Source organism: Fringilla coelebs (genome assembly GCF_963513975.1).
Source record: "Fringilla coelebs genome assembly, chromosome: 8".
In the NCBI taxonomy this organism is placed as follows: Eukaryota; Metazoa; Chordata; class Aves; order Passeriformes; family Fringillidae; genus Fringilla; species Fringilla coelebs.
Window position 1 is genome coordinate 16,707,756 of NC_140066.1, and position 144,179 is coordinate 16,851,934.

The following is a 144,179-nucleotide window of genomic DNA, read 5'->3' on the forward strand; positions in this document are numbered from 1 at the left end:
TTGTTTATCCACGTAGCATTGAGGTACCGACTGGTCATGGAAATGGTGGTTGCCACAGTTATCCTCAGGTTCTCTCTATATGCATGGTCCTGAATTCATAGGGAAACACCTATTTATTTCAGTGGGCTTGAAAAGCGTTCCTTGGGTGTCACCAAAATTACACCAATACTATCACACCAGAGTTAATATTACCATCAGTCTGCAATGGTGACAGAGATTGCAAGGTAGAGTTGACACAGTTGAGGGAATACGAGATTTATAGTAATTTTACATATTGTCTAGTATTCAGAAAATCACATTACAAATTTCTAAAATATCTTAGTCAATTTTCCCTCATCCTGAGATAGTCTAATTCACACCTGAAGTACGCATGGTGTTGAACACCCCATGTCTCGGCTCTAGCCTGTCAGCTAACTCAGCTCACACGAACTACAAGCAAACTTTTGTAGGACATGAACGTGTCTGCTTCTTCCAGCCGTGTCTCGCAGCTAGCACTGCCCACGTTTGGCAGCTCCGGGCAATCCCGCAGCGTTTCCCGGCAGGCAGCGCCGTGCCCATGCGGCAGCGCCGCCGCCCCGCCCCGCGCTCCCTCAGCCCTCTCGCCAGAGGAGGCGCCCGCCGCCGGCGCAGCCCGCGGCTCTCGCGGGAAGATGGCGGCTCTCGCGAGAGGCGGGCGGCGCGGCTGCCCGTAGCTATGGCAGCGGGGGATGAGCGCGCCCGGCGGGACCCGCGCGCGCGGACAGGTGGGGACTGAAACCGCTCCCGGAGTGCGGGGCTTTGCTCTCCTCCCGTCCTGTCCCCTCAGGAGAAGCCGCGGCCGGACCCAGCTGTTCACTGGCTGCTTGACCGTGTGCCCGGAGCCCCGCCGGTGGCGACCCCCGCTCTGCGCTGTGGCGCAGCCCCCGCCCGCCTCGGCCGGGCCGCAGCGGGGTCCGTGCGGGACTCGGCCGGGCCCGAATCCCGCCCCGACCTCCGGCGGGACTGGGCGTGAAAGGCCCCTCTGCCCTGCACACCCGCAGAAGAGAGAAGGAGTAGCAGGTACGAGAAAAAGAGAATGCTAGAGGCTAAAAAGGTATTAGCGGGGGTCTTTGAAATAATAAGGGATGTTGTATTATCTTGGCTAATAACCCAGGCGTGGTCCGTTGCCGTCAAAAGTTAGACTTGCGTGGGAGCTGCTGTTGGTTAGAAGAACCTCCTCAGGATTTAATCGACTATGTTGGTCTAAGGTAGTTAAAACCATGTGCTTTTTCCCCCACTCTTTTTAAAAGAAAGCAGAAGCTCTTTGCATTGCCAGAGTCGGATTTCCCTTAAAATCTGTCTTTGAGTAGAAGGATTATGAGTGGACATTCATGAGGACTACAGCCATAAATAGAAACCATAACAATATGCACCCTCTGCTTTCAAAAAGTTGCAGGCACAATGGCTTTCTGGTCTTTCAGCTATGTGAACTTCTCGTGGGTATTGTAATGGCCGATCGTGTGTTAAAAAAATTCAAAAAGCTTTTCAGATTTCAGAACAAATTCTGAGGGTTTTAATCACGGGAAAAAGATGCGTATGAAAAGGGAGGGAAAATAGCTGTGTATTTCTCATGCAGCTTGAATGAAAGACGCGTGTACTGAAAAAAATTTCTCTAAGCTTGTGCTACTTTTCAGACTTAAAAAAAATCTCCAACGGAAAGATTTTGTGTTGCAATGTACTTGACGCTGAGTAGCAGTTTTGGAAAACAGCAGCAGCACCGATAGTCTTGTTTTTGCTTCAAGAGTGAGGGGAAGTACTGCTGTGCTGTGAACTCAACTGGTGAGGTAGCACATGACTTGAATATGACAGCTTTTAAAAATAATTAGAAAAATGTCTTATGGGCTGAAAAATATTTGTCAGCCTGTTGAAATCTGTTCTCATTTAGGAAGTGATAGAGATAATAACAGTTTAATCAGATAGGATAGTCTGTAAGTTCTATTCCATCACCTAATCAAAATTATATCTAATCAAGCATGTTGCATATCATTCAGACTGGATTAAATAGGAGCTTTATTTTTCTGCTCATTTGTTTCCTTCTCACCTGGTAATGTCTTCTATGAAGTCTTTTGCCCCAATGTTCTTGGGGTGCAGTGAGGGAGTAAGAGTGTGCCTGATTTGTCCAGTGCATTTACAAATTTACAAATTTGCATTTATAAATTTACAGTTACCCCAGAGAATTTAGATGTTTTGGAAGCAACTGTAAAACATTTCAGTTCATTTCTTTCAGGCATTGCAGGTAAGAAATATACCAGTTCTTCTCTCAATTCTGGGTTAAGTGTCTATTTTGAGACCGTAGTCACAAGTTTGTTAGAAAGGATAATGGGAATTTAAATCCTTCTCTGTCTAGTCTTGGAGATGTTATTAGGGACTAAGCCTTCTTAGGCGAGTTTTCATGGACAGTACATAGAAGAGAAAGTGTGTTTATTTCCCAGTTTGTGGAGCTTCAAAAAGTTTGTTACCTTGAGAGGCTCATTGACTTTGAGGACTCTATAACCATACCAATGTAAAGGACAGTTGTGCCTGTCCAGAATCACTTTTGGTCCAGCTGTACAAATTGCAACAGATGCTATTAAAAAAAACTGAGGTAAGAGGATGAACGAATAATAAAAACTCACAGCTATTGTTTGTTTTGTTTTTTTTTAAAATCTGCTTACCTAACTTCAGAACCAACAAAACTGTCTTATAATTAACATACCTGTCGATACCTGTAGAGCTTATTAGTATTTTCATTTTTTCTCGTGCAGCCTTCTGAATACCTTACACATCCTTCAGTTTCCTGACATATGTTCCGCACACATTTATTCAAACAGTTTATTTTAATTTGTTCTCTGAAATACTTCTTGTTTACTTTTAAATTTCTTTATTTTCTGTCAATAGTGGCTACAGGCACAATTCCAAAGCCATCTTATATTCTGTCACTGAAGGTCATTCCCTAAAAAAGACATGCAGTTCTTGATGGCAGAGAGGAGCACCATGAAATTTTATTACTGACTGTCAAAGAATTTGGATTGGCTTGCTTGGGTCCCTCAATTGGTCCTGTTAATTGCAAGTCAAGTAATAGGCAATCCCCAATCCTTAGGATTTTGCCTTCTTCCCTTCATCTGTAGGCAGCCCCATTGCCTAGGCTTATGCTCTGTGTGTGAGACTGCTGGGAGGAGACATCTCCTGGTGTACTCTGGACACTTTCTAAGACAAATGAGACAATGTAGGCGATCTCTTATTGTGTCTCTTGACATACAAGTTTAGTGTGCAGTTCATTTCTTCTTTATTTTTTTGTTATGTCACTTGATGCGTGGGGTTTCTTGTTCTGGAGCCAGGGAAGGTTGGGTTTAGGGGCATCTCACCAGCCACTGTCTATGGGACACTGTGGGTGTAATGTTTGGCCAGACTAGGATATGGCTGGGCTGTGCTACTCTGCTTTTATAGCAATAGACTGTGTACAGCTTGGTTACTCAGCTTGCAGAACGTATGTACAGTCATTCAGCTGGGAAGTTAACCTGTTGGGCCTTTCCTAAAGTTACAGTAAGTGTTTTATATTTGGAGTTATTGGAAAAGGAAGGAAAAACTTCAGTTTGTCAGCACCTTAGTAAAAACCAAGGAACCTGCAAGAGGCTCTTACTTTTTTGACACTTTCCAAGATTTGTGAGTTGTATGAGTTCTGTTTCAGTCTCAAATATTAGGAGTAATATTTTGTGTTCATGGAGTGTAAAACTTTCAGTAGATTTTGTTGTGCAGTGCCTTAAGTTTGTGATGTAAAGGTGATCTTAAAGGCACTGCATTAAAAGTTGCTGTGTCTATTCAGTCCTGTAGCAGTGATTGCGTAGTAAAATGGAGAACTGTGGTGCCTGCTGAGTGTTTCTTGTGATTGCTCCCAAACTAGTAAAAGGCAAAGGAAAGGGCTGGATGTGGTTTTGAGGCTGAAGACCATTTTTGTTCAAATTATGAAAGCATGTGGAAAATTATGTACTGTATGACATAATCCGTAATTTTTTTGTCTAACGTGATTTTGAAGAAATACTGTAAAAATATGGCTTCTCTACTATTATTCATGATAGCTTGTAAATAAATCCATTTCTGAATTAAAGCTGTCTTCAAGTAATAGAATACAATGTTGCTGCTACAAGTTTTGTTTAAACATTTTGACTATAAATACATCATAACAACGTGGAAAGTAAATTTGATATTCTTTTTATAGAGTACTGTGACCATTTTCTTAAAATCTTTAAACCTTTGAACACACCTTTGAACAAGGCATCTGAAGAGAGCTTTAAGCAAGACTGAAATTTTAGCTTTAAGACCTGCATATTGGTCTCTTCTTTCTTGTCTTTTCTTTATTAATGAAACCTCTGAAAGCTTTGTACTTGTACAGAGGAAATGATAATTGGGTATCTGAGAGTCAGAAGTAACCTTTATCCACAGAATGATGTGTTGTGCTAGTGCTATACTAGTGCTATAATTTGCACTGTTCCTCTGGCACTCTCCAGAGACTCTGGTCTGGAGGTGGTATCTGAGGAGGAAGAGATTACTTCTGTTTGTTCATTTTTTTCTTAAGTTGCTTGGGTTTTTTTCAGAAATGCAAATTGACATTTTGAATTTTGAGTTTGATGAGAGCAGGACTGAGCCTGACAAATCAATTTGCAAAGGCCAGGGCTGTCAGATGATAATAGCTTGCCTTCATTACTGGCCAGTTTAGATTTGAGCCAATGACCTAGAGGTGAAAAGCTCAGTATTGTATTACGAATCCTCTGATCTATCCATATGTTCTCTTGTTTAAGGTCCCTGTAGTCCTCTTAAACAGAACATGCAGTAAATATTGAGCGTTGTTTGCACTTGTAAATATTAGAACAGTGTCCATTCCAGTTGTCTGCTGTGCGTGTGAGGACACTGCAGTTAAATATAGTAACAATTTCTTACACTCTCTGGCTTTTCATGAGAAACCCTCATACAAATCCAACCATATGGCAAAACCCAGCATTATCCTAAAACCATTAACAAAGAACCTTTTGCTGCCATTAATGGGAAAATGAATCTACAGCTCTAAGTAGCCTACTGGGAGTTATTAACAACATCAGGCTACTGCTAAGAAAATGAACTTAAATAAAATATCATTAGGAGCTGAGTCATCCCACCAACACTTCTGCATGTTGTATCCAAGTTGGTATTTATCTATGAAAGCCTTTTCAGAGTATATTGTCTTTATTACTCCTCTACTTTTTTCTTCATTGAGTATCTTTAATGCTGTAAAAAAGCGTAATGGAAGACCATTTGCATGGATTTCATAAAATAGATTCAAAAAAGTATTTGAAATGTCCAGACGGCTCATGAACTATTTTCCCATTCATTCGGAGGTAAAATGTTCCTAGGCAACCTAGTGAGGGGGTCAACAAATGTAAATACTTGGGCAAGTGATTCTTAGTTTCTAAGGCTATTAAATTACTGTCTACAAGTCACAGTTTCTGTGAGCTACAGAAATAATAAAATTAACATTTGTATGTGTTTGGATTGTCTTTTTATCTCCTTATACCTTCTCCTCCAATCCTTAATCTCATTTGACTTCATATCAACAGAGACTGCTGTTTCTGTATGGATTGATCTGCTGCCAAATCAAATATAAAGAGGTGAATTTCCTGCTTTCCCCTCACAATGAGAGCAAATTAGGTCTTTTTCCACTCCATGACCATTAATTTTCATGTAGTGTAGAGGAACATAAGTTATTTTTGAGATCTCTGGGGGTTTTATTTCAAAATGTTGAAAATTGGCCGACTGATTCAAAAGGTATTGGTAGGAAACCTGTTTTGGTCATATGCTTCTGTGGGCAACAACAAAAAAAAATTACTGCCAAGTTACTAGTGAAACAAGGTATATAATTATGGTGTGTGATGTATCCTTGGTGCAATTTGTTTTCTCCCTCTAGAGAGTATCAGCTAGAGTAACCCTCTTGGGGCACTATTTTCCTTTTTGCATAGCAATTTCTAGTAGACGGGACATGAGCTATATCTCTTTTGTAATTTTCCCCCCACTCCTTTTGATGGCACTGCACTCATTTTCCAAGGGTTCTGTTGTTGAAAGCAAAATATCTGAATCCTTGGAGGTTTTTGAGAATTGTAGAAATTAGGGTTTTAAAACTCATAGATACAATTTATGAATGTTTCCCTCTTTCAAATATCTCTCCAAACCTGAAACTATGCCTTTTTTGGTTTTATTTTTCTTTGTTTTATTTGGTGGGGTTTTTTTTTGTTTTGTTTTGGTTTGGTTTTGTTTTGTGGTTTTGTTTTTTTTTTTAATGCAGGTATTTTTTTTTAATGCAGTTCATTGAGTTGTGGTTGTCTGTAAAAGTGTGGCAGAACATGAACCCTGGTGATCTTTTAATTATTTTGCAATAAACTTTTTACATTCTGCCATAATTGATGTGATGTGTGCATTTGATCAAGCACGCAGTCCTTGAATTTGAAGGGTAGAAGTCTGGCTTTTCGAATTGTATTCCCTTTTGTCTTTTACAACTCTGAAAATTCAGGCAGTTAAACTTCAGCTGCTTTCCCATCCTATTTAAATTGAAGCCGTGAATGTGGGTTTATTGTGGATACCTGTTTTTAGAATGCAGTCAAGCTTGCTAGATGGTGTAAACAGTTTAGTGCCATAAACTGGCACAAAAGAGCAGGTTTGAAAATAAGCTTTACAAATAAGCAGCATGTAACTACTGGTTCAAAGGTAGAAGCAGGTAGGATGAGCTGTCATAACCAATGGTCACATGTTAGTGTCTTGACTAGAAGGCTTTTCTTATGGAACACTTTGGCTCACCAAAATTTATGCAGAAGTACATGCTGCTGGTCATGTGTATGGTGGGAACAGTTCACATATGAGAAGCCTGCAGGGAATCAAGGGGAAATTAGCTTTTTAAATTTTTTTTATCCTATCTGCTTGTTTATTTCTCATACTTGGTAAATGTAAATCAGTATTTGTAGTAGATATTGTTTGGTGGATGTAATTAATATGGTTTAATTTTTAAAAAATTATATGTGGTTTATTACATTTTGAATTTTGAAAATAATGAATGGACTAAAAATATGTAAGAGTGATTCAGATGTGGGAGACTGTTTGAAGAGGAGGAATCTTCTGTAAGTATTTCCACAAAACATGAAAATAAATGTGTTCTGGGAAATAGTTAATCAGTAAAGTGTGTCACAAAGCAGAGAATAGCAAAAGACTTTATAATCCTCCAGTTTGTATTCCCAGTACAGTGAGTTTATAAATGGATCAATAAACAACAGCTAATGCATCTCAGCATGTTGATACATGGGCTGTTACTGTGACATGGAAACAGGTTAATGTCCTCAGTAGATCTGCCTGTTATTCAAGAAAATAGGTCATGGTGTAGGGGAAGGGAAAGGAAAATAAAAGAGAAAAAAAAAAGGGTTGATTTTTTTTTTTTTTTTTTTTACTCTTCCTGTTCATTAAAACTTCTTCAATATGCTGCATCTGAAGGGTGCTAATGAAAAGACAGCAAAACTTCATAAACATTGGGATAGTAAACTGCAGCACTGTCTCTGATGTCTCTTATGGACACTTACCACAACAATCTATGCAGTACTTGTAGCAGATGATATCTGGGGAGCTTATGTAAATACTTTTGAAGTATGTTAAAAAAAGGTGTTGCCAGCAAAAACTTTTGAGTTCTTTGATTATGGATGCTTGATAGATTTTAAATAGAGATTTATTTATTTTTCTCAAAGCGAATCAGGAAAAAATGCCATGGTGTGAGTTTGGCAGTGTTGCAGTTTTCATTTAAGTGGTGTTTTTATGATATTCCTTATTTGTTTAAATTCTTGAAGACAGACAACTTCCACAGATTTTTCAGGGAAGGTTTTCAAAACTTCGCTTAGGTTACTTCTCTTAAAATGCATTGCTTCAGGAGACGATGGAGTAGGAGAGACTCTCCCTTTCCTGTTAGCAAAAACTAGCAGGGTTTAAGACTGTAGTTTTATTATGGAAATAGCCATCTTTTAAGATATATCTTCTGTTGTGCAAATGTGTTCTCTTTAAGGGCTCTTCATTTTTGGGAGAGATAGAAAGGTAGTTTAATTAATTTAGTAATGTATTTCTTCAGTCAGTCCATATACTGTTTTTAATAATTGTAGCAGTGATAGTCAGCTGTATTATTGTCACATAAATGAAGATATTTACCACTTACCCATTATGTTTTCGTCTGTTCACTTTCTGCATGTGATGGATTCTCCTCTGCCTGTTTGTCTGATATTGCAGCTGCAGCCTGGAAAGGTAACTGGGCAATTTCACTGTATTTGATTCTTGCCTGGTAGGAACCAGCAGCAACCACAGGAAGAAGATGTGGTAGAGTCTTGTTATTTCCACTAGAACAGAGGATTTTTCAGACTCAGGGATAAAGAGGGACGTTTTCAAATTGAAGTTGCTTTTTCTGATGGCATAGTTGCAGAAACATTTCTAGACAAAAGCAACAGTACTGGGAAAATCTCGTTTTTCAGGATTATTCTGCAAAGGAACACTTGAGATTATGGTAAGTTTTTGGAGAGAAAACATGGAAAATGTATGACTGTTGTAGTGTCATGGTCAACTGAATTGCTTAATTCTGCTCTTAAATATAGTACTTCGGGTATTGATTACAAATTTGTTTTGTTCTTTTCCTTCTGATAAGGAATGCATGTACTACTTGTACAGGAGTTAGAATTGATATGCCATTTGTCAATAAATTTTAACCTTTGATATATTTTATCTCATGTATGCATAATAAATAAAAAATATTTAAAGTTGTTTGGACAAGAATCTAAAGCCTAAAATTAGACTTCTAATTAATCCTAAACTGTTTAAAAATATTTGGATTTTTAAATTTGGATTTTATTAAAAGAAAACATAAAATACTAACTTGTTTTAGTATTGTTCTACTTCAAATGTAGCTATCTCTGTTAGGTCTGAAAATGGTTGTCTTAGGTGTAGCTCTTCCCTGATATCTCTGCTGTCCCACTAATGGTATCAGTAAAAAATGCACAACAATATTCCAGGTTGTTCCTTGGCTTTCTTCCTTCCTATCCCAGCTTGTCAGGAGTTAGTTTGAGTAATGACATATATACTAAATGCCATTCTTATCCAAAGTTGTGAATAAATTATGATATGCATCTTTGGCTGTACTTGGGAATGGTATTGAGTATTAATAGACTCAAATTTTGATTGTTACTTCAATAAAACAATTGAAATACTATTCTTGAGGTGAATTCTGAGAATTCTAGTGGCATTTTTTTGTTTCCTGCATACTAAATTTTCAGTCCTTCTGTGTAATGCCAGCCTATTGAGCTGATATGGGATTGCCAATATGTCTCTGCTTTAAATAGGACATAAAAATGTCTTCACCGGTCCAGTCAAACTAATGTTGTCATTTGGTTTGTTAAAATCACTCATAAATATGACATTGGAACTTTCCTCAGGAAGCATGTGAAGTACGTTATCAATTTATGGACATAAATTAAAACAGGAAAGGTTCTGACTGGTGATAAGGAAGATAGTTTTCCCCACTCCATTGACAGCTGTGCATTTGAAGGAGAGGCAATCCAGTCTACATCCCTAGAGGATTTTAAGTCCCAACTGGATAAAGCCCAGAGCAACCTGATCTGACCTTTCAGTCATGCTTTCAATGTGAGGTTAGGTGATAAACCTCCTCTGGGATCCTTTCTAGCCTCAGTTATCCTGTGGCTCTGATGTACTTGTTGATCACACTCATTTTCAGCATTCTTTCTTCCTAATTGGTGAGCTGTTCATTTGGAGCGTTCAGTAAATTCCTTTGGTAAGAATGGCATCACATGAGACTGGAGGCACCAGTGCATGGGGAAAGGGAGTGCAGCAAATTGCTGTCCCACTGTCTTGATAAGCAGCTGTGGCTGCGGACAGATTAACTCCTGCCTTAAAGAATATTCCTGTGAAGGTTTAGTCTAGATTAAGCCATTTTCCTAAGAGGACTTAACCAAACGATGAAATTCTTTGTTCTAAATTCTAATAAATTATGCAGGACCTTGACTAAACAAACATTAATTTTTGTACAAGAAACAGATGATTCTCACACATTATATAATATTCAGAACAAGTTCTAATTGTGAGTAGGACATAGCATAACTTGGGTATTATGCAGGCAAGAAGAATTAGAGCAAGGGAGCCTGCACATTTTTTTCTTATAAAACAGACAAAATTTCTGAAGAGTTTAGTAGGGTTCCTAAGCAGGAAGTCACTAAGGCATTGTATAATGTGCCTGTTGCTGAACTAGTTGCTGCAACTAAATGTGTTTGGTTTCCTTTTTTTTTTTTTTTCTTTTGTTACTGATATAAACAAAGAAGGAGGCCAAAAAGAAATTTTGTTAAATTGCTGTCAGCTGTTGAGCAGACTGAACTGCATAAATGTTTTTCAAGAATAGCATTGTCAGTTACTTTTGATTGTTTGATAAGACAGAAAAGATGCATTTAGATTTAAAAAATAATCTCTTTGGGAGTTTTTTTTTGAGACTATAAAAAATCCTTTTGTCTTCCAAGTTGGAGTTGTCATGAGATAGGAAAAAAATATAGAAACATTAATAATTTATGCCTATAAGTATAACTAACAGCATTTTATGAAGAGGTCAATACTTGATTTAGGTTACAACGGGGAGGAAGAAATCTTATTTCTCTATCTAATAGTAATATTTTTTTAATAAAACTGGTTCTAGACTTAAACCAGGTCACTTTTGTTTTAAATACACTCTTTTGATTCTAGTGTTATCTTTTGGTGTGGGATGAAGATCAAATGGTTGATTTTCATGTGCGTGTTTTTGAGGAGATCTCCAGGTTGAGGGCCTGCCTGCCCCAGCAGAGCTGCTGGTGCTGTGCAGGGATGTTCTGCATTGCTGGTCTGCTTTGCCAAGTCACTTCGATAGAAGGAGGTGATGGCAGCGCTTTCTGGTGTGAATGCCAAAGTGAGATCCAGCTGCAATTGGTTTGGACTGCACACAGGTGGTGCAAACTGAAAAACAGTTAAAAAATATCTTGCCCCTTACTTTCCCCAATAATGATCTGATATCTGTCCTCCCACATGATGACTTTAGGCAATAAATAGAATTTTAGCACATAAATTAGTGTTTGAATTTTTCTTCCTCTGCCCACTCCCATTATTTAGGTGTGTAGTCACGCAGTTTTAATTCTACCAACATTCTTTTTCCTTAAAAAAAAATAAAAATCCAACCAGCTACTGAATATAAAGGAAAACTGTGTCAAATGAAACAAAAGATCTTCAATTCTTCCCCTTTTTATTCATATCAACCTGTTTGGTTTGTGTGGGTTTTAAAATATGTTTATTTTTTCTTTGTCAGAGTGGGGAGAAGTTGCCTTGGCTGCTTACCAAAGGAATTTTCCATTGACTGATAATTCCCACATAAATGAGAAGCAGTGATCATGATCTTGAATCCGTTAAGAACTAGTGCAGGCCAGCTCTGGGCTGCTCTAAGAGGTTGTGGAAAAAGTCTTGATTTTGATAAACCCTCAGTCTCATTTAATGAAGGCCAGCATTTTTATGTTATCATCCCTGGGTGCCCTAACTCAGGACAGCATGAAGACTCTTAGTTACTAGTGCTGTCCTTAATAGTGCTGTCCTTAACTCTTCCTCTGATAAGCAGTTTACCTCCTCAGAAGAAATAGAAAAAGTAGCGCAACAAAAAGTGCGTTTGCAACAGTAGCTGGTATGTAGGTCTTTGTGGTTTTCCTATCTGCTTTCATAAACGATTTTATTATTGATCTGAGAAACATAATAATATTAATGTAACACTACATAGATAAGTCTAGACAAAGCCAATCACTGGAATTCTGGCTTTTGAAACATGGACACTTGTAACTTTTTATATTAGTCAGAACTTCCCAAAAAAGCTGATGGTCAAACAGGTGTTTCTGTCAACTTTTTTCTCCTGTTTGGGCTTTACAAAATAAATGGCACACCTGCAAAGTCTAATTACTTAGTAGTTCCTTCAAGTGTTTAGCACTACTTGCAGGGTATAATTATCCAGCTGACTTTAGAGCAGGAAAATAATGTTCTTCTGCCTCAAAGGCATTCACTTAAATGTCTTGATTTCTGAATTTGAGGACAGAGGGTGAAGCATGTGTGTGTTTGCCTATCATCTCCACGTTCTTTGGGAAATGCAATGCCAAATCCAGTGCCTTCCTCTAAGCTTACCTGGACTTAATGTCACAGCTTATCCCATTTGCAGATTGAGATCTTTGAAATCATGGTTTTGAAAATTGAAAGTTGAAGTAGGAAAATTATCACTGCCAAAAATCCATTTAACATTTTTGTAAAGAAACCTGTGCTGGAGGAAATACTTCATGTATTTTCAGGGCGGAACTGCTTTGGAGATTCTTTAAAGGGTTGGTAGGGAAATTTTTCCTCTGTTGCACTAAGATTTTTTAAAATCCATACTGGTCCTGCCAAAATTATTTGGTATTTACACTAAGATAATGTGTAGCAGGATTTGTCTCCACTTGAATGATGTCAGTTCCGCTTCCACAACTAGAGTAGCCTGTTTCTTGCAGACAGAAGTTTCTACCAGGAGGGAATTTCTGTGATTTCAGTGGCTGTTGCTGCCTTAGGCAGCAACTCATGACTGGAATTGCAGACGTGTTTACAGCTGCAATCAGTCCTGCTTTCTTAGGTTGTTTAAATTTCAGCCTTGTGAGCTTTTTATTCCTATTGAAGGGCATAACAGGAAGATATGTTTACTGGTACCTTTGGATTTCAGGATACAGCCGGGATACCAACACTGAAAGCTTTGTGTTATGAATGACATAAATTTTATATGTCATTTCATTGCATGTTTAGTTATGTTTTAATTAGAAATATAACTCTGCCTAGTAGATAATCAAGTAGAATTGCTAGGCAAAGTATTAGAATGCATATTTAAAATGGTGTAAATTTGCAAGATGCTATAACAAAAAGCAACAATATCTATTATGTAAGTAATCGGGAAATAAATTGATGTGCATTGCATCTTTACACTTCATGCAATTTCTGCCTCTTTTGTAAACTCCAGTGACATCACTTGTTTACTCAGCTCTTCTGTATCCTTTGCAGTAAGGAGAATTAAAACATGAAGGAAAAGTCAGAAGAACTTGAGTCAGGTGTTTTGATTTCAGACATTTGTGAGCCTTAATACTGAGTTTGCTTATCACGTGTTTTGCAACCAGTTTTTAAGTTGCAAAGCTGTTCATCTGTCAAAGGGGAAACAAATACAAAGGAGAGGAGGTTGGTAAATACTTAAGAAAGGAGTATGCACCATTTATTTTGCTTCAATAATGTCTTTAGGTTTAGCTTATTCATTCAAATAGTAACTGTTTGTGGGCTGGTACTGTGGAAAAGATTATGAGAGTTCAAATTTCAGAAGAATGAGAACCAGGCCACTAACTACTGCATTAGTTTATACTCAGTACTTATTACATCAGTATTCATTCTATCCTTTCCTGTTAAATTGTATGTAGCTGTTACCCAGGCATAGTAATGCATGTGTTTTAGTCGGGGTCAGCTGCTTTATATGGCACCACTCCATTGCTGCTTGTGAGGGATGTCCACAAATGAGGCTTCCTCTGACAAACAAGGGGTTGAAGATTTATTTTATTGTCTTTGCTACATAAGCAAGCAGAATTCTTTTTACTGTTTGAAGATTCAAAGTAATCCTGGTGAACTCAGTTCTGGACATGTTTTTCAGCTTTTCTTTTTTACTGGAATTCTGTTTTGAGTTTTTCAATGCAGATATTTCAACAAAATTAACTTTGACATCATATCATAAGTAGCCAGAATTGATGGGCACAGAGGCTTGGCTTGTCAGAAGATGTTAGTGTAGAACTTGGTATAAAATTTGGGTGTTCTGGCTGTTCCGGTGCTGTCACATTCCCAGTTCAGTGAGAAGAGGAACCAGATCTTGAACTGTCTGTCTTCTTACAGAAATAGTTCTAAAATCTGTTACATTCTACTGGGGTGGAAATTCTTGGAGGATATGTGAAGTAGCATAATGAAACATTACAATGAATTCTTTTGAGTTAGCAAATGATTTTGCTAGTGTAACTTATGTACATATCTATACACAAGAGACAAAAATTAGATTTAATTACAAATATTACCTTCACAGAACAGGCTTTTTCTGGACAGTAATCAGCAGTAATTATTTCTTGTTATAGGTCCTGACCATGTAGACAGGATGCAACTGAGCTTACAGTTAAAACTAAGTATAAACAAGCATTGTAAATGCAGACTGTACTAACGGTTCAAATTATGTGATAAGAATTACTAAACTAAATATGTTTGTATTGAATTCCAGTGTGACTGTGAATGGAGCAGATGTATTATATTCACATGCTATCATGTTGCAGACAGTGAAATAAATAGGGGTGAGTTCTTACTTCTTTCCAAGTTTAAGGGTAATATTAGGAGACTGCATCAATGTGATTTTTTTCCTATCAATAGCTGTCACATATATGAGGTAGCAGTACAAAGTCTGCAAGGTGATGTGCCTCTTATTATGAAAATTTTCCTGAACATATTAAGTTCTTGAGCTTTGAGTTGAAATGATTGTTATGGGAACTAGTAATCAATCTACTTCATGTAAAAGAAAAATCAAGCAGTTAGTATTTAATATCTGTTCCAAAATATACTGAATGCCATCCCACTTCAAACTGGCCAGTAAAATGATATCTCATTAGTGATTTAGTTGTGATTAGTGATTAATATTAGTGTTCAAGATTAATATAATTTGTAATATTTTTACTACCTTCCAACCATTAATCCTTTAGTATCCCTATAGTAAAAAAGCAAGTAAATAAACAAAATCCTTCTCCAAAATCTGACCAATTGAAACCTGAATATTTATCCTTGTAAATTACTTTATCTCATCCACTATCTTACTTCTTTTGGTCGCTGATATTTTTGGGAAGATTAAATTTCAATGAAGGGAAGGGCCAGAAGACTATGAGTATGCTTACTGTACACGAAAGATAATGAGCAGTTTTTTAGTTTTATGTAATCATTGCATAATTCTTGTGAAAAGGAAATAAACAATTTGGGTGCCTGGTGAATAACCTACAATACGCTTAAGAAAACATAGGTATTAGTTATCTTTAACTCATGTATTTTAAACTTTTTTGTTCCTGTTCTTTGTTAGTATTTTAAAATAATGTAATCAAATATTTACATCTTCAACTGCCACATATACATGTACTATAATAAGGGTATTATTATGCAGTTTAATTTTGGGCAAGGACAGCAAGTTACTAAGGTTTTAAAAGTAATAGTACAACAATATAGGAATGTACAGAAGGGTTACTGGGTTTGTGTTCCGTGCTATCAACACTGTGAGAGCCATCGTATTTGTAGGATCATTTCTGTCAGGCTTAATCCTGTTTGTTTTTTTTTTTTAAATCTGCAATCCCTTCTTCAGTGTATATGCTTGAATTTTGTGAACAAAGTACTGCGTGTGTGCGTCCCATCCAACCCAGCTCCGTCTGCCCGGCTGGCTGTAGAGACAGATTTTATAATGGACACAGAAACGACGCTAATATGCTGCAAACGATCTGGTAATTGTTCTCCCTTGCTAGTGTGATTGTTAAGTGGATTGCAGAGCTCTGTTTTTGTTCCTGTCTCAGTGCGGCTCTCCTGCGTTGGCATTGCACTAGGAGTGGCCACCCCGGTGGGAAGTGTCCCTTCCTTCTGCAGGGCCGTGTCCTGACCTTTCCGGAGGGCTGCACAGCCTGGGGCCGCCCTGGAGCATCGCTGCCCACTGAGCTGCACTCACCGCAGTGCCCTCCTAGCAGCCACAGAACCATGGCTTTGCAACGGAGGGGTTTCATAGACAGCATGGTTTTGTAAGATGGACTAGAAGTAAGAACTATGGAAATACCTTTAAAGCATAAGCAGAAGAGGAGTATAAATGAGCATCAGCACAAGAAGGAAATAAAACACATACTTTTTCACTATGGAAAACCTACTGGGGTAGGTTATTTATTAGGTTGGATACTGATGGCATGCATCCTTTGACTGGTTAAGGAAAAAAAAGTGATGGAAGCTATGTCAGTACAGCTAGCTGCCCTCTGAGATGCTGGAACACTTGAAAATGTAAAGAGGGTGGGTAAAGAGAGGAAAGGTCTATAATTTCCTGTATCCTGTCTTCCACATTTTCAACAAGTTCTTGCAGAGAGTATAAGCCTCTGGGAGACAGCAGGAACATGAGGCACAAGCACGATGAATTTAGGAAGAGTAAGTAGTCATGCCAGTCTAATTTTCTTCTGTAACATGACAATAAGGCCAGTGAATTGACAAGAAAAGTGTGACTGTTAGTATTTTTCATGTTGGTGAGTTCTTTGGCAGTGTTTCTTGCTATAATACTGCAAACAAGGGAAGAAATGTGACCTCAAAGAAACTCTTGTAGAGTAGGAGCAAGACTTGGTGGATGACTGTGCCTAGTAGGTGGTTACTAATGATTGTCTGTCAGAATGAAATCGTTGTATTGAATGCAGATCTGCCACGGTCTGTTGGGTCTGTACTCATTCTGCTTCATTTCAATCTTCTTCTTAATGACCTTGATGATAGAATAGAGAGTGTGCTTACAAAATTGATTCACTAAAAATGCCCCTAGAACTTGGAGGGAATATATATACATAAGACACAATTTTATGAGCACAAAATTATTTTGAGAAATTTAAAAAGGTCTTAGGAGATAAATAGTGACAGATTGAAGTTCTACACTTAACAGAAATCATGAATACACAATTAGACTGTATGTAACAAGTAATTAGATGATAATTCTCCAGAATTCCTGATGTAAAAGGCCAAATGTTATACCAGGAGGGATAAAAAGAGACAGAACAATCTTTTTTTGTTTTTTTCTTTATCCATGTGTGAGTCCTCTGTTGAACTGTTGCATCTCACTAGGGCAGATGCCCTCAGGAAATAGAGTTCACCTGAGCAGAATTTGTGAGAAGAGTAAATAATTTGAGGTCTAGAAAATGAGGCCTAATTGGAAAGACTGAAATAATTTGAACTGGGGAGAGGAGTAAGCGTGCAAGTGCCAAAAAGAGAGCCAGAAGCTGTAATTTTATGTGTATGTGGTAGGCAATTTCAGGAAGGTAGGAAGTTGTTTGGTATAAAGCCCATCCATGAAAAAAAGGAAAGATGAGTGATCTTAAAATGTTGCAAAAACCGTAACTTAGGTCTCATCACGAACAAAGGACCGGTTGCTGAGATAGCTGACTGTTCTTTGTCCTCAGGTATTTTATTTAGCTGTTTTTTGAACAACAACATTATTTTTAAGATTGATGAACAGTACATATAGCCTTTTGGAATGTTACTGAGTAAAAAATGAACACTTTGTACGTGGAGACAATTTACCCTGTGTCAAGTATCCACATGACAAAATTGTGATGCAATCAGTCTTCATGTTGCCAGTCCTTTGAGTTCTAACAGCCTCTAACTCTAGCCTCATCTGTTTTTTTTGTTGGTATCTAACTAGGCAAGTAAGAGTTCTACCACACAAGCTTTGCAGCTCTTTTTTCCTTTTCATGGGCCCTAAACAAGCCTGTCAGTAGCTAACTTTTATTTCTTTCTCATTTTCATAATGACTTCAGTTGTTTCTCCAGCACTCTGGGTATTGGACGTATTATTAGCATATGAAAACAAGGAGTGTACTGTTGGTAATTGTCTTGTTTATAAAATCTTTCCCAGTTTCCATTGTCTGTTTCTCCACTAAGAAATTAATACAAGCTTTAGTTACCTAGGGGTGTAACATATGTTGTTAGTATACTTCGAGTCTTTATTTGCATTGTTATACCCTCGAATTTGTGTCTTTAATTATTGCAGTTGGAAATTACCTTACTTAGCATTCTTAGTTTCTGTTTGCTCAGAGAGATTTTGTGAGTCAAAGCCAACAGCCTGTGTACAGTGTAGCCAGCCAAACCTGAATTTTGCACCTGAGAATGGAATTTGTCACAGCTCCAAGCAGTTTTTAATGGAGTTTTTTGTTAAAGTAAATGTGAAGGAAATACCAGCATTTAGTATTCCTTTGCTCTAATAACTTATTAAGAGCTCTTTTCAATTTATGTTTTTGCCTAATATTTCCCTTCCTTTCTCCCATGGGCAGTCTTTACACACAGGGCAGATGTCTGTTATGGAAGCATTAGGAGTTCAGCATCCTGCAGGGAGACACTGGAGCTTTTAAGAGGTGGAGGTTTTTCCATATTACAGAAAGGATCAGGGTGACTGACTTAAAAATATTTGTTTTGGTTTTGAGGGGATCATTTGAACTTCTGTCTCTCTCTCTCTCCTCTGCTACTATTTTGCTTCTCCATCACATATAGAATTTGTGTTAAGTGCTGTGAATTCTATTATTTTTACTGCATCACATACCTTGCTTTCCTAGCTGGATGTTTGTGTTCATATTATCTGCAAGAAAAGTTACTGTTGACATTTATTATTTAAATGTTGATAATCAGCTTTTCCAGACAAATCTATGTGGAAAACTAACATTGGTGCTTTTTCAAGCTCTGGCCATATTTTAATGGTATTATTTTTAACCACTGGAGCCAGAAACTTTTGCTTTTAAGTAGAAAATGTAGAGTTAGCTGTATGAATCTAGTAGGTGATATCGATACTAGGAATAAATAGGAGGACCCTTACTGTAGTGGAATGCAAAGTAAGACAGTTATTGTCCAGGGAGACTCAATGATAAGATAATCTTTGAAAACTAAGCCTCAGAGAGAATGCCAGTAGCATCTGCCACTGGAACTGGAGGGTAAGACTGCTACGTAGGAGGAATGTGTAATAAAGAGATGCCGTAGTATGGAACTTGCAGGATGTTGCAGCCTCATCAACCAGCTCTAAGTACTGGGTGTAGGAGGCCAAGCCAGCATTTGGTGTGATTCAAATGATGTACTTAAGAAGGCCTGGGGTTTATGAGTGCTGTGATGCTGCTGAGCTGGGAGCTGAGCTGATGCCAGTGCCCGAGGTTAGGACACTAGAGCTGCTTTTCCCTTGCATGGTTGCAGTGAAATTTACGACAGCAAATGGCTGCTCATCAGTGGATAATTTCATGTTGTTTCTTATCTATTGTTTTTGAAAGCCATAGGTAGGTCAGAAAACTCATGGCTTTATTTTTTCTTAGACTTGGAATGTACATGCCTTAAATAATTTAGCTTTCTGGAACTGGAGTTCCTTGTTTAGCTGCATTTGCAAATCTACTGAGGAAGCACAGACCTGTCTTACCTACTGTTTATGTTGCATCATGTTGTACTTTCTGGGCTTGACTTAATGAAGATAATTAACTTTGGGCCAACAAAAATTACTTTTGCTTTGCTTTATTTGGTGGAGGAAAAATGCTGTTCATTGTGGAATGCTGGATTAGGCTATTAGATGTCATAATACCTAGTATTTGTCTGTCTCTTTGTAGGATAACATTAAAAAGCATAATAGAAGCTTTATTTATAAGCATAAAGTGTGGTATTATGAAGACTCTGTAGCAGAATTACAGTCCAAACTTGAAATTTAGTGAGACAGCTGCAGTCCCTTTCACTGTGGAGTTTGAATTATCTTATTGCAACAGAAGTAAATGAAGTTCATGTTATATTAGAAACTTAGTAGCTAAGTGCTCCTAAGTGACATCAATTTATTTAGAGAGCTAAAAGTACGCTGAATTTATTTAAGCTACTGAAATGTGGGTAAAAATCCAATGTTCCATACATAAAATAAAGTCCGGAAGTGATTTTGTCGTGATTTCACTGTGCAAGACAGAATTGGGCTGTAATTTTACTTATTCAACTAAGTCTTGCTTATTCAACAGTGTGAGTGGGATAGCTGTGTTGGATGGTATAATGTGTAAATATGTTGGTTTAATTTATTAGTTCTAGGGGAAGGCAACAGGAAGGGAACACAATAGCCTGGATAAGCAATAGCACGGCAAACATGTCACAGACAATAGTCGATCTGTCAGCTGTAAAGAGCTGACTTCCAGGCTCCAATTGAAGTTGCACAGACATCTTTCTGAGGGTGGGAGCTCAGTTATCAAAAAGACACCAAACAGGATGGATAACAATCAAGCAAGGGATTATTTTTTAATGTGACATTTAAAACTGATTAAAACTATGTTTATTTAGGGAAAAGTGTATTTGAGTGAATTTAAATTCCACATTTATTGTTATCAATAATTAAGTCTGTTCTAAATATACTTTAAAATAAAATCCCACTACATGTTTGCCACTAAAATTTTAGCAAATGAGGTGCTCAATTTTAGCAAATTAGGTGCTGAATTGAAACTAGCACTAATGAACTGGCGTCCTAGCTTTTGACAATAAGTAGAGTTTTTTAATTATAGTGTAGTATAACTGTTTCCATTCTTCCACATGTTTTCTCACCTTAGAATGAAATATAAAAAGCAAAAAAATGTCATGTTTAAATAATAGCCTAGGGAGCTGAGGGGATGAGGTGCCTTAGTTCTAGAAGCATTAGGCATTTACTTTTTTTTTTTTAAGTACCTAAATAAAATAAGATTGTATAACTTCTGTCCACATGCAATCTGAGATTAGTATGGAAGTGAAATTCTATTTTAGAAAACATGCCGTATCACATTCATCATTTTCTGGAAAATAGTCCGGATTATTTAGTATAGTAGTCTTAGGCAACTAAGCTCACTAAAGCAGAAACACAGATTTTATAAGTACTCAGGGAAATGGGGGCGGGGGAAAGAAAGGGGTCTAAACATAAAGAAAATGTTCTTGGACATCTGGGTGCCTGGAAATGTCGTGGGAGGGGGGAGCCATAATCTCTTGAAGGGAAAGCAAGAGTTGAATGGAATTGAAGTATCTGATTACATGTATATTTATGGTATCTCCTTACTAATAAAGCAAGAAGCAAAAGCTTATGTATGAGGTTATATTTCGTTGAAGTACAATTCAGCCTGTTCCCATATGCCCAGCAGAATTGTCTCTCCTCTTTTCTGAATGCTGCACTTCCAATGGCCAACGCCGTTTTTGATGAGTGCTGGTGTAATTGATAGTGGAACCCATACACAGAAACAAAGTAAAAGGGGAACTTTTGCAGAATCAAATAATTATTTAGAAACAGCTGTAGAAGGTTAAATAAAAGTTCTTTGATAGTAGTTGGAGGATGAGTGACATTGTACTCTATTATTACTTCATCTTTGATATCTACAAGGAGGAACTATCCCTGCGAGCATGCGTGAGAATTAGGATAGTGTCATTTGTCCATTTTACAGATAATGAATTGGAGCAGACAGAGATGAATTCATTTGCATGAACTTGCCCTGAAAGTTGGAAGACATGATGGTTAATCCTGGTAGTCTGTCTAGACTGGTGGCTGATAACAGTAGTGAGAGAATTCAAAAAGTGCCTGCACCTTGAAAGTCCCAGCAACCTCCTTGAGGTTTAGGTGAGAGTGAAATATTTTCATGTCTGGCTATGTAAGAATAGTATTTTTCTGTATGGATTAGATATAAATAGCATAAGTAGATGTGGGTAGATAGAAATGAGGTAGAAATGAGAAATGAGTATAGAAACTGCCATGTTTCTGTTCAAATTTGTGTTTTGAATAGGAACTTTCAGTATTTGTATCTTCCATTTCATTATCGTCTCTTCCCCATTTCATGGTTTTTGCCTGTCTTGAGTTGAAGTGATGCAGATACTGATTTAAAGGTCTCTTGTCCTCCAGCAAATTTCCTTAGTACAGAGGATCACTGAGCAGGGTAAGAGGACAATTGATTTTGATTAGGGAAGAGGATAGTGATAAGTTTTATTTGCCCCAATTGCATTTTGAGTGTCTTGTTTGTTGATGATACAAACTAAGTGGTTATCAGTTTTGTACCATGTTACATTGGCTGGTTTCTTCTGGCAGAAATACAGCAGTTCTTATTCTGTGTCTGGTTCTGAATATGATGCTGAGAATGGTCAAGCTGTACTTTACCGATGAGCAGACTGGTATTGTGGTTCTGGGGTAAAAGAGGAAAGCTGTGGCCTTCAAGTTCCTAGAAACTGTAGCTATTTGGATTCTTGGATGGGAAGAATCAGAGAGGCGCATCTTACTATGGCCACGGTCGCCTCTTAAAAAGAGCTGTGGAAAGAATGGAAAAGGATTTGATGTGTGTTGCTAAAATCCACCGGGCGAGTGGTTAGCTCTCCCAAATTATTTCCATAATCGGCACCCTGGGGTAGTTCTTTCCGGGGAGGAGGGCTGCAGGCGTCCGAGGGCAGGACGCGGCTGAAGGGTCTCTCGGCGATGCCGAGAGGTGGGGGAGAGGCGCTGGAAGCCGTGGGGGGCGGCACAGCGTGCCCTCCGGGGGAAGCTGGGTGTTAGCCGAGCGCGGCCGTCGCTGCTGCGGGCCCTCCCCTCGGGGCTGCGGCCGCGGCGGCCCCTTTAAGGCGCGACCTGCCGGGGATCAGGTGCGCGGCCGGAGCGATGACGTCATGGGGCGGGGCGCGGCTCCCGCTCGCGCTGCCCGCGCCGCGGGACGGGGCGGCGGCGGCTGCGCACGTGCGCGGGGCGGCGGAGAGCGCGCGGGGCCGCGCGGGCCGGGGGCGCCTGCAGCCGGGAGCGGCGGGAAGGCGGCTCAGTGCGGGGCCGCTGCAGCAGGTGTCGGCTTGGTTGGTGTGGGGCTGCCTGCCGTATGAGCACGTGAAAGGTTTTCTCCTTCAGCAGGCTAGGTGGGGAAAATGTGCTGTGTGCAGTGTGTTTAATTATTTGCAGTCTTAATTGTTTTTTGGGGGTTTTTCTTTGTAATACAGACGTCCATCATGTTGTATGTTTTATTTGTGTTTACTTGTTTAAACTGTTGCTTAGATAGTGAACGGCAGATACTGCCTTAGTTGATTGTGTTTTCCATGATGATGAATTGTGCTGTGTACCTACTGTCCTTGATAGAAAGTGCTGCGCGAAATTGGACTCTTTATACTTAGATAATTAAGGCAAATCCAAACGCTCAGGTTTGGTCTAGAGGAGGGATGTCAGATTTCACAGAGCTGCTCTTCCTCCCTTGCCAATGGAAGATTATATCCCCCCTGTATGGAAAAGAGACTAGACCTTTTGCCAGTTAGGTGGGAATGTGTAAGCCCATCTGGAATTTACACCGCCTAAATATTTGTATGCACAGGAATTGTGTTTGCTGGTTTTGGAGAAGAAAGGCAAAGGGATGCTTGTAGCTTTGTTTGGGGCTTTTGGTTTTGTATTTTTTATTGGTTGGTTGGGATTTTTTTATTTTGTAAGGGGAGGCATTGAAACCTTTCTTTGAACATTCATTTGATCTTCATGATAAATAGACTTCTATATTTGTACCTCTAATTTCTGGCTAATATGTTCACTTTTCACCAGATAAGTTAAAATTGGCAGAAATAAAGAAAAAAATTCCCTGCTCAGGGAATCATCATGTGAAGATAAAGTTGGCAGGAGGACCTCTGTAATTTTCTGGGTAACAGAAGGCTATGACCAAGTAAAACATGGCTTTAGCAGGCTTGGTTCTTAAGACTAGAGAAAAGTCTCTTGGGTATTCTTATGCTAAAAATGTAGGCTAAGACTTCCCTTTGAAGTCCTGATTTGGAAATGCCCATCTCTACCACATCTAATTTTTTGCATTAGATTCCAAAGTGGATTTAGTCTCTTCTAATCTTGTAGAGCAGGGTTCTGGAGTAAGTCTTTGTTTAAATAAACAAAAATACTTGTATGGATGTATGTATATGTTAAGAGATGTGTTTTTTTTTCTTTTGAATGCACACCTCTGAAGCCATCATTCTGCAGGTTTTTTTTCTATTGTCTTGATAGCATTTCAGTGTAATCAGTATTCAATGGGTGATGTTTTTGCTCTCTAAATTTAGCTGCTGATGTTTATATACTACTTGGTATTCTGTATTAGTCTTTGTAGAGGGCATACTGCATGGATAGATCAGCCCCAATGGCCTTTGTCCGGGAAAATGCATCATCCCAAATGACTTATTAACAGTAGGCTTTTTAAGGGGATGAATATGTTAATCTAGCATGCTTTAAGACCAGTGGAGTCCTTAGGTCTGTTAAGGTATACTTGCTCTTCTTGTGTGTCTTACACCTCAGGGAGAGGGAATGGAGTGAATGACACATTTTGCTAGTGTTTACTACTCTTTTTTCCTTTTTTTTCCCCTTCCATATTTATGCAGACAGTATGGGTGTTGTGTCAGAAGCAGGTTTGTAGTCCAGTGGGATGTTCCAGCCATGGGACACCAGGCTAAGGTGAACAAGTAGGTAATCCAGGGCATAGTAGGATTAGTCCACAGGGTGAAATCCAGTCAATTACTTTTCTACCTTAAAATCTCTTTAACTTTTAAGTATATTTTTTCATTACAGCACCTATTACTGTGACAGATGTGACTTTCCATAGATTTTTGGCAAGTGGCTTACTGTTTCCTCTGGATGTCATCACTTATTTCTTTCCCTTCTTGTTCTTATTTAGCATCTTAAGCCAGGTTAATTTCACTGACTGTGAAATAAACAATAGCCATCATAAGATGTGATTGTGTGTACTTTTGAAAACGTCACTGAAATGTAAGCATCTGCAACAGCTTTTGTAGGTGCATGAAATTTTAAGAAATAGTGGCTGTTCTAATGAAATTATTAGAAAATATTTCAAGGTAAAAAGAAAGCTGATTCAAGAATTGTTGTTACTTCCCCTCTTCTTTCTAATAGCACATTTTCATAGAGGACTTAGTATCTTAAACAAACTTTCATTTGCAATTCATAAAACTAATTCCCCCATGGTGATTGGGAGGATTCCTGGAATCATGTGTGGCATTGACTTTTGTTTTTAGCTTTTCAGTATTGTGGCATGGATTTAAATGCTCTTGGGAGTTCCATGCTATATATATATACATCATGACTGCATATCAGTCTGCCAAGGTTCGGTCATAGGACAAAAATAAAACAGAACAGAAAATAATTAATGCAGAATGTGGAATTGTGGAAGAGAATATTTTATGAGTCTCATTGCCTTCTCTATTACTGTGGCTTTGTGATCTTGTTTTTTCTGTTGAATTAAGTGATACAAAAATGAAGTCAAACAGCCAAGCTTACTTTCTCTTGGGCTTCACAATGATGCAACATATTTTCCAAAGTGAATCTTACACCTTCAACCTGTCATCTCCTTTTTATGTCAGATAAGAAGCTGAAAAGCACTGGTTTTATTTGATGCAGGCAGGTGAAACAAACTTGCACAATTTTCTTTCTCGAGACTTCTTGCAAGCCTTTTGTCAAGTACGACAGCATTGTAAGATTCAAGGTTTACAGGTTGTGTGCTGTAATTTAGGGTCGCAAAATTATGTAAGTCTTGACTAGTGTAGGAAAAATGGATACAGATTTATCACTCCAGTTATGCTGGTTCTATGCCATGTGTGTGCTTTATATAGGAAAAGTTGTTTCCTGATTCCTGACTTAGTCAAACTATAAATTAATTCCTCAATAACCTGTGATCATATTTAAACCACAGGAAATTACATTTTCTACAGGAAAATGATTTTGTACCATGCTTCTTAAGGCATAAAGCTGTGTGTGTATGTGTGTCTTTCCCAGCTGCAGAGGTGACAACTTGTCTTTGGCTTTGAACACAGCATGGCATCACAGTCACTCAAAGAATGTGCTCATGCTTTGACCAAGAAATTTAATTTAGTGCTTTGCTTGGTTAACAGGCATCTATAAGCTGGTGTCTTACTTGCAGTCAAGAAGACCTTTTGCCTTCTCTTTTGGATAGGGTATTTATAAAACATTCTTTTGGCTTGGGTCCACTTACTGAGGTGGAAGTTACAAAAAGCAGGATGGATTAAATGCAGTGCGCTGTGTTTGGCAGTGACTGGGAGTAAGTATGCAACAGAATTGCTTTTCTTATTTTTGTGGTGGTTTTGGGAGGGTAGTAGAAACAAGAAGTGCAGTTATTTGTGGTATTTGTGGTGTTACCTCTGTGGTAAAGAGTGGTATTTAGATTCTTGCTTGCCTTTGGTAACTTTTAAATCCTGGCTTTTGTAGTCTTTGAGTCTTCCCAGTGCTACAGGTAAAACTAGTTTGAGTCACTCTTAAGAGTTCGTAGATGTAGAAAGTCAAATTGCTACCAGGATATGGTCATAATAATGTGCTGAGGGTATTAGCAGTTTGTTTTTCTCCCAGTATTTATTTTTTGTTCGTTTGAGTCATCTGCCAAAAGAAAGACTAGTTTCAATGAGGAGCACTCTGCCTTGTAGCACATAAACATAAGAAATAAAATAGCTTTTATCAATTAAGGGGAAAATATTGAGTGTATATGCCAACTTTTTACTCTTAAGATTATAAATGAGCCGGATTTGTTTGTCAAGTATAAGGGTTGTAATGGAATTATGACAATTATTAGTACTCTTGATAGTGATGACTGGACATCACCTATGAAGGAATTGTTTCCACTTCATTGCTCCCAAGCTTGTTTTTAAAGCTAGTTTAAATTTTATTTCAACAGATATAGTCTAAACTAATTTAAGTGGTTCTAGCACCCCAAGTCCCTCCACACAGAAAATGCTTGTGGAGGCTATGTAGGGAACATTGAAGAGCAGATCTGACTTCAAACCACCCTGACCTGTCTTTCCACCTGGCTGCTGTTTACCCTGACCATGTTGTTGTGTTGCCGTGTTGAGGGGTTGCACAAGGATGAGAATGGGCAGTTGGGAGGCTGAAGGAAAGTGGGGGCATAAAAGCTCTGTCCTCACGTTAGTCAATGTCTGAGTAGTCTTGAAAAATATTTCTGATTCTCTTTTGGTAACTACCAAAGCAGCACTATGCTTGGTTTGGTTATTCTTTTATATGAGAAAAGGCAAAAAAAAGATTTTTGTTCATCTTGTAGTTTACAAGCTTTTTGAATATCTCTGGGTTACCTGACTTTAATTTAAAAACAGTAACTTGGGTGGTAAGAGAAAGCAGAATGGATTTTTTTTTTTTAATATGAGTCCATTTGATTCTAAGGCCATGTTGATGAAGTAAAAGCAAGATTTTGCTGTGCCTCCACACTCCCCAGACCTTATTTAAACAGTTGTCTTGCCATGTGGAAAAGGTCAGCTGAGTACAGCATATGTATTTGCCCAATATGTTTGAACACATTGCCCTAAAGTTTAAGACTGTTAGATTTTTTTTGGTCTTTTTTCCATCCTCTTGAAAATTGCACTGCTGATGTGGCAACATGAGCTTCTCTTTCTTAACCACCTTCTTCACCCTCCTCAGACCCCAAAAAAGAAATTGTTGGCGGTCACTGCTTTCTAGCCACAGAATTAACTTTTGACCTCAGAGATTTTCAGCGAACAGGGTAAACATCTGTTTTCAGACTTCTTAAAAGTCTAGGGGATGCATTCTCCAAGTTAAAAACTAGGTCCCAGAAGAATGTACTTACTTAAAAGAAAGAGGCTAGAAAAGGTTAATCAGGGGGATTAATTTGCCTCAGTTGTTTTGAACTGGTGTCTCCTGGAGTGCAGCTTTACTGTGGCTGCTTAAGGACAGGGTAGGGCAGGTGGCTGGGTCTGGACTGGGTGCTCCTGCTCTCTGTTCAGCTCTTGGTTGAAGTGGCTCACAGCTCAGTGCAGTTCTTGGAAGCAGTGGGAGCGTGAGGCTAGGGAAAGTACACAGACTGACACAGTCTGCTGTTTCCTTCAGTTAAATGAAACTGCGCCTTCCATCTGTGTTCCCAATTGCTGCACAGCCATCTCACTGCAGATGGAGGGGCAGCTTTGTTATCTGGGTAGGAGGATCTAACTACAGGCCACTGTCAAGAAGCATTGTTTGCTCGGCCTGCTTTCCTCCTTTTGAGTGAGAAAGCTAATGAAAAATAAAATTTCCATTGGTAGAGTTGGTTTTTGCCAGTGGGTTTTTGCTGTCCTGTTATACGTCATTTTGCAAACTTACCAGTGTTAGCATAAGGGGAGTGGAAGGGGCACATGATGGTGAACGGATCCACCCTGGTAGCAGCTGTCAGCTTGGCACAGCTCTATTATAAAACGTACTGTAAGTTACCTGTGCTAGAAATTAGTGACTAGTACAACTGCATGGTGTCTTGACTTTGGTGGCAAAGCTCATAAAGAAGCTGCTGTTACGACTGTTCCCCTGCCTCTGTACTGCTCTGTAGTTTGCTGGTCTGTGTTGTGTCAGTTACAAGTGCATACTACAGCACTACTCTGTATTCTGAGTAACTGAAATTATAAAAGTAGCCCACTTCATATTTTTATCTTCTGGTTATTTTTAACCCACATTATTTTCATGAGGCAATTTGTAATGTGGTCCTACACTGGTTGCCACCTGCAGAACAGAGCATCAGATGAGAATGGTAAGAACTGATCTGTGAAAGTTTGGCAGGATCTTCTGCAACCAGCTTCTTTGTTGGCAGTCAAGAAACTTCATCTTTACCACGTAGCATTTATTCCTGACAAAATTCTCCATGTAGACAAACTTAGGATATTTAAACTGTACTAAGTGTGCTGACATTTACAGCTCTATGAGTGGGAGTGCTGTGGTGGATAATTATATGAAGGTGAAGGGAAGGGCTAGCATAGCCTTTGCTAGGTAGGAAGCTAAAAGATCTGCAAAAGCAGAAGGACGCCAAAATCATATGACTCTGCAGACATTTGGAAAATAACTTTTTTCAGTCTTAAGGGAATGGTTGTTACAGCTCTGTCATCTATACTTTGTTTCTTCAGTTTTCTGTTTTAACGTATGCTTTTGTAATTTTTCTTGGCTATCTCTCTTTATCTTGCCAGCTGTGAAGGTATGCTGTTGGCATGCATGCTTCTAACAGATGGGGTTATTTGCACATACATTTGCTTCAGATTGCTAATGTCTGAACCAAAGGAAAAAGCAAGGAAGGCAGACATTTCGGGCTTGTCTCTGTTGGTTTAGTTTGCCTGGTTTTCTTGCCTCATTTCTGTTTGAGGTAGCTGTGTGGATGGCTGTATAATTGCTACCATTGCTCTCCCAGTTGCCCTGAGGGCTGCAGTACTTGACCAGAACAGTTCGAGGGTTGCTGTGCTGTACTAATTTAGATGAAATGTTAGAAAAGTTGAAATGATTCCCCCCCCACCCCCCCACCTTTCTTCCTGTTCTGTGCAGAAGTGTGGTAATTGCTCTGAATTCTGTCTTAGTTTGGTGGCAGTGAGTCAGATTCTTAGCTGGTATGTTTGGCAAAGTTTTCTTTTGTGAGTGCAGTAGCACTGTTGCTCTTCAGCTGGGGACCTGTCCCCCTGCTTCTTTTTGCTCAAGGCATAGAGCCCTGCTCGCTGTTTGAACTGTCAGACCCTCATTAGTACTGAGTGAACTCTTATTTTCTATCTGATGCAGAGGGATTTGTTTCAGTAGTAAAACACTGTCCCTTTGCTGCTATGTGATTCTAAAAAGTTTTAATTTTAGGTGTGATGGAAGAAAGCAGAACTGATCTTGCTTTCAAGAGAGCATTTAGACCAAATTTTCATGCTTTCTTCATGCACTGAGTACTCAAGTATGTGTGGACACCTGAAGCATTTTATCAAAAAGCTGAAAACGAGTTCTAAAATTATGGAAACTGAGGCAGAAGCAAATAGGAATTTGCAAACATCAGTACCACAAAACTCCATGTTACTGATTTAGATGCTTCTGCCCTTTTGTGAGCATTGGCCGGCATCACCTCATCAAAAAAGTCAGTGGAGTGATGGGGGATGTATGTGGTTGTGTCTGAGGAGGAAAGTAAAATGCTTTGTGCTTTGGAGGGAGGAGGACTAAAGGAGTGTAGACGCCAGTGTTTTCTCTGCAAGGGTGCTTACCAGCCTTAGCTCATTGCTTTGTGGAAATAATGCCACTGTACTCTTGGTAAAATTTTACAGATATTTGAGAGTAAACATGCAGATCCAAGAAATAGTGTGAGACACCTGGAAGACTTGGTCACTTTTTCTGTATGCTAAAAATGAGGTTTGGCATATTGCTTTTTGCCTGGCAAAAGTCTGTGTTGGTGTTGCAAACTGTGTTTTTAAGTGATTTGGCTTCCTTGAAACAAGCTGTTTGAGGGAAGAGTGCTACAGAGTTGACATGCTGATTTAACCACGCACAGCTGTGGAGGAGGTTTTGAGCCCAGCATGATTACTGAACATTGGACTGTTTTTTGTTCACAATTATGGCACTGTCAGTGCACTTTAGAAAATTATTTTAAAGTTGCTCACACTAAATCTTTAAAAAAAAAAGTTGTGTAGAGGCATCGTGAGGTAAAACTGCTTAGAGTATTGTGCCTTTGCTATATTTTTTCCTTTCTTGTTCTCCTATTTTTGTCCCTCCAAAAGTCTATCATTATGGAAAGACATAGTTAAAACTTGGCTCAGCCCCCTCTATCCTGCAAGACGAAATTGTTCTTAAGGCAAACCAATTTAATTGTATTCCAAATGCTTCCTTTTTGCATTGTTTGTTTCTATTAGGTAAATGATCCCAGTGGGGATAGTATCTTCAATTCCTTGTATGTCCAAATCATTATTATGTTTCAATCTGATTCTGTTAGCATATTGTGTTAGTATGTTGTGCTGGGGCAGCGAGACAATGGTATGCATTGCTTTGGGGTTTTTTTTGGTAACATAACCAAAGTTTTCTCTACAGCTATTTTGGTCTTGGATGTACAGTAAGTCTCCCCATCTGTGCTCTAAACATGACTGTTAGAAGAAAAATTGATGCTGAATGCAGAGGGCAGCCCTGTCCTGGAGCTGTACTGTAGGAGTGTCTGTTAATAATTGTGTAGTAATGCTAATGCTGCGCTTATGGGAGGTTTTGGGGATAGGAAGCCGTTTTTATGAGCAAACTTCTTTTTTCCGTGATCTGTATCACTGGCTTTGGGGATGGTTCCAGGAAGTGTCCTGCAGTAATTATTCTTTGAAAAACTGCTTTTAAGTTTGTATTACAACTGCAGGGCTGTAAACTGAGGGACCAAAACTGAATCTATCTTTTGAGTCCTTTTGATTTTTTTCTGTTAAACGGTGACGTGTTACTCCTGATTATCAATTTCTTCTACAAGAAAACAATCCTTGACATTTAACTGCAGAGTCTGCAGGAACCTCTCCAGTTCACTTGTCACACCGAGGGGAGCCCTGCCTTGCACAGGCAGGCTGCTGCTGTAAAATGAAGTCATTCCTTGCAGCCCTATCTCCCCCTCCTCTGCCCCTAGTCTGTTCTCTTTTGTAAAAGGGTATGGAAAACCTTCCTCCTCCTTGCCTGGCCCTGTGTCCGAGGGGAGTTGTGTCTGTGAGCAGGGCTGGGCCTCTGGCCTTATCTCTGTTGTCAGAGCTGCCTGCCTGGTAGGTGGCAGTGGGGGCAGTGCTTTTCAAATGAGACTTTCCTGTGCTTAGAGGCCCTTGTTTTTTTGTTTTAACAGCTTCCTATTGTTTGACACAGCAGGTTATCCCCTCCCATGCTATTCTGGCTCTTTCCTCCTCCCTTAAATAATTTTTCTGTTCTAGTATTAATTAGAGCAGTTACTCTCACAGTGAGTCCTCAGTTTTCCTAACTCAGTCTGATCTCCAGCTTCTGTTGTGATACCAGTGTGGAGTCCACACAATAAATAGAAAGCAGCTTCTGAAGGTAGGTCTTTCTGATTTTTAATTCAGCATCACCACCACTGTGACGTGACTGTTTTGATTGAATTCAGGTTGTCATAGGAATTCTCACCTACATATAGTACTGAAAGATAGAAAATTCTGCTTTTCAGTGTGGCTGGCTTTTCTTTCTAAGACATAAAGAAAGAGTATTGCATCAGTTAGTTAATAGTTCGCTTTTCAGTGTTCAGTCCTGCTAGCTAATGGTGTTTCATATATGTACACTTTGTTTATGATGATCTACCTCTGTGAAAGGTACTTTCTAAGACATAAGCTGCCTCTGGTCTACCATACCATAACTTTTTCTGTCTAATGGTATCCATGATAAATTTGAAGATAAAACCCGTCAGAATCTCTTCTCACCATATCAATTGTTACAGCTGGAAAGGATGTTGGCAGTTCATTTCCCATCCCACTTATTTTACAGTACAAGAATTACTTAGTCAGAAGCGCTCCAGACTGCTTTTTTGATAAGTTAGATGTGGTTTTCCTTCCCTCTACTTGTTGGATCCTGTGTAAGAAAGCTGATAATGAAATGAGGTACTAAACATATGCAGAGCTTTTCTATTTTAATGTGCTGATTTATAAAAGTCCACTTGCTTTATCTGTTTTCCTGATCCCCCGCCTTTTATCAGGTGTCTTGTTTCCAAAAATAGTAATAGTTTTGTGATTGTTTCAAGTTTGTCACTACTGTTTCATACTTTTTGCAGTTTAGCTTAGCAAAAAGTATGTATTTGTTTAAATTTCTAGACTTGAAAAAAAGAAACAAAAACCCTCACACTATTTTAATATATTTGGTGACACTAAGTGGAAGTTCTGATTCCACAAAATGATAAATCCAGTTCTAGATTTTGTCATCAGAGAGGGTGAAGGAGGGGGGAATAATCTATGTATCAGTTCCCATACTTTGACATTCAGTATAATAAACATGCCGCGTGTTCTAATGCATTCCTGATTTTTTGCAGGAATGACTTCTCAGGCACCTAAAACAGATGAGAATTACAAAGACATTGATTATAGTCTTCAGAGGCAGGATTAATCCGTACCTGGAAGATGAAGTCCCAATGTCCTTACCCTAACTATAACTTGCTGATAAGCTGATTCAGGTCACTAACCTAGTAGGAAATAAAGCAAACCCCCTCCTCCCTTCTTGCCATCTCTCCAAATGTGCTAAATTTGTGAGCTGAATTTGCTTCTGTGAGCCTAAGTGTGAATTGCCTGCCCCAGACCAGTCACATGGTGGAAGAAGTGCCCTCTTTACACAACTCTGGTGGCCCCAAGATTTTGGCTTCATTTGGTTATTTGATAAGGTTCCTCTCAGAGGCTGTCTGAAATTATACATCCTCTTTCTAGAACACTGTATTTCATGGGAGTTGGAGAAGCTGTAGGCTTTTTTATTACTGTTATTATAACTGACAGTTTGGAAACCTCTTGGGGTTTTTTGATGGAGAAGTATTGCAGTGGATATACAGAAGTTTGTGTTTTCTGAAGTTGTTAATTTATGATGTAGTTATTTCTATAGGTTATGACAGGGGTCTCAAGAGTTTTAGGTATCTTAAAATCCCAAACAGGATGATTCCAGGTTAAAGAGTTTTCTGTTTAAGGCCAGAGCAACATGACAAACAGCCTGAGGAGTGAAGGAAGCAGACTGTAGTGGCTGTCAGGTTGAACAATAGTTTTGGCACACCTGCTGCTTTGCTGCTGAGCTTGGCAGGAAAGGAGTGATTTGGAGGATAACCAGATAGTTTTGTAGATGTTTTTGGTATGTTTCCATCTTCTCTGAGGGAGAGAAAACAGAAGCGCTTGCTTTATAATGTAACTAATGGCTGGTTGAAGACTGAGACTATAAACTTTTGGGGCAGGATTTAATAATGCCCTTAGAAATGTGGAAGTCAATATTATGCTAGGGGCCCCTAGAAGGGAGTGTAGGGAGACTGATTTACCACGAGAAGGGGGGAATAGTTGGATATAGTCAAAGCAATGTGTTAGAGAAATTTATGCTCATACTGCCCTCTGAGTAGACATAAACATAATCAAGGAGAAAATTAAGAGAGATGAAACAAATGCATTTGGAAGATGTTTTTTTCAGTATGACAGTTTTTCAACTCTACCATGTTCCAACTGATATTATTCCCTTGATGCTTCTCCTAAAAGTTGACACAGATGTAAGATGTGAGACCAGATTACAATCATATTAATAGTCCTTTTAAGTGATGTGTAATGCCATACATATTTATACAAACTTTCTCTGAAATGTCTCGTGTACATGATTGTACAAGAGGATATTGCTGTCCTAAATTGTTGAGTACCTGGGTCACCAGAATCTGTTGGAATTGGAGAACTTTGGTGTACTGGGAAAAAAATGAGAATACTGAAAAGCTGGAGAAACTTCCTTTTAGTCTAGCAAAGAAAATGCCTCTAATACTCTACCTTTTTGCTCAAGCTCAGAACAGTTTAACTTCAAATGGAGTGAGCTCAGTTCTGATGGATGAGAAATGTAAGCTTTTTCCCAATCATCTACTTACTTGCACGTGTGCGCGCACACGTGTGCATGATTTATTTTATTTTCTTAATCACAGAGGAAGGATGCATAGACTCTTAATCTGGATAAAATATTCTTATTTTTTCCTGTTTCCCTTACAGGTGTGTGTATAAGGAAGTGTTGTATAAGACTTGTAATGCTGGTTAAGCAATGGATAATAATTATAGTAACAGTGTGTCTGAATGCTTTTGTCTAGTAGTGAAGGAAAATTTTGTAAATGATTTCTCAAAATGTATTTATCTTGTTGTAATAACATAACTGAAAACACCATTGTGGTGTGGTAACCCTTCTTGATAAGGATAGCTGTTACAGATGCTGCTTTCCCAGATGTCAGGTGATTGTTCCTTGAAGCCCAGTTATTCTGATGGGAGAGGACTTTTAAACAGAACAGTGTTTGGTTTTGGTTTTTTATCTCCTCGCTGGTGTTCTGGATCTGAATTTTTTTCTGTACCAAGTTGCTCATGCAACAGTTGCATCTCTTCAGCAGCTTCTTAGGTTGCCAGCATATTGTCTGGGGAATTCTGGGAAAACAAGTTCTATTGTACAGCATTACCATGCTTGTAGATGTGAGCCTGGAGCAATATCAGCTGGTCTTGCACTAACAGAATTTGGCAAGAGAAGGTGTGGGCAACATGTGACTGCTTTGCAACTTGAAGGTGAAGATTCTGTCCTGTGACCAGCTCTAGGGGATCCCAGTGTAGGGAGTGGTGGCTGTGTAACCTGTACGGGAGCCTGCAGGAAGAAGCAAGCCTTAGGGACCATTTTGGATTGCCGTGGCAGGATATGGAGTCCTTCACAGTTTTTGAGATGGATGTGTCTAACCCTTCTGCTGTGGTGAGTTCCCAAAGGACTGAAAATATTTTAACATCAGAAAAGCCATATTTTATTTAAATAGTAATAGAAATGTTACTTAAAAATAAAATCTAAGGAATACAAAATGGAAATAGGCTTGTTTCCTGTTACCAACTATGTCTTGCTTGCCCAGCTTGTCAATCACTGAGCGGTCCCAAATGCCTTACTAGAAATTTTGTGCTAAGACTAGCCATACCACACAATCCTTGGAGCTTTCATCTTTGAACACTTTGAACAGCCTTGGTATCTCCCTAGGAGGGCAGGATAGGACTCTGCCCCCAGGGGTGCTACATGGCGTAGCCACACTCTTAAAATATGGCACCCATAATTAGAAGCCAGAAACCAAATGCTTACGTAAACGTTATCATCCTGAGACCCAGTTACTTTCCTGTTTCCTGCTGTGTGTGATGGAGTGAAAGAACCCCCTAAAGCTGTTGTTGTCACTTGCCTGAGACCTTTCCCCAAAGAGTCTCTGTGCTCCAGTGCTGTTCCCCAAGGTACTTTGCTTAGGGAGTGGCACACATCATTGTAGGCTGGGCATTTTTTCTCTGTGGTGGAAGAAAAAAGATGAACCGAGTATACAGAATAGAAGACGCAAGTTTAGGAAGCTGTACTTTCTAAATTTCATGTGTTCTGTGCTGGACTGAGCCAGAAAATGCTTAATCCTTTGTGCTTAACATTGCAGAACTCCTTGGAGTCCCTATTTAAAGGGTATGTGGGTTGTGTTTAGTTTCACATGTGATTTCAGCCAGTGCATTTTTCAGTTGAATTACTGCAGAAAGGAATTAAATTGAATCTCTAAAGTAAAAGCATACTTTTTTTTTTAATGCAGATTGAAATCTTATTGTCTGATGTTGAGTTAGACTGCAGTTTTCTCTAGATACTCTTTCAATATTGAAATTAATGGCTTTAACATTTGTTGTTTGCTGTGTACTTTGCAATCCTGTCAGAACAGGCCTCCTTTTTGTGTATGAAAGCATGTATACATATCCTTAAATTTGCTCCTTGTCAGTCTGTTTTAAAATAACAACAGCATGAAGTTTCATTAGAGGTGTTTTCCTTTCCACATGTTCTAGTTGGTTAAATGTATTATAACTTTCCTGGACATCTTCAGAATAGTTTTAATCTTATCTTTAACAGGTTTTTTTCGATTGCTAAGAAAAGAACTCTTGTTACCTACCTCTTCATGATCTTTTTCTGCCCATGAGCAACCCAGAAATAATCTGGAAAGGCCCCTTTCAGGGTATATACTTCCTCTTGAGTGCTTCCTGGTGCTTGGATTTTTTTCCTGGCTGGGAAAAGTTTTGGTTTTTTTGAGGAGGTAAGGGGATTTGGGTTTTTTGTTTAGATGGGTTGGGGGTTTTTTGGTGGGTTTTTTGTAGAGAGCTTCTGGTGCCACTCAGTTGGGTCATTTTATTGTGAGGCAGAGAAAAAAAAATCAAAGCTGTTGACATCATTCTTCTTTTTCTTACCCCAACACCCAACTGATCTGTTCAGCTTGTATTATACTGCATTTGCACAGCTTCTGCTTCTGTGACCCACTAGGACAGAGCCTGCTTGTGCTTAACAAGAGTTTCTTTCATGCTTTGTGGATCTCTCCAGGCCACAGCAGGACACAAAATAATCCCTTTTGCATTTGGTAGTTTCACAGTACTTTTCTGGTGAAGATAAAATAACCTTTCTGAATGAAAACAATAGCATCATCTCCATAAGCCTGGTTTTGATAGAAGGAAATAGTGTCATTGTTTCTGCATCTTATAAAATGAACAGCAGTTTGTTTGGGTTTTTCTTCCCCAGCGCATTACTTACAGATTTTAATATTTTAAAATCTTGGAAACAGTGTTAAAAGTTTTTAAAGTCAGTATGTAATTTTTTTTTTTCGGTAATGTCTGTTAAGACTTAGAGAACCAGTTTTTTTTGAATCATAACTTTAAAATTTGTATTTGTATTTTGAATTCGGTGAGGCCAGATTTTTGTGAAAGTTCATATGCAATCTCATGGCTTCACCTTATTATTACTTCTAACATAAAAGAAAAGATACGTATTTCAGAAAACGTGTTTGTACAACAATCTGCACTCATGAAGCTTTCATTTTTGTATTCTAGGCATATTCTCTAATGTTTGAGTTTCTGAAATGTTTGACAAAGAAAGTATCCTTTGCCTGTTTTAGCCATCTACTCCAACTTTCACATTGTGAAATCTGTTAAACTTGACTTTAAGGCTTTTTTTTACTATCTTTCAGAAGATGTTTTATACCAGAAGAATTCAAGCAATTTATCTATTTGTAGGGGCTTCTCAATGAAAGTAAAATTTCAAGTAATGGAGGTAGCTGAACATCCTGTTATACAAGGGTTCCTTTCCTGTGTTTCTAGGAACCATTTCATTACTTTGCCTATGTTTGATGTTTAGCTGTGAGTTCAGGATTGTTGTGCATGAAATTGTTATTATCCTCTTGTTTCAAAACTCACAGAGACCTGCGAGATGGCTCTTTAGTTTTTAAGGTTTGTGATGAACTGAGTCTGCAGCTGGGGAGAAGCACAGTGTGTCCATGGCTGTTGGCTCAGCCAGCGATGGACCAGTTGGCCAGGTCTAGTCTTGGGCTGCAGGAGCCGCAGGGAGGCCATGGCAGCACATTATAAACACTTTATTTGCTAGTTTGGGTTGAAAAGTCTTGAGGTATGGTCATGTCTATTTGCTTCATATTCAGAAAAAGACAGGACCCAGCTCATCAGCTTGCAGAGACAGTGTTTTCCTCTGATTTCCCTAAATGCATTGGTCAGGTGTTTTCTGCTGCTGGCCTCCTGCCTGTATAGTTCCACTATCCCTGCTTTGTCTGTTCCAGGTTGTAGGTGTTTGGTGTCACAGCATGTTTCCCCCAACCTGTTTGTTTTACTCTTCCATATGCTCTTAAGTGCTGGTGGATATGGGATGTTCTGATTAGGTAAGCTTTTTCTTGTGGTGTGTGCAGTGTTTTTCCTACTCAAGTTCTGAAGTCTTCAGTGAGTTTCACAGCAAATGCTTCTCTATACAGAGCCAAATGAAGCAAAAATTACTTTCTCTGTTCTTACTAGTTATACTTATTCCTTTAAAACTACATAGTAAGGATCTTGAACTCAGCTTATGCATGTGTGTGCACACTCGTGATTCTGCTGAAATGTTATTTATAGCTATACAGCACAGATGATTGCTTAAAAAAGAGGAATAATCAGCATGTTGTGCATGCTGAGAGCATTTGCTTTATATTTTTATATGAAGTATGAATCTATATAATGTTCTGCAGTGCAGCAGTGCTCCTTCTGCCTGTCAGTTTTAGCAAAATAGGAAAAAAATGATGTAAGCATTTAGTACTGGGACCCAGCAAAGGCACCATAAACTGCTACTCACTCTGCCTTTACTGTGTTTTTGTGAGTTCTCCTATGCTGCTTTCATTTTGCACCTTGGTGTGTTATTAGTCTGTCAAGAACCTGAGAGTTACAGTCTGCCTTGGTACATGATAATGGTGGTATAGATAAAATACAAAATACAATTAACTAATATTTTCATCTAGAACTATTATTTTAATACCAAATACTGTCCTGAGCAAAGGAGGGAATAAATGCTTTTATGGTACTAACAAATGTATTATCTGCCCCCAGCTGTTGATCACAAGGGAGGTGGGAATTGTCTGCCCACCTCTGTGGAAGTTTTCACTAGCTAGTGTTATCAAAAGGTCCCTTATGTGCATGTGTTGAGGAAACTGATTTCTGCCCTGGAAGTCATCTTTCCCCTTGAGCACTACCAGAAGAGAACAGTGCATTGCAGTATTTGACTTTGAATTTCTTAGCACATCAGCAGAAAGACCTGTTTTTCTACCCAAACGCTGTCCATCTGTTTGATCAATTTGTTGCTACTTTCAATGTGTTGCTGCCTTTGCTTAATCTTTGTTGTGTTTCCTTTGAAATCAAAAGTACCAATGGAGCTGGACTTCTTCTGTTTGCTTTTCTTCCTACAAAATCTGTTTCTTGTGTGGTTGTTATTCTTTATGGATATGTGTGTATTTCCACATTCAAACATATCAGAAATCATTGGTTTATAATAGAGTTTAATAAAAGAGAGGGGTCTGTGGTGCTGTAATGTGAACAGTGTATGATTTGGGAGTTGATTGCTACTGACTTCTGCTTTAAGCAAAAAAAAGGGATGTGAAGATTGACAGGAGAACTCACAGTTACAACAAGGTAGCAGTTACAGATGAGGAAGAATTTTTCTATTCAGCAGTGAAAATCTGCAAGGTCAGGAAAAGAATGGCAGCAGATTTTAGGATTTAAAAAGTTACCAGTCATTAAGCCATATGTTTTTGAATATTGCTGACTACTTCTGAAATCTTTTAGGGTTCTTAAGTCATTGTTGGACTGGAATTCACAAGCCAGAGTACAAATCCCTTGTTTTTTTGGATCAGTGGTATTATCAGTGGAGGAGAGATGAGATTGTTTGTTAATAAGGTGCCATATGAAAATGGGCCTTGAAAGCTTTTGGCAATATTTGATGGCTGTAAAATACATAATTTTGCAATCAAAGTGTTTATACCTGGAGACTGAATCAAATACTAAATTAATCTTGAAGCTCTGCTTTGGAAAGTCAAGGTAACGATTTGGAAAGGGAATAACTGGTAACAAGAGGCTGGCTGAGCTCTTGCTTGAGTCAAATCAGAACCTCCCATTTCACTGGAGGGTTGACAGCTGCCTGTGTTACACAGGATTGATTAGTGATATTTAACTACTTTTGAGCAATTGCATAACATTTGAAGCTGCTGTGTTTTTCCATTAATCCAAATTCCACAAGTCCCATGCAGAGTGGGATGAAAAGCTGATTTCACTCTACCCTTGTTCCTTGAGAAATGTCTAGCACCAGCCTGGGCTAAGGTAGAGTGTTTTTTAAATATAGGCTTGGGAGAATACACTTATATTTCATATAGAAAGAAACAGAAAACTTGAGGATAAGCACTTTGGAAATCCAAGTGAGTTAAAATGTAAGCTTTTATTATCATGTACAGTGGTCTTAAGAGTTGAACAACTCTGAAGGGTAGATCTGAAGGGAATGCAGATGGTTTTGAAAGGGCTTGAGTTTACTTAGGACTGGGCAGACTTTCTTAATTTTATATATATTCCTTGCCTCTCCAACTATCAGAGAAAAGTTGCTGATACAAAAGGGTTGTGTAAAGGTGGCTGCTGCTTCCAAAGGATTTTGGAAGTAAAACCAGTGGCTTGTCTGCCTCCATTCCCTGTAACCTCCACAGCAAATTCATATGCTGAAAGTATCATGATGCATGAGATCAATGGTTATTAATATACTGCTTTTTCTGACAGTAGAACCATTATCTGGGGAGCAAAATGTGTTTTGGCAATAAGCCCCACAGAAAGTAAATAGTGTGGCATTTGTATCTTTAGGTCTGACCTCCAATCTCTCATTGTTTGCCTTTGAACAGAAGCCCTGTACTACTCAATTCTTTTATACTATGCTTTTATCAATTGCAGTCTTTAAGAAAATATGCTTTACTCTAGAAAATTCTAGATCTTCTTACAGGTTAAGTAATTGTTGATCCGAAAAGACTCTAATGCTGGCTTTAGATATTGAGAGTTGCATTTGGACTTTTAATTTATTTTTTAATTATAATTTGCCTTTGAGTAATTGTCATGTTGTACTGGAGCTCCTTACCAGATGGGTTTTAATAGCTCTTCTCATTAGTTGAGAGGCAGCTGGATATTTTGAGTCTTCTTAACTGTTTTATGAAAGTCTGGACACAGCTACCTTACTGTCTCAATAGCTGTATAGGAAAAGCAACATGCTTTTCCATTATTCTGAACAAAAGTCTATGTGGTTGTCAGCATAGAATACAGGTGTTTATCAGCTGATGTCCTTATTTCAGAAAGGGCTGCAGAAAAGGCTGCTAAGACTGTAACCCTGGAGGAGAATATTCTGCATTTCATAGCCAATGGCTTTCCTTCTGGGTTTTGGTGGTTGGATTTTTTTTTTTTTTTTTTTTTTTTTTTTTGGTGCTTTTTTTCCTTGACTGTGAAAGATGCTCTTTAAATAGATTTGGCTGACTGTCAGGCTTAAAATCAAATGATTCAGATTAGGTAAGTGTTTGCAAGATTTCATTACACTGCTTTAAGGGGCAGTCCACAAGAGTTTTATAAAACCTACAAGCATTTTGGATGAGGAAGTTGGAGAATGTTTTGCTGTAAAGAGTGTTTTCATGCAGTATAAAGCTGTACTTGACCCCAGCAGCTTACAGGGTCTCACTTTGGAGTGCTTCTGCAGAATGTGGTCTCTCCATGCTTCTTGTTGGTCTGAGCAGTTAACAGGAATGTTGAGTGAGTTGGTTTTCATGTTTCATGGTTTATTGGTTGTTGGTTTCAAAAGTTGGTATAAAACCGTAATTTTCCTTCATAAAATTGTTCCGTTTTTTTCCTTCCTATGACTGTAGAAGCATTAAGTTATTTATAGAAATGGCAACATTGCTGCGTTGGGGAAATGCATTCCTAAAAAGTGATTGACCCATCAGTATTTTGACTACAGTTTCTTCTGTTGGTTGATAGGCTGTATAAATCAAGTCGTAAATACCAAAAATAATGTTTGTTATGCTAGTTTTGCTTGCTGTTCTGTCTAGTCTTATCCATTTTTGTTTGCATTATCTTGAGGTGATCTCTCAGAAATGGCCTCACTGTGTCTTCTGGAGAAACCTGTGGTGTTTGATCAGGGTTGCTGTATCAGTACTCTCTGAAGAAATGCATCAGTGGATTTTTGGGAAGCGTGTTTTTAGTCTTCACTCCAAGATCATTTTGATTGTCTTTATCAGCCACTTTTAGCCAGACATTCAGAGAATTTGCTTCTGGTAGGTGGAAGGACTTCTTTGGTGTCTGAAAGAGTATTTATCATAACCTTAGCAAACTCTTATTTTCCAAAAAGGCTCTGGGAAGTTAGCCTAAGGTCTCTGGTACTCAAAGCTTTGTCTTTACAACACTTCAGGGACTGAGAATTGTGCAATAGCACATGGAAAACAAGGAAGACCTGTATGAGTCTGTTATGGGCACCAGTGGCACTGTGAGGTGCTGTCAGTTCCAGTTCCTGGTTCCTCCCAGTAGGCACATGTAGCACAGAGCCAGGTAATCAGCTTGTTCATTTAAAAGGATGACTGACAGATGGGTGCAAGCTTGATGGCAGAAGTATTACGGACTCTTCCCTGCCCCTTTCTCCCAGCAGAGCCATCAAGGCTGAGAAATGCATGCATAAAGCAGAAATTTTTTCCCCTCTGTTGTCCCATTTGTACTGTGAAAAAATTCTTGGCAACAGAGATGAATGTAAATCTACCTTTTTGTAGTTCCACTTTATTGTCTAGGGGAGCAAATAAATCTGTCTCGTATTTCTGGCTAGCTAAGAATCTCAAAAGAAAGAGATGTCCTCAAGACGAGGAAATCATCTTCTTTGCTTCTGTCAGGTCATTGCCCTCTTCACTCTTTTCTTCATCCAGCCTCATAGTTATTTGGTATTGGGAAGTTTTTCCACCCCTCTATTTTATTTAATTACCTTCAAGATTGAATTTAAACTGACTTGTAAAGCTCACTATCTTTTGGGATGTCTAAACTAAATGAAAACTTTAATATTAGATATCTGCAATTAAATATAATTTAATCCATGCAGAAATTCACAAACACTTTCATCATTGCAGGTGCATGGACAAAGTGTGTTCTCAAGCCTCTATTTCTACAAACTTTCCATCTAGCTGAGAACTGCCATGGGATTATTCTTGTGCCTCTTCACTGAAGGAGTCAAACTCAGGAGCCATCTGGGTGAAAACTTTCATCAAAATCCATTGTCTTGGACAAGTCTGTCTTTTTTTGTTATCAAAAGATCTTGATTTCAAAGCTGTTTCACCCTTCTTTAGGTTTCAGAGGTGTTGCAGCATGTGAAGGCATGATTTGCCCTCAACACCATTAATCTACTCCCCACCATCAGAATAGGTGGTAGGATACTGGGAGAAAGGAGTCTCCTCTCTAAAATCAGATACATTCACACATTGAAGCATTTACTTTGTTCTGTGTTTTGAAAGGTTTTTCTCAGAAATATAAGTAATAAGCACTAAATTCCAGACCTCTACTCCTATTTAATAGTATGATAAATAATTAATTGGTGGTTTCAGCCATGCCTAGTCCTTTATGGAATCATCTTTGTTCCTAAACAGGGTTGTTCTATTTCACCCACATGCTTGGATTGAGAGTTCAAGCAATGACCTAAAATGTTTGGCTACATGAGACTGCAGTAGGAGAGGGGTGTTACATTCCACACACCCCTCCTCCTCACCCCCAAAGATGAACAATGATAGTGGGACCTTGCCAGAGAATAAAGGATGCAACTTGAGATGTTACATTTCTGCATGATTGATTTAGCAAGGAAATATGGGGATAAACAGGGTCTTGAAATCTTCTGTGGTACATCTTGTTCAATGTTGTGCTCTGCTGTCAAAGGACAGACTCTGGTTTCTTCAGGCCAGAATTGTGTGCTGAACCATGGCCAGCTTTGCTCTGGGGCTGTGTTGCTGCAGTGATGCCCCGTGCCTCTCTCATCTGCTGAGCCTGTCTCTGGTGGCTGGGAGCCCTCCTGCCTTCCCGAAGGAAGCTGCTACAAAGCAGCAGGAAGATCTAGAACGTTGGGTTGGCTTTTTTTATTATACGTTCTTTATCTATTTTTAATATTTTATTTGCTCCTTATTAAAACATTTGTCTAATGTTTATTTGAGTTATTGTATGTCACTGGCAAGTCTTTTGGAGGTTGGCACAGTGCAAAGCTGTGATCTGGAGATCTGGTTTTGTCCTAACTGGGTGGTTACCAGCTTAAGTGTTTTTTGCTTGTTCTTAGCTTTGCAAAGGCCATGTAGCCAAATGAGCAAACTGAACATGCTCCTGTGAGCAGCCATGGTGGTTGGAAGTCAGTTCTGCTAAGCCTGAGCAGAAGCAGTGCAGGTACTAAGCTTACATGGCTACTGTAAATATTCAGGCCAGTTTGAAGTAGTCTTGCTGCAATGGCAGAACTGCAAAGCCTCTAGTCCTGAATTTTGTTCCCAAGACAATAAAAATAAACTAAAAAAAAATGTATTCACTTTGTCATAGCTGATGTAGCTTTGCTCAAAAATGGTTCAAAAGTTAGCTTTACAGCCCATTTTGAGAGCAGAGTCTTGTTTTGAACTTGAAGTCCACTGAATAGGTGCAGCTCTCAGCTGTGTGTCTTGGGCATGTTTTCAGTTGTATTTTTTTTTTTGTTGTTGTTGTTTTTGTTTGTTTGTAGGTGCTTTGGAAAGAGCACCAGGTGTTTGGCTCAGTGGTTTTTGTGAGGCAGCACAGAGCCTGTCTCTGTTACACTCAGCACTGCTCCGTCTGTGACGCACAGTCTTAGCCACTGCACCTATTGCAAGTGGTGTTGCTTTACGGAGATCCCTAAATTGATCCCTCAATAGCTCATACAGTGTGGTTGGCTCATGGTTCATGGTGAGGTTGAGCAAAGAAAGGGGGTTGAGGCTGAAATTGCTTTGAAATGACTCCTGTGTAAGTTCAGCACTCAGGAATGTTGTGTGACGGGCACGGCAATGGTCTGTGCCTGCAGGCTTGCAAGCATGTCTGAAATTTTGCATGGTACACTGGCAACCAGGAGGACTACTCATCTGTGAGAAGATATTTGCCTGCCTTACAGCAATGCTGAGACTTCATTAATATTTGTAGAATGACTTTAACAGAAGTACAAATGAAGTATTACTAGAAGGGAATGTGTTAGGCTGCTGTAACGCATTTGGTGGTATTCGGGAAGTTGTATTTTCACAGGAGATGAAGAATTTATAATTGTGTGGAAGATGAAGAACATTCCTTTGCAAATGCCCAGGGTATCTTTGTAGGGTATTATACTCTCAGTTAATTTTTGCTGATGTACAAACCCTACATATATCTATTTTGTAGTGACTTCATGCTGCAATTAATACTTAAATACATTTGGATGAGAGTTGTCTTGCTCATACTAGCCCTAATAGGTAATTTCAAGTGTTATGTGTATCAAAATTGGTAGAATTCTAGATGTCATTGGGAATGTCCCTGGAAAATACTATGCAAGTTTCTGTAAATATAGGTGGACTACACTTGAGAGAATTTTAAAAAAAATTGTTGTCATGAATCCTTGTCATTCCTGTTTCTAGAAATTTCTTAAATATTTTTTCCAGGTTCTTGTAGATGAGGGAAAAAGTGAACTTGTGGTGGGAAGAGCACTTTCTGTTGAATAATTGTTCTGGCTTCTTCAGAAGCTTCTATGCCTTTTATAAGACATCATATATCCCATGTACCTGGATTAAGTAGTATTTTAGAGGCACACATAGTTTCTGATGAAGGAAATTTGGAGACTTTTTTTTCTGGAGAATGTCGTGGGTTGCTGAGTCAGGGATGAGCCTTGTGCCTTCCATGTTCAGTGCAAAATCCCAGTTCTGGGGTGGAGAACGTGCTAGCATGTATTCATAGAACCACAAATCCTCGTGTAACTATTTGAATGAATAAGGTATTATTAAAAAAAAAAAAAAACACTACAAGATTGTACAGGATATGTTTGACTACTGCCATGGGGTTTACTTCAATGTTGTGTTTTTTTTTTTTTTAATCTAGTTTCCTTCTTAACCTTGCCAGCATACTCCAAACTTCCTTGCTGTTACATGCTTTTCTCAGAATCCTCTGTTCTTTTCCATATTATTTTATTTTTTGGGTGGAGGAACATTTATATTTTTTGCTTTGTCTCTGAAGATTCAGTGTATTGTGGGAGGTGAGGCAACACTGGTCTTGGCAGAACACCACAAAACCAAGAGAGTAATTAAATGACGCAAGCCTTTGATTATTTTTCTCTCTCAAGCTTTCTGGCACGGCTGGGCATTCCGATTGCAAAAGGAGGATCGGGAGAAGAAATTTCTAAAGATCGCATGCAGAATTAGAAGAACTGTGTCGGAGACGTCTTGCTTCTTTACAGCTCTTCGTTCTCAAGTGCTGGAGTTACTTCTTTTTCCCCTGTGAGGCTAATGTGTCTTTCATCACCCAAGATACATGTAACTGAAAGAGAGCTGCCGAGGTTGTGTTTTGGTTTCTTTGCACCCCTACTAATTGGATTTTTCTCGTGTTCTTCAGGAGGATTATAGAAGGATTACAGAAGCTGTGTTTTTGGGGGTGTGGGAGGAAGTTGTTGTTTTTCTCCTCTTGAGTCTGGGACCTCCTTGATTTACCATTTGTTCTCTGAAGTTGTTGCCTGTTTGGAAAAGGGAGAAGCAGCTTAACATGAACTTGCACAACCATGGATTCAATCCCTTTGCAAATGTTCTATGTGGCTGCTTTTAAAGGAGGTTTTTGCATGCATAAGCAGCAAATGAAGAATAGCATCCCAGGCTGGATTTAAAAGAAGCAAGCTCCTTGAGTCCTGGCAAAAGGATAAATACTGTTTAAACTATATTTTAAGGAAGGCTGGGTGTTGTTCCAGTTTCAAATTTTTTTGAAAGGAAGCATCTGATCAAGTCAAATATTCTGCCAGCCTAAACCTTCATTTTCTACAGCTGAAACTGGAAGATGTCTTGGAAAAGAAATTACTTTTCTGTGGGTCGTGGCAATGTACAGGGCATGTTTACTCCACGAAATACCACCTCAATAGCACCCAGTAAAGGTCTTAGCAATGAACCAGGACAGAACAGTTGCTTCCTGAATAGTGCGCTACAGGTAAGAGCAGAGAATAAAGAATATTTCTGGTTTTGCCCTCTGTCTGTTGCAGTATTTTTCTAGGTACTGTGCAACAAATGTAGCTGAACTCAAGTACATAACTGTTGGTGGGCCTAGATAGCATAAAGCTACATTTGGAAAAGCAGATTGAGTTATTAAACAGATTTTTAATTTTCAAGTTTTCCTAGTGAATTCAATAGCATTTGCATAGTCATCATATACTTGGATGTCTTGTTTGTTTAAGCTTGTAGAATGTCAACCAAAGCTGAAAATATGCATAGAAAATGTATTTTAAAATAATAGGATATTGCATAGCTTGCAGAATGCATACTCCTTAAAAGGAAACTTAACTTTTTTGTTGAACCAGTCAGGATTTCATAATAACTATACAAGATCCGTTTCGTGTAGTTCAGTTTTCTTTCTGTCTGCTGCTTTGCTGCTTAGTTTAAATGACTGTTTGCCTTTTGATTTAGAAGAAAAACCTTTTCTGGTGCCAAATTCAGTGGAGTGGTATGGCTGCAATAGAGATGTTGTCACCATTTAAATGCTTTGAATATCTGATGCTTGAGATTCAGTCATTTTGGCAGCAGGGCTTAAAACCCCTTCACATCAGTTTCCATCCCTTCATATGACCTGTCTGTGCAGAACAGACTGTATCACTGTGGGTTTGACTTCTGTTTAGCTTTTTTTTCCATGGGCACAATCAGGTTCTCAACTAACTTCAGGCTTCCATATAGCCCTAGTGCAAATAATGCCTATATGTACACCTATGACCCTCAATAGGCTTAAAATGTTAGGAATGACAGGGCAAAGAGAAGGTTCTAGTGTTTTGTGTCAATTACCTTTACTAAGCTGTAAGGTGTAATGACCAGCTGCTTCCTAATATTGAGTTAGTGAACCTAGGTCTGGCCTAAGTAGATCCTAATACCAACTGCATACCATATGTGAAGATGAAAGCATATGACCTGGTCTTTAATCAGCTACAGAAACCCTTTCTTTTGAAGCTGAAGAGAGATAGGATAATGAAAGTACTTAACAATCAGAGCTGAATTAAAAAAAAAGGCAAGATGGTAATCATTTCATAAAATACGTACTTCTGGGGTATGTCTTAATTTTTCAACACTTAGGTCTGAAATGCTCTTGAATGTTTGTTGCTCCTCACTCTTACGATTTTTTATAAACATTCAAGCTAAACTCCAAAGGCAATTACATTAAAAAATTGGACTCATTCCTAAACATGATTTTTTTGTCCTTTTGTAAAGTCTGCAGTAGTTCTTCAGGAATGTTTGTGTGTAATCAAATGTTTTCAAGGCTTATGTTTCCTCCCAGGCCCTTTAGCACAGGGATAGTTCGAGTTTAAACATGGCCATGGCAACTATGAATTTTTGGGAAACTTACAGATTGTATTTAAAAATGTGTTTACTGAATATTACATATTAGTATGGTTTAAATAACAAATCGTTCCACTTGAAAATACTTCTTGAAACCAGCACAAATTTTGCCAGGGTACTAAATTTTTTCTAGCTAGTTACTCGAGGCAAATTCATCAGAAATAAGAAGTTTGGTTCCTCTGTTTGTGCTAATGAAGCATTTAGCCAGTCACATGTCAGCCTGGACCTTGCTGCTCTGTCCGGAACCTGGTAGGACGTGATTTAGGTCAGGGCTTCTTTCAGTGCAGACTTCTGCCTTCAGGAAGGCTGGACTGATGTTTGCAGGAAAGTTAGTTTGAGCTGAAATAGCCAGTCCTTACCACATTTATACATAAAGAGCTCACTGTAGAATGCCTCAGAGGTGGATATTGTTGCTATTTTGCAGATACAAATTTGAATAATTTCCCAAGAGTGTACAGGTTTAGTGATAAAGCTGAAGAATAGAAAACTATGGTGCTCTTAGAGCAGATTTCACCTCTCACTGTTGCTAGCAGAGCATGTGAAAGCCTGCTTGCTTTTCTGTGCTATGACCCTACCTAGTCACACACCTGGTATTACCACCATAATTCTCCTGAGAAAGCTGTAACTGCCCTAACAGGCTAGGGTTAGTAATCGTGGCCTGTCAGGACACTTAGTAATGATAATATTGGGCATAACGGATTTTAGTATTCTGCTGTTTCCTCTTGCACCGACTTGTTTATGTATATGCTGTTGGTGCTCCATTTCTTCATAATCTGGGCTTTCTGCTCAGAACAAGAAAGCTGTGTAGGATTGGAAGAAAGGAAGAGCTTCATCCCCATCAGTCCAGGGGGTGTCCTCGGCAGCTCTCCTCAACTTCATGGTGTGGTTGCCCAGGAGCCAGCCTGGTGCCAGCACAGCAGAGCAATCAGAGCAGGTGCTGTGTAAGCCAGCACTGCCACATGGATGAAGAAGTAGGTTTTCTAATCTAAAAGCACATGGCAAGAAATTCAGAGGAAGGTCATACTGTAAATTAGCACGTGAAGGTTACAGGCTAAAGAAGAAAGTTGAAAATGTCAACTTGCAGTTAGATAAAAGGCATCCCCTTTGAAGGGATGATCACTGATGACATTGGTATACTTCTTGGATTATTCAGCACATGCAGTTTAATCAGAAGCTTATGCAATATTTTATTTTATATATTCATAAAATTGGCTGTGCCCCCTTTTCTGTTTCAGGTTCTCTGGCACCTGGACATTTTTCGCCGCAGTTTCCGTCAGATCACAACGCACAAATGTATGGGCGATTCTTGCATCTTCTGTGCTCTTAAGGTAAAAGTTAGAAATACATTGAAAACATTCTTTAAAAATTTGAGCAGAAATATTTGTGACATTTAATTAATACTTATAATCAATCTTGCACCTGAAAATGTGTGAGAACAAGGTAAATGTGATAGCTAGTGGTCCAAGATCCAGTTTCTAAAATGTGTTCACATGTGTTGGTAAAGTTTCAGGTACAAGGACTCTTCTTAATGGTATGCAGGTCATTGTGAGTCTCCATTAATTCAGCCAGTAAAATACAAGTTTGCTTTATTTCTTCCAATTTATCATTTGGTATACAAATATAATACTTATGCAGTCAGTGTGCTCATCAACATATACCTTTCCCTTTAGAGCTACTTTAAATGTCAGGATAGAAAGGCCATTTAGCTAAGCCTTTCTTCAAACAGTTCAAAACTGTTGATTATGTAAGACTAAAAGGTTGTTTTCTACTGTAAATATTGATGTCTGCATTAAATGGCTCAGCTCTTTGTAGTCTCTGTTTTAAAAACTATCAATTCTGTTTGTAGCTGCAGATTCAATAACTGATTGTCGTAGAGGCTGCCTTGACAGTAAGATCTACACGCTAGCTCTGATTTTGAGTACTGCTATGAACTTGAGTAAATTGTGCAATGTTGTGTCTCTGTCTCTATCAATTAGTTTGTTGCATTCTGGGGGTTTTTTGTGACCCCCTTTCTAAATTTTGCTAGCTCAACCCCCTCCCAGCTTTTTGTAGGAGAAATGTACATGATGCAAACATGATGAAAATATCTAGCTTTCATCTTCCTGAGCAGTGATTTTCCTTTCTGAAATTGAGACTTAAACATCTTATTTGATCACAAATGCGTTGTAAAATCCAATTAAATATATAAACTAATTGTGGGAGAATTTGTCATGAATTCTATGTACAGTAATGAAAATGACAGACACCATGTCTTATAAAAATGGTAAAATAGAGACTGCAGGTTTAAATTAAGATCATCTGATGTTCCCAATCAATATTTATAGTATAACAGCTGTATGGCTGCTCTTAAGTAACGTCACAGGTGCTCTGGTAAAGACAGGCTTGAAATGAGTTATCTAGGGAGCTTTTGGGCTGTTGTTGAGGAGTCTTCCCTGGTAAATGAACAATAAAGGGGAGACTATTAAGGCATGAAGTAAGAGAATTTATCTTTTTTTGAGGGGAAATTTGTCTCAAGATATATCTATTGAAATCATGAGACAGGATGATATTTACAGCAGTATCATCAAAATAGAATGTAACAGTGGGTTAGGAGCAAGGTAGTGCATCTTAAGTGAGATACCACTCTTCAGACACAGAAAAGATGGAGTATTAAATGTACCCCCTTCCTTAAAGGGGAATGATAAGACTTAGTTATGATCTGGTTTGAGTTCATTAAGTTAGTGGGATAATTTAAATGTATTTTTTGGATCATGCCCTCGAGTAATGTCAAGTGATTGTTGGTATTCTTTGTTAGCCAAGATGAGGTCAGAAAGAAAAGGATTTAGAAATTTACCATGAATGTAAGCTTCTGCTATTCTGGGATTTAACTGAAAAGCATAATCAAGGAAATACCAGGAGATCAAGGAAATACCAGGAGATCGTTCATTCTGTCATGAGTGAAAGTAGACTCTCAACTCTGCACTAAAGTCCAGGTTTCAATATTAAGATAATAGTTAAAAGCCTTTCTGTATAGAATACTGAAAAAGAAGGTGAGGGATGTGAAAGAATATTACAGGAAAAAGGAGAGGATGAACCTTTGTGGTACTGGTCTTGAAAGGTGACCTGCAGACAAAGATGCATATGGATTAGCAGTACTGGTATGAGAGAGAAAGCGCTACAGGAAAACTGGAAGATGACAGGATCTCTGGAATATATGTATTAAAAGCAGACATTGGGTCAAAGAATGTTTTGTTTTGTTGGTAAAATCCTTGTTTTTGATGTCTTGAAGTGTGTAGTGGAAATTACAGGTGGTGTGGCAGAATTCACAAATTCTATGCATGCAACTGTATGTTTATTTTTTAATAAGCAGCTTTTGAAAAATTTGCTGCCCTTTTCACTCTCAGATACCTGCAAAGATTTTTTGTGTGTGTGTGTGTTTTTGGTTTTGTTTGGTTTTTTTTTTTTTTTTACCTGAAGTTCTTAGCAATAATGTTCCTAGCTGGCAGTTGTTACAACCCTTAATTTCCCATAAAACAATTATATTGCACCACATCCTCTACTACTTTTGCACATTTCAGGAATCTTGTGTCTGGTTGTGTGCAGAATTCCTAGAGCTCACAAAAACTCTAAAGAACACATAAGGAATTGAAGAATTACCTAGACAATTATTTATGAATGTGGGCAGTAACCAAAACTTGAAAAAGTAAATAGATTCCAACTGGATCCAAATCAAAGAGTTAGCATCTACTCTATGTGCAGTCTGTTCTTCATGGGAGATTGCTGTGTGTTCTACCAAAGCCTGTTCCAGCAACTCTTTCTCTGGATAATATTGTGCCAAGCTTTCACTTTTATTATCTAGTGTAAAATGTTAATATGTGTACATAAGTATTTGAAAATTCCCACTCCCCCTTTTTGTGTTGCTGTCAAGTCAAATACTGTTATAAAGGTGAGTTATAAGGGCTGTCACTTGATTCTAAGTGAAATTGGGGGTGCAAACCTGCCCTCAATCCTCAAAAAAACCTCTGGGCACCAGAAATGTAAGCTGTCTTGCTTGAAAGCAGCTGAAAAGGTAGGGATATTCACGAGGGACAGCTCCAAACCATGGAGATGGTCACATTCATCTTCATGTTCTCCTTAAGCAGGCAGTAGAATAGGGAAAAAGGCTGTTCAAGGTGTTTACTCATTCTCTGCTGCCCTCTGGATCAGTGTTTTCAAATTGCTCTATTTTCTTTCTCCTGTAAAAGTCTGTCTGGTACATGTTATGTGTAAACTTCTATAAAACAAGTGGGATTATGTGCTTAATGTGCACCTAATACTGCAAGCATCACCAAGAGCATGTTCTGTGTTCCAGGGCAGCAGGGTCATCCCTTCTTTTCTGTGCCCATCTCTTCCCCTGCCCCAGCTCTCCTTCCTGCTCTGGAAGCCTTTAACTATTGTCCTGCCAGAGTAATGCTGGATTAGCCTCCAGGTCTTTGACATCCTCTTTTTCTTGAATCTTGCCTTAGGCTTTGCTAAGATGAGGGAGAAGAAGTGGCTGGATCCAGTGGGAACACCAGAATTTGGAGCTCTATACCATGCGAAAATCTCCTATTAGGGTCTGGGGAGAGGTAATTAGCCTTGCATGCTGTCAGGTGGATCTGCCCAAAACACTTGTCCAGACCAAGCAAGGTGGAGGCAGGACATGTTTACCCTTCTTCAGAGCATGCTGGCATGTTCAAATTCCAGCCGGGCCTGAGAAAGGGACAGTACTTGTGGGGAAGAGCCTGTGTCATGTTCCCCCACTTCAGGGTCCTTTCACAGCATACCTGACACCATCTGTGCTATACAGAGATGGTCCATGCTCCTGCTCTGAAATGTTATTCTGAAGGTTACATCCTCTTCCTTTTGACTCTAGAGGAAGATAGTCTTCTCTAGGCTAAATTTAGCCATGGAATAACACTGAAGAAGTTGTATTTTTTCCACACTTTCTTGGCTTGTTGCAACTGTTTCTAGGATTTGGATGTCATGCACTGTATTTACTGTAATTGCTCAGTTAGCTCTCTAAATATTACTTGTAATTTCAAATATGGGATCACAGGACCGTGATGTCATACCTGATCAAATAATATTTTATTTTTGTACCACGTTGAAGACTTCCATTTCACAAATTCTTGAAGTAATTTTAAAATTTGATGTGCTACCTGACTGTGTTTGTGTAGCTAAAAAATGAACCTTGAAATCAGATACGCATTCATTAGTTATTTGGAAGTTACCTTGCATCAACAGCTATAAAAAGGGAGAGTTGCAGAATCTGTGCTGGAACCCCAAACACCGCCCCTTAAAATGTGGCATTATTTAAGTATTTTTTTCAGTACGCAAGCTGTCCTTACCACTATATGGTTTGCCTGCTGTTAAACTGGAACAGCTTTTTGATTTATTATTTATGCTGAAGTCTACTATGATTTGGTTTATTTTCCTTTTTTTTCAGCATGGCTTTGCTTTGGTGTTTATCACAGCTGGAAGAGGGTAGGAAGGGGGAAATCCGTCCACTGTACTGAGAATGCCACAGAGAGTTTGTTCTCCTTCCAGGGATTGTACTGGGAGCTCCATAGTGCCAGGATACAGGACAGAGTGGTTTTTGTAGGTCACAAAGAAGATTGTGTTCTATTGATTGATACATTCTAGTAGGGCTGGTCTTTTCTGTTGTTTTGTCATGTGCAACAAAAGCAGGAAGAATGAGTTTTCTGCGTAGAGATGATGTTGTTGTTTAAGATGAAAATGGAGAACAGTAGGGTTTTACAATGCTTTGAAAAAATGGAATGACTATGGTTGGTTCTCATAAGCCACTTGCTTGAAATTGAGTGATTTATTATAAAATGTTTATCATGTGGTTGAGACCATAATAGGTTGGTTGCAAAGATGACATCCTCTTTTTTGTGCTCTTTTTCTAATGCCAGTAGTATTTCAGGTAAAACACTAGTCAAAATACATAAAATAATTACTTTTATTGTTTGAATGTTTTTCATCAGTTGGCACTTGCAGTTAACTGTCTGCCAAACAAACTAGCAGCGAGTACAGTTCCCTGAGTTAATAAACTGGTAATTGAAGCTTCCAAATAACAATTGGCGGTTTTGATCTTGATTAAGCAGTTAATGAATTGTTACCTCGTAGATGTGCACATTCTGTGATTTTAATTTTTTTTCCTGCCACCTTCCTAAACAAGACTTGTAGAAAGTATTGTTTTTACAGCCACAAGTGCCTGACTTGACAGTCTCTACTGGGGACCTCATCTTAATATTCAGGGTACAGTGTGAGTACAAATGGAAGATACATAAAAAGAAGGGAATAAATGGAAATCTAGGTTGATTGTTACCAGACTTAGAGGTTTGAAGAGAGATCAAAAGACACAAAATCAAATAGATGTAGAATTTGTTGCAACCTTGAAGACGAATATAACACAAGGAAATGTGGGGAAGAAATGTGAGTTAGTGGAAACACGGTTGGTGGAGGCTGATTGTTTGGATAGGAGAAAAGTGATTTTTAGCAGCCATTTGAAACAGGTTATTGTTCTGAGTATGAGGCTTCAGTGAGAGAGTGTGGTGTTCTGAATGAGAGATTAGGCACTACAGGCAAGAAAAAAAGGTGCACTGAGCAGGGTGAGAAAGACATGCTATTGAAATGGAGAGAAGGCTTAAAAAAATTATGCAAACAAAAATCCCATCACCAAAACCCAGAAACAATTGATTAGTGTAGGGAATACTAAGGGGAGGGAAGAAACATGTTTTGTTCTTTGAAATACCATACCACTAGAGCTGCAGTGATATCCTATATAGAAGAAGCTTCTGTGTCATTCTGGAAGGGTTAGTTCCCAGAAAGCTGCCAAGGACACAACTCAAAAATCACAGTGCATAAACACTGTTCTGATTCAGTAGCTCTTCCCTATTGTCTTCATCTGTCAATTTATTCTTATGTCAGCCTACTTTTGCACGCTTGATTAAAAAGTCGCATGTGGATGTGTATCAAGTTTGGTTTGCTTCATCAGTATGGTGAAGTTAGTTACACACTGCAGATGTCAGTTTAGCCCAAATAAATGGAATACTTCTTTCTAGGGAGGAAGTTGATTCCAAATGCTATTAAAGACAATTGGGAGCAGATCTTGTAAACTCTAGGAGGGCGTTCACAGTTCATGCAACTTTCAGATCTTTAAAGAACTCCCAAGAATGCCTTTCAAGCCCATGGATTACCTAAAAGAGTACTTGCTATCTGTAATCTGTAAACCAGGTGAAAAAAGCTTGGTTTCTGATCATGCATGTGAATTTTAGTGTTCTGAAATATCTTCAAGGTTTCTTGAAGAGCTGTATGATAAATATGCCTTGTCTCAAAACTTAGGTTGTTTTCCTTTATTTGATCCTTGATCAATGTGCATCTAGAAAGTTCATACTGATCCCCACTCCCACAGTTCCTAAAGTGGAGGACCTTTTTTTGGAAGCCCACTGACTGCAAGGCTTTGCTCTGATGTGTGTCAGAGGCCCAGCTGTGTAGTAGTAGAAAGGATTTGAAGCCTTTGGTTAAAAAACTATGAAAAAGCCTTCTGAATAGTAAAAAATGGAGTGTGGCCCTACAGTTGATAGTGTAAGATGGTTAAGGAAGTTCCAGGTTTGGACCCATCTGAGAGCAAGCTGGTGAAAGATAACAATGTAGCTGGGAGTTGATCTTAGCATTTGGGGAGGACTGTATGCAACTGGATGGACTTAGTGAATTCATTGGTCTTAAAGAGCATATGCACTTCCTAATTTTATTCTCTGCTAGCATTTCCAGACTTATGAAGAGCTGTAGGGAAGGGGATGTGAAGGGAGTTGGGCATCTTTTCCATATAGACCTCTCATTGGAATGCAGTATAACCAGAACACAGACTTGATATCTGAAAAATCCCTTGCTCACACTGTTCTGTCTTAGCTTGTAGACTGACCAACATGCCAAGAACCATTTCCTCAGTGTAGAAATCAAAGTACTGCTATTATACAGTATTAGTAATTCTTAGATTTTATGTTAAGCTAATTCTTTTTTTGTACTGCCTTCTTGATTTTAGTCACTGAAAATGGGTAAAATAGAAGAAACTTTCCATTATCATGGGGCTTTTAGCAGTGTCTATTCTTACTGTTGCCACTGTTAGGGACATGCTCATTTGTGTTGGAATGTAGGCATTGAAAGAGATCATCAGTGCAGTGAGTACTCTGATGGGATTTCTACCATCTTCAGTTTCAGAAGAAGTTGAAGAAGTTTTTGGAGGAGAATCAAGTTTAAATGTTTCATTTATGAAGTTCTCATGTTCCATAGTCCCTTGGGAGAAAGGTACTGTGAGAACTCCTGGGCCAGAACGAGGAGTGCTTTCCTGGTCTGCACCCAGCTGGCTTTCATACCTGTGTAGAGAACCAATGTTTGAGCAGCTAACAGTGTCACTCACAGGCAAGATCTTAAATTAAGAAGGGACATCTGACTTAGATAATGTGAAGTGATGAAATTGCAGGAAATGCCACACCTGTCCGTCTAAGGTTGAGAGACAAGATAGACTTGTTCTGAAGGGGAGCAAAGAACCTATCTTGAAAAAGAAAGGGGCATCAACCCCAACAACCCCATCTCCCCCCCCCCCCCCCCCCCAACTTAAATCTGACCCCAGTGACTGAAACCTAAGAAAAAACAAACTCCCCTGGGTTCAAAGTGCTTTTGACTCCATTTGAGGTGCTTTTGGGACTTCCTACAGGCAATGGGTTCCAATGTGCTCTAAACAGCACTGTGCAATACCATAATAAAATTTGGTCTTTATTAAATTAAAATGCACAGTTACTTACTGGTTAAGTTTTTGTTCCTCTTTTGTAATCTAAATAGGACTATATACCATTGTGTGCTGTGTCATTACAAATTTGAGGAAGCATTCTTCCATGTAATACTGGGATCGGTTACATCCTGATTTTTGCATTCTTCACAGAGTTGACATTGCTTAATTATTTTTTGTTCTGTGGTAAGTATACTGTTTCTTTAAAGATGGAAGTTTAAAAGAAGAGTTTCAGCTTCCTTGTTTGCTTCTCCTTTTACCTAGTTTAGAGCCTGCATTGTTTCTCACCCCCCAGGAGTGCAAAGCCATTTCAGGGCTCTCATTGAAGCAAACCAGATCCTGCCCATCAGCTCACGGCAGTGAGGTTGCTGACCAGTTGGTAGATGAGTCTCAGAGCTACGAAGTGAGATTGAATAAATAGAATAAACACATTTCTGAAGCACAGTTGTGACTATTTTGGAGTGCTCTTAAATTATTTAATGCAAAATGTGAAGCAAGGTGGAGTTGTGTTTCACTGCTTATTTTTTTTTTTTTGAGTCAATGAAATGAGAAAATTCACTAATGAAACATGAAACTTGCTCAGTTATTAGAGTGACAGAAATGGCAATCAAGTTTAAGTGCAGGGACTTTGTTGTTGTTTCTGTTTTATGTGTGTACACATAGAAGATTACTGGGGGGGTATTGTCTGTAGTTCATGAAGTATAATACTGCCTCACGGCTTTCTCTTCTTTACCCTTTTCTCATGATTCTGTGATACTCTAATAAAGGCAATAATAGAAGAGCTGTGAGCTTCAGCACAATGGGCTGTTTTCCATCAATGAGCACCTTGAGGACCACCAAAATAAAAGTTGCAGTATAGAGAGATAGGCCTATTACATCTATTTTAGATTATGTCAACACTATAAATGGTACCATTCCTGTGGGCAGAAATGGCAGGGGTGTGGAGGTTGGTTTGCTGCCTGTGCAGTGACAGCTGTGCTTGGCACTTTTTCCAGCTTCCTCAAAACAGACAAGATTGTACCATTTGGCAAACCTCCCAGCTTACCTTCTCATTTCCTGATGAGAAACAAGTAAAAATAGTTAAAGAAAGATTTAGATTATTTCCAATTACTGTAGATCCTAAGTAGGTTGGGGAGAACGTTTCTGTAATTTAAGGAAGAAGTGCTACATGAACTGTGAATTATTGCAGATTAATATAGATTTGAAAGAAAAATCAAACAGGTAAAACAGTTTGATTTTTTTTTTCCTTGTCTTACTAAGTTTAGAATGCAGAAAAGCAGACTGGTGTTCCCTTTTTCCTCTCTGGCAGTATGAACTGAGCTTTTCCACAGTCTTTAGAGAAATTATGAAGACAGTTTTATAGGAAAGGACAGGCAGAATTTTGAGATTGACACTGATGAAGATGGTTTCTTGTCATATGAAATGAGGTAGAAAGTAGAGCATGGTGGTGATGGAGACTTGTCTTGTATTAAAATAAGGACTAGAAGTTTTTTACTTAGACTGAGAATCTTGCATACAGAATTATGTTGCTGTTTTTGTAGGAAGGGCACAGTGAAAGTTAACTGTTCAGATGATGTTTTGGATATTTCACACACATGTGCATGCGAGCATGCAAAATAAATGTGGGTGTTTAATCAGTTGGGAATGTGTACAGAACTTCCATGCATATAACCCACACTTCAGAAAATAATGTGTCTTTTTAGAACTACTCATCCTTGCAAATGGTTGTTACCCAGGTGATGTGTGAGTTACAGTTATGAAAATGCAGGTTTATGGCAGTGAATGAGCAGCTGGCTGTACATAGGAATTACTATTCGTATTCACATTGTGCCTTTTCCCTCCTGCATGCTGATACAAAAATCATCTAATTCTTACCCACTTGGACTTAGGAAAGGTAAATTTCTTTAAGTGTGCAAGTATCAAGTTGTGGCTGGTTAAGGGCTAGAGAAGTTTGGAAAGAGTTGCTTAAAAGAGGGAACAAGGTGGCATGGGTAAACTGCAAGTGAGAAAGTTAAAAGGAAAAGGAGAGATGGGAATAAAAAGCATGATGTTTTGGTTTTCATCGCTTCAGGAATCAGATTTGGAGAAAGACAAATAGATCCAGGGGGGATTGACACTGAGGGAATTTTCATCCTAAATTCCTAACCCTCCCTTATATCTGTGAAAGAAAAGGAAGAAATACACAAAGGTGCGTATGATATCAAAGGAGGAACTTTTAGGATTTGTTCTTGTAGTCTCTGTACTGTACAAGTATCTGTGTGTTGCAGGATCCAAACAAGTTAAATGTTTGCTGTTTGTTTTCAGATAAATTGAGCCATATTTTGAAAAATACAGTAACTTAACCGCCTTTCTGTTTTTTACTAGGGTATATTCAACCAGTTTCAATGTAGCAGTGAGAAGGTACTGCCTTCTGATGCCCTGCGCACTGCTCTTGCAAAGACATTTCAGGATGAGCAACGCTTCCAGCTGGGCATCATGGATGATGCTGCTGAATGTTTTGTGAGTATAACTGAAAGATGCTTTGACAGGCAGAGATGTGGCCTACCACTACCCAATCTTCCCTGATTTTTTTTTTCCCCTTAATTTTTTCCCCTCTATTTCTCCTTTCCCCAAATTGCAACAGACTTTGCATGTCTGGCCTGGAAAAGTGCACGGAGGATCCCCAGACTAATGATTTGGAAATGGTAATAGCATCGGTAACCATTTTAACAGTTTCTTTTGCATGTGTACTGCTTGCCCTCTACAGTGTGCTTTAGATGTGAATTATGAAAAAATTGCACTAAAAGAATTATCAAGGTTTCTAGTTTTAAGGATCTTCTCAAAAGGGTGAAAGGACATTTTGTTTGCCGTTTTTTCTGAAATTGCATTTCCACAGGGAAATTTTTTGAGGAAAATTGTACAATGTTGGTGCTGTTTTGCCAAATAATTAATCTGGACCTGTTAATTGCAGGCCTATAAACCACCCAGGCAGCTAGTAGTGTTAGTGAATAATGATCTGCTGGAAGAGTTGTCAAGAGATTTCTGGCACCCACAGATTAATGTTGGCAACATTGAGGGAGGAGAGAAGGTCTTTAGACAAGGATTCCTGGGAACTTGAAAACAGATGCAGTTGTATGAATTAATATCTAGGAAATGTTCAGACCTTTTGTTTCATATAGATTTTAGTCTGCCTCTTCATTTATTAGTTCTCCCCCTTTTTAATAGAATGTAGTTGATGTGGCATATTTCAAAGCTCTCATGGAATATAGAAGTTGATTTATTTTGTGTTGATGAGAAGTTAGTGTCAATCCAGTGATTTTTAAAACTGTGTAGCTACTCTTACATTTGGTCATATATGTGGATGCTTGAGAACTGGACAGAAAAATCAGCAGCAGAGTCTACAGCAGTGCTGTTAAGTAACATAAATGGTTACCTGATCCAGCATCTCAAATCAGAAGTGGGGAGGGCATTTCCTTTTTTTATCTGAGAAATACCAACTTCTTTGTTTTTGAAGTAACTTTCATGAATTTTCAGGAGCCTTCTGTCTGTAACATTATTGCATCTGGCATGCTTTTGTGATTTACATTTTAACTTTTGTCTGCAGTTGAAATTATCCAATGCATTTTTTTCTTTTTTCCTTTGGCTAGGAAAACCTGTTAATGCGAATTCACTTCCACATTGCGGATGAGACAAAGGAAGACATTTGCACTGCGCCACATTGTGTTTCCCACCAGAAGTTTGCAATGACTTTATTTGAACAGGTGAGCTAATGTTATGTGCTTTATGGCAAGGGCCAGTTCTCAAGTTTCATGTTTTCATTCCTAAAGCATGCATTGCCACAGTAAAGAAATTTACAGGCAGAAGTGTTGCAGAGGAAATACCTGTTTAATCTTGTCAATGTATTATATTTTCTTTCTCTTTAGTGTGTTTGTACCAGTTGTGGTGCCACTTCTGACCCATTACCTTTTATCCAGATGGTACATTATATTTCTACAACCTCACTCTGGTGAGTTGAGTTTTTCACATGTATCCTTCTCCCCCGCCCCCCCCTTTTTGTTTTTTCTTTTTCTTCTCCTGTCATCCTGTATTGCAGTTGGATCTTTATGATCTTTATTGATTAGATGTCTAGAACATGATTTGTTCAAAGTTGGCCGAGCTTTGATAACTGTGATGAAGAACATGAGGATTTAGTGAAGCAGAAGATGGTAGTTTAGACGTGGATCAGTATGTCTCCTTGTTTATGATTCTGAATCTTGACAACTGTAGTAGCAAGGACTCATGTACATTTTGAAAGACTTTAATGTGTGAGCAGGGGATTTAAGAAGACAGATAAGAAAGACAACAAAAAAATTACATTCAAATGGACCTTTGGACATGTACTTCATCCTCCTGTTTAAAGCAGGGCAAACTTCAAAGCTAAATCAGGCTGCTTGGGGTTGCGTGTAGCTGAGTTTTGAAAGTGCTTAAAGGACAAAAATTCCATGACTTCTCTGGGCTGCCTGTTCCAGTTCTGAACTGGAAGGTTTTTTCCTCCTTCATGGTGACCAGGACAGTTCCTTGGTAACAAGGGGAAGATGCAGAAAGGGAAGTTCTCCCTGGAGGTCAGAAATAGTTTGCCCTTGGTAGATCTGTGCTCGCTGCTCTGACTCACCTTATCCTTCACATGCCTGGGGTTGATTTCCAAGGGGATTGATTTAGTCTGCCATGGGCCCAGGTGGTGGAGTGAGACTGACCAGCCTGTAGTTCCTTAAATCCTCTTTTCTTGGACGAATATATAGCTCTTGTTTAATCTAGTTACGGGGAAGCTTCCCTGGTCACTGTGACCTTTCTTTAAAGATGGTGCACAGAGCATGAGCACTAAGTCTGTAGCAGATTGTTTGAACTAATGCTGGAGAAGTCTCCTTTGAGTGGATGGCTGCTCAGTTGAAAGGTTTTTAAATCTGAGGCAGGAATCTGTTACTTGTTTCTGTCTTGAAATCTTTATTGGGACTAGAGTTTTTCTTTGGTTTATGTCTGGTGTGTGAGATACGTAGTTACAAAAAAAATTGTCATGAAAACTGCTAGCTGCTCTTCACATGCAGATCTCTTAAAAGGTACCACTTTACCTGTGTAGCAAGAGTACTGTAAAGCATCCCCCTTGTGGCCGATGCCTGCTGTTCAATCAAGCTGCAGAATTTCAGTAGGTTTCCAGCAGACACTGTATATGAGAATATATTTATTAGAAAGTAGTTATGTAAATGGTATTCATTATTTTTTAGGAAATATCACAATAGATCTTAAGTCATGCATTATTTTAGAAATACCAGTACATACTAATATATTTATTAATCTCTGAAACTATTTTAAGCTGGAACATGCTTTGAGCACTAATAGTCTTGTGTACATATCTTTCTTTCAACTTGGACAGTGAAATAAACTGGGTGCCGTGCTATTTTTTGTTTGTAATTGTATTCAGAATGTGTCTTTCTGTGCTACTTTACTATAATTGTGCTTATTGAAAGAGCCACATTTTGAAGCAAATGTTTCATTTTGAAACCAAGTATTTATCATGCTTAAATTTTCTTTTAAGATACAAAATCTAAACCAAACAATCTATTTCTGTTTTCAGTTCTACTTGTTTTCTTTATGCAGTATTTTTGTGGAAGATGTAGTAATTCACAATTAACTATGTGATTTTTTTTTTCTGTACTACAATATTAAATATAAAAAGTGTTCTATATTTTAAGTTTCTTAATTAAAAAAAAATCAGGTGAAATGTATACTAGATTAGCGTGGGTTTGTGGTTTTGTTTTCTTATTAAACTTTTGTTTTCCATACTTTGTCTATACTGAAGCAATCAAGCTATTTGTATGCTGGAGAGGAGGGAGAAACCAACTCCAGATATGTTTGGAGAGCTCCTGCAGAATGCCAGCACCATGGGGGACCTGCGAAACTGTCCAGTGAGTAGCCTTGGTTCTCTTTGGGTGTGAATTCAGTATCTCACAAGTACTCAGTGAAGGAAGGGAAAACTTAGTGAGGATGGGTGCCGCTTTGACTAGCAGCAAGTATTAAAAACAGGAATAGATGCTTATTTTTTATGTATAGCATAACTGCTAGATTTCTAAAGTAAGAGTTCAATATCTTCTGCCTTTTAATAAATATGCAAAAAGAGTTATCAAACTTTTTTTACATATTGATTAATAGGTAGGAGAGGAAACAGCAGCAGAGTTGCTGCTTCATGTAATGCTACTGTTAAGTGCATTAGCTTTAACAGGAAGGCATGTGTACCTGGTCCCTGGGGCCAGTGTAAGTATTTCCACTTTATACCTGGCTCCCCTCCCAACTTACAACTCTTCAGTAAAAGTCTCCATTGAAATATATACTTTTTAATATTGGTAAATAGTGGCTTACTCATCTAAGTAAAAGAATTTAAGATATTTATTTATTGTCATTTAAAAGGTGCAAATGAGTCCAGCTATTTAATAACCAAAGAATGTGAAATTTAATAGAAATACATTCTTGGTCAGGGCAAACTGCTCTTTTGAATAAAAGTGAATAAAAGTGTGTACTAGCATTTGCTGCCCCTTTCTTTTTATACTCAAAATTTCTATTGAGGTTCAGCTAAGTGTGGCCTCAAAGTTATGCTAAGGAAGCTTTATATCAGGATGCTGTGTTCCTGCTGTCATGCTGAAAATGCTGAGGCAAAGAACACAATTTGAGAGTAAGATAGGTTGGGAGATAATAAACAGAATTGCTTGTACTTTAAATGACCCTTTCAAAATATGTGTGAAAAAAGTCATGTTAATATTAAAACCTCATGTCTACATTTAAGCATCTGAGTCCTCTGCAGTTTCTTTATTTTTTTTTTTAGTTTCTTGTTTTTGTCTCTCAATGATGTTTGGTACTGAAATTCTGGTTAAATTTTCTAGATTGCTGTGGGGAAGAGGCACTTTGTGATCTCTTCCCTGGTTTTAATGCCAGAAATTATTATATCCAGTTGTGAAATTGGACTCTGTAGACAAGAGAAACGATTTTCAGGATGAAAATGTTTTTTTCACCTACCATGTTGTAGGGGTACTTTTGTGGTCTGCCTCAGGGAAAAAATGAATTCGAATGGACTTTGTTGTAGTTTTTGTCATGTCCCCTCCCACTCTCTTGCATCATTGACACCGCCTCCCCTGCAAAGTGCACTGGTACTTATTTAAAAATAAAAACTGGGAAGAAAAATCAAAACAGGAAATAAGAATTGTAGAACTCCTTTGAGTTACTAAAACAACTCTTAATCTCCTCATCTTTCAGTCGCTGTTCACTTATTTATACAAATACTGTCTAAGATGGGATGTTTGAGATACCCTGTAGAAACATTCAAATTTAACAGCAAAGCAGGACTACTTCTGCTTTTTCAGCAAAGAGAAAATTTTTCCTGACTATCTTATAAGGCATCAGTCTCTGTACATACAATTTTTAGTCTGAGATTCTGATCAAAAGTGACCTTTCTGTCCAATTCCTAAGAATGTTACTGGGATCTTTCACATATGTCTGCTTATCTTTTTTTGAGTAAGCTTGGTTTTGTGTGCTATGTTTTAAGAGTTACCAATAGCAGGAGGAAGAATTGGCAGTGTTCACTCCAAAGCTTGAGAATGCAGGATAGTCTTGATAGCACATCTCGTCTATGACATGAGAAGCTCCTACCTTGGCACTGAGCATATCTGCTGTTTCACCACCTCCTCTTTGGAAGCTGTAATTCTGAGACTTATACTTGTTAGTGCCTTGCCCTAACGTTATAATAAGTGAAGAATTATATTCAGTGTCTTGTTTTATTCATATGTTCAGAGTAACTGTGGGGAGAAGATCCGTATTCGTCGTGTGCTGATGAACTCACCACAAATCATCACCATTGGTTTGGTTTGGGACTCAGACCACTCTGATCTGGCTGAGGATGTGATTCACAGTCTGGGAACTTGCCTTAAACTGGGAGATGTGAGTTGTTTTATTTTTACTTTGGCACTACTTACAAAGACTGTCATTTTCGTGGTAGTCTGCAGTAGCAAATGGAGAAAAATATAAAGTCACCACCTTCACCTTTTTGTTGTCCATAAAAAGAGGAATAGAGAGCAAAACCAAGGGTCATAACACTGAAGAGTTATTTGTGACTCAACAGTCTCTAAGAGGTGGTGACTGGCACCATGTGATTGAATGACAGACTGAATTAAATAGGATTCCCTGGAGGATTCACTTATTTTGCATTAACTGATGCTTTAGAGCTGAATTATCAGTGTACCAAACTGTAGCTTTGTCTTGTTGTAGCATTGAGATACTACATAAAATAGTTTATATATATATATATACCCATTATGTTTGAAGAAAAAAAACATTGTCCAGCGCACAGTGTACCAGAATCAGTGTGAGCTGATGGAAATGTGGTTATGAAACAGTGTGGTCTTTGTGTAGTAAAGCACTAATGCACGAAAACATGAGACCTGTGCAATTTAAATTAACAAAGTTCAATTAAATAGAAAAGATTTTTTTTTCCCTGTGTGCTGAATTCTTTTGATCTGCTGATGTCTTCAGTTGATCTTTTATGTGTTAGCATCATAAATTGGTCCATGGTAAATTCTGGATAGCCCTTGCTAAAGTCAGAATAAATGCCAACCTTTTACTGTCCAAAGCGCCTTGTTTCTGCAAAAAGGAATGAATGTTTTAAACAGTATTTTGTATAATCAGCAAGCATGACACAGAATATAAATTTTCGAAATAGAACCACATTCAAATTATGTATCAGGTATTTTATCATTGTTGTAAATGTCTTCCTTCAAATATACACATACTCCAAGTCCAGCTCAATTTATGAGCATCTGGTGAGTTGGTCAGAATCCATTTCTTGTCTGTGTCTCTGAGTTTGCTTAAACATTGCATGATTACTTACTTATTGCCTTGTTTTCACTATCTTTTGAAATAAAAGCCTGACACCTATCTATAGTACTTCAAGGTCTTTGAACATAAAGCAGTACGTAAAATTCTGAGTACTTTATTAATTTCTCCTTCTGTTTTTCTTACCTCCCTTCTTGAAGCTCTTCTTCAGAGTAACTGATGACAGAGCAAAACACTCGGAGCTGTATTTGGTGGGAATGATCTGTTACTATGGAAAACACTATTCAACCTTCTTCTTCCAGACTAAAATCCGCAAGTGGATGTACTTTGATGATGCTCATGTCAAAGAGGTGAGAAAAATGTTTGGGAAAACACTCTTTTGGAAATTTGTTAGCTGCTTGTGTGTAAATCCGTTCTGTTTTCTACAAATTTTGAGAGGGTTTTTGCTGGTTTTCCACTCAGGATTCACAAATTTGTTACTCCTTTTTTCTCAGCAAAGTGAAATATTTTTTAAAAAAGCATACCAGAAATCTCAGAAGCCCTATTCTTAGTTCTGTTCTGTTGGCTCCCAGTCTTGTTTTTAGGTTGTTGTTTGAAAATGTACAGTTGCTTGTGCATACAGCTAGCACCCATCCCTTTCCCTAACTGACAAGCAGTATAGCTATTTAGTTGTTGAACTCTGCTTGAGTGTCTACATGCCAGTCTTCCCTAGTGCTTGCTGCCAACAACAAATTTTCCGCTCTTCTGTTAGTGTTTTTTTTAGCCTTTTCACCAAGCATGAGGTCCTTGACATTAAAGACTCAGTGCTGGGATCTTGGCAGGACATTATAACCCATTAGATGGTTTGGCATTATTTCATACCACTCTCCTTTTTTCCTTCCAGTCATGGAATCACAAAGGTGAGAGAGGAAAAATTTTCTCCTGTAGTCATGCCAAACGCCGTGTCAATGAGTAAAAACCTCTTAATGCATATATTCATTTGTACTTCTTAGCAGCAAAATGTGCAATGATAGGTACTGTAGTGCTTTAGCAGAGCACTCACATATGGAGCAAATTTGTTGGAGTAAATGTTCAGTCTGAAACCTGTGAGATTAGTATTACTATGTGAGTTAATTGCCTGGCCTATCTGTGCTTGCAGAGGTTCTGTTCCAGCAGAAAGATTCGCACACTTGAAGTATTTAGCTTTGACTTGACTTTACTGTCCTGGTATCTTTTATTGTTCATTTTGTTCATTAAAAATTCTTCTGCTTTTTGGTTGTTGCAAAATTAGAACATCCCAGAGGATGGAAAGTTTTTTATGGAAAAAACAGCTGAAAGGGAATGACTGTTTTTGTAGTTGTATTGTATTTTTAGCAGGAATTGTAATCAATTTAGCCATAGGATGATGAATATCTGGATTTTAATTAGGTTGGCTCAGGAGCTTTCTTGATGAGTCCAGGTCAGTGCTGTGTATAGAAAGAGTTAAAGTTTGTCAGTAGAAAATCAAACTCTGAAATAATTGTGACGGGGTGAAAAAGAGAACTTCTTATAGAAAATTACAAGAGAAAACCTTTTTTTTTTTTTTTTTTTTTGTTTTTTTTTTTTTTTTCCTGGTTGTCAATTCAGATTGGTCCAAAATGGAAAGATGTTGTGACAAAGTGCATTAAGGGTCACTATCAGCCTTTGCTGCTGCTCTATGCAGATCCAAGAGGAACTCCAGTGCCAACGCAAGACTTGCCCCCTCAGGTGGATTTACAGCAATATAGCAGGACTTGCTATGACAGTGAGGACTCCGGTAAGCAATGTGGGCTCTGCGCCTTGTACCTTCACGCTGAAATGCTCCATGTGAAATGTTTTCCTTCCTTGGAGTGTATTATTGTCAGTAGGGGTCCTTGTTGCTTGTTGAAGCTGATCAAGAATTCTGAAGAGGATTTCCAGTGTTCTATCTGTGAACCTCTCTCTTGGTCTAAGACTGTTTATTGTTTGGATCGTAATCTTTTCCAAAAAAGTTTGGAGAAAGTAACTGGGGGATGGGGGAGGTGAAGGACCTGGTATGATTTGGATGTAGAGAGGAACACTAACTGATGACTTCAATAACTGCCGTTTCTGACTTCAAAAGATCTGAACTGTCCTTCAATAGGACATTTACTGCAGGGCTTGTTCTCACCAAAAATACAAAGTGCCTTCAAGGTCAATGTTTGCAGTTAAACATAGGAACGACTTCCTTCTTTATTGTATTTTCTTCTTCTCTAATTTTTCTATGGAGAAGCGAGTATGAAACTAATATCCTGTGTTTTAAGGACTGTATTTATCACATATGTAAAATTACCAATGGTATTCAGACTGTTTAGATTTTTTACTTTTATTTACTGAAAGTGAAGGGAGGAGATTGCCTTTTTCACCTCCTCTAATGAGTTCAAGTATTACTGTATTGAAACTGAATCATGATGCTTCATACTTTTCAGTAGGGTATCAGTGCTGGCTTCTTGAGAAGGAGTGGGCTACTTTGCTTTAGATAAAAATATTTCAGTACAAAGTTTATACCAGATAGCTTTTGAGTCTTAATAGAGGAAACCTGTGAATTATTATAACATGACATTCTTTTACACTTGTTACACCTCACAAGAACATGTTACGAGTTCTTGTTACATGTTTTGTACTTGAGTAATTTTTTTTTTGCTTTCCCCAAAGCAGTGTTTCCTATTGTAGTTGCACTCAACAGTGTTGAAAATGAACAGTAATTTTAGTATGGTACTAATGTGTACTTTGCAGTCCAATGGATGTAGTTTAATTTTGCATATTAAAACATTTGATAAGCTTGGACTTACGAAAGAGGAAGAAAGGAACAGGTTTTTAGAAGGAATGATACTGTCTCCCTGCTTCCAAAGGAGCAAGCTTTTCCCATAATCTCTGGTGTTCTTGAATCCGAGTCGGTATCTTTGGTATTCTGTTTTTCAGTTAACTTCTGTATAGTTGCCCCTGCTCTCTTTTCTTAGTTTTTCTTGATTTTTATAATAGCAGAAAAAGATTAAAATTTGACATTGCTTCCTTGACATTATTTTTTTCTCCAGGGAGAGAACCTTCCATCTCCAGTGATACCCGGACAGATTCCTCTACAGACAGCTATCCTTACAAACAGGCACACCATGAGTCTGTGGTCAGTCACTTCTCCTCTGACTCCCAGGGGACAGTCATCTACAATGTGGAGAATGATGTCGCTTCACAAAGCAGCAGGGACACAGGTAGCAGATACCATTACATCTGTGTGTGATCATTGTCACTAGATAAGATGACTGCAGTGGATTCCTGTTGAAATTATCTCTATATATACATAAAAGCTTTAATAGAATAGCAAACAGTGTTTAATATCCTGAGTTTTTGTTTTGTAATGAGCAGTTGGCATTCACCAAAAGAACCCATGGTTAAAAAGTCTTATTGGCTTCTGTAGACCTGTGTCTAGCCAGACAAGCATTTAGAGATTTGTTTTTCTGTTATCCACAATACTGCCTGCTCTGTTATATAATTCTGTGAGTTAGAGTCTGCGTAGCCCTGTTGTAGGGTTTGGTAATTATTATGTGCGCTACTTACTCATCTCCGGGCAGTTACTTCATTTCAGGAGTTGCAGCTGTCTGGAAAAGGTGCTTTCATCAGAGTCTCTCGTACTTGGGAACTAAGGACTTTGTGTAAGTGAGTGCTGGTAGTATTTACTACACCAGTGAGGAGCATAAGATAATTTCCTGCCTGTTCCATGGAAGCAAGTTAAGCTGCAATATCCAGTGAGAAGACAGTCTGTATATATGTTCCTTTATGCAGCTGAACAGTGTCTTCACACTCTGTGGTTGAAAAGAGGTTAACTGGAAGGTTAAAGACTTGATCTCCTCAATTATTGATGGCCAGTGTCCACAGTTAGCCTGCTTCTGCATGCAGTAACTTCTAACATCACTTCTAAAAATGTAGTGCATAAGTTAAGGTCAGACTTCTGTAGCATCAGAAATAGGATCTACTATTTCTGTTTGAAAAGTTACTTTATTGTGCCGTAAATAGATTTCCTAAGAAGACCTAAGAGTAGAATCAGCCGTTGTTAGCTTGCACCAGAGTGTCAAAGCTGTCAGACTGCTTTGTCCTTTTTTTTGGTAAAATTGTTCCTCTTTTGTATCGCAATTGGTTCATTTGTAAAAATCTATGGTGCATCAAAATCTGAAAAAATGTTTCAAGTTCATTTCATTTAGTGTTCTTCCATTCTTCATCAGAGATCCGAGTAACTGTAATACACAGGTTAAGATAGCCCAGCAATCCTTCCAGTGTTTTAGCAAATACTTAATGCTGTAGGGACCAGTCATTGTCTTAGGTAGGGTGTGAGAAAGAAAAGAAAGTTGGAGCAGAAATTGAGTGATGTGGAAATGAAATGTATGTTTGTCTTTGGAGTACGAAGACGACAAAATTGAAAGGGATAGTGGGTATACTTTTTAGATAGTCTGCAAAAATGGCACAGAGTTTATTGGATTAGGTTCCTGCCTGTAAAACTTGCCATGCAGAAGTTGGCGGAAAAGGAGAGTAAGGGGGATGGTCGCAAACATGTAAGCATGAAGTTCAGCATGTAACCTTTTGTTCTGTCATTTTTAGTGACTTTGTCCTTTTCTTTTTCTTTCCTCTCCTATTGATTCTATCCTGTGTTATTCCCTTCAGCTTAGCCCATTTCTCCACCTAAATTCAGTTGTCCTTATCTTCCCTGATTCTGCCTTAGCTATAGTCGGTCTGTCCCCTTAGCTAACCACTTGTCTGGGCATTTCCCCTCTTTTTTTACCTACCCACTACCTTTCCAAAAAAAGTCAGTCTGCCAACTAATACAACTGCTCTGTCATCAAATGGCGATCCGTGGGGCTATAAAGAAGCCATCCACACTGACCTGTCAGCTGAATCATTCTGGGCAAGAGCAGGATTCTTCATTTAATGGCCATTTACCCACTACTCCAGCCCAGAAAGTTATGGACTCTATCCCACATCATCCTCCAGGGAAGCTCCACCATTGGGTTGCATGACCTCAGGCTCCTGGGTACTTCAGAATGGGAGCAGAAGAGTGGCTGCACAAGCCCTCTCTTTGCTCCTACCCACCTGTGCTGCTGAGAAAAATGTGCGTATTCTGGCTGCCCTATTCATGCAACTGAGATTTCAGGGGGAGGGAGTAGAGGGTGTTCTGTCTTAACCCATTTAATTTAATTTCCTTCTCTGACATACTCTTAGACACATGCACAACTACAAAACCAAACTTTTCCTTTGAATATTGCTGTTTGCTTGTGAAGCCATCCTAAGTCTAGAGGATGAGGTGTTTAAGTGATATACATCCATCAAGACACAACTTTTAAGCATTGTTAGGCACTCAAAAGTCTTGGGTTGTTATTTAGTGAATTTTAAAAAGTGAATGTTAAGTGCTAGCTAATATCCTTGGGATTTTAATTCCTATATTCATGCATTATGTTGGATTTAGTCTTTGTTTCAGAGTGTCCAAATAAAGGCAACAAAGCCTGTGTCCTACATGCTTCTGATTCTTGACATCTCCTCCATGGCAATTAAAAGTTTGATGACAACAGGACAATATTTGCAGTCTTTGAAAGGAGAAGAAAATACTAAGGCAAAGCTAGCAGCCTTCATTCTAAAAGACTGAGCTGAGCTTTATTCAGTGCAAACCCTCAGCTAGTGCTAATAGCACTAAATACTGTCAAATAGTTTCTGGCATGGTCGTTAAGGATGCTTTCCAAACAATCTTTATCGAGTTGGAATGTTTAACTAGGGAAGTTGTGCATGCTGAAGTGAAACATTACACTCTTCTGTCTTGAGGGGAGCCACTACAACGATAATACTGTTCGTGGAGTTCCTGAAAGATACGTGGCAGTCCATGCTGTGAAGGGGAAAAAAAAATCCATCAAAGCACAGACTTATGTTCAGTTACCAAAATGCTACACATCTTTTATTTTCATTGCCAACATTTCTCTTTTGCTTCCTTAATTTCTTTATGTAGTCTGCTTGTTTCTAAAAAATTTGGCCACAAAATTACTCTTTCCTTTGCAAACGAAGAGTCTTGTGTAGCTTGCTTTTTATTGTTTGGGTTCCTTCCTACTCAGTTATTGTAGTATCTTCATAGCAATTGTAGTTGCAGTGAATTGGTTTTTTAACTGTTGCAGGTACAATTTTATATGTAGAATCTGCTTTTAATGTTGTTGATTTTGATGCTAATCTCTAGAGCAGGGAAGAAGGCTCAGGAGGGCCAGCTGTGCAGTCTGGGGGCTGTTAGACCACTATTTGCTATTAGGGATTTTCATTTCCTATCATCCTGTGAGGGGTAAAAGTTTGTGATATAAAGGCTAGAAAAAAGTCTTTGTAGCTTATCATAAATTCCCTTCTTATCCTGCATCTCTGCTTGGGACTAATCACGTGAGTAAAGCCATGCGTGTGTTTGTGCTTGCAGGTTTAGGACTGTGACTGTGTGAGAACCATAGAACTAAGCAAAGGCAATACAGAAAACGTGACGTCAAATAGTCTTAATTCCCATTTGGTGTGAGGAAATGGGGAGTAAATTGTGTTGAAGAGAAAATACTGGCACTCAGACACATAAGCTGTAGTAAGGGAGTGTTGTGTGTCAGCTGATCCATGTTCATAGTTTGTGGGTGTGCTCTTAGCTTGTAGCAGATGTGATTTGGCTGGCTTGGCCCTTAAGAGCCAAGTGAAGCTTCTTCACTGTAGACTAGGCTTACTCAGATTATTTAGTGTTTGCTAAAGAGGCAAAGAGATGAATGAATAGTTAGTGCAGAGCAGCTGGTGATGTGCAGTCATTTATTATTAGATGGTAACTTGTTCATGTGTTTGAGTCTTTATTCAATGGAGTAATGTCTGGCAAGCTGTCCTCAGGAGTTTCATGTTCATGGTCGTTAAAATTGACAGCAAGAAAGTGGTGTCCTTAGACCATTAGAAGACAAAGCAGAGTCAACCTTTTCCTTGGCACTTGGATAAGCTGTCATTAACCAGAGTCATTGGAGGGGTATGTATTGGTCTTTTATGACCTTAAAAATGGAACATCCTCTCCAAGACAAAACCAAAAACTTACGGATACAAAAACTTAACTAAATTTGCCAGTTAGTGTTGGAGTGTCTGCAGTTCCTAAGGAGCAAGAGTCCTGCTGCTCTTAGCACAGTGAACACTTGATCTGAAGGCTCTTGTCATCTCTGCTGTGTTCTTCCTCCTTCCAGGCCACCTGACTGACAGTGAGTGCAATCAGAGGCATGTTTCAAAGAAGGGCTCGCTCGCAGACCGCAAGAGGAGTTCTAGCCGGTCTAGGCGGAAAGGAGATGAGGCGCAGTCATCGGGATACCATAGTGAAGGCAAGAGATGTTACTTTATTTTAAGTATCAGTATCTTTCTGAATGTTTTTAATGTTCCCAGTGTGTACGTGCATTTCCCTTATGGTTTCTTCCATCTTTGTCTTTATTTAGTCCTCTCTTTGCTTTTTGATGTTTAGGTCTGTTTTGGTTGGATGTTTGTTTAGGGAGCGTTGGATTTTGTATTATAATTTTTTTATATTGCATTGCACTTCTCAAAGTCTGCATTAAGATGTTGCAAGTAGGGCTGCTAGTGTAATTTTAAGTTATTTTTGTGGCTTTTGCTATCTCTACAAACTGCAGGGGAAACCTTGAAGGAGAAACAAGCCCCCAGAACTGCCCCCAAGCCAACCAGCAGCACCAGCAGGCTGAGGGAATTTAAAGAGACAGTGAGCAATATGATCCACAGCAGACCACAGCAGATTTCCCAAACCATCCAGAATTCCCCTCGCGGAGGGAATAATGTGGATCAGACAGAAACACGACCCTCAAAAAGCCTGTCTGCACACGCCCGAGACTGGGAAGTGGAGAGTACCAGTAGTGAGTCTAAATCCAGTTCATCTAGCAGGTATCGGCCAACGTGGAGACCCAAAAGAGAGTCTCTGAATATAGACAACATCTTCAGTAAAGACAAGAGGAAACATTGTGGCTACACTCAGCTTAGCCCTTTCTCTGAAGAAGCAGGTAAGAGTTTGAGAATATTTACTTCAGAATGTGTGGGAAGTAAAATTTTGAACATGGAATTCAGGTCAGTGGTGAGTCATGTCTGTGAAGACTAAATCCTGTGTGGGTTTTCATATTGCATGCGTGGTAATTTTGTTTGATTTCTGTGTCCTACGTTTCCTGTCTGAGGAAAAATTATGGGAAACAATACCATCTACCCTGCTTGAATGGACACAAGCTATATTACTGGGTGTCCAAAGTTAGTCCTTTGGAGCGAGCTTTTGTATTGCTCTGTTTTTTCCTCTGGCTCATCATGGTATTTTTACTTGATGGCTCAGAGTATGGTGCAGAAAGTAACCTTGTGTATCAGTGCAGAGGTCTTGTGAAGATAAGAGCCTGGAAGCCAGTGATGATTTTACAGCTATGCAGCTTGTACACGGAGACTTTGCTGGTTTTGACAGTTGAAAAGAATTGGGAAGCATGAAGAGATATGTAAAGGGAAGGGGAGGAGAACACACTTGCAGGGAAGGAAGGGACGCAAACAAGAATTAAGTGGAAAGACTGTGAAATGTATAAGGGAGAATTTAAAAAAAACAAGTTTTCATGTCCTCTGTATAAGCCACAACAAATCATAAATAGCAAAATAAGCAGTGTAAAAAATGAGAGCAACTGAAATGGATATGACAGAGTATTGGAAATGCAGTTGCATATACTGTAAAATTATCTTGTAGAAATAAAAATTATTATGGGGAAGAAAGGATTTTCATTCCAGATTTAATTGTTACCTATGGGGGAATATGGTAAATTATACTGAAGGGGAAAGACTCAAAGATAAATTTGTGAACAGGTTATTGCTTAAAATTGCTAGGAAAGCTGTAAAAGTATTGCATTTTTCTTGCTTCATATTGCAGGTTTTACACAAAATTAAGGATGATGCTTCCAATTTAAACGTAGTTGAGAAGCTAACGTATATGGTTGTTTTGCTAGTATTGAAGCTTATGTCTTCTACCACTCTGTATTGTTTATCTTGACAGGTAAAGAACTTACTGAGAATGAGGTGAAGGAGCACGCTGTTCACGAGACAAGGTCAAGCCAGTCAAATGTCAGATACAAGCGTGGTGTGCTGGGCCGGGGCACCCAGCACCATGTGGTGGATCAACATCCTCATCTAATACAGAGGATGGAGTCTGGCTATGAAAGCAGTGAGCGCAACAGCAACAGCCCAGTTAGTCTGGACATGCCCTTGTCTGAAAGTTCAAGCACCCACAGGTACATTTCAGCAAAATTCACGTTTGGAATGATTGAAGTCTTGATTTCTTTTTTGTAGTTACATAATTTTGCAAAACAGTGGTCCTAGTTTTAAATACAGCTGTATCGAAACAGGGGAGAGATAGTAGGGAAATGGGAGCCTATTCTTCTTGTTATATTGATAACTTCCTGCTGGTGAGCAGAGAAAAAAACAGGGCTTGAGTGAGCAAGAAATATGGTCTAAAGTGATGCATCTGAAATAGTTGTGCCCTTAGCCTGTGATTTAAAAGCTTGTACTTTGAGTAGCTCATAGTCCTTTTTGTTTGCATTAAACCATTGATTCATAGGCACCTTGTACAAGATGAGAAATCAGTAGCCTTGTATAGAAATCTTTGTTTTCAGACGTACTTGCAATATTTGTATGTAAAAATACAGCACATTGTGTTTCTTTCCTTGACTTAGGAAGCTTCAGGTAATCAGAAATTGACGCTGTTTATGGCCAATAAACAGTATGTACGAATCTGTTCTGAACAACTCCTGGACCACAGTTTTAATATGAAATGCATCATCTTATGGAGGAGAATAAAATTACTGACCTCCTTGTTAACGTTCTCTTCCCCTGTTTCTCCCAAGATTTTCTTATGGTAGACTTCTTTAAAAATTAGATTAAAATGCAAGTATATGTTTGTGTGGATACAAAAAAGGTAGGTACAATTTCTCCTGGAGAAATTAGTCAAATGGTAAACTATAATTACTCTCTTCTTGGAGGGATGCTCATATGAAGAGAGCGAGTGGCTTTGTTCCTGCATGGCGCAACATCCCAAAGTCTCACAGTAGCAGCATCTTGGAAGTGGAGTCAACTTCATCAATTGGCAGCTGGACAAACAGCCCACACAGCATGGGAAATGGTAAGGCACACTTTGTAGGGGTGGTTATGCAAGGTAAAATGTATCGAGTTGTTCTTTACTTTCTGGATGTTTATGTTGACAGGAAAATAATAAGGAAAAGGGAGAAGCAACTTTGAAGAACATAAGTTTTACAAGAAATAATGATAAGATTTACCAAAGGGGATTGCAGAAAACTTTGTTGGAATATTCCCTTGATGATGTTGCTCTGGTGTGCCTTTTGTGTATTGACTTAAATGATAAAATAAAGCTATTTTTCCTATTCTTTCTTATAACTCAATATTCTGCCATCAGTCAAAAAAACCTTCCCAAGCATAATTCATAACTTAGTAGAGTCCTGCAAACCAGCTTCTAATTCTATACAAAATTCAAAACTGTTAGAACTGTGAATTCTTTTACAAGCTGCTTGGGCTGAGGCTAAGCTTTTCTGCTTATATATCATTCTAAGCAAATAATTTATTCCAGAGAGGGAAGGGAAGGGCAGCAGGAGAGACACTTGCTGAATACCAGTAATAGTTGGAGTGAGAATGATGACTGATGGATTTCTGTTGTGTAGGGTATTGAGGTGCTTTATTTTCCTCCCATTTTCATCCACTTCATGCAGTTAGATGAAAAACATCTCATTGGAATCCATATAGCTTCCGTGAACTAGTGATCTGGCTAATTTGACATGGCTTTATTTACAAGTTATAAACACAGCAAGAAGCCTCAAGATTTCATCATCAGCTTAGGGTTATTTCTTCCAATGGTTCTTTCTGTTCTACATGCTGTTTTTGTGAGTCAGTGAATCCATAGGCTGTGCTGCAGGGGAGCTTGAAGCACTGCTGTATTTTTATAAGTAAAACTTTACAAAACAAAATTTATGTTCTACAATTCTGTGGTCTCTCACTGTTATTACCTGATGTTAATTTTATTCTCAAATAATATTTCCTTGTCTTTTAAGGGATGCTTTAAGAGATGTAGCTATCAAAAACATTCGCTTGTTTGTTTGTTTGTTTGCCTTGAAGGTGGAGATATCTTTGTTCCTTTAAAGAGTGAGCTGGATGAATTGCAAGAAGAGGTGGCAAGGAGAGCACATGAGCAAGAGCTACGCAGAAAAAGAGAAAAGGAAATGGAGGCAGCAATGGGCTTTAATCCCCGTCCCAGCAGGTTCATGGATCTAGATGAACTGCAGAATCAGGGTAACCTTTGAATGCAGTACATTTTGCAAGATGGTAGTGCTGAAGTTTTTTAACCTTTGAATGTAATTTCCTGATTTAATTTGCATGTGTTTCTCTCACCACATCCACCCCCCATTACAGATTTGTACCTTCAGGAAGTAAAATACTGTCCACTTCAAACCTGTAGAGAGTAAAAAAACTGTTTGGTATTTTGACCAAATTTCTTCTTAAATGAAAAAGCAAAGTAATGTAGAGCTATTCTTAATATATCTGCATTTTTCCATTTTTTCAGTGATATACGCTGTTGATAGTATTGAGACTTTGATTTAGCTGTAAGCCTTTAACCAGCATCTTGGAATGAGCAGGGCTGTTTTTACATTTCAGGCACCTCAGCTTCACCTGCAGCAGAAGTGGTTAATATAAACCATTGTTCTATTTCTGCTTGATTTTAGTACCTTTGCAGCCCAGAGCAATTCTGCTTGTTCCTGCCCTTGTGTTTTGCAGTGTTTCTCCCTGCCTGGCTGTGTACCCAGAGCACAGGTGTTGGGACAAGTACTCTGGCTGGATCTAATTGAAATTCTGAGCTGGGTTTAGTTGCCTATCTTTTCTAGGGGAGAAGAATTTTTAAAAAATTCAAAACCAAAAATGAAGTTTGATTGTCTTCTCCATGACTCCTCATCTTTCTGGCAGGAGATGGCAGCAAAACAGGTTTAATTGGAAGGATGCAGCTGGAACAGAGGGAACATGACAGGATTCACATGTAATACTTTGTTTTAGCCCTGAATCTCCATCAGCCAGTAAGAGGATTCAGGAGAAAGGTGGGATAAAGTGCACTGACCCAGTCAAGAGTGAGCCTTGAAACCTGCTGGAACACTTAACTGGAGGTTGTTGGAGGGTGAGCAGAGCCAAGAAGAGTGAACACCTGGGCTCTGGTCTAACTAATGTATGTTTGATGAGGGTAGTCCTGCTGTGGTATCCTGTGCTGCCAGGCCTCCTGACATCCCCGTGCTGCATCCTCCAACCTGATGTAGAAGGGAGTTGAGGTTTCTGGTTTGCTACTCAAGGACAGGAAGGAGAGGTGCAGCCCACAGCAGTGCCAGTTTTGGACACGATCCCAACTGTGCTTTGCAACCTACAGCCATGCCAACTGCTCAGCAGGCAGAATGACACTGTGCCAGTGGCAGCTGAACAATATGATCTCCATGAGAATGTCTGACTGGGAATGTGTGTATAATTTTTGCTGACCATCAGTTATACTTTACAGTCCTACTATGGTCTGCTGGTAACCAGGTGAAAAATTCTGATGTACCAGAGTAGATGAATATATTTTTCTATTAGTATAGTGTTTACTTTTGAAACATGAATTCCAGTGGTTTAAAAATGGAAAAGTAAAACTCTATTGCTGAGCTTGTTGTCTTCTGTGCTTCTCCTGCATGAAAGAAAACAGCATATTCTCCAATACTTTACTCCTCTTTTTCATCTGTTCTGTTAGTTGATGGAAGCAAAAATTGCTTAGCTTTTCTTTGTTGAAAAGAAAGTCAACTAGACTAATGCCTAATCAAAAAAGAATTTAGTAGAATGTTCGAGGAGTCCAGATTCATTGACTTGTGATCTAGGGGAGTCTTTGTTTATTCCTTTTAAGTCTTTCCCCACCCCAGTCAGAGATATAATAGCTTAACAGACTGCTGGACTGCCTGGAAGGCTTGCTTGTATGCAGAACTCCAGAACACTTGTGACTCATTTTCCCCTCAAGTAAACTGCTAAATTCATGCAAAGAAGCTAACTTTAGTATTCTGCCCTTGATTACAAGCCTCAGTTGCCTTGATTTTGAAACTGAAGGTGCTGCTTGATTAACTTACTGCTCTAACAACTCTCACTTCTCTCTCCAGTACTAGCTTTTAATGGAGATTCTTTGGGGTTTATGGTGAAAGAGTTTGTATTTACATCTGTGCACGGCGATGTTAGGGAGCAGGTGTTAGGCAGGTTGAGAGAATGCAATTTATTGTTGGCTGATCAAAGTACTCACGTTCTCTGCCATAATGACAGAGATGTTCCATTAAAAAAGACCCACCTCTGAACGGAGTAAAAGTCAAGTTTTATTTTCTATTTTCCCTGTCTCATTTGAATGTTTACATTTTAGTGCATAATTTGCATAATGCCTAATAGGTGACACAAAATAGTTTGGGCATTTCTTCCTCTCAGAAATGGATGTTACGATGCCAGGACGCAGTTTCTTTTTGTGTCCAAAATTATTTATCCTTCTCTTCTCCAGGACTGTTTTCCAAATTGTTGCAAAAAGAAATTCTTGACAGTTGTCCCTTTCTTCTCAGCTTCCACCACCTTGTTTTTCAAGTTGCAAGACTGCTGGGTTTTTATATTCTGACTTACAGCAGTTAAGTGTATGCACTAAACTCGTTTATAGAAGTTTTTCATGCAGGCATTTATGTTCACACTCAACTTTGAGTTTTCTTCCCCAGACATGTTGGTTGTTTCAGTTGTTTCCATTTTTGATGAAAATGGATTTTGTCAGGAAACCTAACATACAATGAAAAAACCCTAATTTGCTGTATTTCTTTTACTGATGCATTTTGGTTTAGATTTGGTTCTAAATTTGGTTTAATTTTTTCTTGACAGAAGTAATTTGAACTGACTCTGTTCTATGTCTGTACCATCTTAAAGAGTTAAAAATAGTAGAATAAGCCAGTGCAGCTCTCTCAACTGAAGAAAATTTGAGGGAAAAAATGCATTTCATGTTTTACTGTGTGGATGTCAAGCATATCAGGGTGCTCAAAATGTACTTCTGCTTAGGGAAGGTTAGGTGGTGCAGTCTGGGATATGCACAGCCTCTGCAAGAATCCGTGTGTGGAAGGATTTGGTGATCAGAAAAGGGAGGAGGGTAAGTGAGGGTTCTGCAAGAATGAAACCAAAATGAAGGGTGCTGCCCATTTGCAGGGAGGAGTGATGGCTTTGAGAAGTCGATGCAGGAGGCAGACTCAATCTTTGAAGAGTCGCTGAATCAGGAGCAGAAGGGGGATTGTGCTGCAGCTTTGGCTCTCTGTAATGAAGCTATATGTAAGTAACCTTAACCGCCTGAGCTACTGCGCTTTGACTGTTTACTAATACAGAATAGAGGCTGAAACACCACATCACAGTAAGTGGTCAGGTCGTGATATGGGGGTCCAGCTGCTCTTTAGGAACATGCAGGTGGACAGAATTTTTCATTTTTACAAGCATTCCCATTTGGGGGTTTTAGTCCTATTCCTCTTCATCTCTGTTTTTTTCATGTTTACATTAATTTTGTTGTTCTCTCCAGTGCTAAGGTAGTAACAGCACTGGGGTGCTGATGTGCTCTTTTTGGTGCTGTTTTGTTTCAGCAAGCACCTGGTAGGTGGTTCCCCTTCCTACTCAGTCCTCACAATTTTTCTCCATTGTCAGGCCAAATTGCAAAGGCCATTAAGCTCCCCTGTTTTTCATGGAGGGTGTAGCATAGGAAGAAGATGGTAGCCCACTCTAGAGTCTTCTGGATTAGCAGAAGTGAACTATGCTGTACTTTAATTTCATGAAGAAAAAGGCATTAGGACATTGAAGTGCTTAAATGCATTGTGACCTTTGAGAATGTGTGCTATGTGATTTCATTTTATTTTTGGTGTTTTTCCATTATGACTGGCTGGCTGTCTCACCCCATGCTCCCCTCTGTCTGTGTAGAATGGCTGCAGACAGGGTGAGTAGCTCCTGTGCTGTTTTCATTTAGAAATTGGCTTTTATGGACTGCAGAATAAAGGGTGCAGCATACAGCTGTAGTGACAACTCTATTAGCTTTCTTTCCAGCAAGGAATGTCAAATCCCAGCTGGGTATTCCTGCACACAGTGGGAGTCCCAGGTATGAAGGATGCAGGAGAAGAGTACATGACAGAATGAAGCATCATTGTAGTGGGGCTGGAAAGAGCCTGTGTGAAGGGATGAGAAACTGGGCTAAAACAAGGATATTGTTTTTATTTGATTTTGGTTTAGTTTCAATTAATGTGTTTGTACACCTGGCTAAGCTGAATGTGCATTAATGGAAACAGTATCATCCTTGTGAATTCTTTTGTGGCAGTATTTGCATGGTCCATGTTTTTTGTTCCTGCTGCATCTTTTTTTTTTTTTTTTCTTTTTCAATTTTATTCCTTTTTTCTGTTTGTTTTCTGCTATGTTTTCTTTTGCATTTTAGCTAAACTAAGACTTGCCATGCATGATGCCAGCGCTAGCACTCACAGCAGAGCCCTAGTCGATAAGAAGCTGCAAATCAGTATCCGAAAAGCCCGGAGCCTCCAGGATCGCATGCAGCGCCAACAGCCACCGCAGCCGCTGCCTCCGCCAGCCTGCCACCCACCACAGGGCGGCACCATGGCCCAGTCTACAAGGTAGTGCGAGTACCTCGCCTAGGCACGGACCTGGGCTGCATCTGTGAGCAGTGCAGTCTGGAGAGAAATGGCAAACTATGTACATTCCCCAGATAGTCCAAGTCCTACTGTGTTACACCTATTCTCTTCTCTTGGTTAAATCCTATTGTAAAACAGTCAACTGCTCCCTTTTTCCCCTCCCCACCACCCCTTCTCCCAGTCTTTATAGAATAGTCCAATGTGCATGTGTTCAAAATGTGATCTGTGACACAGAATTGTAGCAGTCAGTGCCTGGCAGCATTGATGTCTCATGCACCAAGGGAAAAAATACAATAGACAGTAATCTGGCTAAAAAAAGTGGGGATACGTTAGGAAAAAATGGGAGTGATTATAATCAGGAGCAGTTTCAGGACTCAGTAAAAGACTGTACTGCAGTCAAAATTCTGCTATAGTTGCTTTTATCTTGGGAATATCAGCCAGAGTGTTTAGTGCTCTGTAGTTTGAAAACTGTCGAGTACACTGGCCTTTTCTTTGTAGTCCACTTCTCTCGTGGTGCACTGGTACAACTCTTGAATCCAGATCCTGATCCTCTCACCTTGACTACTCCATCATTCTTCATTTTCTTTCTGTGCTTCTCAGCATCCTGTAGCCTGGCTTACCAGCCCTCCTCAGTGTCTCTTCATGATTCTTTCTTCCATACTATCTTTAACTACAGCATAATTAACTCTCTGCTATAACTGATCCTTTCTTCCTACTGTCTTTAGCATGCAGCTTAATCCTTCTTTCTTCCCATGCCATTCCCTCCTAGCACTAGACCATCCCTATCCAATTTCTAGGCTGTTTCTTGAACTGTTAGGTTTTTTTCCTCTCCCCTTCCTAACATGTTGTATTGCCCGAAGCTTAGATAAAATCTCAGATGAGAATCTTTTTTCTGTTCCTTTCTGTAAAATGCCGGGTACAGCTATATCCAAACCCAATTAATTTGCACACCTGACAGGCTATAGTTCATAACATTCTTTTCTTTTCCTGAAGTACCTGAATTACATGTAATGAAAGCTGATCTTGTTGTCAGTCAGGGGTCTATTATAGTCTCTCTTACAGGAGAAATGCAGAGCTCAAATTAGGCATTTTGGCAGATTCTAAGAAAATGAAAAGCACTTTCTTAACTAGTTTTCCTAATGCTAAACTCACTCATGGCTGCTGTGTGAAAAGAGCGTTACTTTTGCAAAACATTACATCCAACTGAATGTTAATATTTCAGTCAAGGAAAAAGAAAACCCTATTCATAGCCAGAGTTCTGTACTCCAGCTTTGATTTAAATAACATTGTAGACAGTACAAATTTGCACATTCCTTACAAGTAATATTCTATTGCTAAATGCATCAACTAGGTCTTCATGATAACTTTCATTCCATGCATCTCAAGGAGGAGACAAAGCAGTAATTTTACAGTTGCCTTAAGTTTTCTGCTGGAGCTGATGTAGCCTATCATTTTCTCATAGGCTGTGAGCTTACTACTGATTGTTCTATCTGTATATTAAAATGCTAACTAAATGCAGAAAAATGCCAGGGACATGTATGATTCAAGAATATAACTGTCTTGCATTGGTACTTAAAAGATTGAACATTATTTTCTACAAGTATGCTTACGATACAAATTATTACAGAGTAATAGTTATGTATTTAACTTGATCTTTATTTAATGTTTTAGATAAATATCTCAAAAAATTAGGCTATGAAAATGATATGAGAAAAATTTCAACCTGTTCTTCCATTTGTCAAGTCATTCTTCATGAAGTTATCGGGAGAGAGCGGTCCTTGCAGAAATACTGTCAGTTCACGTTCAGATCACAAACATGCCCAAAGTATTTTAAAAGATATCTTAAGATGTTACTGTTGAAAACAGTTATTTTATATAAATGCTATTCTTACTCTTACTGTTATCCCTTCTCATATACTAAGTGTACTGGTTGAAATGCCTCTAGTGCTGTGCAAGAATTCTTCATATAGAGCCTAATTGTAGCAAAATACTCTTAAAAATATGAAATGGATTCAGTTAGATTGTTAGAGTAGGAAAATAAAGTTAGAAGCAAAGGATTAACACAAATGTGTCTTGTGAATTAATGCAAAGTCTTCATCAGAACACAGTGAGCAGAGTGTGTTGAGCTTTATGTCAGCTAGTGCAGGGTCTGTACCCTAGGAATAAACGTAAGCAATGACTACTGCTAATCATTTACTCTTCTGTGTGTTTTAGTGAACAGACTGGCCCGCTCCAAGTACTGCTGAGCCAGGAGGTACCACTGGAACCCAACAAAGAAGTGGAATTTGGGTCCAGTTCTTTCTTCCACCCACCTGCTTCCTGCCATGAATTGCACTCATCATTATATCCAGAGTCTTCCTCCTTGCCCCCTTCTGAAAGCAATCCATCCAACAGGATCTCTCCAAACTTCCAGTCTGCTTCTGCTGATTTTCATGACCAAGTTCCCTCTTTTCCCTGTAGGCAAGGGTTGGCAGAGAGGTCTGCAAGAACTGAGAATGAAGCCCACAAGAGTGGGGAATTTGCTGACACGACAGCCACAGGTCTAAAAGACTATAGGGATTGCTGCAGTAGCGGCAAGTTAGAAGAGGTTCATAACATAATGCCTGTTCTCACACCTCAGTACCAATCCAAGGCTAACGCAGTAAACTCTGGGTCTTTGCCTACACTGTTTCCCTGTCCACATCCACCACAAGCAGCATCTCCTGAAAAGGACAGCCAGCACAGTCCTTGTTCCAAACTTGCAAGCTCTCCAGTGCGGCCCAGCATTGATCTTTTAGGGACCTATCATGCAATGACCCCTGCAACTTCATCCCCTACACAGCAGTGCTCCTCGGATCCTTTGCAGAAAAATAAGTACTACAGAGCAAGCAGCCAGGAGATTTTATTTCCCTCACAGGGTGAATATGGCACAGCAGACGGTTGTAAATCTGAGGCTTTTAGTACAAAGGGACATGTTCGCTCCTTGGCAGAGCAGTTTCAGAAAATGCATGCAGTCTCCCAGAGAAAAGGTACTCGTGAAAAAGACTGGATTACTGCAGTGTGTCAGGATGAGAAGTCTCCAAAGTTAACACAAAAGTCTTTCATCAACCATTCATCTTCCGGTTACAGACAGCTAATCCATCAAAACCAAGAAAATAAAAACCAGACTTCTGAAAAATTACACTCAACTGTGGATATTAGGGACGGGGTAGTTTCTTTGAAGGGTTTTAGTGCCCAACATGTTGCTTCTGTGAGTTTTTGTTCTCACAGTGAAGAACTGTGTAGAAGAGGTGGACAAAATATGGCAGACCCTGTACCCTACGTGGAAAGGCACTGTCATGATGGAGGAATGAAAGAGGTGGATGATGGAGCTGCTAGTAGCATGGTTGCCTCTAAGCCTGTGGACCGTTGGGTGAATAATGTTACTAGGTGTTACAGTTCTCAGAAGGCTAAGAATACTGAATGGCTTCCTGTACCTGGGAGGAGTCCACTCCTTTCTGATCAGAGAGCAGTTGGAGATGACTTGAGCAGGATCCCAGTACACCTGCATCCACAGTGGAATCAAGACACAGAACAGGAGCTCTCAGAACTGGAATCCCTCTATCAGACTAGTCTGCAGGCATCTCAGGCCACTAGGCCTTTCTTGGGAAGACAGGACAGTGCTAGGTATCCATTTGACCAATCAGGTAAGAATGATGCAGTTGTTTTTCTTGGTTGACCTGCCTATGTACTCCAGTGTAGGTGAAGATGCATTTTCCAGTTGATTTAGTTAAACAGGTATTAATCTGTGCACAGATGCAGAAAAATTCAGATTCTGAATTTAGACTCTGGAAACTTTCCAGCTGACTAGAGAAAGCAGTGTCAAAGCCTGGGGTGGCTGCAGAGTACCTGTTGATCATGGCAAACATCTGTTAAGAGCAACATAGAAATAATTGATCCTGTTTTCAAGTAGAGAGCTAGCTGCTTATGTCAGGCTAATGAATTTTGCTGTTTGACAGTCCTGCACCCCCTCTGGAATTTATTGAACTGTTTCTATCCCTGATGCTCATGTTCTCCACATTGGTGAATTTTAACTGATATTGTTGTAATTGAGAATTTGGTCTGTATCTGATTGAGGGAAGTAACTTTTAAAAGTTTTTCAAGGTCTGAGAGTTGAACCTGTGTTTTGCTAAGGACTGCCTGCTTTAAGTTCTGTAAAATTACTTGTGAAAGCAGCACTGTGGGTACATGAGGATCCATGAGATCTTGTGGATTAGTTGATGCCGAAAGAAAACAGATTCCATCAGTGAGGACATCCAGCTGTTGCTGGACACATTCAATTAGAGTCTGATGACAGCAGTCTGGTTCCACTTAAGCTGATCTAATCTCCTGCCTGAGATAGGACAACCTTGTTTCTCTGCTTCACAAGTGAAGCAAATTCCTTTATAATCTGTGTCATTGCATTAAGGTTATGAATTTTCTGCTTAAATACAAGGCAACCTGAAATTGGATGGGTACCAAAGTGACACAGATATAGCTGTACACATATGATGTATATTGCAATGAATACATACACAGGACAGGTTTTCCCTGCCCTGCAGCCATGTGGAGCCCCCATCATCCCTGACAATGTCAGACCTGGCTGTGACCAGAGTGAGTACTGCAGTAAAGTCTTGAGCAGATTTTTGTTGAACAGCTTGAGTTTTCTCTGGAGCTCTTGTGTCTTGCAGTCCGCTCACAGATCACTTAAGATGTCAAAATGTGGCTTTTTACTATTTGTTGTCCTTTTGGTTTACTTTCAGAGTTAGGCAGGATCTGACTTCACAACTTGGCAGATACTGTCTTGCATGGGCTTGAATCAGAAGGTCTTATATATTCCTACTTAGCTGACTGATTTTGGAAGTTCTTTCTGGAAATCTACCAGCATAAAGCCCAGTTGTTTTAGTGGCAGCTGGAGTTTGAGTTCTGTCATCAAATGACCCATTTCTTATGTTGACTTTTCTTGCTTATTTTCCCACCACATATTTGATATGAGATAGGGATATTCTTCTAAAGTTAAGTTTGTATTTGAGATCATCTGGTTTGCTGTAACTTTCAGTTGTTTTTTCCCAATTTAATTTCTGCAAATTCTGTATAAAACTGAAAAGTTTGAACCAGTGCATCTACTGTGATGAACTGGATGAAAATCACCTGATTTTTTTTTTTTTTCTTTTTTTTTTTACTCCTAGGTCTAGGTCTAGGTCTTTCTTTCTTTTAACTTGAAAATTAATATGTAACCTAAATCCTGTTGAAACTTTGACCCATATCCACTGGTTTTGTTAGAACGTTGCATTTAGAATCTTGGTGAAATGCCTCTGTTTCATTAGAGGGGCTTTACAGCACAGTTGAAGCCAAGTCAGATGCAGCCACCTCAATGCAGAAAAGGTTGTGTTATGAGCATATCACCTGTCTTCCTTTTTAGAGGAACTAACTCCCTGTGACCAGTTTAAATTAGGCCATTGATCTGTCTATTCCATGAGCAATTTTAGGATTGTAAGTGGTTGATGGGGATTGCACAGAAGTGAATTGTAGCAATCCTACTTTAAAATAACATCTATAAGTATTTAACCAGCACAGCAAATGGCTGAGAAATGGTAGCATTGAATGGGAAGGAGCAGGTGAATGTGTGGGGAGGGAACGTGAGGCTGACTTTTTTTATCCCAAATAGCTTTAGGAAACATCTTTCTGATAGCTGATTTTCTGTCTTTTTGGGCTCTCTAAACAATCTCACCTCTATATCAGGCAAGTGTTGGTGTGCAGTTAAGTAATTTAAATCTTAAATAGTTCAATTACCTGCTCCCCTCAAGACTGCAGAAGGGCCAGGAAAGTAGCCATAGTATCCTGATAGGCTGTCTCTCCTTGAAATGTTGGGTGTTAGGTGATGTATTCGTGTTCCAAGGATCTGTGACTTCTTGTTTTTGTGTGTATAGTCCCTCTGTCTTTGCTGGAGTCAGACCTAAGGTAGTCAGAAATGTGCCATAACATGCAATCAAGTGTTGAATTTAATCAGTGTTTTCCTTCCCAGTCTCTGTGAACCCGGGTGTGAGGAAGTTGCCTGCTACAGCTGGCATGGGTCTGTCGAAAACCCCAACGGCGGAGATCGAGCGCAGTCTGTGTGGATCCAGTGTCTCTTCTGTCTCCAAGGTGACATTTTGGAACTTAAGATGTATTAGAGGGGGAAGGGCTCTCCCTGTGCAAGGAAGAATTTACAGTGGAATAAGTGAAGTACATTATGAAAAAGATACTGGGGTCATTTTTATTAATGTTAGAAAGAATTTTAAGCACAGTCTAGCACAGGATTAACTAGCTAAAATGTGAGTGACTCATGCTGCATGCAGTCAAATGATCTAAATTCTGGCTTGGAGGAAGACATTCCTGAAAACATTACGATCTGGTCTCTTTCAGCTTAGTGACACGAATTCCCTTGCATCACAGCTGATGATAACTGCTTCTTAATTTTACCACTTTGCAGGGGCACAGGCTCTCTGTTTTTTTTTTCACTGTGTCACTATATATTTTTAAAGTGGGTGATAATTTGTTATTTGCTACAGTTGGTAGTTAGTCACATCAGAGTGGGAGAGCATTCTTTCTCGTTTTTTCCTGGGAAGAAAATGTTTAAATAACTGGCAGTTACATATCACTGCCTGTATATGAAGACATGGAAGTATTTTCAAGAGGAATGACATTTCCTGTAATATCGCTGTATTTGTTAAAGGGAGCTCAAAGTCTGTTCGTTTATAGAACAAAAGAAAGGAAGGATGGAATAAATATTTCCCTTGCTTGCATAAGATTAACAAACTTCCAGCATTCATCAGATAATCCTAGATTTTTTTTTTTTTTTGGTTATGAGAAGACTGTAGTATTTTATCATAAGATGATTGTCAATTGCAGCCATGATTATCTCTCCAGGGGCAGTGATGCCTGTAGCAGCAGTCAGTCTTTTAGGTGGATTCATCCCACTAAAGACATTTTGTCCTGGCTTTAGATACTTATAAAAGAATGCATCTCATTTAGACAAATCAATCTGTGTTTATTTTCTAAGGTAAGAAATACTATCAGGAATAGTACTTTTAATCAGCAGATCCAACCAGACCCATTTATCTTAAGTTTTCAAAGTAGTACCTGAGTGAAGGATTTCAGGAGAGAAAGGTCATTAAATATCATTGAAATATCCTCCATTATATTTCTCTTCATCTGTTGCCTATAATTATTGTACAAAATTGATTTTATGAAAAACCTTATCTGAAACGTGGGATATTGTCTGCAGGTCACATTTACCAGAGAACATAGCAGGGAACCAGAAGAGGAGGAAATATACAGTGCAGAGAATTTCCGTCGCATTGCTCGCAGTCTCAGTGGGACAGTTATCTCAAACAGAGAAGAGACCTTGGTCTCTTCTCACAGTTTTGTAAGTAGAATGATGTGCAGCTTTCCAAAGAGCTATCATCTATGTGTAGGGTTGCTGTTTTCTGTGTCTTCATTTAGTAGTTAACAAACAAGAGAGAAGACAACTCAATAATAAGCCATGATAAAAGCCTGTCTTTTTTTGTTTTGTCTTTGGAAGAAGAATGAACTTTTATATAAATAGCAAAGCTGTCTTTTTCAGGTATCATTGCAGACTGGTGGCTGCTGCAGCTGATAGGCATGTCAACTAACATTACTTGTCAGTATGCAGAAACAACCAGTATAAACATTTTTTTCAGTTGACTTAAAGCATTTTCAAGAAAGCTTCTCATACACTTATAATTTCAAAAAAAACCCACCGGTACCAATAGAAAAGTTTCTGCTCTCTTGTGAGTTTATTAAGCAAGTAGCATTTTTAGAGAGTAAAAGTAAACATTAAAGGGGAGGCAATTTGGTACAGTTGCATACAGAAAATAACTAAAAGTAAGGGGATTGATCTTTCCTTTGTCCTTTCTGTTAAGTAGTCTTAGATGTAATTTTAAAGTGTCAGAAAAACAGTAACAGAGTGTTTAGCAACATAGCTAGATATAATGTCAAGTTTTGGCTTGGACTGAATTTTTTGCAAACTCTACTCAAACTTTTATTTGAAACCAACTGTGTAACAGGTATAGAAGAGTCTCAGTTACAAAATCAGTTAGTTAGAGAGGTTGCTCCAATTGCACCTCTCTGCTGCGTACCATAAACTAAGTATATATCAACTTTGAAGAGTTTGCTTCTCGGCATGCTAAGGGCTCTGACATACCTGGAAGTGCTGGCAGAAGCAATTACAAACCTCTAGCTGTCCAAGACCCGCTCTTTCTGCTAAGGTTTCTATCCCCACAGCACAAGTGGCCAGTAGGATGATTGTCTGTTTCAAGTAAGTCACTGCACTCAAGTCTGTGATGGTTTGTTGTGCCATTCAGCCATCCCTGCTTTTTGGGGTAGGTGTCTCCTAATAGAGGCAAATGGTACAGCACAGGTAAATACTTCAGCTGTGAAAGGTAAATCTGTTCACAGTCTGGAATCAGAGCTTTCAGTAAAGCCTGGTAGAAAATAGAAAAGAATCAGCAATACTGTATTTCATGGCTTGTGTAGCATGCCATTTCCAATGCTGAGTGGCCTGACATTGTTTGGTGTATTCAGTTTGTCAGCCAAACCCCAGGAGTGGTTTGTGTTTGTTTTGGCTTTTTCTTTTTGTCACAATTCCAGTCTAATGATCCTATGTAGCCCACCACTTCAGTAAGAGCCTTACTGGATTGATGCAATTTTTGTCTGTCTGTGTCTTTTTCACATACAGATGCATGTTTTTGTTCCAGTGACACATCCCTTTCTTCCTTGGATCGACACCACCTTTGCTTGTTTCAGCCCAACTCTGTGTTTACTCATCATTTTATGTTCTGTTCTTCTCCTTTCTCATTTTACAAAAGGAAGCACCAAATACGAGGAAAATGCCAGTGGACACCAGCCACCGTTCTTCCAGCTCCACTTCCCTTCCTTTCCCCCATGATCCTCCTGTATTTCCCTTTGATCCCCAGCACAACCCAAACCAGGTGCAGCACCCACCCCATGATGTACTGATGCCCAGCATGGTGGGCAAGGCACGTAAACTGTCAGGTAATAATCACAGGACTTTTCATCCTTCTTCGTGATCAGAAATATTGCTGAAGTACAGCTCCTCAGCTCTTGTCTTTCATAATGGAGTTTCACTATCTGCCTGAATTCCTCCAGAAATCTGGAAGGACAAATCACATTTCCTCTTCTCTGTCCTTCAGAATTTTTCTGTGATTCTGTGCTAACTGTGCATAACCAAAGCCAGTGTTTATAGAAACATTATGATGGCTATATACAAAGTCATATCAATATTTTTATGAGTTATTTTCTTTAAAGTATTAGTAAGACCCACCACCTTGTTTCCATGTATAAGAGTACTTCCACAAGTTACTCATTCCCACAAATCACACATGTGCCAGTAGAAATAACTACTTCCTGCATGAGAATTATTTTCCTGTGACAGCATCAAAACCAGTTTGATCTGCCAGCCTTGGAATACTTTGTTGGGCTCCTCTATGATGAAACAAGGGGCTAGTAAAGAAATCTGTGACAGCAGCTGCAGTAGGATAAGGAGAGGAAATGCAGTGAGGAAAATGAATGCTGGAAAAGGTACAGCTAGCTTTTATTCAGAATTGCATGTCAGCCAGTAACTGGATGTACTAGTGATTTCATTGTTCTTCTGTCACCTGCTGGCCACAGATGATAGTTCAGAGAGGATGAAACAAAAACTATAACTAAGCAAACCTTTTTTAAAAAATTTATTTCAGGAGATCAGAAGAACATCATCCAGAAACTTCTGGTTGTGCCTGACAGGTGTGAAGCTTTCCAAGGTGAAGACTACCCAGGTGTGGCACTGAGCTATGGGAGTCTCCCTTGTGTACCCAAAGGCACCCTCTCCCAGGGGCAAAAGCCTCTTGTTAATTTGCATTTAGGAGGTGGAGCATCGAGTGTCTCTGGCCGTTTGCTGAACACAAGTCATCCTTCTGCACAAACAGCCACGTTACCAGATAAGCGAACAATGCTCTGGGGGAAGCATGCTGGCCAGCCAGGCAAGAGTTTCCAGGAAGGCATCCTCCAGCAGCCTTCACAACATCACATGCATGAATCTCATGCCATCGGTTGCAGACTACCAGCCAGCACAGACTACAGCACTTTAAGAATACCACGTGAGCCTTCTTGGGATCCCGGTGCTTCTCAAGGTTGCCCTGTGCCCCCGTCTTGTGTTAAGGCTCCGGGTCCAAGGAGAGTAGATATGCCTCCAGAAGAAGACTGGCGAGAGAGCAGCTACACCCCTCAGCCTGGCAGAAGGCGAATGCTGCCAGTGCATGTGATGGATGGGACTTTTGCTTCTGCTTCTGAGGCACACAGAAATATGCTGGCTCGAGCAGCAGCAGCTACTGGCACCATGCGAAATAATGGCTGGTGAGATCCCATTCACTCCGTGTGCCCCAGGACGCCACTCTGTGGACTAAGGTTGTTTGCCGGAGTGTGGATTGCATGGAGACAGGAAAGTCTTTCAAACAGTATCTGTGCCAGTTTTGTCTGAAAATGTAGCTATACAGTATGTGGAAACTAATTGCACTGTATTTTGTTTCTGACACTACTGAATTGCTGTCTGGATGGGGAATCTTAACTATTTTAGTCCTGGCCTCTCCTAGCAAACAAGTGCTATAGGAATGGTAATTTGCTTACGGGTAAGTTCAGAAGTGTGCACACGTTTTGAAGGAAGATGGCAACTAACAAAAGGACATTTTTAAGGACTCTTTTTCATGAAATGTAGCTTTGTTAAATTCTTCACAAAACGAAACCAATCCTTTTGTTTTCTTCTCCTTCCTCTCTCCTGTTCCTTCCTAGGGAAAATAAAAAAAACTGATCCACCTTCCAGGTTCCAGTAAATCTGCACTTGGCAAGTGGTAGTTAGTAAAACAAGCATGGTTTTCAATGTTCTGAGATCTCATACAGAGATCACAGCAGAGGAAGTGACAGGGAGAGATTGTTCACAGTAAACCCCAATTTTCTCCACTTCTTTAAGCAAACTAATGATGCTTCAAACAGAAAAGACTGTTAATGCTGCACGCTTAACTACACCAATGTAAACACAGAATAAGTTTAACTATTTTAGTGTCAAGCATACTTGCTTTTGTAAGTATTTTTCAAATAAATCTATGAAAATAGTTCTATTTACCTGTCTGTGTTTGAGCTTTCTTTTCTGTTTAGCTTTACTTTTCAGTTGGCTGGAAATTTCCAATTAATTTTCTTACACATGAACAAACATAAGTAAGTTGTTTATTCTAGTTCATTAACAAAATTTATGTAATAAACACTTAGATTGGAGGACATGCCTAATTTTGACTCAGGACTTGATGTGTTTAATTACTACTCAGCATTGAAGTTTCTCCTCATGATAGACAATTAAGTATTCTTCAAAAAGTATTTTGAGACTGACTACTTGTTTTATGGAAAACTACTACATTTAAGCAGGCTGGTAGTGTATGCAGATCTACAGAAAAATCATAATCATTAGAAATTATTGGTGTGGAGAGAAATGTCATTTTAATCACACTTGCACTCCTGCTCCTGCAGATGCTTTCAGGTGTGGTGGTTGCAAGGTGTTCAGAAGCGGGGGGGGGGGGGCAGTTCTCTTCCATGCTTGTCCTGGTGCGTGGTTCTGTTGGGAACAGGGCTGGAGCTGTGGTGGTGCCAGTGCTGCTGGAAGGGCTGCCCTGCTCTGCCCTGCCCCATCGCTGCCCTGTGAATGACAGGATAATCTAAGAAAACAAGCTGCCAAAGTAAAGTACAAAGTCATCACTTCAAGAATCAATATAAAGTATGAAACTTCTGCAACTGAAGACAGCGTGCATGCTTAGCTTTCTTATGTCCTTGTGACCAGGAAAGAATGGAAGTGTACTTACATACAGCTCTGCAGAATAATTTTGAGTTGATGCAATTTATTAAAATAATCAGTAGTAACCAAGTGTGTTTTTTTTAAGGGAACTGTTGTGTTTATTCCGTTACAGTTCTAGCTACCAGGTTTCAAAACTGTTTTTAAATGTCCTTTGTATATCAGTTGCTTTGTATGAAGTTAACCAGAGGCCTGAAAAGGAAAAACTGGGTCCATACCAAGCAGTATATTAGTACATCTGAAGAGAAACTGAAGTACATTCAACAATATATTTAACATGGGAGGAAACGTGAGGCTGGAAAAATACTGTCACTTCAGCTTCAGCTTGTGCCTGCAAATTTTAGTAAGGTCAGCAGGATAATATTTACTTTGTAATTCTTTTGACTAACTTGTCTTTTCAGTGATATTTATACCATACAAAAATCAATTATGTAGTAGTTTAATAGCTTGTTAAAGTTCACTGTTGCTTATAGGAAGGGTGAGGAGGAGGTTCCCACAGGAATTCAGCAGCTATTTAGAATTCTTAAGAGTTAACAGTTTGTAAGCTTTGATGCAATATAACCTTTTCTTTGTCCCTGGCTGAAGAATATGTTATTGGATGTAATTAAATGAAATGAATGCCATACATACTTAAATTCACTTTTAAAAAAATAAGTTAATGTCAGTTCTCCTAAATATAAAATTCTTACTCCCTGTATTTCTATGATCGCTCATTCTGTTTATAATATGCATTTAGACCTTGTGTAGGGAGCAGAAGAAGGCAATAATAAAATGAAGAGTAACTTGGTGTCCTAGCAGTAGCAAATTATATAAGTATGATCCTTCTGAGTTTGGAAAAGGAACTACCTAGCACAGTTCCTTCTCTCAAAGGCTACTAAGTTTGTACCTGCTGTTTGTGGAAATCATATTTAGACCTGCTGAGCAGCACATGTGCTCAAATGGAGCGTGCAGCACTTGGGAGTTAACCAGAATGTGCTCTGCTTTAGAGAAGGGAAGTGCCCATTTCTTTTTAACAAAGGCTACTGCACCCACATTAAGATGGGGGAATTTGGGAAGAGAGAAGGAACTGTTCACTGATAATTTACCCTGATTGTTAACATTGCTGGAATGGACTTACCTGTGATGGTTGGGTAGGACATAGAAAGTACAGGCAGGACTCCAGAATACTGGAATTCATGAAGGGTTTGGATCAAATGTTATGTAGGGAGAGGGGTAGGGCAGAGGTGTAGGGAGAAGAGAAGGAGGAAAGCAAAAGAAATGGTGGATTGGAATAGGAAGGAACAGATGGATAGGTGGAAAAGGCAGAATGAAAGGAAATGTGTGCGTATCTTCGCTCAGATGTGTCTCTTTTTAGGGAACACTCGGTAATCAGTCTAAATTTTCCTTCATTCTTTCAGTGGATAGATTCCTGTACAGAGATAGTCCTTAGCAGCAATGGGGTGCTGAAGCTTTTGAGAAGGGAAGATTGATGGAGAGAGTAGGCAATATTTTTTATGTTCCTGCTGTGGTAAATGAAACTGTGCAGAAGCACTTAGGTGCTGCTGCTCTATGTATAAATAGACATTGGACAAAGAGTGTAGGACAGGTCAGTGTTTTTGAGAGCTTGGACAAAGATAAAAACGTGCTTGGGATTTACAAACACCTCACTGAAGTTAGATGTGTTCTGGAGTCTCCTACCACTGTGCTGTCTCTTGTTCAGTGCTGTGGCTGGTAAAAAACAAAAGTGTATTTTCATCCGTGTTTGCTGCCTCTAGCATTTTATCACTGCATAGTCTGGAATCTTTTCAAGTCTAGTTACATATCTGTACGGCTTTTTAAAGGCTAATTCTTCACCATTACTATGGCTGATGGAATTATCTTTAAAGTTTCAGAAAATGTTTTAGAAAAAGCATATTAGATCAATTATTGTTGTAACTGTCTTGCTATCTGAATCATTCTTCTAGTTCATTGAATGAAATTTTTTTTATTCTTTAAAACCAAAGCAATGTGGCTTGGAAAGGTTTTTAAGATTGCTTTTTCATTAATGGAAAAATGCTATGACCAGCTCTGGAGTCACTTGAGAGCGCTGATATTTTCACTAGCATGTTTGTGAAAGCAGATAGAAATGGAAGAGTTCTGCTGAAGAAACACAAACTTCCTTATTGGCATCAATAGAATTGTTTTAATATTAATTCTTGAGTGAGTAAACACTGAATATACTCATGAATAAGAAGGTCAAGTGTCTGTTTGTAAACTAACTTACATTAGCTTTTTTGAAAGAGGATTATCTTAAGTTTTGGCTGGCCCAGTCCCAGATGATTCACCAGTTAATCACAGGCTTAAGAAGTTTTATGTGTGTATATATCACTAATCATAATAATTTAAAATAGGAACACACGAGAAAAGTGAATACGATAAGCTGTATTTCAGTAATAACTGTAAGAATCATTTAATATTGCTAAATTTTAACTTCTTCACTACTCAGGCAAAATTATTTTGATGGCAGTTTAAGGTTAGCTACCCTTTCAGGTTTTTACTCACAATTTATACTGGTTAATTATTTTGTGACTGTCAATTGAGGGAGCTCCAAGCATAGAACTTTTGCTGCTTTCAAAAAAAGAAACAAAACTATTCATGGTTGTTTTCAATTACTGAAAGCACCCTAAAGCATGAGCATGTTAACAGTATCTCTGTGAAGGTTCAAACTGACTTTTGTTTAAGATCTAAAATATGTCAATCAAATGGAATTTGATCTTATATTACTGTTAACTCAGCTACAAGTTTTCAGAAATCAGGTATGTATTTAAGAGTACATTTAAGAAAAAATAACCAGTTGTTCATGGCACTATGTATTAATTTTTCCTAATAGGATGACATAATGCATACAATTCCTATTTTTTTTGAAATTGTGTTTATTTCTCCTGATAGATTAAAAAGACTCAGTTGACATTAAACAACCACTTCAGTGCTGTAGACTGGTTTTGGATAACTGCCCTTAGAGGCGTAAAAGAAGCTATTTAATGCAGCAGATGAATCAAGCCAGGTTTTTGACACCATACTTGTCTGAAGAGAGAGAAGGTATGTGTGTGGGTGTCTTGACTGATCAGTGAGCTACTGATTTGAACACAAGGTTGTAATTCATGGGAAGAGCTCAGTGGTACAGATGAGAAAATAAAATTGTAATGACTTCTCATGGAAAGATCTCTCATGGTGGGTTGGGGGGGAAGCCCACATCTCTCCAGTAGTTTCAGAATTGTCTATTAGCTTATGAATTTACAGGGACAAAATATGTAGTAGAAGAGCTTTTAAATGTTTATGTGGATTATTTTGGTATATCCTTGAGATATCCTTTTCTGCATTCATTTTTTGTGACCTCAGTTATGAAGGTCATTTTTTGTTAAACCCTTTCTTCAACCCTATCCAATCCTAATGTAACAGTTAATTCTTATTAGTACTTCATAGTGTTTGGTCTCAAAGATGCAGAGAGGTAAGCTGAAAGCAAAGTTGCACTTTCACCTCATAGTCATGATGGTCAGATGCGTTTGTGAGAAAAGAGGACATGAACTCTTCAGCTACTGAGTTGTCATATCTGGTTTTTGTGGGTTTGTTCCCCCTACACTTTCCTTTTAAATTGATTAATGGGATTTCTCTGATCTGTAGGACATTGTGTTCATGGATCAACAAAGTTTAAAAAAATGGTAAAACCTATCTCACACTGTTTTTTATCATAGTTCCAGTTACAGAGCAGTAGTAAGTTTGGGGGGTTTTTTGCAAGCTCCTATACACGGACCTGCTTACTTTGAGTACTTTGTCAGCTTAGTCTCTTGCTTCGGGAGACGCTGAGGAAACGAGAGAACACAAAGGAGGGCAGCGAAAAGCAGAGTGAACTCAATTTTTAGAGTGAGTAGAGGTGACTATTAATAGTCTATTAATATCATTAAGGTAGTAAGATAAATGAAGAGAGGGAATTGGTTGGTCTCAGATGGTAGGAGAAAGAGCAATTGCTTAAGGCTAAGGAAGGGAAAGTTTGAACTAGATAATAAGGGCAGGGGAAGGAATGCTTTAAGCAGAGAAAGTGATGCTTTGAGGAGCCTAAGGAAGAGTTTGAGGTACCATCCCTCTAGAGGTGTGAAATTTAAATCAGATATGTATCTTGTAGGGTTTGGTATGTGAAAGTTGCCTAAATTCTGGAGTTGGGTTGCTTTAGCCTGTTTTTTACAGTTCTGGTATGATGCAAGTAATGCCTGTGGCCTTGACTAACTTTTTAAATGTAGTCTGTACTTCCTCAGCCTGTTCAGAGAGTTTATCAGGCAATGAGGGAAATGTGTGCAGGGAGTGAGTGTGACAGGATACATTGTAATAGTAAAGTAGCTTGTCATTTTATACCAGCAGTATCTAATATATATATACTACCTAATAATTTGGTTTTGGTTTTTCTCTTTTGAAGTCAGTGCAGCTTCTCAGTACTGGATGACACTGGGAGCTGGAGTATTGCAGTGATAATGACTTTGGAATGCTGGAGAAAATGGCTTAAGACAATGCTTTCAACCTTTCTGAAAAATACCTCTGTGTTACAGATAATAAGATTTGTCATAAAATAGCTGACTTGGGACAGCAGGGAAACCTTTTGCCCTCTTAAAAGCAAACTTTAAAGTACTGATATTGAAACTCAGTGCAGCAGTATGTCAAGATATATTTAAAATAATATGTGCCTTGTTTTGAGGCAGTCCTACAGTTTATACCAACCTCATTATAATTTCTGGCATTTAAGAAGGTACAGCTCCAAACAGTCACTAGTGAGAGTCAATGAAATGGAACACCTTCTTAAAAGTTTTGTCTTCATCTTACTCTCCTGCTCATATCACGTCTTCCCCTCTCAGACCTGGTTTATCTTTGCAAGATTTGTTCTGTGCATCTTTCTCTTGGGATCTGGAATATATCTCTCTCTCCTGTGAATCAATTTCCTTCTTAGTTTTCAAAAAGTTCTTGTTGGGTAATTAGATGATTCTGGGACATTGTGCCAGTTTTTAAGGTATGTCGCTGTTAGAGTCAGAAGATACTGTTCTGATATCTGCCCTGCTGCATGAGATGGCTACAAAATTTCATATAATCATTTTTATGTCTGACTTCTTTCTGCTTGAAATTCAATAAACAGCACTTGTCTCAGACAATGATTAACTAAAATGTAGTTGCTACTATACTTCGCAGCCCTCCATCAGGGGAGGTGTCAGAACAGTCAAGGTTTTAACATAGCACCTTTTTGATTTAACGGCTCTTGTGTGCTGCTTCAGTGGGAACTGCCTTGAGATGGAGCAGAAGGAAATCAGGTATCTGCATCCCAAGTGGTCCCATTCCCCATGGTACAGAAGAAGATGGATTGGTTTGGTTATTCCATGTGTTTCTTCTGCTGAACTGTTTTTTCATTATGAAAGCAAGTTGTTCAGAAAGCAGTCCAGTGCTAGCAGTGAGGTAATGGTTTGGAATATCCCCTCAGAATAGGAATTTATCAGATTCTCTCTTTTCTCCTTTCCCTTTCCCTATCCCTTTCCTTCCCATTCCATTCCTTGGAATGGAATGGCCACTTGGTGGCAAAGCTGAATAGGAAGTAAAACATGACTTTGCTTTTCAGATTTGTCTGGCACTTGTGGGAAACTCACAGGATTATAAAGGCACACTGCCTTCTACCTGCAAGGCTGTATTGCTGTTTGTACCTGTGTTCCAAAGTTCCTACAACCATAATGCTACATGTGGTGCTGGTGGAAGATGTTTGATTTGTTGAACACAAGGTGTATCAAATCAATAATCTTTGCCTTCGCCACGGGGTTTGCCAAATTAGGACAATGTAAATGTCCCTTCCAGAGTTGGTGGCAAATTTAGAGACATGGAAAAGCTTCAATAAAGGGCTTAGGGAGAGAAGTAACAACATATTTCTGCCTAATGAAGATTTTTATATTGTCCTAATGAGAATCACACATGCTTGGCATTTTAATGAGGCAATATAGAATATGTCAGAAAAATTACAGTAAAATGCCAAGGTAACTGTGCTAGCCAACTTATTTTTCTAGTTGTTTTTATCAATGAAAATGGTAAGATAATTATTTTAATGTTTTTAGGATGTGTCACTTGTAGGGAGACATAATACCATTTTTCATATCAACCTGATGTATTGGGGGAGCAAACCCAGCAAGATTTCATCCATATGTGCCTTTTCTTCAGGTAATGCCTGGATGTAACTGGAAGTGTTTCAGCCTGCAGGGCACTAGGTATACTGCCTATAAGCTGATAATGTTCCCTTCTGGTACATCATCATAAGAAAATAATATTATGCTGTGCTTTTTCCTCAATGAGCATTCTGACTGCATCAGCCCTTTTTACTTCCCACCCCAGGGAACATGGCTGCAGGCTCCTGGGAGAAGAGAGCAATTCAAATAAGTAAGGCATCTCTCTTGCAACTGCACTTCAGGTGAGGTGAAGAGGAGATTCCTGACAACACTCAGCAAGGTCTCTGGCTCCCCGTGTGTTTGGAAATGCATGGATAAATGGATTTCTTTATTATATGGGATTCTCTGCTGTTTCATGCTGTCAGAAATTCAAACTGCATTTGTTACTGGACTCTTGATTTTATATACAAGACTGAATTAATTCCCCCTGCTTCTTGTTTCAGGAGATTTACTTTAAGCTAACATTAAAATCAGAAGGAGTAACATTCACTTACTGTCCTTCCTGTCCTGTGCTCTCCCTGCATATACTGAATTGATACACATCCTTGCTGTTGAAGGAAATAAGCTTTTGTCCTATTTAAAAACCAGGCCCTTTAAATTGAATGTACAATGACAGACATTTGCAAAACATGTGGTATAAAGTAGTAATTCCTGCTCCTGGAAAGGTTAGTATAAAGTAGTAGTTCCTGCTGCTGGAAAGCTTAGCAATTCAATCCAAAATAGTCATCCAGGATTTTTTTCCATGATACTCTAATGTATCCCAGCTCTCTTTTTGCATGGATGCACACATTTTACTTGTGGGTGTGGAATTACTAGAATTCTGTTTTCCCAAAACTTCGTAGTCTTGCAAGTGTACTAATAAATACTGCAAGGGTTTATAATTCTTATTCCCTTAAAATTTTAATTTGCTTCCTTGAGTGTTTTTATGTGATGTTTCATTCAGAGTTTCTTGCTTGTACTGTCTTGGCTGTAAAATAAAAGAAGCAAGGTTAATGCAAGCACTTGTGTAACGTGTCAATATCAATGGTTTTTTGCTTAAACCAAAGAGCTTTTCATGCTCAGATCCTCATCTCAGGTCTCGTCCTTTTCCCTTGGACCTGAATGTGACAAGAACCAAGACGTTGCTGGAAAACAGTACTTCTGAATGGCTTTTCTTTCTTAACTTCCTGGTTTATTGTGTGGAATAGATTGTACAGCTCGGTAAAAATAATGCATATGAACTTCGTGGTTGGTTTGTATAGAACATAAGGGCTGCGATAGAAGGGACACTGTCCCCCTGTCAGCCTGCGGATCTTTGGGGGAATGAGGGGTGCAGCTCCTGCCGTCGTACCCAGGGCCCACTCTAGTCTACTCTTGTTCAGCTCCAGGGCGAAGGCAGAGAATTTGGCTGAATTATCTGTCCCTGGGAGTTTGTCCCCAGATTCTCACTGAGGGGGAACTTCTCTTTCCTCTTCCTTCTCCCGCCAGGTGCTGCTCTGGGTCCCTTTCTGTCGTGCTGAGGGCACGGGCGCGGCCCCTCGCTCCGCGCTGGTTCCCGGTGGGAAGTGAGGGCTTCGCCACCTCACAACACCGCTCCCCCAGCTGTGCCGAACCCGGGGCGGCCCCACGGAGCGGCCCCACGGAGCTCTCCATGGTGGCCGCCCGCCCTCGCCCGCGCGGGTTCGCTGGGGGCCGGGCCATCCGCCGCACCTCCCCCTCAGCCCCGGCCTGGCGCCCGCCCGTCCTGGGGCGGGGGCGTTCCGGCCGTCTCGCCCGCCTCGCCCTGCTGTCCGGAGCGCGCCGGGAGGTGTCGGGCCGCATTCCCCGCCCCGCCCCGCGCCGCCGCCCCGGGTCGGGCGGGAGTCTCGCCGTGGTCCCGGTCGGGGCCGGGAGCTCCGCGCGCTCCCGCGGTGCCCGGCGGGCGACGGCGCGGTGCATGCCGGGCCCGGGGCGGACCGTCCCCGCGCTGCGCCAGGAGCCGCGAGCCGCGCCCGCCGCCATGTTCCGCCGGGCCGCCGCCGCCCGGCGCCTGTAGCCGCCCCCGCCCGCCCCGCCGCCCCCCACCAGCCGCCGGCGGAGGGGCGGACGAAGGCGCTGCCGCGCCTAGCAGCCGCCGCCGGAGCCCGGCAGCGCTCAGCGATGTCCGCCAAGGAAGGGAGCAAGGTGCTGCTGCTCACGCCCCACGCCACCAGCGAACGCGCCGTCAAGGGTGAGCGTCCCGCTGTCCCTCAGCGGGAACATGGCTGCGCGGCGCGGCGGGGCCGTGACCCCCGCCCGAGTGCCGGGGCCCGCCTGGGCGCAGAGAGGCGGCCCGGCCGTGGGGAGCGGTGCCCTCCGTGTGCGGGCCGGGCTGCCCTGCCCGTAGGTGGGGACGGGAGGGTAGCTCGGCGCCTTGCGGAGGCGTGGGATGCCCGCACGGGCGTGGGAGTATCCGCGGTCGGCACTGCTGCAGCGGGGGGACCGAGCTGGGCGCGGGCGGGCCTGTGAGGGCGGCGGGACTGCGGGGGAAGCGGTGGCCGGGGCCTGCGGGCCTGGCGCGTCCCGCCCGGATGCGCTGCCCGAAGCGTGTGCGGGACTGACCGGGGGCCCCGCCGCGCTCCGGCCCTCCCGCGCCCCGGCTCTGCGGGGCTTTTCCGCTGCCTGCGCAGGGGAGCCCTGTAATTGCAGACACTGACAGCGCCGGGGAAGAGCGAATGGGAAGGTGCTGCCTCCCGTTCTATTGGCTGCTGTTCTCAGGTTCCAGTTCTGATGGAGAAAATTCACCTTGATCTATTTCTTTGTGGCCTTCCTTGGTAATCTCGTGGGGAGCCGCTAAAAGTCAAACGTTATACTTCTTAGGAGAAAAAGTAAGGCATTTTGTAGTAGATATATCCATCTAAAACTAGGATGGTCTAGCGACCAAAATGGTATAAAATAGTTCTTTTCTCTGAGCCCTGTGAAGTGTGTCATTTTAGTTTTGTGAGGAGAATAATCCTTTGCAACCAGAGCCATCCTGAAATATGTGTGATAGACCGAAATTGATAGTTAAGGGTAGAGCATGGGTAGTGCTTCAAAGAATTCCTAGGTTTTGTTTACTCAAGTTGCACATCATTTTATTTTGTTTCCAGTGGTTTTCATATTGCACTGTATTTGGTGGTGTCAGTATGGACAATTGTAATGGCAGGCCTGGTTGGAAATCACAGGTGTACACAAGTCTGCTTTTAAGATTGACATTCCTAGGAACACCGGGTCTGACTGAGTTGGCAGGGGTGCAGATCTGGTTGTTTAACTTTTTATGTTACAGAGGGCCTTGAGAAATGAAAAGGATGCGTTTGTCCTCAGTAGGTGTTAATATAAGCCTTGGAATCCCATTGGATATTTTGAACATCGGCGTGTTTTCTAGTAAACTGGAAAGCTTTACTTGCAATAAGTTGTTACTCATTTTGAATTGCTTAACCTGTTGATTTGTTTGAACAAATTGCAAAAGTAGAAAATGTTCAAACCAGTCTATTGGAAACCTGTACTCCTTAGTGCAACTTCAATGTGTGGTTTTTCGACCTGCTGAATTTTTGTACCTTTACTGCAACTTGTGGTAAGAAGTTAAGTTATTCAAACAATGTGAAAAAATTAATAGTAAGTGATCAGATGCTTTAGAATGCAGTGGAAAACCTGCTGATTTCCAAACACTTAATATTTCAGCTTGTCACAATGTGACCTGTGCATGTGGTTGTTTAAAGACTTGCTTCATTTTAAGCAGAATTATTGCCTGAGTTTGCAGTATTTCTTTAAACCTGGGTGTTAGGACACAGAGCTATTGTATAGGTAATTTGTATAGATAATAGATATAGGTTTACCTATTTGTATAGGTAATATTGTATTGTATAGGTAACTGGTCTTTGATGGCTTCATCTGACATAATTACAACCAGTTCATATAGCAGCATTTTTCTGTACCTTCTGTTGACCTGTCCTCTCCATGCCTATCATGCTGAATCACTGGCTTCTGGGGAAAGCCTGGCCAGTTGTGCCAAGCTGTCTGTGTTATTGATACAAAGGACAGGGTGGTTTGGTTTCTCCTCCCCCATTAGGTGCAGTGCAGTTGGAAATACTTTTTTTAGACAGTGACCCCAGAAGTGCAAGATTGCAGGTTATGTCAGTCCTAAGTGGGAGTATCTGTGCAATTTGTTGAAACCGTGCTAAGATGTGACAACTGTGTCACATCCCTCTTCACAAACAGATGCATTGCCTCTTGCATACCAAGAAACATTCACCACACTCTCTCCTATTATACAATGAATAGGTCTTTTATAATGTCTCAGATTCTTAAGAAAAGCCACAGAGAAAATGTAGTAATATTATCTGGTGTATCTCTGTATTGGTCCATATTTCTGTTTTCATGCTTCCTATATACTGTATCTTTTGGGGAGAAAATTTGAATTCAGGACCTAAAGCTTGCTGTTATTTGCATTGTTTATCTTGACTTTATTTAAGTTTTATTTTCTTCCTATGTATCACTGGAAGAGGGGGATAAAGAACAGAATCCATTAAATTTCAGAGGCTGTGAGAAATTGAATTCTTTACCAGTTATAATATAAACCAGTTAGCAGAAGTAGGCAAGAGATGCTCACCAAAGAAGAAATGACTGAATTACTGTATCATCAGTAACTAATTTTTTCTAATAAGGTAGGATAATGATTAGGATGTGTCCCCCTTCATATTTTGACTTGTATATTTAGCAGTTGATGGGAAGTACAGATATGTAGAGAAGTATCTGAAAGGCTGTCAGATGTATTATGTCATATCAGATAGATATATATAAAATAAACATAAAAATAGCTTTAAATATGCAGTCTGGCTGTGTTGTCTATCGTATCTTTCCAAGTACGAATTTTCTCATCAAAGGTCATTGATTGCTTTTGAAGTGTATAAAAAGCTCAAATTTTCTTTTACATGGCTTAGTTAAATTGCCTAAGTAATTTGTACTTACAGAGTTTCCTGCAAATTAATGGTTAGCTGTGGAACTGAAAAACTGTCTAAAGTCAGCTTTTGGCATTTGGTTCCCAAAAGTTGTCTTGTGATGAGGCTTTTGTTACTGCTATTTTCTTTTTCCCTAAAGAGGGATGAGAAAATGTACCTGTTGTTCTGATTCACTGTTTTCTAAGGCACCCTGTCCATCTTTGAAGGATCTTGTGGAACAAATCAGTTCCCTTGTGTCAAAATCTTTTTTCAATAAACTGTTCTTGATATTTAAATGCTCTATCTGATTCTTTGGGTTTGCCTTTTTTTTAGATGACAGTTGACTGACTTCAGTCAGCTCGCCTCACCTTTCAGCCGTGTGACTTTCAAACTTTAAATTTTTCAATGTATCTTTTCTTCTAAAACAACTGTTTCACTGCCTTATAGTAAGGTACCTTTCCTGGGTAGGGATGAGAAAGAGCTTGGAATCTCCCACTGATATAGTGGTCCTGAGCATGGCAGGGATGAGCCTTCGTTGCCTTTTTTTTGAGAGCAAAGCATCAGGGTTTCCCTGACTCTTGCGGGTAGTTACAGCTCAGAGCTGTACTTGGGAGTTCCCATCCGCCCAGCGTTACGCTTTGTGCCCTGTGGGTGTTGCTAGGCCTTGGGACGCAATCCACGGGACCTTGTCATGCTGACCTAATGCTAAATTTGGAGAGTATGTCTGTTCTTCTGGAAATGGAAAGATTTCAGTATTCCTTTGTTTGGGATAGAAGTTATGGTACAATCTGATTGGCAGACAATCATTTAAGATATTAAATGCAAGCTTATTGAAACAACTCTTTAGAGAAACCCAAAGAAATGTAACTCAAATCCTTGAGCAAGCAGGCTCTGAAATAAAGGCTCTAATAGCTACTTTTGGACAATTACACCCATGTAAGGAGAAAAAGAAATCATTGCAGTATTTAAATTTATAATTCAGAGTCTGGTTTTAAAAAAAGGTGAAAAGTTAAGTTAAAAGTTGACAGGCAGCATGAAGCCTGTTTTAAAAATTTTGTAAGGCACTTATGCTGCTGGCCAGAAATTATTCTAAGATGATCCAGAAAAGCAGCAGCATAAAGAGAGTATTAAAGGGTCATATTAAAAAAAAAATTAAAATCACAATTTCGTTTTGTGGGAGAGACAATGGAATGGAACTGAATTCTGACAAGTAAGTGTTTGATTGGTCTTTTTTGTTTCAGGGGATGTTTAGAGTGGATAAATCTTGAATAACAACAACAAAACTGAAAAAACCTCACCCAAAAATGGAAGCCTGTTTCAATTTCAGTAGGGTAAATTGGCAGTTGAGGGCTGGGAAGGTAAGGCCAGAGCACAAAAATCTGGTAACTGCTTGCATGTGTGTTTATTGTTTAAGGAACTGAGGTGTCTTTCACACATGTATCAGTTCTTATTGCTGAATGGATCAAAGAATTTTCTCATTGAAATGTAAGTGGTTTCAAAATGCATCAATGAAAGAAATGTTCCCAAAAAGTTTCCCAAGATCAGAAGATATTTTTCTGGTGGCTCTAAAGGAATTCTTTGGGGGTTTTGGGTACAAAATTGTGGTTTATTTTCCATAGCCTGTGGCGTAACTCATCTTCTGACTCTGAGAGACGAAGCATGGCAGCATTTAAAAAAAATTCTGGATTTAACTGGACAGCTGTAGATCAGTAAGTTTAATTTAAACGGATTCATAGCACTTTTAAGAAAGAGTGGCTTAGCTATATAACCGGAAAATACAGTGTTAAAGAGGAGTTGGTACAGGTTTCATAGATGAAAATCAAGACAAATTGTTAGAATATGTTGAAGAAGCAGTGAGCTTGTTGATCCAGGCAAAAATATTCATCATGTTTCTTTACTGAAGTCTTTAGAATAGGCAGAAGAGGAAATATCTTCTTCTGGATCAAAGTTAGTTAGGAGAGAAAGGATATTAATAGGTGATAAGCTCCCATGGTGGAGGGAGGTTAACATCTGTCATATGCGCTCTTTGAATGTGTTGACAGGTTCTTTAGAAAACAGGGTGAATGGCAAATAGTAACACTTATCCAGGACAGCAGACGTCCAGAGATGCTTCAGTAAGCTCTTGTTAGGCTGGGTGCTTGGTAAAGAAGTTGTAGGAGATGCTGTTCAGAGAAGGAGAGCAGACTCTACAAAGACAGAACAACTCTTTCTTAAACATAGAAGGCAGTGAACTTGGGAAAGAAATATTAGGATCTGTATGGATAACATTATGAAAATGTTAATGCAGTGGCAGTCAACTGGTCTAATAAGAATTCAGGGAGTATTAGATGACCAGTTTAGAAAAAAGAGATTGCACCATCATGCCATTATATGTATGTTGTATGTGCCTCTTGAACAACAACATGTAATTTTGTTCGATCTTCCTGATTTCTTTTCTTTATCTAAAGATATATTTAAAGGTGCAGAGTGCCTTTTGGGCAAGGTGGAGTGACAAAGATGACAAGTCTCTGACTTGGAAAAGGAGCGGTTCAATAGGGGATAGAGTTAGATATTTCTTACCTTATGAATGGTATTGAATGGAAAAGTTGAATAGGAAGCTACTGTAATTCTTGTCACCCTGTGAAAAAGAGAAATGCAGTACCAAATGAAATAGAAAATGTGAAATACCTTTTCATGTAACATGTAATTCAGATTGTGGAATTAGTAGCAATAAGGTGCAGTGGAGGCAAAAGCTGTGAAAATGTCTCTTCAGAATCTGGACAAAATAGTGGAAAACAGTTCTAGCAGTGGTCATAAACATGGTGGTCTGGATGAAACTTTAGAGAAAATCCATAAACCCCTGTTTCAAAACCAGAGTATGGAGAGGAAAAGATCTATGCATATGTCGTTGCCAGAAGTGCATTTAAGCACTAAGTAATCTTTAATATATATATAACACAGCGTGACCATTTTAAGGGCAGGAGTATCTTTAAATACTTTTTAAAGAAATAATTGTCTTTTTCCTGTGAGGGGCATCCAAAAACGTCAACCAAGTTAATTTGAAAAACTACACAGTGTAAAAGATGAATGAATGCACCATGGCATACAAGATATATCCACAGTTTCATTTGAGATTTGAAATTCTATGAAACTTTTGAGACTACAAGTACATGATAAGTGAGGATGAAATAAATAGTACCTTTAGTGCTGTTGTAGGGTTTCCAGGTTTACATGGCCATTTTTTCTTGCTTTTAGGATGCTGGTTAATGTAGCAGGAACCATGCATTCAAAGAAACTTTGGGATAGTTTTGGTAATTTGCAAGAAATTGACTTTGCTGTATCTGTGCTTTCTTGCTTGAGGTGAATAGGGTTACTTGTGGGTTTTGTCAGCTTTTGAGTGTAGCTTTCTGATTCCAGTAGATGTGGCTGTGTATTTGAGCTTATCTAGAATTTTCAAAGTTGCTGGTCCACAGACCATCTGTGAGGCCTTTATGCTATTTCATTTCAAATCTGTTCTGCCAGTGCAGAAGAATGTTTGGATTTATTCTGTCCTTATAGCAGAAATGGATGCTGCATCTTTTCCTTCTGTAGAGATGCTGGCAGAGGTGTGAAAACTCCAGGGACAAATTGAAAGATGTAAATAGGTGTTAGGCTTTGTGATTCTTCTGAGTGACAATACATAGACAGCAATACATTTATAAAACCAAAAGACCACAAAAAGTGACTAAATTACAGAAAAACCACAGACCATTTTGCTATTATGGTTATATTATGGTAATAAACCTGTGAAAATGAACCTGTGAAATGTGAATGCTCCTTTTCACAGAGCACCATGCTTGTATTGCTACATGATACACTTGGTGGACGCAAACATTCTATATACTCTTTTCATGTATACCTATCACCAAAGCAACAAATTCTTTGCAGGCAGAATGTCTGTGTTTAGTAACCTTAGTAATGTGAGGTGAGACAGACTTCATCAATAAAATCAAAAACATTCTTGAAACAGAAGATGCAGTCTGGGATATTGAGCAGGCTTTAACAGCCAAAACTAAATTCATGAAATATGCCACAGGCTTCTGATGGTAAAGGAAAAATGGCTACTTTTTTTCCCTGTGAGAGAAAAAGAATTATTTAAATTTTACAGTCATAAGAACAGGAGCAATTTTGCTTGTGAAAGTGCAGTACCTTCTACGGTTGCTCCCTGATGCTTTTTCTTACATTAGCCTAGGAGCTTTGATCTCATCTTGTTTCATGAGCCTGTTCCAACAGGGTGTCTCTTGATACAAGCCAGATTTAACTGAGGTTATTACAGTGGGCATAGGTATCAGTGTGGTTTAAATTCACAGTATCTACATGTAAAATTTTATTAGCAGCTGCTGTTGTATTTAGTTACTAGGCAATGTGAGATCTGCTTTGGGTCCGGAAGTAGTGTTTGTGTGAGTTGCCATATTGCACCTCTCAGCAGGGATTATTATTCTGGGTAAAGTGCCACACCAAAGTCGTTTTTCTCCTTTGAACTTCTTACTATGTCGTGGGAATTCATCCTTCAGATTGCAGCTAATCTTTTAATCTCCACAGCATGCTTTATCAATGGTAAGATATCAATGTACCCAGAGGCTTGTAGAAAGTCAATGTAGAATTAAGTTTTGAGGTTTTGCTTTCTCTATCTCTTATTGATACTGCAATACAAAGGAAAGGTGATTTTCCCCTCTTTGTTAAAGCATATTCAATTTGTAATAAAAAGCCATCAAAATATTTTCATTAACAAGTCCCAAAAGCTATTCACTGTTTTTTTCCTCAGCTCTACTGTTTACATTTTTTGATCAGTATATTAAAATTGTATCATTTGTATGTATTTTTAAAGTGAAATTGATTAATTGTGACTAGTAAGCAATGGTTTAGTTTAGAAAGTCTTGTCGGTGGTTGTAAATCATGATGTGTTACATTTGTTAGTAACGTTTATACTTTTACTAATAAGATACTGCAGTGTGTATTAGAGATTCATCTCTAGATACTTTTCTATTGTTTAGCTTGGCTGGGAATGGAAGAAGAGAATCCTTTAATGCCCAACAGCATGTTATTTCCTTAGGGTAACTCCTCTTAATTACCATTCTGTTACAGTCCTGAGAGCACAGGTTGTGCAGAAAGACTTTGAAACATGGATTATATTCATGTCTTGGAACACATCATACTGCGATTCTTTTTCCTTAGGCTATAACATTTTATGACTACTTCATCAAAGCTTTAATTAAACCCATTAGTTTACAGAAATTGTCTACATGCTTCAAAATCCTCATCCTTAACCTATTAAAGCAGTTGTAATATTTTTCAAAGGTATGTACTCTGATACAGTGTTAACTTTTGCTGGAACAAACTCAAAGTATAAAATGGAAAGAAACAGTTTTTCTAAAATGTGTTACTTTTTATTTACTGGGTGATGCAGATCATGGCCAAAATCTTTAGCCATATTTTATTCTGCCTTCTCTGAAAATTATTCTTAAGAAATCCTTCTTGAGCAATGGGAAAATACATGTATTATGTGAAAAGGACTTCTTTGTTAAACTCTGAGGAACTAGTTTTAAGACTTCATTTTTTCATGAGGCAAATACAGCTTCAGAGATCCTTAATTATTTCTCATACCGCAGTTGTGGGTTTTGGGCATTATGGATAACAAACCCCCAGATACAGAATTTTAAATCTGAGTCTTCCTAAGTATATTAATTCAAATAATTTAAGACAGATCTTGACACTGGAGTAAAAACAGCTGGATTTTTAGTCTCCCAGAGAATATAATTCAATAGACAAACTCAAAGCTTTATTTTGTTAGTAGATACAAGAACTTTATTAAGAGAAGAAAGTTTCATTTACCATGGACTTAAAACCCCTGAAATATCTGAACTGCCATAAGGAAGAGGTCTTCTTGAATTCTGCAGCCACTGGTAGTTGTAGTAAGTTAGTAATGATTAGAATTTCAGAGAATGAAGAAGGGGTGGTCACTTCAACAGACCATTCTCTGCCACACCCTGCATCTACCAAGAAAAGCTTCCAAAAAGAACAAAACGTCATCTTTCACCTTGGTAGATCTGAGTAATACTAGGATTAATGGAACACAGCTTTTAAAAAACTGTGTCTAGGAGGTGACTGACTTTGGTTGTGGGAAGGTGTGTGAGATCTCTAATGCTTTTGAAGGAATTAAAGCAGGAGAAATCTTCTTTTTGAGTTATCTGGTCTCTCCTGAAACTAAAAGCTCAATTTGAATTGCTGAAGGCAGCTGTGGGCCCACAGATAATGTATTTTAAAAAGTGGGGCAAGAAAGAGCCTAAAACTGATTCATGTACAGATTGAAATAAACTTCCAAATAATGCAAAAAATAACATTAAGAGTATCTGAAGGTTAGAAAGGTAAGTTCAGAAAAGCAGGGAATATTAGAATTGATGCTTGCCTGGTTATAATTAAGTGCTTCTAAAAATTAGATCAATTTATTTTGTCAGAATAATTAATTTCTCTTCTCAGAGCCAGATTTATGTTTTTAAACAATTGTGCATGGAACAGAAGTTATTGTCTTTTGATGTCTTAAATAAGTTAAGTTTATTAACATTTGGACTACATGGAATTTTAGCCTTTCTGAGTGAAACTTGAATTGCTGATAGAGGCTGAAGGAAAGGCATAAAATTTTCTTTTCATTAATCAAATACTTTATGTCCATGGAAAAGTAGTGAATTTGTTCTACAATATCTAGGGACACATTTTGCAGCAGCTTTTTGCTACATAAAAACTTTTATAAGAGGAATAGTAGACCTATCTCTAGTTTATTTTCTAGAAAAATTTAATTTCAGTGAATATATGTATGATTTGTGCATCAGGTGTTTTATTTTTACTCCTCCATAAAACAGAAGGATAGCAATGTGTTATTAGTAATCTAGAAATTGATTTAGAGGAAGTCAGGGAATGTTTCTGTATCTAAGCATTGATTTTTGGAATGTAATGTTTAAGTTCAGAGAGTACAAAAATAGACATGCATACTCTATCTACAAGTGTATTCATGCCACTAGTCTTATCTTTGAAAAGATGTGCTCCTCCTATTTTTCTCTTTTAACACAAAGTATTAAAATGGTGAGAAGCAGAATGGTTTTGCTTCTGTTGTAGTTCATTCTTTCAACAGTAGTATGCTTGAGGAGAGGACAGGTTCAGATTAGTTTTATTTCCTGTAATATCCTGAGTGCCATGACATTGCTTAGTGGCAATTTTGAAGTGTCATCTTTTTCCATGGCTCGCATCCATATTTCACTTGTGCAGTAACTGAACTGCAGATTGCCAGATGTGCTGTCTGGTCAGTTGCTGAGCCTGCTTTGGTTCCCAACCACTGCTTACTGACTCCTTTTATTTCTCATCTTTTGAACAGTATTGGATTATTTTCTTGCTAGCTTTGCATTTGTTTTGGTGGTTCTTTTTGTTTGGCTGAGGTCTTTTGGTGGGCTTTTTCCCCTGAGGCTTTGATGATGGGATAATTTTTAATTTTGAAAGTCTGAGTGGCTATTAAATAATCCTGCATCACCAGTACTTCATGATTCCTTCAGGAAATGGTGGTATAATGGAGAGAGATTATTTCCCTTTGCAAAGTCCGTTTTGACTCTTCCAGATATTGTACGTATTACTATGCCTTCTAACTCTGTTTTATAGTTTCTACAACCTTGCATAGTAGAGGTATTTATTTTTTTTAATACATACACAGCACTATTCTGTCCAGATTTTAATGATGTTGTAAAATTCCTTGGTGAAAAGACAAGTTTGCTGTTTGGGATAGCAGCTATTCCATGATAGATCCCCATTCCTAGATGGGCTCCATTTTTCAAATTGAGTGTCATGACTGCTGTTTCTTCTTTTTAAATTTTAGCTGTCCCTTTTCCACCAACGCATCGCTTGACATCTGAAGAAGTCTTTGACACAGATGGAAGACCAAGGGTTGACATTTTGAAGAACCACTTGATAAAGGAAGGTCGAGTGGATGAAGAAATTGCGCTTAGAATCATCAATGAGGGTGCTGCAATATTACGGAGGGAAAAAACTATGATAGAAGTTGAAGCTCCAATTACAGGTAATATTTCTAGGTAATTTCATGCATAATTAAATTTGAAAAAGCCAGAGTTTTTCAGTAGTAGATTTTGTCTTCAAATTGCTGAACCAAAATGTCTCTGTTAGTCCTACTGAATTATCCCTCACAACTGCATTTGCTTAACAAATGAAGGCATTAAACCGTTTGATAAACTAGTAGGATTGGTATTAAAATTGGGAATAAAGAAGGAACTAGTTAAATGCTGTTGAAATATGAACTTCTAATTCCTTCAATATTATAAGTAGGAATAAAGGCATCTACTTGAACTCAGGATAATTCTGAAATCTAAATATGTGAAGAGAAGCTCATTATTGTGGTTTGGAACAGGTACTGTGAACTGGGATTCTTAGTGAAAAGTACACCTTTATATTGTTCTGTAAGTGAGAACTGGTGACTGCACATAAAACCATGTTCTTGTGAGAGCAATAGTACTGATAGATTGTTTTAGCATCTTTGACACAAGGGCCAGAGCCACTGGGATACAAAACTGACTTTTAATGTTTTCTTGAGTATTTTCATACTTGGAATGTTCTGTTTCTGTTTGACCTGGTGAAAGGTGGAATTGGTGTAGTTTAATACTCTTATGTATAAACAGTCTAGACTCATAGAAAGTAGCTGAGTTGCATGTCTGTTATTCATGATAATGAAAGTTGATTTGCTTTTTATGTTCAAATCACACTTTCTTTAATCTGAACGTGTTTTCTTCTCAATGGACTTATATAAATTAAATTAGTGTCTGCACGCTTCTTTTAGGGCATCAGCTTGTTATTTGTTAGTATTGGGTAAATGAAAACTTTACGTATTATTGCTGACATTTAAAAAAAAATTAATGATTGAAATGGTGGAAACTACTAAGTGGCTGACTGAGCTCGTAATTCTTTGCAGTTCCAGATAAACTCAGAATTAAAGTTTGTTTAGTATTCTTATATTTCTGTATATACAGGTAATTGGTGTATTGGCAGTTTAAAAAGGAGGAAAGTTCTTTCAGTGTTTGAGTAGAAATCTTAAGAGAGGAGACATAAAAGAGTGCACATTCTATTTAGTCTCATGTTTTGTAGATTGTGATGACAAATGGTCTGCTCTATGGGAATAACAACCTTTACAATGTGGTGTGCCATATCCAATATTTCTTTCCAAAATTAGGGCAACTTTTTTCCCCAAAGATTTTACTGATAAACTCTAAAAAGTCAGGACATGCTATTTGTCAGTTGATTGGTGACATTTTGCATCAAGGAAAGGCATTATCTCTCAAATTCCTGTTGTTACCAGTGACACCTTATGCAGAAGTGAGAAGGCAGCTCCTGACTTCCACTGAACTGGGAACTCCTGTGGGAAAGAGGAGATAGGAGCAGTCATCTCTTCCATGCATTTTTTAATTACTTTTTTAAAGTTGTGAGACGACTTGGTTTTGCTGTATGCTCCCTAAAGACTTCCCATCTGCTGCTATCTTTGGCACTTCTGCCTTTGGTTGCTGACCACTGGCCTTGTCCCTTCTCATATTCTAAAAACACAGGAGAAATCCACTGTTGAAATAATGAACTTGGTTATATGAAGGAGAAAAGTAACTCAGCAAGGAGAAGATATGATTTTAGTGTGTGATATGAGTTTTGTTAGTCTGACTCAGGAACAAAAGTGCACTCCCTGGTTTTTTCAAGTTCACATGGATTCAGCAAATTTTTGTGAAGTAGCAGGCATTTTCGAATACACATGCCAAGGAGAATTTGCAAAGATACCTAAGGAGTTGGGGAGGGCGTTAAAGAGGTGCTTACACCTTTCAAGACCTCAATGCTCAGTGCATTAAATGTGTTGGAAGAATATCCCCAGTCTCCTGGACTCAGAGCTATATCATCAGTATTGTCACAGGTAGTGAAGACAGCATCTTAATGAAAAGCAGAGGGGGAACCTTCAAAAATTTCGTTTTTCCTGCCTTATATCTGTCTTTCTTCTTAATTAGAAGTACTTTGTGGATGTTAACTGTAACTTGGTAACTTTTCCATTAGATTTTTTTAAAATTAATTCGAACAAAATTTTTGCTTGCAGTGTGTGGTGATATTCATGGCCAGTTCTTTGATCTAATGAAGCTGTTTGAAGTGGGAGGATCACCTGCTAACACAAGATACCTCTTCCTCGGTGACTATGTAGACAGAGGTTATTTTAGTATAGAGGTAACTGAATATATTAATCTGTTCTGTCCTAATTTTTTTATAAGCAACACTTTCACTTAGGTTTTCAAATGAAGTTTTAGGTCTGCTTTAACATGTGAATGTGTTCTTCCTTGCTGTGCCTTCTCCTGTGATAAAGGCCTGCTTACAGGAGGATGTTGACCAGTCGTTTGGACTGTCCTGTTGAAAATCGCCAGACTTACTCATTTTTTCTCCTCTTTCTTTAGCTGGTTTTCTAAAAGTTGAATTCTGTTACATAATTATACGTACTGCTGCTTGTCTGGTAATATGTTTGTATGTTTGTGGAGAACAGGTGAGTGATGACTGCAAGGTCTTTTAATTATTCATAATATTATTGTCTGTTTATTTTTATAAAATAAACTAATTTTATTTATATAATCAAATGGTTTTTAATAATTATTAATGTTTTTCTTTACAAAAATTCTTAGAGCAAATACAGATATTCCCTAAGGATGACCTGTGTTTCTGCCATTAATTATTCAGTTACTTTGAATTCAAAGAATTTTCTTATTTTCAGCATGTTTCTTAAGTGTGCTACATTTCAAAGATATTCACATATTCACATCAATTAGTTTCAGAGCATGGTTTTTAAGTTAAGTATTCTTCTGTAACCAGCCTGGGAAGTGCCTCAGCTTGGGATCTCTTCATAGGTACTAAATCTAATGGAATAGCTTGCCATTTGAAATAGTGTCACAATGCTTTGAAATAGTGTCACAGTTGCAAGTCACAATGTAGTTCTTTCCTTTCATTATTAAAATGTTGCAGTTCTGATACTGTGTGGGCATGTGCTGGGAAAGGCATGCACAATGCATTTTGGGCTTGTTAGAGATAGTAGACCAACAGGAGATGCAGCAAGACCCATTGCCTCAAAGTCATCTTTAAGGAAAAATTTCAATAGATATTCCCTATTTATTAATTTGATCTTTGCCTGTTTTTAATGATTACAAATAATGTAATTGTCCTTGAAAAAGGCATTTACATATCAACTCTATATGTTAATATATCAAAACCTGGTATGAAAGCTTTTCAACCACTACAGTTTAAAAAATTTCTGAACAAAGACTAGTTTTGCATGTTTTTACTAAGAAGATAAAAATTCAGTAATTAGGTTAACTAAACTTTACAATAAAAGTCTTTCATTGTGTTTCTCAATGTTTGCAGTGTTTTTTTAAGTGTCCAGTTTGTTTTCTTTCTTCCTTTTTCATGTATTCTGCTGTTCTATGCAAAATAACTTTGAGTAATGGTAGCTTCAGGGTATTGGAACTTGTTAAGAACAATGATAATAAGAGGTTCTAGGTGACTCCCATGAAGTCAAAAACTTGTGGGGTTTTGAGATTTCTCTGCTCAGTTAAAAATACAAGAATTAAGTTTGAAATTTGTGAAATAGTTTTTGAGCATTCAGGACTGCTGGAGGCGTTGCTGCTGATGTTGCAGTAATAATGATAGATGGAAAATTACTATAATTCTTTGACTTTGAAAAAGCAGTCAGCTTCCCCAGTGTTTGAGGAGAGGATGATTTTCTCTGTCCATTTGTAGTTTAAAAATTATATCCAAATGATGTATCTAACCTTAAGGGAAATTATTTTGTCAGGGGATTTTTCCCCAGTCTCTGTTAATAAATGTCTGCTTTTCTTCTTATGCCAGTGTTTAGACTCATATATTATACCAGATTTTAGGTAGAAACACATACAGTATTTATCTAGATGAAAATGTTCTACAGTTTAATTCTGCTGAGTTTATTTTATTATTGAATATCCAGCAAACATAATATTTTTTCCAATATTCTGTGTGGCTGTTATTAGGAAAAGTAATAAGCAATTTGCATAACTCATGTCCAAAACTGGATTCAGGGAAGTAGTTCTATTTTAAAATGGCACATTAAGCAGTACCTGCTTTTTGAAACTGTTAACATCCTTACTCAGTATTTCTCAGTAATAAGTTTTAAAGTTCATATAAGCTAGTGTATTTTACTGGTTATCCTGTTTTCTCAACAGTGCGTGCTGTACTTATGGGTCCTGAAAATTCTTTACCCAAGCACATTGTTTCTTTTGAGAGGCAACCATGAATGCAGACACCTAACCGAGTATTTTACCTTTAAGCAAGAATGTAAGTACTGTCTAAGAATGTAAATTAGCTACTTGCAACCTGCTGATCTATTGTCTGTCGTTGTGCTTGAGAGATTAGTTTAATTAAGGCCTTGCAAACATCTGGAGGCCCCATTGATTTCTGTAGAATTGCTTGCAGTTCAGTGTGGCCTTGGAGTGCAAGAAGAGAGCTGGCCATAAATATACATTATGGAGTAAATTTTGATGTAACAATCTTGATGTTAAAATCCTGGAGAGGAAGATAATTTTGCTCTAGTCTGGAGTGCAGAGTAACTTGCTGAGCAGTGTTGTGAAGCTAGCAAAAAGTCCCTACTGTGGGATCATTTTTCCATTTGGAGGACTGATTTCAGCTATACTAGTAAGATAACTCTTTGGTGATATAAGCTGCCTCTCCATTTGAAGGCTTGTATAAGTATTGATCCTGTGATAAATGGATCCTTTGGCCTGGTGAAACCCTCTTTGATGTAGGTAAAAATTATATAATCTATAATCAGTTCTTGGCTTTTAACTATGAATGAGAAATCACAAATTTCTTAATAGTGTTTTATGCTGAAGTATGCTGTATAATTGTATAAAAATGTTAAATAATTCCATGATTATTTTAAAAGCAAAAATAGTTTCTTCACACTTGAGATAACAGAAGAAGTGAAAACAGTTTATCGTTCTGGAAGAAAATATGTCTTAGAAACATGCTTGCTGTTTAGGTATTTGGAAATGTTCCTTTAAACCCCAAAATACTCATTGTTTTGGATTTTTTTAAGCATTCACTTTGATATATATTCTTACAACCTTGATCCACTAGAGTATTTCATCCATATATTATGGATTTTTTAATTATTTCTATTTTCTTTCCTGCAGGTAAAATAAAGTACTCTGAAAGAGTCTATGATGCTTGTATGGAAGCTTTTGATTGTCTCCCTCTTGCTGCTCTCTTAAATCAACAGTTTCTTTGTGTTCATGGTGGACTTTCACCAGAAATTAATACACTAGATGACATTAGGAGAGTGAGTATTTTGTGTATTTGAAAATAAGTGGAAATAGAGATATTTATATGATGCTATACAAAGTCATCTTTATGAAGTTGTCGGTATATTTTCTGTTCTTGTCTCTTGTTGAAGTGTAAATCAGGAGCTGAAATGAAGGCTAAGCAGTATCATAATTAAAATCTCATGGATTATCTAGTGCATTTTCCATTAGTAGACTTCATTGGGACAGCTGGGACTGTTACACACAAAGAAGAAACACACACAAAGAAGAAGAAACCTCAAAATCCCCACATAGTTTTTTGAGACAGGTAGTACATGTGAAGAGTTTCATATCTAGTCAAACTAATACATTGTATTTCTTTCTAGATAAGAGCTAGTGTTCTCATGGCTTCGAGGAGAAAACTTGTTGAAAGTAATTGTAGTCTTAAAATTGTTTACTATATCTAACATCATGTTACAGTTATTCTCCAATTTCTTTGAAATTTTTTTTACTGTCTTAAATATGTGGATTTTAGTTTTGACAAAGTGAGATATTGCAGTATTTAATAGAAATTCAGATTGCTATTTAAAATGGCAAATTTGGTAGGCATTTGAGTAACATTTGAGGAGTACTTCTCACTGTGGTGAATGTGCTGAGTATATTAATAAGAAGAATTTAAAATCTTTTTTAAATATTACACAATGGAAACACTAAATTGTGCTGTGCCATTTAAAGGGCAGAAGATTGTGATAACATGAGTTATCTGTTTCTAATAATGTGGTTTCTACTTGCATGGATAGCTTGTCAGGTGGAGACTGTATCAGATGGGAATTTTCAATCAAAATGGAATTTTCCATTGCCTTCATTTTTGCATACTCATTTTAGGCTTCTTTTAGTTAACTTAGCTGACATCTTGACTGCTGCACTTGGAACTCAAAGCCATTCCTGTTATGATTAGGAACAGCTAACATGTAGATGATTTCAGCTTAAAATATATGTAGGTGGTTCTAAGAAACCTTGTGATTATAGGTAAGGATGGAAGAAAAAATGTGGTTTATCCACAAATGGAAGAAGGTACATGGGGGCCTGTTTGTAAAAAAATCTTAATGTCAGAGAGAAAGTAAAAGCATGCTCCTAAATTGCTTTTATACTATATAAAAGTATATATTGCACCCTATTTTGTCTTTTTATCTTCATTAATTACATTTCTCATTTTCTTAGCATTTTCTCCTTTATTTGTGCTTTGTTTTTCTTTTTTACCTTTCCCTTTCCTCAAAATTTATAGGCCATCAAGTTGAATGCCATCAAGTTGAATCTCATTTTTGAATTCCCTGTATTTATTCATTAGGGATTTTTTGTAATGATTGGACCATTTCAGAGCCTCAAATGTCAGTTTATTTCACTTACAGATATTACACTGCCAAGCAGGGTGATGTGAGAGGAGGAGAAAATGGTAGAAGCAGAGAGGAAGTGTATTTACTAGATCAGTGGTGTAAGTGGGAAAATGTACTGAGGCACGTTGCATTGTCAAAGCAAATACTAACATGTACAGAAATCCAAATGCGTTGTGCAGAGAAAGGGAAGTAAGAAAGCAAAGAGACTAAAGAGTGCCATTCTCACAAAGCCTAACACTTCTCACTATACAGATGGGAAGAAGCATGGTCAAGGCCTTTTGGAAAGTAATATAAAGAAAACATATTCTGGAAAAACATTTTGGAAAGCCACTCTTATAACAGGATTGTGATTCATGCTAGTCTCTAGTCTTGCAGCTGATCAGGTTTCACAGTGTCAAGTAAATTTAACTAAAAGGTAATTCTCTTGTCTTGGCCTGTACTTTCAGATGTGCTTTTATAATGTTCAAGGCTACATTAGGCTGAAATGTTTATAGGCATATATGAAAATCTGCATTGTATTTTCTTCTGGTGAAAAACACTTTTATAAATATAAGGCAGTGTTAATAGAACTGTTCCTTGGGCCTTCTTTGTTTTTAAAGAATCATCTGGTAACCTGAAAAAGGTGCTAGTCGAGGATTGGCAGTGGCTTCAATAGCTGCATTAGAGCTTGGCATGCACTGATATTTTAAATGTGATGTGAAATGCTCACTTTATATCTAGGAAAAAATCTTATGCTTGGGGTACGAGTGTGGTGTGTGAAGTTACTTCTGTAAGCAATCAAGACAATTGTATAATATTTCAGGCCTTCTGGTTTATTAGCAAAAGTTCTTCTAAGGAGAGTTCTTAGCTGCAAAAGCATAATTTATGTGGCATAAAAGGGAAATCACAGCTCTATAAATAGTGCAGGAGTCACCTAAGAAATAAAGAACAATTCTATGCCGCATGCTGTTTCTTCTGGATGAAGTCTTAAATCAGTATTGATATGCAGGAAGGTGAATAAACTACACAATTTAAACTATTATTTTTGCTGCCATAAATTTACTTCCAGAAGAGGACTGCTTTCATACTAGGCATCACAATGAGTCCTAACCGGAAAGGTTATTCTGGGTGCTTCATGTTTCTGCCAAAATGGAAGTCTGTCAAACTTGTGGTAATCTGATTTTTATTTTCCGAACATCAATTCCCTGAATGTTCTTATTGTCTTGGTAAAGAGTGTCTCTTTCAGACACATGTCCATCAACTTAGAGATGATGTTTAGTTGATATAATTTACACTGCCAAGACTTCTACTGAAACAAAATGCCAGGAATTGTCGTTTTTAAACCTAGCATTTTAGAAAGAAGGAAGTGTCCAGGTAAGATGGTGGGGACTCTAAAAAAAGAGAGACAAAAATTTATTTTCCTCATTTACAGCAGGTGCTCACTCTTTTGTTTAGCTTTTGGTGATACTAAGGCTTGGTCAAGTTGCCTCGAAATATATGGCAGCACAACTGGGAATCTGTCTTTGTAATACTTGCTTCCTTTCTATGGCCTGCTGAAATTTCCTTTTGTTCAGTAATATGTAAGATGGCTGCCACTTTTCACTGGCCTTCACGTTGTTCTTTAGGCTTTATTAGGTGCTAGTTGTCAAGAAAATTAGGACAGATTAATTAAAACTGGTGTCTGTGTGTGAAACTTCTGTGAAGGTCTTTTGCCTCAAAAGCAAAATTGTTTTAATTTGCTGTACCTTAATCTGCCTCTCAGGTTTTGGTGCTTCTGAATTGGAACATCCATGTGGAGCTATAATGCATGTCACTTTAGTTATCCTGACAGCATAATACCTTGGAAATAATCTAGATTTAAATGTTTTACAGAATATTAAAAAAATACACTACCTAGTTTTCTGTTTCAACACCAGGTGTATTGATTCTTATTTTTGAAAATTGTCCTTCTTGGTTACCTTAATCATATTTAGAAAAATGTTAAGCCAGTTTGTATTGAGATTCTGTGTTGCTATAGTCAAAGCACATTCAGAAATAGTTAAACCAGTAACAGGTGTTCTGAATTTACTTGTGTCCTTTAGCTTACTTGCTGTGCCAATAGTAGAGAAGCCCTTAAATTGATTATTTTGATTTGATATATGTAGTCTGGGTTGAGTAGCTTGAAGTGACATTTCCTTAACTTTTGAGATATCCTGAGAACTGTGCCAGTTAGTAGACTGTCTAGTGAAGAAGAAACTGATTTGGTGTGTATATAAGTCAGTGTATGTAGTATGTAAGTGTATGTAAGTATATTTATTTTTTACAAACTCACCTTACTTGAGGAAATAGCTGCATTATTGTTTCAATGCTATGAGAAATTAGTTTAGGAGAGAGGTGTGTTAATTGCAGGTAGCCAGAACTTTTCTTTATAATGTCTCTATAAATTTGGCCAAAGTCATAAGGAAAATACTTGAAGACTAAAGAAAAATTCTTAGAAATGTTTTCTAGAATTTCAGCCTTCTGTATTACAGGAAACATCAATCAGCAAACAGTTGAAACTTCCTTGTGTGAATGCCTCTCTTAGCTTCTGGACCCATATTTATTGCTGGAGGTTTAGAAACTTGATGGTTTAATCTACAGAAATTCAGGTACTTGCAGAAGTTGATGGACTGACTTCTTCAATCTGGAAGAAATACTCCATACCAGGTTTATCATCCAGTGTGGGAAATGTTAAACCACAGGATTTTAATATTGAATAAATTCCAACAACAACTTCAGTTAATACCTGCCTTACCATTATCTGGCAGGAATTTGTAAAGATCTGGACCTCTCCACTTATGTTACAGGTGGCAGCCTCGGGAGCTCTGATTTTCCAGGGCATGAGAGAGCTTGGCACTACTGCTGGTTCCATATTTGAATGGATTCCTATGGACCGTTAGACTCAAATTCACCAGGTGCTCACCAAACCTCCCTTCGAGCCTGTCATGAAGAGTTAAGTGTTCTCTAGTACCATCAAAGTCATCTTCTTTGGTATGGGAAGTGAAGTGAGATAAATGCACTGTCCATCAAAGAACCGTTCCTACATTTCTTGGATAAAATCATCTTGTGAACAAACTCCAGCTACATAAAGACCAAATAAACTTTACATTGAACCTGGGATATCTGCTTTCATTTCTGGGACATCAGAGATTGATTGCCTGTAACTTAATTAAGCTAGGCATTTTCCTTTTATGTTAACCGATGCACTTTGCTCCTTAACTTCTGCCCCTTTTGACTGTGGTTACTAGGAAAGTTGCAGGCTCCCAGAATAGGTGTTTCAAGTGAAAATCAATAAGGAAGCAGCAAGAGAGAAACCGAGAGAAAATCTGCCAAAATTCTTATGGCCCATTACATCAGGGATAGAGCTGAAAAATAAAGCTTGTATGAAAAAACCTTAGACAGCCGGGCCAGTCGCATCTTCATTACATTGTTAAATGATCCATTATGGAGACGGGTGTTTCAGGGTGGTTTTTGGTTTTTTTGTTGGTTTGGATTTTTAGGGTTGTTTCGTAATATATATTTAGTCTCTTCTAGTTGGTGCTAATTATTCATGCTTTTTTTTTTTAATTCCTGTTTTCTGTACTGTTTCTCTTTTCTAATTCCTGGTAGTATCTCCAGATTGGTAGATGTGGCATGTGCATGAAAAAGGACCATTTTGTTCCTTGTCTGTATCTTGACCTTGTATTACACATATCCATCAGTCTGGAAGTTATCTCCCTTCTTTTTACAACTAATAAATCTTATTGCTCTTAACAGGTTTGGTTCTTTTGGCATGCCTGTGCCTTATTTCATGAGGAGGAGAGGAAAAACTATACAGAAACTACTTCTCTTTGATATGGTTGGGATTTATTCTAAAAATGCTTGGTATTGATGGATATGTAGGTTAACAAATGTGTAAAACTTAATAATTTAATATTTAAAGAGTGTTTGTGCATTTGTCTTTTCTTTCTAAACAGTTAGATAGATTCAAAGAGCCTCCAGCATTTGGACCAATGTGTGACTTATTGTGGTCAGATCCTTCAGAAGATTTTGGAAATGAAAATTCACCAGAGCATTTCAGTCATAACACAGTCAGAGGATGCTCCTACTTTTATAGGTGAGAGTATGCTGTGATTTAGTTGGGTGTTTAGTACTGACCCCTCCTGAATATTTTAAGAGGATATCTTTTACTCATAATTGTTTTCATTTCACAGCTATCCAGCAGTTTGTGAATTTTTGCAAAATAATAATTTGTTGTCAATCATTAGAGCACATGAAGCACAAGATGCGGGGTGAGTACTTTGTATCTTTCAAGGAAATAGTCGCAATGTAAAATAAAAATTGATTGCTTCTTTGCTGTAAGATGTAATATAATTTGTTTGGTTTTACAGTTATAGAATGTACAGGAAAAGTCAAACCACAGGGTTCCCATCTTTAATAACAATTTTTTCAGCACCTAATTACCTGGATGTCTACAATAATAAAGGTAAGAACTTGTTATTAGTAATTGTATGTTATAATAAAATAAAATTGTCTAACTAGATAACCTAATATCAACTGCTTTTCACCAATTAAGAAACTAAAGGACAAAAAAAAAATCTATTAATGAAAGTTATAAAGAAGAGCCGTAAATGACAACTCCTGTAAGAGGAGTACCTTGAAGCATTAAGCGTGGTCAGATGTTTCCTTTGTGAAAATTGTTTCTATTTAGTACTTGTGATTAGTCTACTGGTGTTATCCGGTCAGGTAAGGTTTCCCTGTGCTATGAGTATTCACTCCTCTCCAGGAAGGTAGTTTGCATTGTGGATTTTGGCATCTAAGCATCTTAATTGTGATTGTAATTCCCATAATGGCCATAGATGGGAAATCAAGGAAGAGCAAATAGTGATCAAAATACTTATCACCATTGGAAATATTAAGATGGAAGTATAGAACAAGAAATCCATTTTTGTCCATCCTCTACTAAGATGGAGTTGAACAGGAGAAGCCTGTTTAATAGTGTGGAGAAAGATTTGCAAGTCAGAATTACAGAGAAGAGCTTAGCTGTGAATTAGTATTATTCATTGATGAGAATAAAGTTCAGCAACAGAATTTAAAAATAAAGCCTGCTGAAATTCAAGTATGATATTAAAGTAAGGCATTTCAAGTATGTGATGAATGAATGATCTCCAAATGTTCAAATAGTGTTCCTTTGAAACTAACACCTTTTTTCTATTAAATACATTGCATTTTCTACCACCTACGTATAAAGAACCACCCCCAGCCCATACCACTTCTTTAGGGTGCATAACTGTACACAGGAAAAGATGAGCTGTTGTTACTTTCACTGATTGCAAAGTAAAGGGGAAGTAAAAATATCTTCAACTGGCTTTTAAAGTTTTTTCACTATCTCTATGGATACTGTATTCATAGAACCCTTTTTCACATGAGCTATTCCCAGTCTGATGCAAGTGTAAGTATAGAAAAATGTGGTCAACTACTTCTTTAGCTTCAGAATGCTTCTGGTTTTCTGTCTTTTTTCTTCATGCTTTCTCCTTTCCCTCATCTTCAAGATGTCTATGGTTTTACTCCAGTCTTATAGCATGGGAAGACACATATGAAGAATAAAACCTGAATTTGCATATACTGAATGTACTGCTGTTCTGAGTTAGTTTTGTTAAAGTTACTGAAATTATACCTTTTCAGGAATTCACCTTTTTAAAAATCTTTGTTGATTGTAGACCTAAAATAGGATAGTACAGACCTGTATTGACATGTAACAGTACCTTTGAGTGAAACATACACAGTAAAAATCCAAAGTGCTCCATTAGTTACCTGTCTGCAAATACTGTGAAAGAAAGAGAATGGAATACCTTTGGGATTATTTAGTCTAAAGTATAAATAGACCTAAGCCAAGCCTGTGACTTTACATTTGTGGTACTCAAAAGTTTTAAACATTTTTTTCAAAATATCTGAATTTCATTTTAGCTGCTGTATTAAAATATGAAAACAATGTGATGAACATTCGTCAGTTCAATTGTTCTCCTCATCCTTACTGGCTACCAAATTTTATGGATGTTTTCACATGGTCTTTGCCATTTGTTGGAGAAAAAGGTTAGTAGAAATTATGCATCAACTAATACCTCTTATTTCTGACAGATTAATGTTGGGAGAATTTTTGTTTTTAAAAATATATTTACCAATGAAAGATGAATTGCATTATTTTTGTGTTGGTTTCTTTACTTGTTTAAGTCAAGGTAGTAAGAACTGCATCTAATATAGCTAAGATGTTAACGAGAATTATAATTTCCACTGGGGGTGTACATCTCCATTGTTAAGCAGTATCTTTGAACTGCATTTGAAGTTAACGTTTAAATTGCTCATATTCTACAGAATGCAAAGTTATATGCATTTTTAATCCTATGCAGTTATAGGTATAAATTTATATTGAGATGTTTGTGTAAAATGTTAACTTTCCTATATGGATATAACAGATTGACCTTCACTGAAGATAAGTTTTTCAGTTATAATTTTTTCTTGTAAAAAAGATAATTTAGCACAGATCCTCTTTTTTTTTTTTTTTTTTCTTTTCCCTCTAGAGATGATAACTGAATCTAGGACACTGGGCCCTAAGTAGTCCTCAGTTGGCAAGCAATGAGGTTAGAGGTTATTTGGGTCTGTTTAAAATCCTTCTATGACAGAAACTGCTCTTTTCATAAAAAGAGATCTGGAGAGCTCTTTAGATTTCTTTGAAAATTTCTTTTTATTTTAGTTTAAATTTAATTTAAATAAAATAAATTTAACTAAATTTTAGGTTTCCTGCAGTTATGTACTTAAGGACATAAGAACCTAGGATTCTAGATTTGCTTATGTTGTCTTTAGTAAGCAGTTAAATGCAAATACTTTGGACACTTCTTACTGTGGTTAACCAACTCAACAATTTTTTTTTTAATATTTAAATTAAGGGACCTGACGTTTGAAAGATGATTTGATTTATATCTCTCTTGCCTGATTAGTAGATAATGTTTTCAGCAGCAAAGGGTTGCTACTGTGTATTTTCCTTTTGTTGTGTTGCTGGTAATGACATCCAGCAGCTTATTTAACAGTGTTTGAGTGTTTCATTGCCCGGCTCAGTGCTTCAGACTGCTGGAGTCATGGCCCTTGTAGGTAGCCTTGCCTTCGGACAAATGCATGTTCCCACTTTTGATGAGGGATTTAATGTCAATTTTGTCTGGTCTGCATTGATCAGATCAAAATCACATTAATTTGGTGTTTTTTACAGTAGAGGGTAACTCTTTCCCAAGAATGAGGAATACAGCCATAGCAGATAACACTGGGGTTGTATGAATTAGTCATGAATAAATGTGGGCAGCAATTTACAGGGTTTTTAACCAGCTGCCTTTTGGATAGGTTTCTGAATACTCCATGTAGAGGAAGGTTTGCATATTTTAAGAAGGAGCCTGATATACATCGGAAAGATTGAGTGGCAGAATAAGAATGTTCCTGGAGAAAAAAAAATACACAAATTCATCTCAAAAAGCTTGTATCCACTATGTTAATATATTTAAGGGGAGTTTGAAAAGACAAACAGATCTTTATATAAATATGTTATATATATAACATATTTATGTTCTAATATTTTTCTGCTTGAGTACTTCTGCTACATGCCTGCAGTTGTCAGGAAAAGAGTAGCTTTTTCAATTCAAGCCTGAGTTTGAACAGTCAAAATTTTTCATATTTAGGTAAAGTTTGCATAAAAACTAGTTCAAGTACTTTACCTTTAATGTAAAACTACTAATTTACAAGAAAAGTCTTCTTATCTAAAAGAGCTCCCTGTAAGAGAGGAGTGTTCATGTTGTTTGACTGTTTCATGTTTAGTTGAATAATTTATAGCTGCTTATTTTTCTGAGCTCTTTAAATTCTGTGACAGCTCACATCAAGAATTATTTTGAAATGAGGTTACTGAGCGATGACTGTGGTGTGAGAAGTTAATTCACTAGAGTTGCTGGTGACTAGCTATATCTTGTGTACATGGAAATATTTTAAATTCTATACAGAGTGAATTAAGATTTATTTTTTCCTATACAGTAACAGAAATGTTGGTGAATGTTTTGAGCATTTGCTCTGATGATGAGCTGATGACAGAGGGCGAAGATCAATTTGACGGTAGGGTTTACTTTAAGATACGTAAATTTCCTAATGGTAATAGCTTATAAACAATAGTTAACTTAGACTGGTGTAATATTGCCTGGCATTTGAACAAAATTGCCTTCAGATTTTTCTGTGGAAAACAATGCTTTTGGTGGGGCAGAGAAGGGAATTGCATTTGTGTTTGTGATCGAGAAGCAGTAATAGTAACCTTTGCAAATCCTCATATGTGATTTCAATATAAAACAGACTTAGTGGGAAATTCTCCAAATGTCTTTGCACTTGAAATTTAAAACATACTAACTGACTTTGCTACTATTTAGAATAAATGCATCATAATACACTAAATTTCTTAATTATTTCCCTTCAATAACAGTTGATGTAGGAGAACATCACATACAACATTTTTTATGGCAAAGTACTATAAATAAAGTCTGAAATGCAAGGTTAAGTCTGCATTTGAGTTTAAAGGACAACTCGTTTATGTACATTGTATTATGCGTATTCATGTAATGAATTACAACATCTTTTTGTCTCTTAAACTGTGATATAGTAGATTGTTAAGAGAGGTTTTAGCATGATGATTAGGAAGCAACATTGACATGAAGACCTAGCATATCACACTTAGTTTTGTTGGGTTTTTTACAGAAGTGCTTAATGTCACACCTAAACATTTTTCAGACTTGCTTCATTTCATCCAATAACAGAACTGATCTGGTGAATTGTTGTTGATGGGGGAGGAGGAAGAAAACTTTAAGCAGCTTTTGAGGAACATGAAAGGATCATTTATTAGATACACATTTGAGACACAACCCCTTTCTTAACATTACTGAGTTCAAATTCGATAGCAGAATAGTGTTGTGCTAAGCAGCTGTGTGTTTTCCATTGGAGTGCATTGATTCTGAGCCGCTTCAACTTTGCTGCTATTTAGATGATTGCCAAAAATGTGAAAACGTGGAAGAAGTGTCAAAAGTGATCCTACCAGCAGTCAATTCCTGTTTTTTTATGCAAGTAAATCTCCTAAACTGAACATAAAGCAGTTGCACCAAGCAGGGTGTGGTGGTATTCTGAGGCATCAGGATTTATGTTTGCCCGTAGTTGCAGTTGTCAGTTGATTGCATATGCTCTGTCTGTAGTTTCTTAATTTGAATTATTTTATTATTCTGTCTCCTTTAACAATTTCTTTGCTTGATGCATCTCTTATGCCACCTAGGTACTGTCTATGCTTTATCTTTCTATGTGGTTGGATTTTTTTTTAACTGCTGACTTCCAAGCATTCTCTTGTTATTCGTCAAATTTTAAATATTCTCAACAATTCCACTTCTTGTTTGATGAATGCATTTTCAAGTGTTGCAATTTTCCATTTTATTTTTCTCATATTTCTTCTCCATTCCTTCTTTATTACCACTGCCAAGTTAAATATCTTTTTTTTTTGTCTCACTCACCTTTTTCTCCATCGTTCACTTCCTTTTTTTCTGGACTCTCCATCTGAAGAGCGACTCATATATGGCAATAAAAAAGGTACAGACCAGACAGAGTAGGAATGTTTTGAAATATGACTTCACAGAACCTGACAGTCTGAAGTATTAATGAGAAAATACCCTTCTATTGAGAGTTATTATGTAGTATTTTATGATTATTAACCATTTTAATGGGAATTTTATAAAGACTTGTGTATTTTGTTATGAAAAGTCATACTTCAAGACATCTGTCTTTCTGTGCATGAATTTTTTTTCCTTCTTTTTTCATTCCTTTTTTTGGTAGAATTTCATTCTTTTATCTACTTCTAAATTTTATCTTTGGTCCTGCATGTGTAGGGAGCTTTCAGTTGTCTGTCTTGCTCTTTAATACTTTCCTCATGAGCTGTTTTTTTAAGGTTGTGCATGGAATGTGTTTATAAAATGTTCTAAAATCTGGTATGTGTAGTACATTTTGTCTTCTTAACTGAGATGTCAAAAAAAGTACTTTTTGATTCTCTGTGAATTTTGAAGCTGGCTGGATGCAAATTATAAAAAGAAGCCTAGTTACCAACTTAAATTCATGGTCTGTCACTTGGTTTTCAGAAATCACAGGATAGATAGTTTTGTACAGGGATATTCTTCTGGCTACTACTTGCCTAATAATATTTTTTCTCTCTGTATAAATTTTGTTAGTTCCAGAGAATATTTCAAACAGTTCAGAATGCATTAAATTAAAGACATGTTTCCAGAAGTTATGTCTGGAGCATAACATGTCAGCATTTCAGAATTTATTTCTTATGCAGGCCTTAGGAATGGGAAATGGGGAAGTTCTTTGTCCTTTCTCCTATAATTTAGGATGTAATCAAGACATTCTTCTGCAAGCAGATGCCACTCTCTATGTAACCAGGATTCAATGGCCACATTAGTGCAGTATATTAGCCTGGAGTAATGCCTTTGGCTTTTTGCCTTGGCTGTGTTACTTCTGGAGGCCAGGGCAATGAGAAATCATCTTAAAAAAAAAACCAAAAATGAAAAATCCCAGCAAACAAAACCCCTTCAAATAAACCAAACACCCCAAAGCAATCTTTCTCATTTTAAAGCACAGGGACTAGCACTGCCTGAAGTCTTTCCAGTTGGCACATTACAGCTTGGCATCAGTGAAGCCTGCGAACTGGTGTAGGTAGAAGGAAAATTGAGGAACTTAAAGAGAAATATTTGATGTCCCCCTTAGCCCTGAGCTTTTCAAACTCTAAAAAGTCTCCTTCTCATTCCAGATTCTCAAGTGGCTATTCAGTAGTGTTCAAAGAGAAAAAGCAAAAATTTCTACAACTTTAAAAGTTAAGATTTCAAGGAAATTATTTTCAGTAAAAATTGAATGTTTCATACTATCCTAGTCCAAGTTTTTCCTGAGCCACCTGTTTTGCCAGTTTTTTAGTTTGATGTCTGTTAAAATTGTAACTTTGTCTAAAAAAAAAATTTACCCGCAGTTCCTGGCTTTTTTGCTTTGTTTATGTAGACTGGCAGGTATTTGTCATACCCCAAGGTTCTGTCATTGTGTTCTTACAAAGGCTGTCTCTTGCCCCCGTTTTTTCTTTGTCATTACACCTTTTCTGTCTCGTGTGGTTTTGTTGTTGTTGTTTGCCCTTACATGCTTTATCTTTTGTCTTTTATTTGGTTTGGTGTTCAGGGTGGAAAGTCTACCTGCTCTTGTGCCACAGAAGGCCTTATGTCCTTGCAGCTGTGGTCTGAGAAGTGTGATTGTTGTGCCTGAGTGTCTGTACCCTCATGGGGAAGCCCCATGCTAGTGAGCAGGGATGGAAAACAGCTCTTTCACAGCTCCCTTTTTGAGTGCAAGTCGGCCAATTTGGACGTGTGGCTCTTCCCCTGCCCACTTCTGTGGCCTCTCTTCTACATTCTTGCAATTTAGTTGGCAACTTCTTACGGTGTACCTTTCTCCCAAGACTTTACACTGTACATTGAGTACTGGAATACCTAACAGACCCGTCTGAGCTTGTTCACTCTTGCTCCCCTGTGGCTCAATTCATAGTATGACTGAGTCGCTCTTACCTTGATGTGATTAATGCTCTCCTTCTCCAATGGCTGAGGAGAAGTAAGGATTTTGGTTTTGATATCTCCTCCTCTGCTTCTACTGTTTTAATAAAATTGAGGAGTTGGCCAAGGCAAAGTAAGATGAGGGGAAGGATGACTTTTATACATTGAAACAAACCAGAGAAAGGAGAAAGGTGTTGGAGAAGGGTGTTTCTGTTTTCATGTCAAGGCAGGCAAAGATGGCTCTCCTTCCTAATCACAAGCCTCCTTTCAGAGTTTTGTCTTCACCTTTTTTCTGTCACAAGTGGTATCACTCTGCCCTGTGGAATGTGCAGTATTTACTCCAGATCTTTGGTATTTGTAATTTCTGCAAATGATGCAAACCTAAGATGATGTGGAACACAGACTTAAGTGGTAAGAAGGGTACCACTGCAATTTTTTTCTTGTTTATTTTCTGAGGGGTTTTCATGGAGTTGTGTTTTGGGTAGCTGACATAAAAACAAGGAAGCCACTGTTTTCTCTTGAACAGCTGTGTGACAATTGAAAATGTGGCTGTAGTATCTCTTTGGCTTCTATATTGGGCTGCTTGCCTACATGTTGATATACACACATACACATTCTTAGTACATGTCAGTACTAAGAATTTAAAGTGTAAAATTTAGGCAAATGAGTTAATACAGTTACTACAGTGTAGTGGTGGTAGTTCAGATGCTTACTAGGTTTAGAAAATCATTGTGAACAATTGAACTTTTTAATGTGTATTTTGTGAACACAGAGGTGATGGTTTTGCTGGCATTCTGAAACTCTAATTTAATAACATTGTGACCTCCTATGAAGAGTACTGAACTTAAATAGTTGTTAAATTTGATGCACTTTAAAACAGTGACCTTCTAAAGAATCATGAGCTTGAGATTTTTTTCTTTTTCTATTGAAAGTAGGTACAGCTGCCGCACGGAAAGAAATAATCAGAAATAAAATTCGTGCAATTGGCAAGATGGCAAGAGTCTTCTCTGTTCTCAGGTACTTGCATGATTTCTGCATTCCTTAACCCCTATTACATTTGCAAGGTAAACATCTCTGTTTCAGGATAACAAATGCCAAGGATTTTTCAGGGAGATCACTGTGCATCAGAATCTCATTTGGCATATTGGAGTTCCCTGTTGATGGAATTTTTGGTTGAAAAATATTTTTGAGTTACTTTTGAGACGTTGCAACAAATTAGAGAGCATGATCTTTAGTGTTCATGTTGTTTGTCCAGCTGTTAACTAATAGTCTTGGAAAGGCAATACCAGATAGAGAGGCTGAAATCAAGGGTGTACTGAAGGAGGTCAGGACTGACTCTGAAAATTTCTGACATACCAGGAACTTGAGGAGTAAAGGAGTTTTGTTTTCAGTTTTGGTTTGTTTCTTTTCACCTATTTAAAAAATGCCCCATCTTCTTTAAATGTAGAGATTTCATAATCCTATTTACCCAAAATGTCTGTTTTTCCACAGAACATAATTGCTCAAATAGGGGTAATTTTTTACAGTTCTTATTTCCCAAAGTAGAGACATTTAAAACAAAATTTGGGGTTGTTTTATGGTAGTGAGATGTATTCTATATCTCATGAAGCATTCAGTGCTCATTTCAAAGCTAATGAACCTGCATGTGAATAACTGCTCAGAATTTGGTTCAGAAGTAGCCAGCATTTATAACTCCTAGGCAGAGGAAAGACTGATATGGAATAGAATTATTTTCGTGTTTTAAATTGTTGGAATTTGAATTTACATTCGGTCTTGGCATGCCTAAAACACATCAAAACTAGGCTGTCCCTTTCCCCATCCATTATTTTACTTCAATGCAAGTTTTCATGTGCAGATATTTCAGGTTTTGTTACTGTTTTTTTCACACAGGGAGGAGAGTGAAAGTGTGCTGACACTCAAGGGTTTGACTCCCACTGGAATGTTACCTAGTGGAGTGTTGGCTGGAGGACGACAGACCCTGCAAAGTGGTAATGATGTTATGCAACTTGCTGTGCCTCAGATGGACTGGGGCACATCTCACTCTTTTGCTAACACCACACATAATGCATGCAGGGAATTTCTTATGCTTTTCAGTTCTTGTCTTAGCGGCTGATACAAGCATAGTGTTATGTGTTAATCAGGCAATGTGAAATGGATACTTAACCAGGGTATAAAACTAAAAGCCAACTAGTTCAGCAGTGTCAATCTATGTTTTTCAGACTATGAGCTTCCTTAGTTTACAATTTTTCAGGTGGGGTGACCCTATAGATCTTGTATTGAGGCATTTAATCATTACAGATACAAAAATGGCAGTGTAATTTTGCATCATTACTTGTGTGCTCTCCATTAAAATGGTTTATTATAGCTGTGTTAGTATTTTCATTGACAATGTCAAATACTTGTTGATATTAATATTAACAAACAGCTACAGACTGCATAGTTCCATATTACACTCCATTGACAGATTGCAATGTGCTATGTTTTGTACCCTGGTAATTAATGCCAAAGTTTGTTCTCTATGTTGTTTGTCAAATGTTCTATGTATAATTGACCTCCCTGAATTGTCCTTGTAACATGCTGTTTCCTTCCTCTGCAGATGTAGCTGCTTTCTTAGATCTGTCTGTCTCTCTCTAGGTATAGATGTATGTCTGTATAAGTGTTAAAATTAAACCACTATCCCCGACACTTGTCTGTCTCTTGATGTAGAAGCAATGTTGTAGCACCTTGTTTTTGAGGTTTGCTGCATTTGCTGCTGCACACTGTCTGTGCATTTTCAACAACAATGTACTTGAAAAATATTCAATCATTTGTTATAAAATCAGTTGAGAATAAAGGGATTGAATTTAAAACTTGTAAATAAATCAAAATAAAAGGGTGTTATTAAGTGTGCATATATTTTTTTTGCATGAAAAATAAAAAGAACTCTATACAAAATATACCTGTAATCTGGCTCATTGAATATTTTGTAGAAGGTTTTTATTCTTTTTTTAGTTTGTTGAATCATTGGATCATATTTTTCACAGGGCCCATAATGATTAAGTAGGATTAGGGAGGATGCTATGAGCTTGTACCAAGCGTATTAAAAGAATGAAGTCCATGTTTTCTGCTCACAGTGGTGAATAACTAAAAAACACCAGTCTGAGACTGGACTTCATATCAGCAGCACTCTTAACATATTCAAAGACTTTTTATTGGCCACCTTCAGGCTTTGCTAGGAAGTATAAAACTTTAGTATGGGAACACTGAATTTTATAACTATTGGAAGATTGTGATATGTGAATACCACTTTTTACACAATCTATTTTCCAAGAGTAGCTGCTTGTCTCATTTCATTATTTTGACTGTTATTTGAATTCCTTATATTTTCTAGGTAGTTTTTTGAAAGCCTTTCACTATATTTTCTATTAAACTATCAAAGCTGTTTTTAATAGCTTTGAAACACAAATGTCACATTTTAAATCATTTTCAGTGGACATATAATGTCTACAAGTAAGTTTATATGTCCAGTGTATGTATGTGATTGTTTTGTGAATGTCTATAATAAGAAATGGTGTATGTTTCCTAATCCATTCAACTATTCCAAAAGCATATGTTCTAGCTTTAATTTTCATTGTTTAATGAGAAATTTTATTATGCTTAAAAATGAGTCTGCATTCCTCTCACTCATTTAACAAATTTTTATCCATGTTGCATTACAAATACCAGAGAGGATCAAACTGACTAGAAATTTTTTTCTTTACATAAAGCATATGACTTTCTACCATTACTGAAAATGTGGGACATTTGGAAAGTATGCAAAATCCATTCTGGATTTTTGTGGGTGTGGGTTTTCTCTTGACTAGAACTTTTGATGGCCATATTCTTTGATGCACTACATTAATACTCCTCATTTGTTTTAGTCATGTTGATTGTTCAAATAAATTATGCCAACTGTTAGTTCTTAAACGGAAGTAACTTCTTTTTACTGATAGGCATGTTACTGTTTCAGTCTTAATTTTCAAATTAGGGTTCATGCTCAATTGGAAAGGTAGGAGTAAACCAAAAATAAAATAAAACTTCACTAACTGACCATTTTCTAAACCATTGTAGTATCAGAGAATTTATATTCTTGGCAAAAATACGGTCACTGATAGTATAGTATATATTTCTTACTACAAATATTTCATTGCTCTTTGAATTATTTTGTACTGTGTTGGTCAGTATACTATCAATAATTTAAATTAGTCTAGGCTTGCAAAAATAAAAGAGCATAATATTAATTGAAGTAATTTTTTTTATTCTGTTCTTTTGTTGGCTTAAAAATATACAGAATTGACCAGTATGCCCTAGGTTTTCCTGGTTTCAGTCTTACAAATGCTCATTTCTCAATGGCACATTGGTTGCTGTTAAATAGATAAGCAGCTTTGAAAGTTATAAGAAATTGGAGATTGGCGTATATTTCTCTAGAGAGCTGGGCTGAAATTATTTTATCAGGACAAATAGATACACACACATATGCAATTTTTGCATATATACCTTTTGTAGATCTTAATGTCAGTAGCATTTTCTATAGTGGGTCTTAGCAGATGCCACTGTTCTGTCAGGCTTTGTTGAGCCCAGCTGCTGTGTTTGTGAGCTGCTGGCCCTACTCCTCCTCCTCCTTCTCCTCCTGCTCGAAGCAGCAGTGCCTGGTGGCTTTGCCTGGTGTTTTTGCCTGGTGGCTTTGCCATCCTGCCAGGCAGCCCCAGGACAGATCCTCACTGCAGCATAGAGCAGCCCAGGGGGGAATGGCAAAGGCAGACTGCAGTGAAAGGCTTAAACAAAGACGGCTCAATTCAGAAGCGTAATTCTGGAAAGAAATGCAAGCCTACATCCTATGGGAGACGTCAATGTATGATTGATTTTTTCATGAATATATGGAGCTATTTTTTAAATTGAATCATAGCTTACTTTTTATAGCTTTAATGTGTTAGGTTAAAAACAGACTTTGGGAAACCATGGTCTTTGTATATTTCTATATTTTTTAATGTAAATTTGTTTTTTATTATTTTTGTTGCTTGCATTATAGTAGCTGAAATAATAAAGATAATATTAAGTATTGTTATTTAAAATAACGTTTCATAGTGACTTATTTTGGGAATTAAATTCAATAAAATTAACTTCCAAATTGAGCCAAGATCTGCTAAAAACAGATAAAACACCTAGAGCTTTATTCAGCAATGTACTAAAGAGAAATCTAAATTAAAAATGTAAGTACTTCCATGGATATCAGTTGAACTACTGCCTCTGCTATTAGTCAGAAAGCAGTCAAGATAGTTTTTTGTGTTTATGTTGCAAATTGGTGAGGATTTTCTGTCACATACATCCATTAAGTAAAACAAGAGGAGAGGTGAAATTAAGGATAGAAATGCCATTGAAACCTTTTGCTTAAAATCAGCTTTCTATTGAGAATTTTCAGAGCAAAGACTTCAAAATTATCTGTTAATATGACCCAATATTTATTTGAGGTTTGTCAAAGTCTACAAAGTATAAAGTTTTAATTAGATATAGCTGCAAAAGAGAATCCAACAAAATGATTTTCCAGATTGAGTCTCTACAAGTTTTTTAAGTGCTTGTATTTTCCAGTCAGTTTGTTCTTTTATGTCAAGTTGAAAATTATCTTCTTCCTAACTGTGATGAATATTCCAAGGTCTTTTTGGAATAGTAGTACTACAAGTAGCGTGAACTAGGAGTAAATTATGAAATTTGTATTTATGACCAAGCTACATAATTTGCAGAGATAAATCAGTATTCGTGATCTTTTCAGGAAAAGATTGAAAACAGACTCCACAGGTAACAGAAAATGGTGGAAAGAGGTGGTTTCTTTACATAGTTTTATATTTGTATGGCAAATTGATTATAGTTTTCGAATATGTATTCGGTGACTTTCTAAAACAATTCTTAAAGTAATTTGTTTTTAGAAGTAGAGAAAGTTTCTTTCCCTTAAGGTAAACATAAATAAGCATCCATTCAAGTGGCTTTTTGATTTAATTCTGGAATTGCCCTTGTCTCTGTAGATTTAAGTGCAGAACTGTTTTAACATTTTTTTCATTTTTTATTCCATGGAAAGTGCAGTATATGAAATTCAAAATGCTGCATTTTCCTTAAGTATTTAATATTATTTTATGAAATAAAATAGTATTTATTGGATACTTACATAATGCAAGTATCCAATTTTTTTAGACTATCTCAGTGAAAATTAGAATCTTATGCAGTGAGCTTAAAGCATAGTGTAGGCAATTCATACATACATAGTGTAGGCATGGTGTAGGTGATTGGTTTTGTCGGATAGGAAATGAGAAGTAATAAACTTAAATATCTTTGAAGAATTCTATTCTCATCTAATGCCCTATTTTCTTATATAGCTATTTTCCCCAGCCCTTGCTTGAATACTCTGCCATGATTTTTGTTGTTAACAGTATGTATGAAGCACTACACAAGTAGGTTTACCACTATGTAAGCTACTTTTTGTTAATATTTCTGAAATTATGGTATTAGAAGCATGGTAAATAGTGGAGGAGGTAAAAGGTTGTTATTACCATGATTGACTTAGCTACAGTCAGGTTGTAATAGTAATAACCTTATGTTAAAGCTTTGCCATCTAGAGCTAAAATTATGAGGAAAGATCTCACACGTAAGAAATCAAAGCAGTTGTCATAGTTATTTAGTTAGAAAAACAGCTAGTGATCTAGATGTTCTTCATATTCACATTAATTCACCCACTAAAACGATGTTAAATCCAGACCTCTTCCTGCTGTAGACTTTGTTGTTGATTCAACTAAACAATTTACAAGACTTTTTAAGTATGCAGATTTAACTAACTTTCTAGATTTGTCTTCTTTGGCTTAAATTTCACTATTCAGTTCTCAGAGATGCCCATTTTAGCTTAAAATATTGTGAGAAATTGAAGTGCTAGTTAAACTTCAGGGAGCTAAAGAGAAAAGTTCTTTTTTATTATTATTAGAATGCTAGTAGTGTTATTTTTATAGTGTCCTTCCTGGTAATTTAATGAAGCTCACTATTGCATTTTAATCTTCAGAAATAGTCTCAAATATATTTTTAGTATTTTTTTAAACCTTACCACATCAGTTGAAGTTTTCTGTTGCTGTCTTAAAAAAAACCAAAACAAAAATCACAAACAAAAGTTACAGAAATGTATAGTTAATAATATCAGTTCATTAGTGTTACTTAGACAAACTTTTAGTTGATAAACTCTGCTAGTTAAAATTTAGGAAAAGTTTCACTTAGACTTAAAAACAGTCCCCCAAAAACTGAATTGTCATTTTAACTAATTGTAATCTAATCTGGCGTAGCATACTATTTTAAATTGATCATTGCCTTTTCTGCTGTGCGATATTACACTCTTCATCTTTCTCATTCATTTTGCATGCATCTGCTCACTTCTGTACAGCCACTGTAGAGGCAATTGAGGCTGAAAAAGGTATGATCAGAGTCTTTGCCCTTGGCAGAGATCTGTGGTGTCTGGGAGGGAATTCAAAAGTACTCTGTGTGGGTGTGTTTTATTTTCAACTTGCACAAGCAGAGATGAATCAACTGCATTGATTCATCTATTTTACATGTAACATTCATTTCTGGCTTGAGGATAATTATTATCTTTAATATTTTAGGGAAGTTCTTTGGGGTTTTTGGTCTCTTTTTGTTTGTTTTTTTTTAACAGAATATGCTGTAGGTTTTTGTACAATAGCATGTTGTGATATGTGATGTTGTCTTGAAGTTCTTAAAAATAAAAGTGTTTAGTGGTTTTTTTCTGCATTCAACTGAAGGTTTTGTTTCATTGTGGGGAGGGGATGTTATATGTGGAAGGAGGGTTGTTTATGCATGCCTTTTCTCATAAAATATATTTAATGGCTTTAAACATTTTTTTTAACTTTCTGTGATATCTGGTAGTGCAAGACATACAACTTTTTTTCTATAGATTTTGAATATAATTTACTGTTCAAAATTATTTCTAGTATTTATAAGATATTAAATTCAATGGATTATTAGTGCTTCTGTGCTTAAATAAGTTGCACATACATCCTCTATTAATGGTATTGAGCCAAATGCTATCAAATTATTTGGTTCAGAATATTCAACTTCAGATTGTTTCTTTTCGGAGAGACTTTAGTTTCTTCTTGCTCAGAATTCAATGAAATGAATGACAAACAGCATAGCCATTGAGAGAGTTACCTTGGGGTTTTTCAGATTTAGCTGCAAAGCACCATTTAATGACTGTATTCTTTGTTTTTTTAATTAAGGAAGTCAGATCTCCAAAAATATAAACAAGTGTCATATTCTGTTCTCACACACACCTGCAAGAGGTCCTGTTGTTGTGAGTGGAAAGCTGTACTTAAATCTCCAAAGAATTATTTCATCCCAAAGACTTCAGTCTTATTATGTGGTCAGCCATTTTCTGGTGTAAATTCAACTACAGACCTCATTCATCAAAATAATCAGTACCAAAATAATACCTATTTTCTATACTTACTTTAAATACATCTGTATTTAAATGATACCATTGTTGAACCACAGTGCTAACTTGGTGATTGTGGTTGTGTCCATTTCCATCATCCACATGATTAGCACAGTGTGAACCACATCCTGCAGTTTTGCCTGCATGAAAACTGCAGGATCAAGCCATTGGTGTGTGTGCAGGATGTAAATCTGCCACTACTTTTGTAACCCTTTGCTGCTTTGCCTCCACTGCACTTGCTGTGCTGCTTAGATCTTACTGACATTGCCCCGAAGAGAAGGGGAATGTTAAGATTAGCCCAATGAGCTGAGCAGCAAAAGCACAGCTGTGATAGCTGGCCCCACCAGGGACACACAGAAGCAATCAAGTGGGCTTAAACCCCTTGATTCTGCTTGCAGAATATTTGCCATACTTTGTTCTTTTTGTAACGAACTGAAATAATGATTGCCGTGAACATTTCAGGAAAGCAGGTTAGAGAATCTTTTAGCAGTACAGTTGCAGGGCCATAAGTTTCTTTGGCTGATTTTTAATCTTTTTTTAAACATCATTTGTTAGAAAAAGTATATGCTTTCATCTTATTTTTCCATTACTGACATATCAAATTTGCATTTTGTTAAGCAATACGAGGATTCTCTCCGCAACATAGAATCTGCAGTTTTGAAGAAGCAAAAGGTTTGGATAGGATCAATGAGAGAATGCCACCAAGAAAAGATGCTCTTCAGCAAGATGGTATTAATACTGTAAACACAGCAAATGCCAATGGAAACAATGGAACTGGCAACAACAATGCACAGTGACCACATCAGCTTCTGGTTTACTCACTCATGTCCTGCCTGAGAATTCCTAGATTACTGCTTTTTGACGTGACAACAAATGAAATAGGGGGATCACTTGAAGTGACTACTTAACACGAGGTGGAAAACCATCTGACTTGATCCCCCTGAAGAATGACCATCATGCTTTTGAGACAACAGCCCCTCTCTTACACGGTGACCCAACCTCCTGGGAGCGTGTGCCTCACCCTTTCACACAAACATCCATCACTGGCTGCTACAGCTTCGGAAGAGATCTGGGGAAAGGATCGGACTGTTCTCACTAAAGCACACCTAGGCTAGCATCTTACGCTTACGTTGTCAACACTTTTAAGTTTACAAATGGGATTTTTCTTTCAGTAGAGGTAGTTTGTTTGTTTGTCTGTTTGTTTGTTTAAATCAGACTTTCAAATACAACCCTAAGAGCTAACTATTTATTAATGGACATTGGTTTCATGATATGTCTTTAAAATTATAGATTAGAATGGTCTTAAAATATCTGAGGCTGCAAAAACTGTATTTTAAATAACAGAAAAAAAGCCAAAACATTTCAGTTGGTCATTCTGTAAAATGCTGACCTCAGGTTTACTCCTTTAGATGTTGCTAATTCTATATTGTATTCACTGTATTTTTTAGTTACAGCTTATCAGAAGATTTCTATGTAGGAATGTTTATTACTTGAACACAGATTAAAAAAAAAATATTTAATTTAGAAACTTTTTTGCCCAGCTTTTTCAAGACTTTTCGCCACCTTGAATTTAAAAAAAATATATATATACTAATTTTAAAATAAGAAAAATATGGGAAGTGTTAATTTTAAGGTACTTTTAATTGAACTTTGTACATTGTTTAAGTAAATTTTGATTCATATCAAGTCTGTAAAGCTTGGCATTGTATTTTGTGTATGCATGTTTTCATTTTGCAAATATTTAATATATAGACCTATGATGTACATCTATAGGTTACCTAGATGTTATAGGTACTTTTAGTTTATTGTGAGTATTACGGTTGCATAAATAGCTAACAATCACTGGGCTGAATAGCTGCAAGCTTTTTTATTATTTTTAAATCCGTAAAGGAAACTGAACCTGTATCGGACATACTTTTTGTTTAAGCAAAGCAGCGCGTAAGCAATTGCTGTGTTCAACTGCTAAGGCGTTAGTGAAAGTGTAAACTTGAGACTGCATGTATTTTGGTATCTACAGGACTGCTTGGTTAAAATAAAAATTGAAGCCCTGTGCTAATTTGTTCACAAATAATGGACTGTACTGATTGCCAGTGTACTTTGTTATATATTTTGACATTTGCTACATGTCCTTCTCATCCCCTGGAACACGACTTGAAACTTAATGTCACTAGAGTTCATCTCTTTTTTTTTTTTCTTTGCCATAAACTACAATCTGTACATACCCCTAAGTTGGAAATTTTATGCATGTTCCGAACTATTCAAGTATTTTATAAACGGTAGCACACAATAAATTTTGTGCATGGGCTACGGCTCCTATCACTGTGTATTTGTTTTATTTGGCATACATAGGTCTAATCTGACCTTGCAAATTGTCTAGAAATAGACTTCAATATTTAAGCCATTCAAAAAATAGCATTAAAGGTCAGATTTAGCTTGCAGAGAACTAGTTGAATGTAAACACTCACTATGTAATTTAAATTTTATTCCTGTGCTATTTTTTGCTTTTGAGTTCTCTCAGAAATATTTTGTGTGGTAAACCAGACATCTATTTTTGGTTTGTACAGGCTTGTCAGAGTAGGGTTAGTGGACTCTAGAAAAGACTTATGCATAGCTGTGTTTCGTATGTTGGTTTGAACTAAACATTTAACTACTGAAGTGTGTTGGGGCTGCTTTTTGGGCAAAGGGAGAAAATTGTTTGTTTTGGTCCTCTGTACAGACACACAAATTAGCCTTTTGGTATATTCTTTTTAAGCTAAGGACAAGCTGCTAAACAGGATGAGAATTAAGATAAGTGACACACTGTTGGTAAGGGGAGTTTTAATATTCAATTTTACTTTATTGCAGATGCATTCTAACTGGAAATTCTTCTCAGAGTTTGAGTCCAGAAGATCAATTTAAAAATGGTAAGTTTTTTGGCTTTTTATGAACACTCCTATCCCTCCGAGCTTTACAGTCTGCATATGGTGTCATATTAGAGCAGAACAGAAACCTATTAAAAAGTACAACTGAAATTTTATGGTGAACATGGTGATGGTACCTTTCTCCTTGTAAGTGCTAGTGGAAAATGTCACAACCTCACAAGAAAGTATTTGTCCTGATTTGATACTCAGATCTTGGTTGTGATGAGGATTTCAAGTAGCTGAATTGTGTATATGAAGAAAATACAATCTTTGTGTGGAAAGACCTCACTGTAACTGGAGAGAACTGGTTCTGGTACTTGTGTGGCAGTAAGTGCCCAGCACTTCTGTGAGGATTCTATGTTCACTTCTGTGAGGATTTCCCTTGCAGTATCTGTTTTGCTGCTGTAAGGATTCCCTTGCAGTATCCATTGTCTGTAAATAGGTTTTGCCAGATATGAAGGCAGATCTGCAGTAAAGGAAAATACACTGGGTAGTTGTTGGCCTGATTTCTCAGGCTGTGTTTCTCCTGTCACCTTTTAGGCAAGTAGTCAGGTAACAGGATTGTGTCTGGGGGTGTTCCTGTTTGTAAAGTAGGCATTCATTTTCTGTGTTTCTGTAAGGTGGAGTTTGGAGCCGTCTCTAATTCTTATATTGTTTGGGAGAAGAAATTATTTCCTTACTCCCAGAAAACTGTAAGTAGTTTGCATTACTTGTTTTATGCTTTCAGGATTTTAAGGAGGGAAAGAAAAAAATAGTCATGTGTATGTGCTTAGTCTGTTCTTAGGTAGAGAGGGGAGAAGGCTTGGCTTTTACAGCCAAAGGAGACAGGCAGCAAAAGCTGTGAGAAGCTTGGCAGGTTCCTGGTTCGTGCTGAACTGATGAGTGCCTCCCTGCCCTGTCCTGAGCTGACACGTGGGTCACTTCTCCCCTGGGCTGAGGGGTAGGACCATCATCTGTGGTGTGCTTACCTGGAGGGCAACATCAGCAAAGATTCAGAGGTGGGCTGGAGTCTCTGACTGTCCCAAGGAGTGTAGCTGTGTGTTGGTGGAACTGAGAAGCAGAAGTACAGACTGAGCTGGGTCAGGTTTTGGGGGGTTATTTTCCAGTGGGGCCTTGTGCTGTCAGGGAATGTGCTGCCATTTGCTGAGCCAAACAGGGAAGAGCAGCCAAGTTCACAACCTACCTCTGTCCAGTTCAATGGCAAACAAACACCTTCACCTCCCAAAATTATAGTGTGAAACAGCTTTGCTTTCAAAGCTTATTAAATTAAATTGTGAAATGAAAAATTTCCTCTACTCCTATGTCCTGAATTGTGAAGATTGGCCCCCTTGCAAAAAGCCAGGTGGTTGGGATTGAGGCTGTTTTTCTCTTAGAAAGGGAGGTCACTTCTGCTGCAAGTCTGAACACTTTTGGAGGTATTTCAGAAACTTGTTGAGTGCTGGAGAGTCATTTGGCTGAAACAGTTGACTCCCACAGAGACGCATGCAGGAATCCAGTAGAGGGGAAGTGGTTTTGTCTGGGTCAAAAAGACTAAGGCTTAGGGTCTAGTAGACAAGATATATCTTTTATTATACAATAAAGAATATTATGTGCTGTAAATTAAGGCATTGTAAGTGCAAAAAGCTTACTGAATCATCAAGAAGGCGTATTTGATTAGGCAACCTTTAAAATTATTCTTTTACAGGGATAGTTAGTATCTACTTAAAGCATGTTTCATGTCCTTCAGTTTGTTTCAAAAAAAAAACAAACCAAAAAACCAGATAATCGTCTTCTATTGCCCAACAATTGCCAGCAGCAACTTCCGGTAATCACCGCTTGTATCACTTGCTATCATTGTAGCCAGTGTCTTCTGATACATCTGT

General features: G+C 38.2%; 3 protein-coding genes across 15 annotated transcripts in view; 2 read left to right on the forward strand and 1 right to left on the reverse strand.

Annotated features, from left to right (window-relative positions):
• The first annotated feature begins 805 nt into the window (after positions 1-805).
• Positions 806-92,733, forward strand: USP54 (ubiquitin specific peptidase 54). Of its 8 annotated transcripts, none has more exons than XM_084210897.1 (23): positions 806-1,038; positions 45,958-46,805; positions 49,432-49,524; positions 59,352-59,486; positions 60,614-60,727; positions 60,890-60,972; positions 62,800-62,905; positions 64,779-64,925; positions 66,017-66,166; positions 67,422-67,590; positions 68,867-69,037; positions 73,037-73,168; positions 73,469-73,849; positions 74,863-75,097; positions 75,845-75,984; positions 76,989-77,162; positions 80,094-80,213; positions 81,352-81,544; positions 83,777-85,227; positions 87,585-87,703; positions 88,827-88,967; positions 90,430-90,616; positions 91,321-92,733. In XM_084210897.1, exons 2-23 carry the CDS (start codon positions 46,659-46,661, stop codon positions 91,977-91,979), a joined length of 5,247 nt encoding a protein of 1,748 aa, XP_084067023.1. In that variant the 5' UTR covers positions 806-1,038; positions 45,958-46,658; the 3' UTR covers positions 91,980-92,733. The 8 variants fall into 8 exon arrangements, 6 of the variants coding, with proteins under 6 accessions (XP_084067023.1, XP_084067025.1, XP_084067027.1 ...); XM_084210896.1 differs by lacking the exon at positions 806-1,038 and adding an exon at positions 22,615-22,739; XM_084210899.1 differs by lacking the exons at positions 806-1,038; positions 45,958-46,805 and adding an exon at positions 22,598-22,739.
• Positions 92,734-101,633: 8,900 nt separating this feature from the next.
• PPP3CB (protein phosphatase 3 catalytic subunit beta) overlaps positions 101,634-144,179 on the forward strand; it is a 45,534-nt gene continuing 2,988 nt past the window's right edge. Inside the window, exons 1-16 of one of the 6 annotated variants that reach the window (XR_014616342.1) lie at positions 101,634-101,843; positions 112,445-112,645; positions 114,704-114,828; positions 116,841-116,952; positions 117,810-117,955; positions 123,265-123,404; positions 123,502-123,579; positions 123,679-123,773; positions 125,255-125,380; positions 127,355-127,432; positions 131,859-131,943; positions 132,817-132,914; positions 138,356-138,385; positions 140,036-140,594; positions 142,262-142,320; positions 142,938-143,009. Coding sequence is in view for 4 of the 6 variants with exons in the window: in XM_084210461.1 (XP_084066587.1) it covers positions 101,774-101,843; positions 112,445-112,645; positions 114,704-114,828; positions 116,841-116,952; positions 117,810-117,955; positions 123,265-123,404; positions 123,502-123,579; positions 123,679-123,773; positions 125,255-125,380; positions 127,355-127,432; positions 131,859-131,943; positions 132,817-132,914; positions 138,356-138,385; positions 140,036-140,214 (1,563 nt within the window). In the remaining 2 variants the exon portion in view is untranslated. Of the gene's footprint in view, positions 101,844-112,444; positions 112,646-114,703; positions 114,829-116,840; positions 116,953-117,809; positions 117,956-123,264; positions 123,405-123,501; positions 123,580-123,678; positions 123,774-125,254; positions 125,381-127,354; positions 127,433-131,858; positions 131,944-132,816; positions 132,915-138,355; positions 138,386-140,035; positions 141,728-142,261; positions 142,321-142,937; positions 143,010-144,179 lie in introns of those variants that run through there. The other 5 variants (XR_014616343.1, XM_084210461.1, XM_084210462.1 and 2 more) reach the window with 5 other exon arrangements.
• The window catches only part of ANXA7 (annexin A7), a 13,385-nt gene continuing 13,075 nt past the window's right edge, over positions 143,870-144,179 (reverse strand). The window contains exon 13 of the mRNA XM_084210465.1: positions 143,870-144,179. This exon is cut by the window's right edge and continues 32 nt beyond it. Within this exon, the coding sequence (XP_084066591.1) occupies positions 144,089-144,179 (91 nt within the window). The 3' untranslated portion in view covers positions 143,870-144,088.

What these genes read in the sequence shown, in the direction of transcription:
- USP54 (XM_084210897.1), top strand. Translation starts at nt 46,659, where the DNA reads ATGTCTTGGAAAAGAAATTACTTTTCTGTGGGTCGTGGCAATGTACAG. An exon ending in CCCACACAGCATGGGAAATG is followed by an intron (nt 75,985 to 76,988) that starts GTAAGGCACACT and finishes TTTGCCTTGAAG; the next exon opens with GTGGAGATATCTTTGTTCCT. An exon ending in CAAGGCACGTAAACTGTCAG is followed by an intron (nt 90,617 to 91,320) that starts GTAATAATCACA and finishes AATTTATTTCAG; the next exon opens with GAGATCAGAAGAACATCATC.